This window comes from Triturus cristatus, chromosome 4_1 (assembly GCF_964204655.1).
Source record: "Triturus cristatus chromosome 4_1, aTriCri1.1, whole genome shotgun sequence".
Lineage (NCBI taxonomy): Eukaryota > Metazoa > Chordata > Amphibia > Caudata > Salamandridae > Triturus > Triturus cristatus.
Window position 1 is genome coordinate 511,338,256 of NC_140585.1, and position 144,179 is coordinate 511,482,434.

Consider the following 144,179-nt stretch of genomic DNA (forward strand, 5'->3'; position numbering starts at 1 on the left):
ATTGGCTAATGTATTTAGTTTGATGTATTCCCTGAAAGTCCCCACTGCCTCACTGTAATTAGCGAGTGGCACTTGAGAGCATTCACACCCTCTACAATCTTTGTTGGTGTTAGACCTGTCAGCCCTTTGGGTGGTCCCTCCTCATCATTATTTATTTTGTCCCACTTTTGCCTCAAACCCTGTTTGAATTTTTCCTTTTTGGGAACCACCAGACTTTTTAGTGTTGCTGCAGATTCAGGGAGCCATTTTAGCTACCCCTGAAACTTCAGTCTGAGGGCCTGGAGCACAAAATGGTGGCCACCTGTGACATCACCAGCATCCACTGGAACCTACTAGCACCTTCCAGAACATTCCAGAACCCTGTGACAGTTGGAGGCGGTTTAGAATGTTGGGAAGCTAAGACAGAGAGTTGGCAGTTGGAGCTGGCAGTTGGCACCTGACTGGTGAAGAGTGAGCAGCAGAAACCTGAAGGAGGAAGGAGTGAGGCAGCAGGGGTGGAAACTTGTGCCTGGAGTGGGGTCCATAAACCCACCCTTGATACTAGTCCCTACTGACTGAGCCCAGCCTGGAGCCCTGTGTGGGAAGAAGCAAGAAAAACCATCTTAAGGACCTGGACAGCAAGAACAGGCCTTAGAAACCAAGAACAGCAAGATCCTGACCTGGATACTGGTTTCCCTGGAGCCGGACATCGAGTAGCCTGGAGACCTGGAGCCCGAGGTGGAGAAGCGGCGCTGACTGGAAAAGCAGACGTCGTACCCGGAGCCGCCAGAGATCGTGAGAGGGCGCCGACGGAGGACGTGAGGAGTACCAGAGGTCGAGTAGGAAGTCACCCAAGGTCGAGTGAGCGGTGTCGACGGGGAAGTGAAGTCCGCCCACCGGAGTCGCCGGGGACCGAGGTGAAGTGTACCGGAGGTCGGGAGTGGAGATCGCACTCCGGAGTCGCCGGAACCTGAGAGAATCGTGCCGGAGGTCGGGAGTGGAGGTCGCACTCCGGAGTCGCCGGAAACCTGAGGAGAGGAGCACCGGAGGTCGGGAGTGAGGATCGCACTCCGGAGCCGCCGGAAGTCGACATCGAGCCAAGGCCGGCCGACGTCATCGAAACAGAGGTCGCCATCGGACCGGAGCCGCCCGAAGTCGACATCGAGCCAAGACTGCCCGACGCCATCGAATCGGAGGTCGAGATCGAGCCGAGGCCGCCGACATCGAACCGGAGCCGCCTACCGGCGTCGTCAAGAACTGACATTGTGCCGAGGCCGCCGACATCGAACCGGAACCGCCTCACGGCGTCGACACGACTCCAGCGGCGTCGGAGCTTCAGAAAAAGGGCAGTAAGTGGAATAGAGGGCGCCAAAGGCCCTGTGGAATCCTAAGAGACTACTCTAGGGGTTAGAGAGGTGCTGGAACCAGCTGGACTGTGCCAGGGGAGAGCTGAGACTAATTTAGAGGGGTTGTGTAGAGTGAGAGAGCCAGGTCTCTGGTATTCCCCCCTTGATCTACCTCAGTTTAGGCCTCAGCCTTGTCCAAGCCAGGGAGTAGACACCCTCAAGCCTTCCACATCCCCACAAGCTGTGCCTGGGCCAAATTAGCCCATAGTAATCTCAAATGTGATCTGATTATATGAGTGTCACTGTCAGCTTTTAATTATTTATTGGGGGCACTGTATTTATTGTATTTAACCTATTTATTGCTTCACTGTATTTATTGGTCCACAGTATTTATTGATGCACAATATTTATTGGTTTGCAGTATTTATTGCCTCAGAATATTTAATTGCCTGTATGTATTGCACTTATATTTATGCCTTTATTATTTATGATCACCCCTATTTATTGAATCATTAAGCCAGTATTTATCTGACCTGCACTATTTAAAAAGTTTGTATATTGTGATTGTGTTATTATTTATCTAATCAGCAACTAAGAGAAAAAGAAGATAAAGAAAGATATTTTCATAATTTTTACGGTGTAGAGTCGTTTTTGGAACGGATGCACGCATGGTTATTGTATGGGTATGTTGTATGCTTAGCACGGTGCCTGATTCCTGACCACTCGAGCCAAGCTACCACTGTATGGCCCCGGAAGTACCCCGTTACCACCAACCCTTACCGGTGTGGGAGTGGAGTAATTTCCAACATTAATTGGTGTTCAGTGGTGGGATAGAGCTGTGCCTACGTATACTCAACAATAACTGTGGGTAGTCCATAGGCCTACACCGGGAGTTTTCTCAAAGCGGCCTTCCTAATTGTGGGTTTTTGTTTTTTCCAAATTTACTCTGGTGGTGGGAGGAGGTATTATTAAAGGTACCCCCCTGCATTGTTACTGCAAATAACTGTCCTCTGACCTGAGTGGGCAAGATGGAGTTTGTACTGGAGAATTTAGAAACGTACACTGTGGCCCAACTCAGGGAGTTTTGCCAGCGGGAGGGGGTGTATTGTCCCCCAGGAGCAAAGAAGGGTGCACTCCAAACCAGCTTAAGGGCTTGGGGGGAGGCACGCCGAGAAAGCAAGGCTGAGGAGGAGGACAGGGATAGAGAGCCCGATAGTGAGGGAGCTGGTTTGTACCAACCGGAGGTGGGGAACCTGTCAGCGGGCCCAGGACACTTTCCAGGAAGGGCAGCAGTGCCTCTAGCGGTGGCTTGTCTGAAGTGGAGTTAACAGACCGGAGGGAGAAAAGACAGCTCACATGGGACTTAGCAAGGCTGGAGAAAGAGAAGGAGGAACAGAGGATGGCTCATGAGATAAGGCTGAAAGAGATAGATCTTCAGATCCTGAGAATCGGGGCCCACCCTGTACCTAACGGTGGCAGCGAAGAACGAGAGTACACCAGGGAACCCAAACCCTACCTGCCAAAGGACATAGTAGCTAGCTATGGGGTGGGTGACGATATCGCCAAGTGGCTAGCGGCCTATGAGGTCTCGTTAAGGGCCCATGGGGTTCCAGAGAAGTACTGGGGAGGGGGATTGTACAAGTACATGCCTCCAGCTGGTAGGGATGCTTTATTGGCCCTCGAAGAGGATGAGCAGACCCACTACCCCACCATGAAACTGGCGCTCATAAGAAAGTTTGGACTAACACCCGAAAAGTACAGACAGAAGTTCAGGGGTAGTGACAAACTGGGCACACAGAATTGGGTGGACTTCCTGGACTATGCAAAGAAGGCACTAGAGGGTTGGATTCAGGGCAGTGAAGTGAGGAACTACGAGGGGTTGTTTGACCTAGTACTGAAGGAACACCTGCTTGAGAAATGTTTCCCTGAACTGCGTCAACACCTGGTGGATAGCAAGCTGACCAGTCCCCGGAAGCTTGCTGAGGAGGCGGACATTTGGGCTAGTACCCGGGTGTCCACAAGGGGGACTGGAGGGGATACTCAAAAGGCCGGACAGGGCGCCCCCAGAAGAAAGAGGGAGGGGAAAAGAAAAAGGAGTTCTCCAAAGGCCCCCAAAATAACTTCCAAGGGAAGGGAACAGGATTCACCCCTAGGGCTAACCCACCCAGAAACCCTAATCGAGGCCAGAGTCAGCAGCCAAGGGTTGTCCATTGCTACGAGTGCGGTGGCGTTGGACACTATAAAGGAGATCCGAAGTGCCTGAAACGACCACCCCCTCCCATTGGAGGAAAGACCCCCGGAGTAGCTAGTGTAGTGCTCGGGGAGGAGATGCCCTTAACTCAGGGAAGGGAGTGGGCGGGTGTCACTTTAGTGTCCCTGGGAGAACGGGAGATGGTTCCTAAGATCCAGGTGCCCGCCAATACTGTAAAGTATGGGCAGTGGGTCACCATCAACGGCCAAAGAGGGGAGGCTCTGAGAGACACAGGAGCCAGTATGACTATGGTACGTAGCCAACTGGTGTCTCCAGAGCAGGTAATTCCCGATGTACTCCACCCAGCCGCGATGGCTGACGGCAGAACAGGCCACTATCCAGTGGCCGAGGTTCCCTTTGAATGGGGGGGGGTTGCAGGTTCACTTCGAGTTGCCGTAAGCCCTGCCGTGCCAGTCGATTGTCTGCTGGGGAATGAAATGGAGCACAACGCTTGGAAGGAGGTGGAATACCAGACTCACACTGAGATGCTGGGTACACCTGATTGGGCCTGTGTGAGCACAAGGTCCGCGACTACCCGGAGAGGGAGTTCGTTTCGGCTGGAGCCTGGAACAAAGGCCCAGCCAGCTGCCAGTCAAGGGAAGAACCGAGGACAGGAGGAGCCTGCCTCGGCGTCCACACCCCGTAGGACGGATAGGCCACCGGAGGTGGTGGACCAGGAGTCTGTGGTGGGGGACGTTACCAAACTGGAGGACCTACCCATCCCGGCCGAGTGGCACGTGGAGGGAGGCCCATCCAGGGAGGAATTCTGCCAGGGCCAGAGGGAGTGCCCTACCCTTGAGGGGCTAAGGCGTCAGGCCCAAGCCCAGGCAGCAGGGAACTTTGAAGGGAACTACAGTGTTTACTGGGAGGATGGCCTCCTCTACAGTGAACCCAAGGCACCCCTACACGGATCGTCACGAGCCTTGGTAGTCCCTCAACGTTATCGAGCCTTCCTTCTGGAGTTGGCTCACGAGATACCATTGGCAGGACTCCTGGGGCAAGACAAGACCTTCGCCCGTCTTGTCCCACACTTTTATTGGCCTCAGATGAAAGTGTCGTCCGATACCTACTGCCGGACATGTGTGTCTTGCCAAGCCAGTGGGAAAACAGGGGTGAAGCTGAAAGCTCCCCTGGAACCACTTCCTGTCGTTAGCACCCCCTTTGAAAGGGTGGGCATCGACATTGTGGGTCCGTTAGATCCACCTACTACAGCTGGTCACAGGTTTATCCTGGTTCTGGTGGATCATGCCACACGGTACCCAGAGGCAATACCTCTGAGGACCATAACAGCACCTGTTGTGGCAAGGGCACTGATGGGAATCTTTACCCGAGTGGGTTTTCCCAAGGAAGTTGTGTCCGACAGGGGGACCAACTTCATGTCAGCGTACATGCAGGCGATGTGGAAGGAGTGTGGAGTGACATACCGGTTCACCACTCCTTACCACCCCCAGACCAATGGTCTGGTGGAGAGGTTTAACAAAACCTTGAAGGGCATGATCAGAAGTCTGCCTAAAAGCCTGCGGAGGAAATGGGACGTCCTCCTACCCTGTTTACTCTTTTCCTACAGGGAAGTGCCACAGAAGGGAGTGGGCTTCAGCCCCTTCGAGCTTCTGTATGGGCACCCTGTACGTGGACCTCTCAACCTGGTGAGAGACGGATGGGAAAGAACTCCCAGAAAGCTTCCCCAGGATGTGGTGAGCTACATGCTGGGCTTCCGGAGCCAAATGGCTAAGTTGTGGAAGCAAGCTTCTGACAACTTGGAAGCCAGCCAAGCAGTAATGAAGGCGTGGTATGACCACAATGCTCACCCGGTGGAGTTGGAGCCTGGCCAGAAGGTGTGGGTGATCGAACCAGGAGAGCTTAGTGCCCTCCAGGATCGCTGGTCAGGACCCTTTGAGGTGTTGGAGAAGAAGGGTAAGGCTACCTACTTGGTGGACCTGAAGACCCCTCGTCAGCCCCTGCGGGTGCTGCATGCCAACCGCCTCAAACCCCACCACGAGAGGCCCGAAGTCATCTTGATGATGGTGACTGACGGAGGAGAGGACGTGGAAAGCGAGCCTCTCCCCGATTTGTTTGCGTCTCAAGAAAAGGATGGGTCGGTGGAGGGAGTGATTCTCTCCCCATCTCTAACTCCTGAACAGCAGGAGGACTGTCGCCAGGTCCTGGGGCAGTACTCTTCGTTGTTCTCCCTTGTCCCGGGTAGGACTCACCTGTGCGTCCATGACGTGGACACAGGAGACAGCCCACCTGTGAAGTCCAAGATCTACCGGATGTCAGACAAGGTGAAGGCCAGCATTCATAGTGAAGTCACTAAGATGCTGGAGCTAGGAGTGATCGAACCTTCTAGCAGCCCCTGGTCCAGCCCGGTGGTGTTAGTACCAAAAGCTGCACCACCGGGTGCCCAACCGGAACTGAGGTTCTGTGTGGACTACCGGGGACTGAATTCAGTGACCAAAACTGATGCTCATCCGATCCCTAGGGCGGATGAATTGATTGACCGGCTGGGAGCTGCCCAATATCTGAGTACCTTTGACCTTACTTCTGGGTACTGGCAGATCTCTTTGACTGATGGAGCAAGGGAAAGGTCAGCCTTCTCCACGCCCAATGGCCACTACCAGTTCTGTGTGATGCCCTTTGGGCTCAAGAACGCACCTGCCACGTTTCAGCGCCTGGTAAACCAGATCCTCACCGGAATGGAGAGTTTCTCTGCTGCTTATCTGGATGACATAGCCGTCTTCAGTAACAGCTGGGAGGATCACTTGCGTCACCTGCAAGCTGTTCTCCAGGCCCTGAGACAAGCTGGATTGACGATCAAGGCCAGCAAGTGCCAGATCGGGCAGGGGTCGGTAGTGTACCTTGGACACTTGGTGGGTAGGGGAGCGGTGCAACCCCTCCAGGCGAAGATCGAGGCCATCATGGCCTGGGAACCCCCCGAGACTCAGACTGAGGTCCGAGCTTTTTTGGGCCTCACGGGATACTACCGCCGCTTCGTGAAGGGGTACGGTACCATCGTAGCCCCCCTCACGGAGCTCACGTCCAAGAAACAACCTCGACGGGTAGTCTGGACGGAGGCTTGTCAGCAGGCCTTTGTGAGATTGAAGAAAGCCATGTGCGAGGCCCCGGTCTTAAGGGCCCCAGACTTTTCCAAGGAGTTCATTGTCCAGACAGATGCATCAGAACATGGCATTGGGGCAGTGTTATCGCAACTCAACGAAGAGGGTCTGGATCAACCCGTGGTCTTCCTATCCCGGAGACTACTTCCCAGGGAACAGAAGTGGAGTGCAATAGAGCGTGAAGCCTTTGCAGTGGTATGGGCTCTGAAGAAGTTGCGGCCATATCTGTTTGGCTCGCACTTCCTGGTTCAGACCGACCACAGACCCCTTCGTTGGCTGATGCAAATGAAGGGGGAGAATCCCAAGTTGTTGAGGTGGTCTATTTCCCTACAGGGAATGGACTTTCAGGTGGAACATCGGCCTGGAGTGGACCACGCCAATGCAGACGGTCTCTCAAGGTATTTCCGCCTTAGTGATGAGAACTCCCAAGGGGTTGGGTAGCTCTCCCCACTTTCAGCTGGGGGGGACGGTGGTTAGACCTGTCAGCCCTTTGGGTGGTCCCTCCTCATCATTATTTATTTTGTCCCACTTTTGCCTCAAACCCTGTTTGAATTTTTCCTTTTTGGGAACCACCAGACTTTTTAGTGTTGCTGCAGATTCAGGGAGCCATTTTAGCTACCCCTGAAACTTCTGTCTGAGGGCCTGGAGCACAAAATGGTGGCCACCTGTGACATTACCAGCATCCACTGGAACCTACTAGCACCTTCCAGAACATTCCAGAACCCTGTGACAGTTGGAGGCGGTTTAGAATGTTGGGAAGCTAAGACAGAGAGTTGGCAGTTGGAGCTGGCAGTTGGCACCTGACTGGTGAAGAGTGAGCAGCAGAAACCTGAAGGAGGAAGGAGTGAGGCAGCAGGGGTGGAAACGTGTGCCTGGAGTGGGGTCCATAAACCCACCCTTGATACTAGTCCCTACTGACTGAGCCCAGCCTGGAGCCCTGTGTGGGAAGAAGCAAGAAAAACCATCTTAAGGACCTGGACAGCAGGAACAGGCCTTAGAAACCAAGAACAGCAAGATCCTGACCTGGATACTGGTTTCCCTGGAGCCGGACATCGAGTAGCCTGGAGACCTGGAGCCCGAGGTGGAGAAGCGGCGCTGACTGGAAAAGCAGACGTCGTACCCGGAGCCGCCAGAGATCGTGAGAGGGCGCCGACGGAGGACGTGAGGAGTACCAGAGGTCGAGGAGGAAGTCACCCAAGGTCGAGTGAGAGGTGTCGACGGGGGAGTGAAGTCCACCCTCCGGAGTCGCCGGAGACCGAGGTGAAGTGTACCGGAGGTCGGGAGTGGAGATCGCACTCCGGAGTCGCCGGAACCTGAGAGAATCGTGCCGGAGGTCGGGATTGGAGGTCGCACTCCGGAGTCGCCGGAAACCTGAGGAGAGGAGCACCGGAGGTCGGGAGTGAGGATCGCACTCCGGAGCCGCCGGAAGTCGACATCGAGCCAAGGCCGGCCGACGTCATCGAAACAGAGGTCGCCATCGGACCGGAGCCGCCCGAAGTCGACATCGAGCCAAGACTGCCCGACGCCATCGAATCGGAGGTCGAGATCGAGCCGAGGCCGCCGACATCGAACCGGAGCCGCCTACCGGCGTCGTCAAGAACTGACATTGTGCCGAGGCCGCCGACATCGAACCGGAACCGCCTCACGGCGTCGACACGACTCCAGCGGCGTCGGAGCTTCAGAAAAAGGGCAGTAAGTGGAATAGAGGGCGCCAAAGGCCCTGTGGAATCCTAAGAGACTACTCTAGGGGTTAGAGAGGTGCTGGAACCAGCTGGACTGTGCCAGGGGAGAGCTGAGACTAATTTAGAGGGGTTGTGTAGAGTGAGAGAGCCAGGTCTCTGGTATTCCCCCCTTGATCTACCTCAGTTTAGGCCTCAGCCTTGTCCAAGCCAGGGAGTAGACACCCTCAAGCCTTCCACATCCCCACAAGCTGTGCCTGGGCCAAATTAGCCCATAGTAATCTCAAATGTGATCTGATTATATGAGTGTCACTGTCAGCTTTTAATTATTTATTGGGGGCACTGTATTTATTGTATTTAACCTATTTATTGCTTCACTGTATTTATTGGTCCACAGTATTTATTGATGCACAATATTTATTGGTTTGCAGTATTTATTGCCTCAGAATATTTAATTGCCTGTATGTATTGCACTTATATTTATGCCTTTATTATTTATGATCACCCCTATTTATTGAATCATTAAGCCAGTATTTATCTGACCTGCACTATTTAAAAAGTTTGTATATTGTGATTGTGTTATTATTTATCTAATCAGCAACTAAGAGAAAAAGAAGATAAAGAAAGATATTTTCATAATTTTTACGGTGTAGAGTCGTTTTTGGAACGGATGCACGCATGGTTATTGTATGGGTATGTCGTATGCTTAGCACGGTGCCTGATTCCTAACCACTCGAGCCAAGCTACCACTGTATGTCCCCGGAAGTACCCCGTTACCACCAACCCTTACCGGTGTGGGAGTGGAGTAATTTCCAACAGTTGGCTTTTATTAATTTTGTAAAAAATTTGGGATGAAGCTCTAATAAGGACAGGGAAGAACAATCTAAGGAACAGCAGGAACACCTGTACGAGCCACACAATGCTCAATAAACTTTTGTTTGGGAATTCTGTACAGTTCCAGAGGGACAAAAGAAATGTTCATAGATCGTCATATGCAAGATCTTTTTCCAGAGGAACGGAGAAGAAATATTCTTTTGGAACCTCTGAAATGTTCAAGCACATGAAGTATTGTCACAGCAGGCACCTAAACATGGTAAAGTGAAAATATCAAGACGACGAAGGAGTATCTACATCCACAGCTCCACTCCCAACTGGCCAGGCTGAGCACACTGTTCCTCCTGATGCTGCTACCGCCTTGACCCCTAACTGGAAACCCCTGTACCAGAGCATGGCATTATATTGCATAGACTGTGGTATAGCATGGTATTTTATTGCATAGACTGTGGTAGGTTTGTATCTGCTGAAGAGCAGAGTACCTAATCAAGTGACAGGTTGCTAATTGCTCCAGAGGAATTTGTAAAAAGTAGTTTAAAAAAACAAAATGTAATCCAGGTTTTGATGCTCGCTTTTTGTTCCTTCTATTTCAATCTAAACTAAATGTTAAAAAAAGGTCAAAAAAACATTTTAACAACAAAAAAAAGTTTCCTTTTGGAACCGCCTTTCCTGGATAAAAAAATAGAAAAAAATGTATATGTTGTTTGTCATGTCTGTCCACAGCATGGGCTTGGGTGCATGGATTGGCCTGCAGCCAAGCCCTACAGCCAACTCCCTGCATGCGGCCAAGCTCCCACGGCACATGCACTTTATTATGCATGCAACCAACCTCCACCCCACCCAGTCTTCGGCTATGTGCTGCGTCCAGTGTTGGGCACTTTCCAAGTTTGAACTCTGTTGTCATTTGCTCTGTAGATTCTGAGGTTTCAGACACCTGTCTTTGAAAACAGGGGGAGTGACTTCAGTTTTAGATACAATTGCATTCTATCATCCCTAATGACATCTCAAATAATATCACTGATGACAAAATACAATCATTGTGACACCGTCCCATAGGGTTTTGGACATGAAATAATGCAACACATTACACCTGTGGACAATTTTCCATTCACTATAATAGGATTACCCTCATTAAGACTTCACATTATCTGCAATTTAAATCAAAAGGTTGACGGGTATTCATTTGCCAATTTAAGGACAACTTCTATCAAGCCCTATGGAGAACACTTCTTAGTTTAGTAAAACACACATTTCTGAGATGAGCATATTGGTATATCTTAAAACCATGCTTACAACACCAGTCTGAGATAAACCACCACTAAGTAGTAAACCCCAATATTCTACATTAGTTCATAATCAATAATGCCTCAATATTCATTAGTAAAGTTTCGGAAAAAAACATTTACAGGCTCTAGACTATGTCTATGCCACTTACAACTTTTGCAACTATTTAACAAGGGCTGGTGCCTTAATATCCACTGGCTGTTAATGTACTGTCAACAGCTGCTTTGGCGTTTCTCACAGATGTTTTTTTAAAGGCTTTGGCTTTAAGCCACAACCTATTTTCAAACAGACCTTTGCAACCACCATCTAGTGGGCTCAGCCTTTACCTTGTTTAACATGGAGTACTTCTTTCACCCCAAACTTTAGCGATTTTCACCAGTACACCATATAACATTTAAAATACACACATTTTTCGGGTCTTCAGGGCTTACGCCATTTCCATGTCATTGACCCACATGTGTACAATCAGTAAGTCTATGCTGTATGCCTCTGGTGTTATTTAACATGCCATGAGAGATGTTCAACTTCACTTTAACATTTGTTTTTTTAAGTTAATTTCTAGGGTTTTTGTTATAAGTTTTGAATGTTAGCACTCAAGTTGTTCATTAGAACTTTGTGGTAAAACTGCAGCTAAATACTAAGGAGTTAACTGACGCTGATTTTGAAAGTATGTTTCCATCTGTGTATCAGACTATTTTACTGAAATGGATGAGGAAGATATTTGAGAATTGATTTTAGATCCTCAAAAACAGGCCCTTACTACATGCATTTCAATTGGGACCATATCTCAGATCCCTGTAACAACTCTTTGCTCCCCCCCACATGCCCCTTGGAGTCAGGGTGTGTTCACCTTGCCCTCTCATTTTTAAAATTGATTTTTAGGATGCAGGAACATGTCTCTGAGTCCTATAAAGGCAGCACCAACATGTTGTTCATGGTGTGGCCAGCCAATCAGGATTAACTAGTGTAATTTTAAGTAGTCAATCAGAGCCTATCTGGACACCAACAGTGAGGACATACCAACTTTTTTACCCCTTCATGCCCAACCAGAGCCCTCTTTAATTGCTACTTTCACGTAAAAGGCTGAACAGATTTACACCAAATCACAAAAAGCACGCTTTCTGAGAAAAGTTCCAACTTTTTTTTAAACTTGGTGTAATTTAATTCAATCATTTTTTTTCTAGCTGTGACAGACGTTTCCTATGAGAATTAACACTGAGAAAATAATGTTTTGGGTCCCCCCCTTATTAACGCCCCACTTGATGAATCAATCCAAAACTTTCCAGGATGGATCTGTGGTGGATTTTCTTTTTTTTTTTTTTACGTTTTGTGAAACAGGGCCAAAGTTATTAGTAGAACAAAAAAATTTCTTCCTATGGGAACTCTTAGCTAACCACTATAACTACACAGTTATAACAGCCACTATGTGTATACACATAAATATAAATATTTAGATTAAATAACATTTATATATAAATGCAATGGTTGCCTTGTTTAGTGCGGACTGCAGCAGGTGGCATTTTGTCTTTTCTAGCTGTTTTTGATTTGCCTGAAAAGCTACAACCCCCCCTCCGAAGAACAATTTCATTGCCTCCCAGAACGCAAAGTCAGAGGCTGTATCCATATTACGCTTTAGAAACGTATTCGAGGTTCAACGCATCTATTCTACTCAGGTTTCATTGGTTAATAGCATCTTATTAAATACCCATCTGGATCTTTCATTCTGCAGAGCTGGTAAGCAGCGGTCTAATGAGATTATTGAGTGGTCTGAAAATGCATTGATTATTATTTCTGTTTGAGCTCTACAGAGGGTATGGGATATTAAACAAAATCTATGCATGAAGCTGAATTGTATCTTTTGAAATGACAGGAGTATTGTCCCTCTTTTTGATGATTAATACGCAGGGATTCACCAAAGCTAAATATTACTTTAATAATCTTGATAGATTTAGGTTTATTCTGAAGCTTATTAATACGAGATTAGTCCATGGAGATAATTGGCAATAGATTGAAATGTCCCCCTTTCACTAGAGCCAGGTGTCTCCTTTGGAATATTGTAGATGGCTTCTAGGGCCCAGGGTGAATCCTCTACAGGACCTTAGCAGCTTATGAAGTTTATCAATTGATTTTGTATCTTGGTTTTCAAGCAGATCGATCTAGCATCCGACTGCTACATTTTCTGGTGCCCTCTGCAAACCATACTACTTCTCCACCCTAATCCACCCATCCCTGCCCCCTGCGTTCCTCCACCAATAGAGCAGAGGTCTCCAAGGGTCTTACCCTTCCCAGACTCTCATGTAGAGTCTGCTCCTGCCCTCCCCATCTAGCTTAATGTCTTGGATTAGCACCCATAGCTGTTTTCCATGCGCAAATGCAGCCTAATGTCATGTAGCTTTTCTACTGGGAAAAGCAATATAAAAAGTAATAGAAGGAGAAAAAAGAAAGAAGAGGAAAAAACCCCACAAAGAAACAGTAAGAAATTTCACAGATGAGGATGAAGGAAAAAAAGAGATGTCGCAAATATTTCATGCATGTGGTCCTTTTGTCACGGTGTCACAGCATCTTTGAATGTGGCCTTAAGAGTTTACTTTATCTCCCCCCTCTGTAAAATGAACTGCCAAAGTTTGTTGACTTGCTCTACTGAGACGAACACATGGAATTGTCCCTCATCAAGAACTTTAAGTTTAGATTGCTGAATCAGCCTTGCTTGAATATCCTGTTGCTTGAAGGAATCAAATTTTGCATTAAATTCTCACTGACAACTTGCTGCTGTCACAGACATATCTAAATGATATTTAAACAAAAAAATGTCAGACACTGAAATCCCTTAATTTAGATGGCTGTGGTTAAATTGTTTTCTTCTATTCCAAAATCTCCAATGTTACCTAATAAAGCGGGTAGCGATCTGGCGTTTACAGGCTGAAAAGAGGGAATGTGATGTGCACGCATGATAGAGAAACCATAACGTGTGTATTTGTAAAGCGAACTTTGACCAAAGGGTATCTTGGAGTGGAATAACAGATATTTATTGTTACCCACTGGTACTCATTTTAGCAACCTTAAAAGGATGAAAGGCTGAGTGGAACCGCTGGGATTTTAACCTGGACCATGAGGTCAGACACATTGGACGCATTAGTCCATTCAGCCGCCAGACCCTCAGTCTTATTTTGAGGTTCTGAATCGCTTATTGTCTGACCAAATCAGAAATGAATTGGATCACATCTTGGCACTCTCTCGCCCTTCTAGGACCCCTACGAAATGTATCTTTGAGCTGAAAGATCTATTCTCCATCATTTCTATTTCAGATATCTTGAATTTATCTTTTGTCATAAATGAATCAGGTTTAGCTTTGAAATCTTCAAGATTGAAGATCTTTTGCTCTGCCTGGGTCAGTCTGACATTGAGTTGTTGCAAATTTTCTTTTATTTTGTTGTGTTGCTCATGCGGCTTCCTGTGGGCTCTGTCTTGCACGCTTTCACCTCTTTCAGCTCTCCTGGCATATGTTGTAATACCTCTGCCAACTGTGGGGATTGCCATGCTGATATTGTGTCTGCAACATCAAAGTTTAGCATCTTGTTCTGAAGAGAGTATCATTGTTTGCGGGTTTACCATTTATCTTTTTGAGAGACTTCAGTTCCTTTTTTCATACTAGAAATACTTTCTGATACACTGGAGTAGTAAGTTGTAACTGTGTCTCTTTAGCTGCTGGTCGTGGTTGTTCTTTTCAGTTTTTCAGGACTGAAGGGCAGAACAGCGAATAAATTAAAGTCAAATTCAAAATCTTTTCATTCTTTATAAAGGGCTCCAGTTTGTGGTGTGTATTTATCAATTGTGTAGAACCTCGTGGTGTTAGTGATATATCTCCCAAGGATGAATTTACTTATTGTTAGTCATCATTACATCCAACAGGGGAGATGGTAGGAAAGAATTTGAGTTGCCAGAGGTCTCCAGAATGACCCCCTTCTTATCATCCTTAAATTCCTATTGTCGAGATGTGATGGCGGACCTCACTTCTGAGCTATACCTTTCTAATATGGGCGTATAGATATTCGCATTTGTACTACTGTTTTCTTTTTTGTCTCCTTGTACACTAAATAGGGTCTGCACGTCTTTAATTTCTGTTGTTTTTAAGCCGTCTGCTGCAACCTGATAGTTGCGAGTCCTGCAGCACTTGACGGACTTCACAGGAACTCGCACTTTACCCGTCGCCTCCCATATAAAATTTTGCTTCATTGAGTCTTAAGGGAGCAGGGAGGTCAAGACTGTTTCGAAAGGTTAAACACATGTCTTTGAGGACACAGAAAATCACAAGCTGCACCCACACCAGCATGGGGAATCTTTTCAATGCAGTGAAGGCAGCAATAAGAGCTCAAGGAGCAACAAGCCGCACCCAAAACTATATGGGCCGCCTCTGTGGCAAGTAGTACAATCGTCACCACATGGGGGTACCTAGTGGCCATCCTGGAGTTGAATATTAGTGAGTAATGAGGTCTCTCTAGTTGTTCTCCTTGCATGGGTCCTCATCATTGTCTCTCCCCCACTCTGTGGTGGTCAGCGCACTTTGGTGCTACGGTCTCAGGTGGTAATTATTGTCACGGATATAGCCGCTTCCTAGTTGAGGATTCGGGGTCCTCGTTGCCTCCTCTGTATTGCCCGCAGAGTCGTCATGCCAAAGCTCGCCATCCTACTGTGCTCTGTGTTTCTACATTAAGGTGGTTCTCTCCTCCACCCTCACGTACGCGGTTGTGGTCACCTAGAAGCAGTTTCCCTAGGTATGGAGCATGGCGGAACAATTGCTCAGGCGAGACATAATTAATCATAGAAATATTAAACCATAACACATGTCTTCAAAAAAGATACAAAGAGAGCTAATACATGTGCAAGTATCTGGCTTGGTTAGCTAAACATAAAAACAATATTAATTCAATAAAGACCATCTTAGATCCTGAAGCAGGCAAAATAGTATCTCATCCCCAATCAATAGAAGAGGTCTTTTGGAGTCATTATTCAAAGCTTAATTTGGATTCTTAAACCCTTTCTACAGAGACAATTAAAGGCTGGATAGATGGCATCAGTATGCCAACAATACCAACAGACCAGAAGCGAACCATTATTGCCCTGAAAACTATGGCAAAAATTGAGCAGGCTGTTAATTCATCTCCCAGTGCTCATGCATGTGGCAAAGACGGGATACCTGCAGATGTTTAAAAAACCTTTTCTCTGCAACTGAGCAAATTCTTAGTCAGGCTACTTAATTAAATCCTTTCAAGTTGTGAAATTGCCAATACGTTTACTCAATCCATAATCTTTAGCTTCTTACAAAATAACCATTTAAGGACGCAAATTCTTATCATCAGATTAGCCTGCTCAACAACGACTATAAATTATTCACAAAAATCTTTGTAAATTGTTTAGCACTCATAGACCAATCAATTATTCATAATGATCAAAACTTGTTTCTATCTGACCAAAGCATTACTATCAACATGAACTATCTGAGTCAGGTAATCGACTAATACACTACTAAGGAAACTAAAGCAAGGGTCATAATGTTAGACACAGAAAAGGCGATTGACCTGTTCCAATGGGAAGTTCTATTTCCTATTCTTCTTATATTTGCTTTCTCTCCTAAATCCATTCAGCTACTCCAAAATCTCTAATTAAATGCAAAGGTGCATATAATTATCAACAGTAGGCCAGCAGGGGAGATCACTATTAGGCGAGGAATGTGTCAAGGATGCCTCATGTTGCTTATTCTGTTCTCCTTATTCATTGAACCATTAGCCTCTGCTATATATAAAGACCATAATGTTAGTTACCCTGTTATCTCAGCAGCTAAACTGAAACTTTTTGCTGATGATATGGTTTTTGATATGGTTTTATCTCTAGCAGCTGAGATAGCAAACATCGTGCACACTTTTGCAAAGAATAACATATTTACGGATATAGGTGTCTATAAGATTACCCACTCCAAGTCGAAGGCACTCCTTTTTAATTGTTCACAAGAAATTATGATAACAATAATGAAAGCCTAATATTAATCCAGCTCAAGCTATAAGATATTTAGGAATTTATGTTTTCCAAAATTTGAGGATTTGTTTGCACTCAACTACACTGTCATAATCATGAAGATGCTTAAATTGCTAAACCAATGGCAACATTTGCTGTCGACAATCATAGGCCGGATTGCCCTGATTAAAATGAATATCTCACTATTATTCCTATTTCTATCTACAAATATTATGATTGAAGTTTCACAATCATTTTTCAATCAGTTGATTCACAATTTATTTGGGAAGGGAAGAAGCCCAGGTTTAAATTTCAGGCTATTCAACTGAATATGGAAGAATGAGGGCTGGCACTTTCCAGAATGAAATCACACTACTAGGCTGCACTCCTAGACTGGCTATCAGGAGCTGCAAGGAACATATCAATCAATAGTAATTTGTATTTAAAGAAAATGTTAAGCACGTCCGAAATCAACCCTTTTAAACAATTCCCAGGTTACCTAAGAAGTCTAGATATAAGACAGGATTTGGTAAGAATATGAAGTCCCATAGGCTTCATTCCCATTTGAAATTGACTAAACAAATCCCATTAGGACTAATTCTGGGTACCAAAACTCTTTGTCGTTGGACTAAATTAAGATTTTGGAGGACGAGAGATTGCTATCAAAATAATGAATATATTTAATGACACACTATCATTAATAATAACCCCACCATTAGCATAATTTCCCTTTTTAGTTTCATACAAATTAAACATTTCTGTGCAGGCTATAAAACAAGAAAATGATATTAGCCAAAAATGTCAGCAAAGCTTATTTTATTTCAAAATTAGCGGGTGTAGGGAATTGGTACCGAATACTGTATCTAAAAATCAGTAAAAAGCTGATTCCAGATTGTTTTAATAAAATAACATCTTCTACGGGGTGTAAAATCGATTTTGCCCAATGGAAATTTCAAAATTGGCTGAGTTCTAAGGCCAAACACGCTGTCAATTACAGGAGAATGGCATTTTTTAATAAATAGCTGCTCTATTATAATCCAACAATGCCTAAAAAAATGCATCCCACGGCAACACTGGCATGGTTTAGGGGCCAACATGGGAATGGCGATTGGCTCCATATTATATTAACCTGCACTAAATTAAGTAAATTGTGTCACAAGATTTTTGCAGAAATTAGTACAAAATTAAAATTCAAAGAATATCCTGATGCCCATGGGGCCCTGTAAGGTATTATGACTTCACATAGCAATATATATTGATAGGACTGCGCCATTTTGGTTTTATTTCCACTCTCATGGCAAGGTGATTGATACTAGCCAATAGGACATCAGACATAATCCACACATCAGGTCGATAAACAGCGAAAATGCACAGGTTAATTTACGTGAACACTAAGAGAGTGGGCTCCCTAAAAATATTAAAAACAATATGGCAAACCTGGGATAATTGAGATGTCATACTGATTTCAAAATATTTCAAGAGTATGCTTTTCATGTAAGTTTCAGTGTTATCAATTTCTATGCAATTAATCCTACAACATATTTCGTTTTTGTCTGCTATATCTTATAAATATATTTTATTAATGATGTTAATTAATAAGGAAGCAATATCATCAGTGCATCAGTGTAGTTGTGGCTATGCAGAGTTTGCATAGGAAAGGCATTTTTTGTTTTTATTAATAACTTTGGTGCCATTTGATGAATCAACATGAAATGCTCAAAAAAAGAGCATCCATGTTTGGTTCTTCATGGCAAATTGGGTGCATATCTGTAAAGCGAGGGCCAGAAAAAAGGGAGGGTCTCAAAGGAGCTATTTCCCATTTTAATTCCCATTAGATTACTTTCTCTTCCATACTGAGAAAACAGCTGAATGGAATCACACCAAATTTGGCATGAAGCTAGAACTTTTTTGGTTTAATGTACATCCCGTTCAGCAGTTTTCTCAAAATTAGGGTTAAAGAAGATGCAAGGTTTGAAGATAATCAGGTTCCATTTTAGCAGTATCTGAACGACTAATTCCCAGATCCCCCATCTATTTGTAAACCCACAATGATTAAATAAATATTTTTAAAAACATAGGACTAAGGAGCTTTTCCTCCCTCCATGCATTGCTGCTAGGTGAATCTAAGTACAGATTGCTAAATCCACTACATTCTGACTGCCATAACCCAACAAAATGTAATAAGACCCATGATGGGTAAAAAGATAAATAGCATAAGGGGGGCTACCCTGAACTCCAGCTGAAAAATGCACACAGCTGGCATTGGCTGTATGTGAGGTATTGGGTGCAGAAACTGTCTGGAGGATAGGCCCGGGGGCCAATACCCTGTGCACATGGTGAAAGGCCATGGGCTACGGGTGTCACCTGCTGAGAGTCTGGTGCATTGTCTGGTAGAGGCCAAGGCTTACAGTCAGCCAGGCACTATGGCAGTTAACCGTCATCGAAAAGTTTGGTGCAGAGGAAAGTCCTTGCCACCAACACCACTGCACATGGTCAAAGGCCTGGAGGTCAGGCTCTGCAGGCAACCATACTGCGCATGGCTATGTGCAACATGGGTTGACACTGATGGAGTGTTTTGCCAGGATCCATGACCGACTCCCCTGCATAGGGCTGGAGGCCATGCACTTCCAGTGTAAGGCACTTGCGGAGAGTTAGGTAAATATGATGGCCAAAGGCGAGGTCATGCAGTCAACCCCTTGCTGTACATGCTTGATGGCTGTGCATTGCAGACACTGGCTGCCCATGGATAATAGGGTGCAGATCCTGGCAGAAGCCAAGCACTGTGACCAACCCGACAACGCAATGCTGAAGGACATGCTCTGCTCGTGTTAGCCACATGCAAAATGTTGATTTTGCTGCACTGGGCTGAAGGCTGTACACAGCAGGCTGCCTATAGAGGGTGAGTGGCTGCCAACCCCACATTGCTAGTGCATGGCCTCTTCAACATGATGTTATTTCACTACACACATTTAATCCCTTGAATCCATATTTTATTTAAATGCATTTATTATAATTAATCCACAAGAAAAAAGCATGGCTTAAACACTATGTGCATATATCTACATTGTCTAGTTTGCTATGTATTACCATTGTTGAGAGAGGAGAGCACAGACATGACACACTTGAGCCTATGCTTCTCATGAGTCATGGCTCCTCCTCAGAATACTAATAAAGTATGCCAATGCAGTTGTGGTTAGGTCAAACCTTCCATCAGAAAGGCATTTTTTACTTTAGTAATCATTTTGCATTTAGATGAATCTGCACAAAATGTTCCAAAAAGCACTCATTTGATTTGCATTTTAGGATGGAAAGTTTCTTGCTGATCTGTCAAGCAGAGGGTAAAAAGGAGGGGAGTCAAAAAAGTGACTTTTCCATAATAATTCCTGCATGAATCTATTAATACAGAAGACATGCTTAAAGGAACGGTATCAAACTTTGCACGAAAGTTGCTCTTTATTCAAAGAAGTACCTTTACTTGGTTTGGTTTCGTTTTTGAGAAATTAGTGTTAGAAAGTTGATTTGGTTTTGGAAGACTTCAAATTACGCCGGTCTGTCAATCTAGCTTTGGAAGATAGGTATATCTAAACTGTTAATCTGTGAATGGTCCACAAATGAGAGTACATCTCTTTCATAGTGTAGAGTAATATATGGTTACATTGCATTATTTACACTATTTCATTTGTCAATCAAAGGTAAGGTCATGAATGCTGCATTTGGTGTGCAAGTGATCTTTTGCATGACTGACGTGTAAATTATAGATTGCGCTCCTAGACACAATTTAAGAATTTAAGTGACTTTCGATTCTAATTCATATAAGCACTTTAACTGTGTTTTAAGTGACTTTCTCATGTTTCTTTTATTCTAAACATATTTTACGGTGTTATAACCAAAGCTAACTGTAATGGCACTTTAACCTTTTGGTTGTTCAATATATATACATTTTTCAATGACATTTACATGAAAAAGTGCCATTAACCTGTATATTACCAGTGTTAAGTGAGGAAAGGAGCCATTGAGGAGGCCTAAGGTGGGTCATGATGGCAATATCAAACCATATTACACAATTACCGTTTATGTACCTCTCTCTCTCTCTCTCTCTCTCTATATATATATATATATATATATATATATATATATATATATATATATATATATACACACACATATATATGTATATATACATATATATATATTTATATATATTCATATACATATATATATATATGAAAGTCATTAAGGGAGCACTTAGCACTTTTTATCACACTATCATACTAATAAAATTAGGATCAACTACAATGATAAGGAGTGAGACATTAGCGCACTTTATGTCCATTTAAATAGGTAAACTACCAGTTGAACAACCAATCAATCACAGCATTCTGTTGAACTCACTAACAGTCCATAAGGGTTTTAAGCATTTAAGCAACAATAGGCACAAGGTGCACTATGTGTTTGGAATTTAATACACAAATACATTTTAATAAATCTGTTTACATATGTATGTATATATATTTATATGTATTTATATTATTTAATTTTGGTTTTTAACTAACCATGATTTTATCAAACAGTTTTTATTACTATTCAACTCAAGGACTGGTGTATTTATACAAATGAGATTTACATGTGACACACAATGACTGTGACGATAATCCACACTATGTGTATATATATGTATTCAACTATGTTTACCAACTAATTACAGCGGAGACATAAAAACTCCATGACAATATTAATGGCGCAAAATCAGAGTTTGTAAATTCTTAATAACGGTAAGACTGATAGTGTTTTTTCTATGTTTAACACAGGTGATTTTTAGTAAAAGATATAAAAACAGAAAGCGGACTGCGTTTCAGCATTTGATCAAGGGTACGTTGTATGCCCGAAACGCGTCATATGGCTTAAAAAATAACGAAGTTCCAGCCACGAAACTTTGGGTCCGTGACTCCGTGTTCTTGTCCGTGCGATTCAGACAACGTGCAGGAGTCGTCTTGCAAATACTTAATTACGGAATACCGGTTGATTCCGTTGACGGACCCCCTCGCCAGAAGCAGGAAGCAGCTCGCAACCAACACAAACGCCACTAACCCGGAAGGGATTTTCAGCAGCTTCCCCCTACAGCAGCCGAGGAGAACCATTGTATACGGAACCGAAGAAGGGTGTGTCGGAGGATTCACCAAATTCGAACTCCATTAACGGTGAGTTCCATATCGGGAACTGCATAGGAGGTCTAACATACAAGACCCGGTATAATTTACAAGCCTAAATATGTCAGCGGATGAGGTCTGGGAGCGGGAGGCGGCGGCTGATGAACTATTCAAAAACTTGCCTAATGTTTCAGCAACGGGAGGAAGCACACAGTCTAACATTGAGAATGCTGGCAACAATTCGAATGCGAAAGAGCTTCTCAAACAATTGGAGAAATGCAAAAGGTCGGAAGTCACTAAATGGGGGGAAAATAAATCCCTGATCAAATATGAGGAGGCGGGACGAGTACCAAGAGGATTGCGAATTTTTCTGGCACCAAGCTTTGAAAAACCTAACCCTACGATGTTAAAAGAATGGGGGCAAAGTAATTTGGATGCCTCTATGAATTTGGTACGTATTTTAATTAAATACGCCGAAATAGATCGAATAGAGCTTTTAAAGGAGATTGATAAAATTAACCAAGAATTAAGCTCTTTAGAACCAAATGAATTCATCGCCAAAACAAAACAAGAGATCCTTGTACGTTTAAAAAAACAAGAAGATAAAATCAAAACACGAAAAGCTTATAAATTTGCTCGTGATTTAGCAGATTATCAACACGGCAGAATCTACACGTTTGCCAGGAAATTCGCTATGGCTAAAAAAGTCAATACTAACACAGCCCCAAGTAAAGATAATATCACTACTCAACCACAAATTGCGGGTACATCAAAAGACTCATTCACACCATCTGACGGCAGTTCCTTTAGTAGTGATATAGGCTCGGAAGACAGCAACAGTACTACAATGAGCATTGAAACAAGAAGATTAAGCTTGGGGGAAGAAGTGGATTTTTTAGCAGTAGACCGACGCAACACATTAAGACCACGGAAGCAAACATTAGCCAAAGAAAAAAACGCAACATCAACAGAAGAGAGCGGCGCAAAAAAACAAAAAGAAAAATCAAAAAGAAATTATTGGCGCAAGTAACAAATTTGGAGAATAAAACCATTGTAAATTTATCAACGGTAACTCTAACTACAGCAGAGAAAAAAGTGCTCAACCTGGGTTTGTCGTACTGTCCATCAAATGATTTTAATTACGTTCAAACCAGGATAGATGTATTCAGCTATATTCGGAAACTCAAGCTAAAAAAGTTTTTCACAATAAAAAATGGTTTAAAGCAACAACAACTACATGACCCCAAAAAAAGATTAGGGTTGCAAGTCAGAGACATTCCACTTTTGCGAACTGTACATGACCTCAAAGAAGCAACTTCACCTCAAACAGTGAGTACTGCCACAGAACTGTCTACACAGCAGCAGCTTGTAAGTATGGATGTTTATCAACAAGGGGCTGGGAGCAGCCCCTTTAAACCCAAATCAACATTTATACCCAATATGCCAAAAGATGCGATAGACATATTCCACGAAACAGTGACAGAAGAATTGAAAAAACGTAATCTTCAATCCAATAAGAAACCACGTGCACATAAGTACAACGAGGTGCAATATCATGAATTAATTAAGAAATTACAGAATAATCATGAAGTGGTCATCACTAAAAGTGATAAAGGAGGCAACATCATCATTTGGCCCAAGAGTCAATACATTGAAGAAGCGCAACGTCAATTACAAGATGAAACATGCTATGCAAAATCAAACTGGAAAGAGTACAGCAAAGCAAAAGACTCTTTAAGCAAAAAGCTATACCAGTTTAAAAGGGAAGGGATGATTTCACAGGAAGAATTTAGTTTTTTACAAGTACAACATCCAGCAATTCCAATAATCTATTTCATTCCCAAAATCCATAAAAAGACTGTACCAATCCCAGGACGCCCAATAATATCAGCGATCAACAGTATGAGCGAACATGTTTCTCAGTATATTGATTTTTTCTTGCAAGAATCAGTCAAAAATTTACCTACTTACGTGAGAGACACTGGAGATTTTTAGAATAAGATCAAAAACATTAAATGGGAAAAAAATATGATTTTGATGACATTATACATTGAATCCCTTTATACGTGCAAAGAACACGAGATAGGACTTCAAGCCATTCAAAAAATTTTAAATTCACGTCCTATTGAATCCTACCAACACAATAACATGTTGTTAGAATGTATTGATTGGTGCCTCAATAATAACTTTTTCCTATTTGGCACAGATGTGTACAAACAGCTGCGTGGTGTGGCTATGGGATCCTGCTTCTCTCCCAGCTATGCCTGTTTGATGGTAGGCTGGTGGGAGGAGCATGTCCTGAGAGGGACCCACGCAACACTGTATAATCAACATGTTAAATTTTGGTACAGATACATTGATGATGTTTTTGTGGTGTGGCAAGGCAATGTGAATAATGCACAAATATTTGTCAATACCATCAATGACAACGAGGTCAACCTTAAATTTACATCTAGTATTGACATAGAAAAAATTGAATTTCTAGATGTTGAAATTATTATTAAGGATGAACAGATGACCACAACACTACACAGAAAAGCCACGGCAGGTAACTCTACGTTACATGCTTCGAGTAAACATCCAAAACACTTAATAAGAAGCATTCCCTTCGGAGAGTTACTTCGCATCAAGAGAATCTGTAGCCAAGCACAGGATTTAGAGAAATGCACAAATGAGGCCATTATAAGATTTAGAGACAGAGGCTATAATGAAACTGTCCTCAAGAAAGCACAGGCTAAAGTTAAACTAAAAACTAGAGAAGAACTTCTTGAACCAAAAAGTGTCACTGCCCAAGTAACAGACAATGATGATTCTGAACCAAGATTGATTATCACCTATAATCAACAAGAGAGAAAAATTAAATCAATTCTCAAACGTAACTGGCCCATAATTCTTACAGATGCGGTATTGGCACCACAATTGTCTGATAATCCTACGATTACATTTAGGAAAGGCAGATCAATGAAATCACAGTTAGTTAAAAACATCCCGGAGATCTGCCATGATAATAAAATGTGGTTGCAACCACAACAGGGATTTTTTAAATGCCCAAGTTGTAGAGCTTGCAAGTTTGGGATCAACACCACCAGTTACGTTACCCCATTCAATGCTAGACCAAAGTTAATTGTGGGCCATTTCAATTGCAAAACCGAATTTGCCGTATATGTTCTGGCTGGCACCTGTGGTTTAAGATACGTGGGCAGCACAAAGCTGCAGGTGCACGTCAGAATACTGCAGCATATCCGAGCAATTGTCAATAATGATGATGCTTACCCAGTCACCAGGCATTTCAAACAATGTCACAATAACAATTTGAGTTGTTTAAATTATTTTGTAATTAGCTCAGTATCAAAACCCCGCAGAGGCGGTAACAGAGAACGACTATTGCGCCAATCAGAATCTCGGTACATTATTGAGCTAGATAGTAAACATCCGAATGGTCTGAATAACACAGAAGACCTTCATAACTTTTTATAAAATAACCAAATCTGTTTGTAGAACCTGGTAAACTGGATGGATATTAAGTTTTTCATAGGTTTTTGTAAAGTCTTTTATAGTATATAATGAGCATACAGAATGACATCTTTATCACCCATGTACTGATTAATCGGTAACACAGCTAGCTTCCCAGTGGATAACAGGCAAGTTGAACACTACAAGTTTTTATAAATAACCATGAAGTCACAATGTTTATTAATAGTTCATCACCAGCCATTATTTCCCTTCATTTTTCTCCTTTTTCTTTTTTCTTTTATAATTATAGTTATGCACCTGAGTGCTATGCCTTTATGCATCAGCACTTTGACAGTCATTAAGGGAGCACTTAGCACTTTTTATCACACTATCATACTAATAAAATTAGGATCAACTACAATGATAAGGAGTGAGACATTAGCGCACTTTATGTCCATTTAAATAGGTAAACTACCAGTTGAACAACCAATCAATCACAGCATTCTGTTGAACTCACTAACAGTCCATAAGGGTTTTAAGCATTTAAGCAACAATAGGCACAAGGTGCACTATGTGTTTGGAATTTAATACACAAATGCATTTTAATAAATCTGTTTACATATGTATGTATATATATTTATATGTATTTATATTATTTAATTTTGGTTTTTAACTAACCATGATGTTATCAAACAGTTTTTATTACTATTCAACTCAAGGACTGGTGTATTTATACAAATGAGATTTACATGTGACACACAATGACTGTGACGATAATCCACACTATGTGTATATATATGTATTCAACTATGTTTACCAACTAATTACAGCGGAGACATAAAAACTCCATGACAATATTAATGGCGGTAAGACTGATAGTGTATTTTCTATGTTTAACACAGGTGATTTTTAGTAAAAGATATAAAAACAGAAAGCGGCCTGCGTTTCCGCATGTGATCAAGGGTACGTTGCTTGCCCGAAACACGTCATATGGCTTAAAAAATAAAGAAGTTCCAGCCACGAAACTTTGGGTCCGTGACTCCGTGTTCTTGTCTGTGTGAGTCAGACAACATGCAGGAGTCGTCTTGCAAATATATATATATATATATTTGCTGGTTTGTTGCATTTTATGTATCAATTTTCTTCTACCAGCCCGGCTACTTTTGTTTCCGATTGATTTTCGGCATCTCTTTAAGTATACACTCTCTAAGGTGTAGTATTTCTATTATGTTTATCAACACTGAGCAATGTGATTGGGTGAACCCTATTTTAAATTGTATGGTCCGGCACCAGCGCGTCAGGTGATCAAGATCGCGGAGGCGATCGAAACGCGTCTGAGGCGGACACTTGTCTGACAATGAAATAAAGAGTCAGAATTGAATTATTTGGATTCGTTTGCTGTTTTTACCATTGGACGTCAGCATTGTGCGTGGTGAAGAGGTCCTTACCTGTTTGCAGCTCCCTTTGCTTTACTGGGGAGTTCAGGACTTTGGCTTCATATATATATATATATATATATATACATCCAGTCCAAGATTCTCTCTTACTACGTGCTAAATGACTACTTAAACTATGTACACCATCTTCTCCTCTATCCATGTGAAAAATCTTTGGCCAACATAACATGTGCCATACCAATGGTCTGGCAAACGATAATATGCCCTGTTCCCACAAATAAAATACAGTCCTGGAAAGACTGGATCTCTTCCACCTTTAAATCCCCATCCTCCCATGATCCGGTATGTATCATGGCACTCACTATTCCCAAGAAAATAATTGTCATATGCCGTCTGATTCCTTCTTATACACAATTTCCCTTTCTGAGGCCAATCTAAAGCCATAGTTGGACTCGTTTCTCCTCTTAAATGTTTCTCCGTTTCTATATGCCAAACCGTTTTCTCCACTTACCCTTCTGAAACCTTCCTTTGCATTTTCAATCTCCCTTCTTCAACTGTATCCAAAAATGTCTTCTCCTCTTTCTTTAAACTGCAAGTCAAGTTATTTCTAAATATATATTCTAAAGTTAGTTCATTTGTCTCAAAGAAAAATTCACCTAATACCTTTGCAGGTTTTACCTTGTTTAGTTTGTTAATTGCTGGTACTTGTGAAAATATAGTATCTACATCTCAAAAAATATACTCTAATTTACCTGTTTGATAAAATAAACTAGCTATTACACTACATGTTATTCCATATGTTACAGGAAGGTGATGATAAGTCACTCCTTCAGATACAGATGCAGGTAATTGCATACAAACGTATCAATCCCTTACGTCCATTGTTTTTACATATTCATACAATAACTTTGAAAACACATTGTTAGAAAAATCTGTTATTGACCTGTCTTTATGTAAATAATTTTTATCTATTCTAGTTGGAACTACCTTTTAAACTTTCCCTTTATTAGTTATGTTATCACTATGTCATTCTAATGTAGCTACAGTAAATTTAAATGAAATTAGTAGAGCAAGAATACTCCAAAGAAGCATTGATAATCCTGTACAACAACAACACATTTTGCACCATCTTCTAAGGAAGGTACATCTACTTCTACTACTTTCTATGTTTGCCATCGTTCTAAAATGAGCCGTGTCTTTTAACTTAGCCTCTTCTACTTCACAACTAGCTTCTAACCAAAGGCTTCTAAGCACCTACGTAGTTCAACCAGTTTTTGTCTTTTCAGCGTTTTATTGTTTTTCTATCATAACTTCCTTGTCTCATTCAGTTTGTCCTCTCATCATCTTTCACTTTCCTTTCGTTTTCAGCATACAGGTTGTCCTGAATATCCGCTTCTTCTCCAATATCAGACAAGATAACTCTCAGGATTTCCGATTCTTCGTCTTCCTCAACCACTTCCGGTACAACCACCTCTGGATTTCCTTGGCTATCCGCCTCTTCTTTCACTTCAGGCAGGGCCACATATGTCCATTCCGGTGATTTATACTTCTGGTTAGGTTTTCTTGTTCTTTTGTTTTCTTTGACTACTGTCTGTTCTTCTTCTTTCGATTTTTTCTGACTCGTTACTTCATTCACCTGTTCAGCTCTTGGCGAATTTACACGTGTCAGTCGATATCTTAGTCTCTTTATTTTGTTTGGCAACACCTCGTCTTTTGCAGCTCTTTTCAATTTACTCCCTTTATCATTCTTTTCAGTTCTCCAAGTTCTCTTTCTCAGAACTCGGCCTTCTGGTATTTCATCTTCACTTTCTTCAGACTCTGTTTCAACCTGCTTTTTACCTTCAACGATTTCTTTTTCCACCACTTCTTTTGTTTTCCCTACTTCTGTCCCTCCTCCAATCTGCTGACTACTTGTCCCTGCTTCTAACTGGATGTTGGAGTTCCCTACACCTCCTCGGGGGTCTTCCGCAATATTATTTCCCTCTCTCTCTGTAACTGGCACCTGTCCATCTAAAGGTGTAATTTCAGGTGGAATTTCTCTCAATCTTTCATCTGGCACATCCTTCTCACGGACTTCTTTTATTGTCTCTCCATCTTCCTTTCCTTTGTTCTTTCCTTGTTCTTTCTTGGAAGAGTTTGCTCTTTGCTCTGTCTCTGAGTCTGAACTGGATTCAGAAATCTGTAATCTTTTCCTCAGGGAGCTACTTCTGGGGACCAAAATTAACCTTGGATCTGTCTCCCCCCCTTTCACAGTTTTCTCCTTCTTCATCTTTTGGCTCTCCGTCATCTGACTCAGTACTGGATTCTGATTCATCAAAATACTCCTTTTCTTTGCAGTCAACTGGATTTGGAATTCTCAAAGTATGACTTGCATGGATCCAGATCTTCAATCCAGCACACTTCACAGCTGTTGTTGTAGTCAATATGACTTGCCTTGGTTTTCCCCACCTGGGGACCAAACAGTTTCATCTTCTGTGTACTTTTATTGTTACCCAGTCCCCTGGGCTCAGATCGTGAGCTGGCTTCTTTTCAAGAGTGGTGGCATCCGCTCCAACCTGATGAAACACAGAATGAACTGCGTCAGCCAGGCTTTTACAGTACTCCAATACCATGTCATCAGTTATTGTCATCAGCTTGTTGACTGGTATAAATACATGTCTCACGGCGCGTCCCATGATGATCTCATGAGGACTCAAACCAGTAGTTCTGTCTGGTATTGATCTAATAGTCATGAGTACCAGAGGCAAGACATCGGGTCATTTCATACCTGTGGCTAAACACATTTTCCCTATTCTGTTTTTGATAGTACCATTCATTTGTTCTACTACACCAGAAGCCTCTGGTCGGTAGGCACAATGCAGTTTTTGTCGTACATTCAATGCTTCACAAATCAGTTTTATGATCTCATTATGAAAATGTCCTCCTCTGTCTGATTCAATTTTTACCGGGATCCCGAACCTAGGTATAAATTCCCTCAACAATAATTTTGCCACTGTCATTCCATCATTTCTTCTAGTTGGGAATGCCTCCACCCACCTAGAGAATAGGCATACCATTACCAAAACATACCTCAACCTGTTACAAGGAGGCATCTCAATGAAATCCACTTGCATTCTGGTGAAAAGCCCTCCTTCTCGACCTATTGTTCCTAGACTCACCACTGTCTTTCTTCCTGGATTGTATTGCTGACAAATTAGACATCTTTGACAAATACTTTCCGCTACAAGTCTGAGCTTGGCATTATACCAAGTTTGTTTAAAGGACCTAATCATGGCGTCTATCCCTATATGTCCCTGTCCATGATACATCCGTGCCATGGCAGACATCATGCTATCAGGCATAACTGGTCTTCCATCTCGATAGACCCACACATGAGCTTTCTCTCTTGGTGCACATCCTGCTTTTACCCACTGTTTTACCTCTTCCTCTCCTGCTTCTTCCTGCAATTGTCTTACCTCATCCAAAGTTCCCACAGTGTTAGTAAACATTGGGAAACAAGAAATCGATTCTTTTTCCTTTGCCCGATTGATTGAATTTTGATTTCGTGCATAATATTGTGCCATGTCATTGGCGAATTTATTTCCAGTGGCAATGTAATCACCACTGCGACTATGAGCAGCACATTTTACCACACCAATTGCCTAGGCAGCTGTATTGCCTCAAGCAACCTTCCAACCACTTCAGCATTCTTAATGGGAGTCCCACTTGAGGTCAGGAAATCTCTTTGCAGCCAAATTTGGCCGAAATCATGGACCACCCCGTAGCCATACTGGCTATCAGTTATTACAGTCACTCTCACACTCTTCCCAATCTTACATGCTCTGGTCAGGGCAATAAGTTCAGCTACTTGGGCTGATCTTACTCCTTTCAAATAGGATGCTTCCATCACTACTGCTACTGTACATACCGCATATGCTGCAGTCAGCACTCCATCATCTGTTCTTAGACAAGATCCGTCAACAAACATGACATAATCACTTTCTGGCAAAGGTTCATCTTTTATGTGAGGTCTTGGTTTTGTACAAAAATCAAGTACATCCAAACAATCATGATCTGCTTCATCTCTTACCTCCACATGCTCTACATCAGGCAACACTGTTGAGGGATTCACATTCACACATCTTACAAGACTCACTTTTGTTGCACCCAAAATGACTTTTTCATACTTAGGTAGTCGGCTATGCGTCATATACTGAGTACGACTCCTTGTTAAAAGAATCGACACATCATGAGGTACAAACACTTTCACAGGGTATCCCATCACAATTCCTTCACTCTGTTCCAAACTTCGACATGTAGCAGCTACTGCTTTCAGACACCCAGGAATGGCTACAGCTACTGGGTCCAACATGGATGAAAAATATGCAATTGGTTTCCTCAGTTTTCCATGTTTCTGTACTAGAACAGAGAGTGCACATCCATTTCTCTCACTGCAGTAAACCTCAAACTCTTTGTCGTAGTCAGGCATACCTAAGGCAGGTGCTTCACACAATCCTTCTCTCAATTTCTTGAATGCTGCCAACTCCTCTTTGTTCAAATCAATTGGATCTCTCACATCACTTCTTGTCAGTCGTACCAATGGTTTTGCAATCAGGGAAAAGTTGCCTATCCACTGATGACAATATCCAACCATTCCCAGAAACATTCTCACTTCTCTTTGGGTCATTGGTGGACTCATTCTTTTGATAATCCTGATTCTATCTATGGTTATTTTCCTGTGTCCCTTCTCAATGCTGTGTCCCAAATATTGAACTTTTTTCTTACAAAATTGCAATTTAGATGGTGACACTTTCAGTCCTCCATCTGCCAAATGATTCAGCAAAGCTACCGTATCTACCTCACACGCTTCACGAGTTTTGATGCCACAAGCAGGTCATCGATATACTGGACTAGTACCGAATTTTGCGGCATTTCTAGACTCTCCAAAGACTTTTTCAATAGCTGATTAAATATTGAGGGGCTTTCTGTATACCCCTGTGGAATTCGGCACCACGCCAAAATACGCTCGCCGAAACGAAATGCAAAAATTTGCTGTCATGGTGCAATGGGATGGAAAAGAAAGCATGGCACAAATCAATCACTCTGTACCATTCTGCGTCATGAGGAATCTGATATAAAATCACAGATGGATTCGGTACAATGGGACAACATGGTACAACAATTTTGTTTATCCTTCTCAGATCTTGCACTATCCTGAACTTCCCACTAGGCTTTTTCAGTCCCATTATTGGTGAATTACATGGGCTACTCATTATTTCTCTCAAAATTCCTTGTTTTATCATTTTCTCGATCACTGAAGTAAATCCTTTGATTATTTCAGGTGTCAATTTATATTGTGGGACATTTGGGTAACATACTCCTTCTTTTACAGTTATCTTTGCTGGATCTACATTCCTCATTAATCCTACGTCTTCTCCTGTAAAGTCCCAAACTTCTGCTTTTACTGATTGTTTCAGTTCTTTTGGTAATTCGTCAGGGTTAAATATGGCATAGGTTCCTGTAAACTCTTTCTCTCTGTTTGCCAATGTCATTTTATACAACACATCATCATTTGGTGTTTCAAAGGCTATTCCATCTGGAGGTCAAAATATAGTGAAATTCATCTTGCACAATAGATCTCTACCTAATAAATTCACAGGACTGGTGTCGCACACTACGAATCTGTGCATTTCAGAAAATTTCCCTATACTAACTTTCACTGGTTCTGTAAGGTAAGTTTTAATCTGTCTGTTGAACACACCAACTACTTGGATCGTTTCATCCAAGAGAGGAAGATTCTTAACATCAGCTGATCTAACAGTTGATCGCGTAGCACCAGTATCAACTAGGAAAGTAATATTTTCATTATTAACTTTTCAATCTACAAATGGGCCTGTCTGGTCTACTTCTAGAGTTGCGCCATGTACGCACTCTTCTTCCTCCCTTCGGCACCGTCAATAACCCTCTTCTGAATCGCTTTCATCGCGTTGCAGCCAATACTGCGAAGAAGCGATAGCGCGTTGCGGCTTATTTACCTGTTCTTCGTTGTAGAATCCATTCTCCTTACTATACTTCTGGCAATTTTTGTTCTGTGGAAAAGGTGGTTTTGGCACTTGATTCTGTTGTGTTACACCCTGCTGCTGTCGTTGCTGTTGACCACTCACCTCATTCTGCACCTGTGGACTCAATGATGGATTTTCATCGTTAGTACTTGGTGGAAATTTACACTCGGATTTCCAATGCCCTATCCTACAGCAATTATGACACGGAAATTTCTTTTTAGCTTCCTCAATATTCCCTTTATTTTTCCCAGGATTAAATCTTTGTTTTGACCCAGCTTGTTCCACTTATTGTGCTTCCTGTCTCTCTGCTACTTTTACCTGTGCCCACATTGCCTTTTCTTTTAGTTTTCGCTGTTTTGCTTCAATTTCATCACTGAAATATTTAGCATGTCTCAATACTTCGTCTATTTTCTTATTTTGCCAATCTACTGTATGCTGTTTTATCATTTCACTAATTTCTGGACAAAGACCATATACAAATCTGTATACAAAATGACTCAAATCCTTGTCACTCAAATTTTCATCTCCACTGAATTGTTTAAAGGCTAAAATCAACCTCTCATAATAGGCATGTACTGATTCTTTGCTTTCCTGATGTGTTCTGTCAATCTTTACCCAATCTGTCTCTTTAGGGGGTACTTTGTTCTTCAAAAATGAAATAACCTGTTCGTATTTCTTCATTACCTCATGGTCTGGAGCTCCTGTCTTAGGATCCCTTGGGTATTCCTGTGTCGGCCAATCTATTACTATTTGACATTCTGTCCATAGATCTGCTGGTACAATTATGTCAAACAGGCTATTTAGATCAATCCACAATACTTTGGATAATTTCACAAATCTGTCCACCTGTCTATACCACTCGACAGGTTTTTCACGCAGTCGAGGGAAGTTAATCGTAAATGACAAAATATCCTGTCTAGTCCATGGGACATGCACATATCCTCCTCCCGGAATCTCTCTCATAGGGCATTCTGTCACAACCTTCTCTCTTTCTCTCACAGGATAAGCTGAAAACTTTTTGTCTGAAACTTCGTCTCGCTTACGATACCATCTGCTTTTCCATTTGTCCACATCTCCCCATTTTCTCAACAAAATAATTATTTCCTTAATCTGACCTATTCGTCCTGTGGTATTCATGTTTTCAATGTCTTTTTCGGTGAAATCTACTTGATAGGGTTTCTGTAGGGCTTTTACCTTTTCAATATCAATACCCATCTCATTTGCCACTTCTTCTAGTCTTTCATGAAGACTTTTTGCTCTCCATGTTACGCTTTTACACAGAAATAGCAATTCCTCATCTTGGTAAGTTTTTAACTTTTCTGTCGGAATAGTGCCTACTATTAATTCTTCCAATACCATTCGTAATTTAGCAACATCTATTGACTGGGATTCCTTGTCTTTCTTTTCAAGCTTCTCAACCATTCACTCAACTCCTCTGTAGATGGTCCTACTGGCTTCTCTATATTTCCTTGTCCAAAATCTTTTTTAGTTTCTGTCATTGTCTCTATCATTGTCATACACTTCTCAGCACAGTTTTGACCTACAAATGGATTATTTGAAAAGCTCGGTTCAATCACACTCATAGTCTGTCTCCATGGATTCTCACTCTGATTCCTTCTCGGTTGTTCAACCGGTTTATTACCTTTATAAGGGACTGTCAAACAATGTTCGCTGTCTTTCTGTTTGTCAAAAATAGGCATTACTGGACCTATCGTTACTGGTACAGTTACCGCTTCCAAATTCCTAGTCAATTCTCTTATTTTCTCCATTAATTCTAGGGTTGTTTTTGCTAATTCTGCTGAATTTTCTCCATCCAATTTTCCTCCAGACTTCTTTTCTACCTCTCTAATGGAATTGTTTCTTCCCAAATCTTGGAACTCGGGTTCCGATTTTTATAATTCGGACTGTTTCTTTCATTGGGGCACTCAGAGTTAATATTTCTGGTTCTGGTCGGTATGGTGGTGGATTCGTATAGAACATATCATCAAGAACATCATCCTTGGACTCATTCACTCCGTACCCTCTCGATTCCACATTATGCCTCTTTTCTACACACTTTCGTCCTTCATTCTCTCCTGCAGTTCTTACGGGAAACAAACCCTCAGTCGTACTTGCATTCCGCCACCTTCTCATTCGATCATCATGCGTCTCATGTCCGTACGATCTGTCAAACAGGTACCTATATCCTCTACCATTTCTCTGTCCTTCTCGGTCATGCATTTCGTCTTCCCACTCCGTCATAGCCTCGAATTGAGTCGGTCTAGGTCTCGGTTCTAACATCATCATTTTCTCTCTTAAATTTCTCAAAACAGCCAAATTAAATGAACCATGCTCTGGAAAAGCCAACACTCCGTCTTCCTTGGTATATTTTACCCAGTTTTCTAACCAAATACATGTGTGGTATCCATATTTCACAACCATAAAGGATGCAGGGGTTTTCGGTGGAGGAAGTAACTGTCCTTCCCTAGTTATGATCGATTTGTCCTTCTTAAACCACTTCTTAATTTTACCAAACCAGGTCTTTTTCTCCTTTTCTGGTGGATCGTAATACATTTTCCTAACCGCTATTCTGTCCAATCACAGCGTGACTCACACTAACGCACCAATCTGGAGCGTCTATGTCACTGTCACAATCCTCAAATCCCAGCGCAACTCACACTAACGCACCAATCAGGAGCACTTACGTCACCCTGCATTTCTCCACTCCTAGCGCGGCGCACACTAATGCACCAATTCGGAGCGTTTTACATTTCCAACCGACTGTCCAATCCCAGCGCGGTCTTTCTGACGGCAGCAGTCGCTGCGGCAGCTCCTGCTCTTGTCTACCCCTCCTTCACAAATCTGCTCAGTAAGTTTTGTTTCAATTTCTACAAATCTGTTAGTAACAACATAAAAACATCTCCATTGTCCGCTTTGCTAACCAAAGAATAGCAATAGACCTTTCTCACGAGAATTCCGTCTTTCCTGAGAGCAGCGCTTACCTCTGCCCTACTACGGAATCGTTACTTCCGTTGATAAAGTAGCACATCCCTCTAATTCACCCTTCTAACAAGCATTAGCTAACCGTTTCTCCAGAATTAAGACACTATGGTGCCGATTCCGATCCGTTAAAAAAATTCACCGTACGACTCGTATCCGGATTTTTTTCCGTACGAATCGTACAAGTACCGTACAAACTGGCAAGTACGATTCGTATGGGAAAAAGTCCATACGAATCGCAGTGGGAAAATTCCCCCACATGTTCTCGGGTTGGAAAACGTGTCCGACACATCCCCGGACGATTTTACGTACAAATGTGTATAACCCAAGTCCGAGCGCGCAAGTACGATTCGTAAGGTGCGTGCGAAGTTACAACCGTAAGGAAAAAACACCGTACGAACCAAACTGCAATAGCAACTATGGAGACATGTGCCCGTATACGCGACGAACACCCCCCCAGCCCCCCCTATGTACGGTGCGAACCCCCACCTGTGTATGTACACCCGTGTATGTACGAGTCGAACCCCCACCCGTGTATGTACACCCATGTATGTACGAGTCGAACCCCCACCCGTGTATGTACACCTGTGTATGTACGAGTCGAACCCCCACCCGTGTATGTACGGTGCGTACCCCCAGCGCGTAGTGCTGGGGGTACGCAGCGTACATACACGGGTGGGGGTACGACTCGTACATACACGGGTGGGGGTTCGACTCGTACATACACGGGTGTACATACACGGGTGGGGATTCAACTCGTACATACACGGGTGGGGGTACAACTCGTACATACACGGGTGGGGGTTTGACCCGTACATACACGGTGTACATACACGGGTGGGGGTTCGACTCGTACATACACGGGTGTACATACACGGGTGGGGGTTCGACACGGGTGGGGGTTCGACTTGTACATACACGGGTGTACATACACGGGTGGGGGTACGGCGCGTACATGCGGGGGCTGGGGGGGGTAAGCGCGTACATCCGCGGGGGATGGGGGGTTTGGCGCATACATTCGCGGGGGCTGGGGGGGTTCAGAGCGTACTTACGGGGGCTGAGGGGGAGTTCGGCGCGTACCGGGCCCACAGTTCCGCTCGCATCGCGCCGTACTTCACTTTTCCGGCACTTTTTGGGTGCCGTAAAAATAATGCCATACGGACTGGTGTTGGTACGATTCGTACTTCCTGGTTCATGAAATGCAGCCTGCATGCGTCCCGACGTCACGTCGGCGCTGTCCCGGATCACATTGGTATGTGTTTTTAAAGTCGGTCGGTGTTTTTTCCGACTCGTACGGAAATGGTGTTTCCGTACGAATCGTACTTGCAAGTTTGTAGGGTTTTTTTACCGGGTACAAGTCGGACGGAGAAAACCCTCCGACCGACGGTTCGTACCTGGTTTTTCCAGGATCGGAATCGGCACCATAGTTGGAGACCCAATGCTCCTGAGGAATAAAACTAGAGTTTCACAATTAACCCGAATGCCTTTACATTCATGCACTTTCACACATGAAAAAGTAGTACATTCACACAGAATCCTGTCTTTACCGAGAACAGCGAACAGTCTGTCCTACAACAGAATTATGACATACGTTAACAAAGCAGCGCTTACCTCTCCTTTGTCCTTCTAACAAGCTCAGAGAGTACCTATTACCTTTCCAGTGATAAGCGTTATCGGAATGCCAGTTGGATCCCTGGTACCTAAGACCAGAATTTCACAGGTAACCTTCGCTATCATACACACTTCTCTCACACAGAAAATGTCTCTAATGGCAACACACGACGATGTCACCGAATCGAACCCAGACAATGCGTCGTGCAACTTCAATCGTCACACGTTTTCTCCTGTGTACCTACAGGATAACAACAATTCCGTCTTTCCCGAGAACAGCGCTTACCTCTGCTCTACTATGGAACCGTTACAAACTTCCGACTTCCTATATCCCAGAAGCCGTGCAAACAACATAAAACTCAACACGACTCACCATAGTGTTAGTAGATAAACCAATACCAATAACCAATAATCAAAAGCTATTTACAAGCAATAATTACCAAACCAAACAATAAAAACCATTGTCTTGCTACCAGAAAAACTGTTGCAGCGTGGAACATCAAACTCCCCTCCCTTCGACTCAGACCAACTACCTCAGCATCAAGTTCACTCAAATACATTCATTGGTGGGGCCCATAACACCAATACTTACACTCCGTTGATCTGTTTCCTGAGGGAAATAAGTTTCCAAACGCTGACATGAGAGGAATACCTTTACCTTACCCTAAACACATTGACATCAAACCTAAGATATCCCTCCCATACGGAGATGGATCATTTAGTTGAATTGGGAATTTGATGATTAACTCATTTATCTATGTTCTACTTCTTTTCTTTTATTCTCTTCAAATAATCGACACAACACATTTGTCAATTAATCAATTATTCTTTATCTAAGAAATATTGTAAGAAATGGTAGAAATCATCATCAGCATTTCAGAGCATCATATTTACCTATTCTGGCTAAAAGTCGTCCTCTAAATCAGTCAGTCAAGAAGAATTTTATTCAGCAAAGTTAGGCCGCAATTCAGTCTCTCATAGATTCAGGATAACAGCTGTCCAGCAGTGTCACCATCCTCTCCGTCAGCATAACGTCAGGAAATCGAGTTTGTCAAGAAGAGCAAGCCAGTGACAGTTCAATTCCCTACCTACTTTTATAATGAAAATAATGTCAACAAGTATCAAGATCGGGGTTTAGAGAGTCTTGATTGGTCAACTTGGGGTGGCGGGGTACAGTTCTCAGGGTGTTGAATGATGAAGTCATCAAACTTGCTTGTTCCGGCTTGTAAATTGAGCTTTGTCTTTAGTTTGAATGGGTTACCGGAATGTCCTTGGAAGGTACATGTTCTCCCGGGGTCAGGTCCAGGCCACTGCTGCTGGCGGTGACGCCTGCGCACTTCACCCAGAACCTCGTGTTGTCAGGGCAGTCACGTTTAACGTCTCGTTCAGCCATCTTGTTTTAGGCCGAAATGGTCAACTTAAGCAAAAGAAACACAAAAACGTAATTAAAACAAAGAAATGGGTAATAAAATGTTATCCCCTTGCTAATACCCATATGTGTGTGTATTTATCTATCAGAAGCAACACTCAGAGCGGTTTATACTCACTGAATAAAGCACAAATCACAAATACATCACCAAAGCAACATATAACATGCAAAATTCTAATTTTCTACTATTCATATGCGTACTCAAGTTAGTTCACAATTAGTATACCCATGCAAAGTGCAATTCCAAAGTTATTATGATTGAATAATGTATTCACTGCAAACCAATTATTATGATTATTATTAGTTAATTATTCGGATTAAAATAAACATGCAGAATGGGGGGGTATACAAAATGTTTAACTACCCACTCCATCACGTGCAGTGGGGGCTGAGAAATAGGGGAGCAAATTAAAGGTGCGTTTGTGATGTTAATTCCCATAGGGGCACGTTGTCGAACTTACAGTCTAAACCGCTGGACGGAATTACATCAAATTTGGCAGAAGGGGAGATATTGTTACACAGGTTGTGCATTTTGTTATTTGGTCCAAATCCGTTCAGTAGTCTTTTTGCGAAATATAAGCTGAAAATTATTGTGATATCCCTGGCCGTGGAAATTTTGTGAGGATTTTGCGATTAACCGTGAATCCACTCGCCAACAGAAATGCTCTGATTGGCTGGACGCAACCTGAACAGAAAGTTGTAGCCACCATTTTTATAAACGGGAATGGTTCCTGGGGCTGAAAAGTTCTGTGAAAGCTAACATAAGGGGTCAGGGTGGAGGTACTCTGACCCCATGTTTGTGAAATGGGAGTGCTAGTGACACAAATTATGTGTCCACAATTGATTTAATTAATCTAGTATGATATTCGTGATGATGCCGTGATAGCCAGCGCAGCCCCCCGTACTGTTGCGGAGACATTGCGAATATCGCAACATCATTGCAAAGATTGGTGAAAATATAAAAAATATATATTTATACACACTTGCTGGTCACTGTCTCACACTCATGTATGCACTCACAAACTCACTCAGACACTTATACACCCATTCACATACCCACTTATACATTCAGTCATGTACCCACTCAGATACTCATGCACCCTCCCACATACCCATTCAGGTACTCATGCACAGACTTAGAGATTCACTGAGAGAGTGATGCACCCATGTACAGACCCACTCAGAGACTCATGCACCTACTTAGAGACCCACTCATAGACTCATGTGTATAGTCTCATACCCACTTAGAGACTTTTACTCCCACTCAAAGACCCACATGGCCACTCATGCACCCACTCACAGACTCACTTAGATACTCAAGCACCCACTCACAGACTCACTCAGAGTCACACACCCCTCTACCGGCCCATTCAGAGACTCACACAACCACTTACAGACCTACTCACACACTCATACACATACACCCACCCACACCTATACAGTCACTCCCACACTCAGTCACAGATACTGTCAGAGACGTATGCACTCAGTCATTCACTCATACACTCAGAAACTCACACACCCACTCACAAACTAACTCAGATATAGACACACCAACTGACAGATCCACTCAGTCATTCAAGCTGCCAGTGATGGACCCACTGAGAGACTTATGAACTCACTCACAGACCCACTAAAACACTTATGCACCCATTTTGCAGTTTTAAGTGTGTTTGAAGATGATCGAAGTAGTGGAAGTGCGAAAAAAAAGCATTTTTTGTGAATGCCCGGATTGCAATGTTATCCAATGGGCGGTGTTGGGGTGGTGGAGAAGTGGTTTTTAGGGGGTTCCAGTGGATCAACAGGAATGGGGCTGCTGTGAGTGGTAGGGAGGGGGAATTCATGGGTGTGCAGAAAGTTTGGGAGGAATCAATCTATGGGAAGGGTGTTTTTTGGCAAAGTCGAGGAAGGGAAAGAGCTGCCATAGGAGCCCATGTTAAACGTGAGTTTTGCATGTTTTTGGGGTTCGATTGTAGGGTGTTGCAGGTGGTTCCGAGTGGATTTGCTTAGCTGGGATCAGAGTTGAGAAGGTCTAATGTGGTGGTGGCTATGAATGGCTGCATTTGTTTTGTCATTTTGCGAACTATAAGTGGCGATTGCCACTACTAAAGTCATTGTGACACCCATCATCACTGCGAAAATGGAAACTCGGTTTAAATGATTTTTATTATACAAACTTCCTACACAAAAATGACTTTAAATAGTGCAGTAATAAACCCCTAGTGTGTAAAATACTGTAAAAAGTGTGCATATATGTGTTTAACACCTCTTAAAAAAGGCACGATCATGGCGGTTACGAAGTCATTGCGACACTATCTGTGTAATCACGAAAATAGGAAGTAGGGATCAAACGCCGTTTTTGAAAACGTTACTACAAATATATATGTACAAACATGTTCTTTAAGTTAGTATTGTGCATATTGCAATAGAATGATTTTTTAAGTTATCATTTTTTGATGTGGTAGTGGTCGTTTAATGTTTGTTTTTGTGTCGCGATTTCTCGATGTTATTGCAATCATCGTGACATCATCGCGCATATAAAAACAGTAAAGAAAAAAATAACTACGTCTATTAATCCACTGAAGAAAATGCAAGGTTATAAAAATACACGTTATAAAGCCATTTTAGATAGAAAATCCAATTTTAAAACCTTAAAAATGTAATAAAGAATCATAGGTTACATGGACATTATAGTTGGGAAATAGAATTCGAAAAATCTTAGAAATTCACTGAAAAAAATAAAGATTACAGGGACGTCATAGTTAAGAAACAGAATTTAAAAAACATAGAAATTCAGTGAAAAAACATAGGTTACAGAGACGTTATAGTTAGAAATTAGCATTTAATAGAACCTTAGAAATTCACTGGAAAAACCAAAGGTTACAGGTACGTTATGGTTAGGAAATGGAATTTTAAAAAAACTTAGAAATTCATTAAAAAAAACAAAGGTTACAGAGTAGTTATAGTTAGGCTCAGATTTCACTCATACAAAACCAGTGAAATTCAGCAGTTATAATTAGCTGAGCTAAGTATAACTCATGCCCTGCAATGCACTGCTAATGACCTCACATATTACATCACTCATGACATGGTCAGTGATACCATTCCTGACATCACTGCTGATATATCAAATGACATCACTGATGACATCATCTACAGCATCTTTGACTCACTCACTCACACCCCTATAGAATCTTTCATACACCCACTGCCATTCCCACACAACCATTCACAAACCCATACATGGTGGTTGCCAGTAGGTTGTTATAGGTAGTACCTAGTTTCCATAGGAAAAGCATTTTTTGGCTTGCCTATATCTTTTGTGCCTTTTAAGAAATGTTTACAAAACTTTCCCAAAGAAGTGGCCTAGTGATTCTTGTTGAACATGGAAAATTTCAGGGTGATCTGTCAAGTGGGGGCCGAGACAAAAGAGGAGTACAAAAAAGTGCGTTTCTCTAGGGATTTTAGACACAACTACAGCCCTAACTGCTGAACCGAATTACACCAACCAAAGTTGGTAGAAAATTAGATCTTGGTCCAGAAAGCGACCTTTTGTGATTTAGTGTAAATCCGCTGAGTTGTTTTGAGATATTAACTGAAATCCAAATTTGTACATTTAGCAACACGGATCCTTCTTGGATTCGCGAATCCACGTGCCAAAAGCGATGTCGGATTGGCTGGCCACAACCTGAGCAGAAAGTTGCTGACACTATTTTGTTCATTAAGACTCAGTTTTCAGCTAGTCCCAAAAACCTTTTTTTAACCTTGTGAGGAGCCGCGGATCCTTCCTGGGTCCAGGTGGATTCAGGTGAAACTATGGATTCAGACCTGAATTTAAAAAAAACATACACTCACTCACCAATCCACACACCTACTCACACACTCACTCACACATCCACTCACTCACATACCCTAAAACCATCTCCAGACCCACTTACATACATACACAAACTCATACAGCCACTCACGCACCCACTCACACACTCACTCCCACACCCACTCACAGACCCACACAGCCAGTCACACTTTCACTCCCACTTACACACCCACACAACCACTCACAAACCCACCTACACACCCTCACACACCCAGGTTGCAGGGACATTATAGTTAGGTTCAGATTGTACTCACACAAATCCATAGAAATTCAGCAGTTATAGTTATCTCAAATAAATATAACTCATGCCCTAAGGTAACTATAACTCACACCCTAGCACCTGTGTTGGCAGCAAATGAATACCCACTATGCACTCTTTAGACCTGACTTGTCAGTTCTGACGAAAAGTCAAAAACTTACTTCTCAAATCTGGAGATATATCTATATTTTAATCCCTTGAAGCATGCCCAACACCCTTTAAAAATTGTAACATTTCAAAAACTACTGAATAGACTTACATCCATGCAAGCAGATGTATTTCACTGTAAAGATTTATTTTAAGTTTTGCGTAATTTCATTCAGCGGTTTTTACAGTACAGAAGACCAAAACAATAACTTTTTGAACCCCCTGCAATTTTTGACTGCTCTTTAGTTCATCAGAGGTGACATTGTGAAGCCAGATTTGCCTTTTTTTTACAGATATTTGCAGATTTGTCAAACGGTGCCAAAGTGGTAAGAATATCAAAGATCCCCTTTTGAATGGAAACACAGACCCAACCATAATCGCTAACGCTGCAATGAGTGTATGTTGCCACATTGATTTCAATAACAATGGGCATATATGGAAATTTGAATGTTTAGGTTTTGTTTACCTTTCTCTGAATAGTTTATGTCTAAATAAAGATTAGGGTCAGTGGAATATTGCATTTCTGTGGCGATGGTGTGGATGGGTATGGATTTACCAAATTTGTCACATAATTTGTTGCGTTGCTGGCAGATTTCACATAAAATGGTGCTTCAGCCTACTCTTTACCATTGCCAAATCACCGGATTACATGCCAATAAAGAACCAAATGATGTGGCAGTGGCAGTGTTATCTAAATTCTGTGGCAAGAAAAGGAAAGTGATACAGTACTATGCAATACATTCTTTCATCCATATGAGCTGATGCCATCTACATAGCACTTTGCCTTTGGTTATCTCATCATAAGCCTTCCATACATAATCAAACAGAGTAAATTATTTAGGGTCAGATGTATGGAGCCCTGTTCACAAAGTCGGTGCGAATTACCTGCCAAATGCTTTGCTAACCTGGTTTCACTTTCCAGTGGGAATGATGTACTAGTTGGATGTATTGGAGAATGTACATTCACAGGCGGTCACAAACATCCCGCCTTATGAACATTAATGAGGCAAAGTGCAGTGAAATCCACTATGATGCAGTTTATGGTTAGTCTACCAAAGCTTGACTCGCGTTCCCTCCATGAAAATTATATCTCACATCTCACATGTAATGCATATGGTTTGAGAACATTTCAATCAAATAGCAAAAGAAACAGGACAAAGCAGCACATCGTTAAACAACACATATCAAAACAAAGAAATTATGATGTCATCAACGAAGTCATCAACGTCATTTGCAATATCACTGGCCACATTACGGGTGAGGTCATGAGTACTTTATCAATTGAGAAATTATGAACCGTAGACTATTTTGAGGAAAATGAACACAGCAAAGCAATTGTTAGTGTTTTAAACTTTAAATATACTCATATTGTATGCGAATATTCCTTCAGACATAAATGACGAACTGAAAAGCAATGGAAATGAGATGAGATTTATAGTAGTCAAATGTAAAGCTATGTCTCTGCATTTAGCACTGCATTTTAAAGCACTGTTCCTCCTTGTGTATTTTCCAGCATGCAATCAGTCTCACTCTAACTCAGTGATGCATTATAAAATAAAGTGTTTGCGATATATTTCTCCTCTACGTGAATTGAACAGTTTTAACACACCACGATAGAATATGAATATTCTGTTCAAAGACCCACCGAGAAAGTATGCCTGTGTAAACAATGAATGTGTGTTTTTGCATGCAAAACCACAGAAAAAGATTATTGAAGTCACTGGGGTTACACCCTCGGGACTGTAAAAGCCTTTTTAGCCATCTCTGCCTACCATTATCATGGGAATATGATTCCCATTTTAGTCATTATCCATGCACAAGGAGCAGAGGAGCCCATCCTACAATACCCAGCAATTTTTTTTTTAATGCTGCCTTTTGATGTGATGGTTTCCCTAGAGCACTAAATATTGTGCAGTAACGAAAGGGTCCTAGACACAAAATCGCACTGAAAGCAAACCTTGTGCCCATTTAACTTTATGAAGATTGGGCATCTGCCAGCTCAGGTGTGCTGCTTGGTGCCTTATGAAGTATGATGAACATTGTAAAGCCTTGGGATGCAGTTGATAGGCGACAGAAGGGAAACACCCAGAAAATAAATTTACGTTCCCCTGTTTAATACCATTCTCACAGGGCTAACACATTCTCCACTCCTCCCAGGACCTGCTAAATTGATCCACAGCTACCTGCTTCGAACCACTCAACCACTTCCCTGATTATAGTAGGGAATGGTGAATATGAAATATCGATCGATCACAATATCGTGGTCACAATATGGAGGGACAAAATATTGAACAGGTAAGTGCACAAAGTGAGTTAAGGATTTACTATTCTTAACTCCACATCTACTTGCAGATATATTACTAAGGTACATTTATGTGGAGCTAGGTAAAGAAAATGAATACAAACTTACCTTTTGATGTTTTGTCCCTAAATATTGAGGTCAATATTGTCTGCACCCACCCAGGCTTCCGCCGCTCTCAGCGCCAGCCACGCTGTCCATTTTTCACGCATAATGAGAACTTAACAAAAGGTAAGATAGTTGAGAGACAAGCTGTTGAACTACGGCAGCACATGGTTAGGGGAAGAGATCTTTATATGGTCCATTTACCAACTTGTTACCACTGGTAGTAAACACATGGAATCAGCCAGTTATAGCAAGCAGACCAAAGAACAGAGTGAGGCACAGGTAAATGTTTATAGAGATGTGGAAATGTGGATTTTCCTGATCAGTTATGTCCCCTATCTTGGACCCCAACGGTTCTATATGCATGTTACAAGTACATGTATGTTCCCTCCAGTTCCAGTTTCTAAGACGCAAACATATGTGTGTCTACCGTCAACATGTTCTCTGTCAGATCCGCCATCAATGGGCTGGATATTCGATTCCTAAGTATGAAAGACCACCGACTTTATATGGCTAAGTTACTCCATTTTTACAGTTCAGGCAAGTAGGCCCGATTCTTTCCTCAAAGCCTTTCCCTGCTCTCTGTCTCTGACAGTTTCAGCTTGAGCTCGCATCTGTATCCATGAACTTTGTCCTACTCCCTGTGCAGCTAACGGTGCCTGCCTCGGCCAGTTTTCGCCTGCCTGCCAAGAAGCTGTATTTCACCTTCGAATTATCTATTTTGCTCTTCAGCCGATGCATTCCTGTCTAGTGATTTAGGTAAACATTTCCTTTAGCTCACAAGCAAAGGACTCAGCCTTTCCGTCCTCCTGCAAGTGATTCATAGCCCTGTTGCCATGGAAAGTTTTCTGCCCCTCGCATCTCATATAGACACTTAGACGCTTGTACACGCACACGCAGTCAGTATAGAATAGATTCTGTCCGAGAGTCTTTCCTTGTGGATAACATAGTTCTCTAAACATAGGATGTTAGATATGATTTGGGATTAGGTTGACTTGACCCCCCAGACTTCTCGTCTCCACATGTAGAGCTAAATGTCAAGTCCCCTTCACCCCCTAGTTGCACGTCAATCACACGTCATGCTGCTGCGCGCGCATCTATGTTAAGTATTATCTTATAGATCCACCTATGTATAATAAGCAGAGCCAATCATGTTTCTTTTTGCTCCTTATTACGCCTAGTTTCGATTACGTATTACCATGTCACTTATCTTATCAATTGTTACGCCTTTTGCATTCATTTCATTGTAATGTATGACCTATAAAAGTTACTTCTTGTCAATAAAGTATTGTACTTCACTTCCTGAACCCTCGTGGTGACGGAACCTGAAGGCCGCGACTCGAGTCGGCCATTTTGGAATAAAGCCCATTTAGAAAACTCTTATACCACGGATTCTGCCTCTTGTTATTCTGAGCTATTTTACTTTATTTAAGATTCCGTATGAAATTCAGTTTAGGTGAAAAGAATATTTACCACATAATGGCGCCCGAATAGGGACACTTTCTCATCTCACGCGCCGGCGGTGCGTTGCAGGCCCGGTCTCCTGTCACAGCTGGACGGACCATAAACGCGTACCAGCAGGATTTCCTGTAAGCTCCCTCCGGTCAAGCGGGGGCGACTGAGGCTGCGATCAACCCAGACGAGGCGGTGAGAAGTGCGAAGTATCCCGACCAGAGCCTAGCTGAGAGAGCAAGATCCGAGGTATACAGAGGCCCACCAGGTTTTCGAAATCCCGATGTCCAGAGGGTCCGCTGTCCGCAGTCATCGAGTCCTGTCCATTCTCTGAGGCCTTCCGTTTCAAGGAGCTACTCGGTGAGTACCATCGCCGGGGAGGCGTGTTGACGCGCACATAGGTTGTGCCGGTCAAGACGGATTTGGGTACACAAATCCGGTCTACACTGTTTAGCAGTGTATATGTACTGTTTAGCAGTATATCAAGTATTCCGAAGTATTCAGTTATTGTCAAGAATTCAGCTTGGTGATTAGTTATGCAGACTGTCATCATTGTCGGTCATTTTTAAAATGTTTAATGTTTAAATGTTTAAAGTGTTCAAATGTCTTGCATATTGTGGTATGAATGATTGTTCATTGTTCACTGTTCATTATTGTGTTTTTTCGTATTAAGTAAATTCAAGAGTAAGTATCAGATCAGTTGTCAATATGCCGCTCTTCTCGAAGTTAAGACAGATTACTACCAGAAAAGGGGTGCTTGAAGAAGCAGTTCCTATTCCTCCTAGGGACACTCCAGGGCATTTTATGTATCACAAGCATGGCTTAGATGCCATATTGTTTCTTGATCTATGGGTAGATTATACCAAGGGATTGCCGGAAAGTCAAAGGTGGCCCGCAGCGGGAACCTGGGATGCAGAGTGCATCATGAAAGTGGAGGAAGAGTTATGGAAAAGAAAAGTCAGACAGTCACAGAAAGACGCTGTTGAGTTATGGCGTAAAGAATCTCATAGACGTACAGAAAAAGCACGTAGACAAGAAGAGAGGAGTAAAGAAAGTTCAAAGGAAGTTCAAGAAAATCTATTAATTGAGGAAGGTATCCGAGTGAAATCAGAACAAGTAGATAGACAAAGAAATGCCCTTATGAATGGTATGTATCCCCTTCTAGCCGAAGGACTACCTAAGGCTGTTTCAGAGATGCCAAAAGACTTGCCACCCCCATTATTTCCAATTAAGGTACATCCAAAAGGGCATCCCAGAACCGCAGAAGATGTTTTTCTTTCCTCATATCTAGACGACGCAGCTCCCGAGTATGCTAACGCCACACCACATCGACCGTCTGGCGGAGGGGTTCAACGTCAGGATCAGGTATCCGACCCCGTGCAACAGCAAGTCCCGACACAAGCTTCGGCAAGCACATCTGTTTCCGCATCTGTCCCCGCAGTCGATTCTACAGTGGTATCGACACCCATAGTTGCTGTGTCACGTTCGACGAACCCATTCACACCCGACGGCCCAGATGGGGCCACGGGAGGTGCTAGCAATACCTTTACACCACCTAGAATAAATAAACTTGTCTTTCAAGAGTCAGCGCATTCACGTACACCCAAATTCGTAAGTGAACGTACGCTTAAGGAACTCCTTGTAAATTGTAGATATGACCCGGTGGTTGGTAAAGAGGACGAAATGGTCCTGGCATCATTACGTATCAGACGAGCCGCAGAGTATTTAGCAAGGTTACCAGGAATGACTACGCATCTAGATAACATATATCATTTTGTTCAAACAGGACGAGATCCAGGATGTATTAACAGAGCTATGGAATTCCAGAAAGTAGAGATACAGGGGGAACTGTTACGTTTCCTCATAAACTGTGTGATCAGAAATCAAGACCGTCCGGGGGTAGACCCGAATGCAATGCTTATTCTTACAAGATGGAGCCAGAATATATCAGAAGGGAGACACGATAAGCAAAATTGTATAATAGCCATGTGCCGAAAAATCCGTAGAGAAATAGAGCATATTCATGAAGAAAGATTGGGAACAGACGAGTTCGAGCAAGATGAAGTGTCCGAATCAGGGAATTCCGCAAGACAGTCAGAGACCATAGCCTATGTAGGCAGAGGAAGATCCTGTGATAATACTAGATGTTTTTCTGATCCCATACACTCTGTATGCCCAAATAATAGCAGAACATATCCGACGCCTGTAATAAATCTGAAGTCTCCTGAACATTTGTTTCAAGCCGCAGATAAAATACTACGAGAACGAAGGGGTTACCACCTCCTCGATTCCATGGATGAGCAAGAATTAGCCAGATCAGCCGTTCACTGGATTGACAGTCCTGAAAAATACGGTGATGAGACCGTAGCACACACGTTTTTTAATCTCAGTGCAGATGAACAACGTTTAGCTGGAATCTATATGATTCAGCAACTCCTTATATTATATAAGAGCCAACATGCTGACCCTGGTCCTTTACCTGATATATTAACGGAACTACTCACGAACAGATGGAGAGGTTCTAGTAACAAATTAATTAAAGAGATATTAGTGTCACGTAAACAGTATGTCCTTTTTGTAAGTCCGGATTCTCTCTCGCTGCCCCGCAGAGAAAGAACGCCGTACTATATGGATAGACAAAATCCCTTACGAGAAGTGCACCCAATAAAAGGCGAAGACAATGAGTTTCACCGTGTATTTGTATACACACCCATATCAAAAATTGAATTGTTAGAAATGAAGAAAGTAGTACCAAGTCATGACAAAGACCCAGCGGGTTTCCACCGAGAAATTAAGGACATGTTACTGATGGGAGAGTATACCTATCCTGATATTATGACGATATTAAAGGTGCTCTTACCTGCTGGCATTTATGAAAAACTGAAAGAAAAAGAGTGGGAAGTGGGTGACCAAAAGATAGATTGGACAGCATTAGAAACGGAGGAAAAGACCCGAACTGCAGGTTCAGGACTCGGGGATAAAGTCAAAGCATTACCAGGTTTACTAGTACAAGTACTGCCACGTTTATTAACTACGAAAAAGGAAGATTGGGGTGCAATCACGGCCTGTAAACAAAAGCATGATGAAGACACAAGTGATTATTATGCCCGATTTGAAAAATGTTTTGGAATAAATAGTGGTATAAAAACAAGTAGTGAATCGTATCCACACTTATTTGTGACAAAATTAGTAGAAAATGCATTACCCCCAGTAAAGAATAGAATATTGAAATTCGAGAGTACCTGGCAAAGTAACACTCCGTCACAAATGCTACAAATGTTACAGTATCATCACAATAGAATTAGAGATGAACAAGAACACGAACAAAGACGTATGAAAGATACAAAAATGAAAATGCTAGTGTCTCAGACAGTACCGGCTGAAGGACATAAAAAGGGTATGACACAGTCCGATTCAGCAGGACCGGTAAAAGGAACATGCAATTATTGCAAAAAGCCAGGTCATTACGTACATGATTGTCCAGTTTTAAAACATAATATCGCCATAGGTAAAACACAAGAAAGATCACGGCCACTCAGACAAGATCAGAATGAACAAGGAGCTATGCCGCATCCCCAGGCCATGCCAGCCGCACAACAGCCAATACAGTTTGTGCCAGCTGCACCACCGTTGCCGGCTACTGCCACACAAACCACAACACGACAAATGTATCAGACTGCACAGTATGAATATCCTGAGTATCAGCGTTACGCATGAACAAGCCTAGAGAGGGAAGTTGACTTACCGCTTATCGAGATTCCTGTAGATCAAGAAGGACCTTATGTACATAGTGAATTATTAGGTCAAGATAGAAAATTCTTACTCGATACAGGGGCAAGTCGAACAACTATAAAACGTAGTGAAGTTCCAGGGGCACCCCTCTCAGGCTCTCAAAATGTTTCCCTTGGTTTTTCAGGAAAACCTATTGTTAATGAAGTATCACAGCCTCTCCCACTTACGATAGGACCTCTGACACGAACTACAGATTTATTGCTTACTAAATCATGCCCAGAAAATCTGTTAGGAATTAAAACTCTGAAAGCACTAGGAGCCATAATATGTTGTTCTCCGGAAGGAGTAAGGTTGTTTTTACGTGATTTTAAAGGTCACTATGTGTCTAGAGACATGGATCCCCGACTACAGACTTTACCAGCACATCTATGGGCACAAGGCCCTACTGATGTTGGCTGCATGAACATTACACCATACCGAGTCACATTGAAAGCAGGAGTGGTACTACCACGAATGCGACAATACAAGTTACCGCAAGATGCTGTAGTGGCTTTGTTGAAAATCATTGATGAGCTAATTGCCCAGGGAGTAGTTGTAGAAACAGACTCCAATGTATGTAATTCACCGATAATTCCGATTCTTAAACGAACTGATCCTACTGCCCCACCAGTATACCGATTGGTTATTGATTTGCGTGAACTAAACAAGTGCATTGTACCACAATTTCCTGTGGTCCCTGATATATCATCATTATTGACAGTAATTGATTCCGAAGCAACATTATTTACGGTAATTGATCTCAAGAATGCCTTTTTCAGCGTCCCAATAGATCCGGAAAGCCAATATTTGTTCGGATTCAGTTTAAATGGGCGCAGCTTTAAATTCTCACGCGCTCCCCAAGGATTCACAGAAAGCCCCAGCATCTACAGCCAAGCACTGAAACGAGAACTTGACAGTATCCACATGCCAGTCAATACTGCACTGCTTCAATATGTCGATGATCTGCTGATCACTGCGAGAAGCGAACCTGAATGTGAAAAGGCTTCTCTGACAGTTTTACATTTTCTAGCCGACAAGGGGCACAAGGTGTCTCCTTCTAAGCTGCAATTCTGTGTCCAGCGAGTTATTTATCTTGGTCACTCGCTGTCCAAGGAGGGAAGGCAGCTTACACCAGATCGCATCCAGTTAATTGCTAACATGTCAATACCCCAGACACAAAAGGAGGTGCGGGCTTTCATAGGCCTCACTTCATATTGTAGGCAGTGGATCCCTCAGTACGCATTTCTAGCAAAACCACTCATTCAGTTAACCACACAGGAGGCAGCCACATCGACTGTTCTCCCTTGGACTCAGGAACATACACAAGCTTTTGAAAGCCTAAAGGAAGCTTTATGTCAAGCACCTGTTTTAGCAACACCATGTTATAGCAAACATTTTACACTCTTTGTTACAGAACGTGAAGGTACTGCCTTGTCAGTACTCACTCAGGATCAAGCAGGATCACGCAAGCCATGTGCTTATTTTTCCAGTACATTAGATCCCGTAGCTCAGGCTTTGCCTGCATGCCTGAAATCAGTGGCAGCGACAGCTTTAGCAATCAGACAAAGCGATGCCATAGTGTTAGGACATCCATTGACAGTACAAGTACCACATGCAGTAGAGGTTCTTGTGAACCGAACACAAACACAACACTTGACCATAGCAAGACTTACCGGTTATGAACTGACATTGTTTCAGCCACACATAGAGATCCGACGGTGTAATACATTGAATCCTGCTACACTATTACCTGTAATTGGAACAGACCCACTAGCTCATGATTGTGTTGAAATCATTGAAATAAAGACGAAACCTAGACAAGACTTGACAGACGTTCCATTGTTAGATCCAGACCTGACGTTGTATGTAGACGGATCGTGCATGAGAACAAGTACAGGAGATTTAGTGGCCGCGTATGCAGTCACAACAGACACTGAAGTTATTGAGACAAATTGTATAGATACTTTGTCAGCCCAAGCAGCAGAACTTATTGCTCTAACACAAGCCTGTATTCAAGCCACAAATAAGAAAGTTAATGTATACACTGACTCACGTTATGCATTCGGAGTTGTACACGACTTCGGCGTGCTGTGGCGAGAGAGAGGTTATTTAACTTCCCATGGTGCCCACATTCAGCACGGACCCCTCATTCATGCCTTGTTAGATGCAATACATCTACCCACTGCTATATCGATTATGAAATGTAAAGCACACACGAAGGTTACTGATATCATTTCTCAAGGCAATGATTTAGCTGACAGAACAGCTAAACAGACTGCTCAGAATCGCACATTAGACATGACAAAGCCAATAGTTCAGACACCAACACAGTGTATGACAATTAAGGATCCCGCACTTGACGTAATTGACATACAGACACATGCTACTGCAGAAGAATTAAAGAAATGGACTGAACTAGGAGGGATCCAGACAGATCAGGGATGGATGACGAAGGAGAAATCTGTATGGTTTCTTCCTGACTCTATGGTCCAAGCCATTATAGCTACAATTCACAGCCCGGCGCATTTAGGAGAAAAAGCTATGTTAGATAGCATTCAACACATTTGGTTCAATAAACATTTACGAGCAGCAGCTAAACAAAAGGTCCGTACCTGTATGATATGTTGTCAGTTCAACCCAGGAAAAAGTGTTCCCGTAGAACAGGGTGGATTCCAGACTCCTGATCATCCTTTTGAAGTGCTCCAAATGGATTATATCCAGATGGAACGATGTCGAGGATTCAAATATGTTCTTGTAGTTGTCTGCGCTCTCTCCCGATGGACTGAGGCGTACCCAGTATCAGATTACACGGCCCCGACTACTGCCAAACAGTTAGTTCGAGAATTCTTCCCACGGTACGGTTTACCACGTGTTGTATATTCAGATAACGGCCAGCCTTTCTCATCCGAATTAATGAAACATGTCTCACTTTTGTTGGGATATCAGTGGAAATTCCACTGTGTCCGACACCCCGAGGCAGCAGGTCTCGTGGAACGACATAATCAAATTTTGAAAATCAGATTGTCTAAAATATGTAAGGAGAAAGGTGTTGACTGGATAGTAGCCTTACCAGTTGCACTATTTTACATAAGAATGGTAGCACACTCTCGAACAGGGCTATCCCCGTATGAGGTGATCTTCGGAAGGCCACCAAATATGTGGGGGACGCCTATACCACGTAAAATAACTGATGTTAATTGTAATATGCTGACAGATTACTTGGCTTCCTTGATGTCTGCACTACAATCTTGTCGTTCACAGGTAGCTGCAGCTTTTCCTGACAACACTGAGGTGAAACCCCATGACGTTGCTCCGGGGGATCTGGTGTTTGTGAGGAATTTCGATCGGAAAACCCAATTGGAGCCCAGGTGGAAAACACCGAAGCTAGTCCTGCTGACCACAAGAACAGCCGTGAAAGTTGAGGGCCGCAAGGGATGGATACATTCCAGCCACGTTAAGAAATTTCATGGACTATCCTCGGATATAGACACTGTGCCCTGCACTCCCTCACAGACTGATTCAAAACTTCCCTTTGTTGAAAAGAATGACTCTCAGAACTATAAATTAAAACTTAGGCCCAAACAGTCGAGCAATTTGATTGTTTAAGTCCTCTCCAAGGTGAAGCGGTTGAATTGTCTCTGACATGTATCCCTTGGACCTGAGTAGAGAAAATACCAGAGAAATGTTGAAACGACAGGCGTATTGTAAATCACTGCGTAGCTACTGTGTAAGGACATTATTAATTCTGTTTTTATTGAGTGTTTTAATAATTATTACGAGTGTGATTTTGCATATATATCATCCTATTTCTAGACATGTTTATAATGTTGCTGCTGAACATTCTTTTAGTGACCTACCGCCACATGAATTATCTTATAGACTTGCGCTGCGCAATAACACCTTCATTAGTATGTTACATCATTCCCATCAGACTAGTAATGCCACCAATTGTTGGGTGTGTGGCCGACTCCCTCCCTATCAGAATAACAAAGGAGTTCTGCCTTTCTTTCCACATCCGTTCACACACAATGGCTCCTGTGGAGCATGGTTTAGTTTATTAAATTCCATAGACCCAGACACAGCAGTTTATCAACAACATTGGATATGGGGAAATCTGAATCTAGTTTTATTCAAAGTCTGTCACCCTAATAAGGAGGGTCACCCCAGTAGAACAGGAACTGATTTAGAAAACGAAGTGTATAAATTAGGTAATTTTACGCCTAATCTTATGATTCTGAATGACAAATCCGAAGTTGAACTAATTCTGCCCACTATGTCAGTATTTCCAGTTAAGGGTGAATTATGTATAAGAAAAGTTGGTTCCATACATATGGGCCATAGCCAATGCGTTACTACAATAGAATATAGTGATCAAGGTAAATCTTCATTCAGAGCTTCTCGCCATTCTTACTTTATATGTGGTCAGACGGCATATATGCGTCTGCCCCTAGATTGGGATGGTACCTGTTACATAGCATTCCTTTTGCCACCTGTTTTCCTAGCTCCCCCTGATTATTATCGAAATGTTCATTTAGTACACAAAAGAGAGCGAAGAGACCTCCCAGTTGTCGATTATACTGAGACGGCATGGGACAAGTATGTAGATTTCAATAAAGGTATCTTTCCCTATATAGGCACAATATCAAATAGTAAGCTGATACGTAGACTAACCAAGACTCTTGAAGCAGTAGTAAATGAGACTATAGCCGCCCTAGGCAATCTGACAGAGGAACAATCAGTGATGAGAATTGTTGTTCTCCAGAATCGTCTTGTCCTTGACGTCATCCTGGCCGATAGGGGCGGAGCTTGCAGGGTCATCGGATCCAGCTGCTGCATATTCATACCAGAAAATTCGCCATCTGTATATAAAGCTATAACACGCCTTCATAAGATTGTAAGCCAGATACACGAGAATCCAGGCACTTGGACGTGGTCCGGGTGGTTTTGGAGTGTGATATCAGCCTGGGGATGGAGAGTTCTATCCTTCCTAGGTATTGGCCTTCTTATGCTCTTCAGTTGTTGTTTATGCCTGCAATGTGGACCAGCGATTTGTGGTCTGTGTGCCACATCATGCATTCCATATCAAAGTTCTCGTTCAAAATGCCGGAAAAAGAAGGAAGAAGAAATGATGCTCCATGAGCAAATCGATGGAATGATGAAGATTGATATCTCTTGAAGGGCAAGTAGGGGACAAGGAGGGAATGTGGAAATGTGGATTTTCCTGATCAGTTATGTCCCCTATCTTGGACCCCAACGGTTCTATATGCATGTTACAAGTACATGTATGTTCCCTCCAGTTCCAGTTTCTAAGACGCAAACATATGTGTGTCTACCGTCAACATGTTCTCTGTCAGATCCGCCATCAATGGGCTGGATATTCGATTCCTAAGTATGAAAGACCACCGACTTTATATGGCTAAGTTACTCCATTTTTACAGTTCAGGCAAGTAGGCCCGATTCTTTCCTCAAAGCCTTTCCCTGCTCTCTGTCTCTGACAGTTTCAGCTTGAGCTCGCATCTGTATCCATGAACTTTGTCCTACTCCCTGTGCAGCTAACGGTGCCTGCCTCGGCCAGTTTTCGCCTGCCTGCCAAGAAGCTGTATTTCACCTTCGAATTATCTATTTTGCTCTTCAGCCGATGCATTCCTGTCTAGTGATTTAGGTAAACATTTCCTTTAGCTCACAAGCAAAGGACTCAGCCTTTCCGTCCTCCTGCAAGTGATTCATAGCCCTGTTGCCATGGAAAGTTTTCTGCCCCTCGCATCTCATATAGACACTTAGACGCTTGTACACGCACACGCAGTCAGTATAGAATAGATTCTGTCCGAGAGTCTTTCCTTGTGGATAACATAGTTCTCTAAACATAGGATGTTAGATATGATTTGGGATTAGGTTGACTTGACCCCCCAGACTTCTCGTCTCCACATGTAGAGCTAAATGTCAAGTCCCCTTCACCCCCTAGTTGCACGTCAATCACACGTCATGCTGCTGCGCGCGCATCTATGTTAAGTATTATCTTATAGATCCACCTATGTATAATAAGCAGAGCCAATCATGTTTCTTTTTGCTCCTTATTACGCCTAGTTTCGATTACGTATTACCATGTCACTTATCTTATCAATTGTTACGCCTTTTGCATTCATTTCATTGTAATGTATGACCTATAAAAGTTACTTCTTGTCAATAAAGTATTGTACTTCACTTCCTGAACCCTCGTGGTGACGGAACCTGAAGGCCGCGACTCGAGTCGGCCATTTTGGAATAAAGCCCATTTAGAAAACTCTTATACCACGGATTCTGCCTCTTGTTATTCTGAGCTATTTTACTTTATTTAAGATTCCGTATGAAATTCAGTTTAGGTGAAAAGAATATTTACCACAGAGAGCTGCTGTTATTAGATGGATGGAAATTACCTGGAAGTGGGAAGAGATTTCAAGAGACTTCTTTACACCAGCCTAATTCTAACTAGAATAAGAACTGGACTTTAAAGAACCAGGTAGATGGTACAAACTGTTTCCAATGTGCCTTACTTAATAATAGATCCATCGCCAAACATGCTATTGAGATTAATCAATTAATTCTTCAGCTGCAGTTAGAGTTCTTATTCATCATTTGTGGTCAGGTCATGACATCGCTGCACTATGTCCTGGTGCTTTTAAGACCATCCACCACCCTCAACTGCATGGGAGATGGGGTGGTGTCACAGCAACTAAAGTGTTTACAATTGCCAAATTCCCTTCAGAACTGATTGGCTTTGCCATCTACTCTCCCTCTACATCTAAGGTGGGTGGTATCATCCGCTACCATCCACCTGCGTCCTTGGAGAACTTTATTGACCTTTTCCTGGACATTTTATTACCTTGTTGGCATATGCAAACGTCACGGTAATTAGATACTTTAACATCTGGGCAGACCAGTCATTAGATACGACGTGCTGCAGACTAACGGAAAGTATGGCAGCATTGGGGCAAGAAAGAGCAAAAGTCCACAATCAAACCCACCAAAAAGACTATACGCTAGATTTAATTTTGGGGGCAACCAACAGTATTCACAATGTGAGAATTACTCCTTTAATGTGGACAGACAATTTTCTGATCAATTTCACTCTGATAAAAGTATCCATAAATAAAATTATTTCTAAGAACTCCCTCAAGGTAGCCCAACTTGAGTTCGAGTCTGCCCTGGTAGTATCATCTCACCTGAGTGGGATGAAGTGGCCTATGATGAAGCATGTCACATAACGTGAGTGAGCCCACCTTGTCCAATGTCCAATTTCTGCAATTACCAGTGCCTTGAGTATGAAGTATAGAAGGAAGGGGGACAGGATCCCAAGAGAAGCACCTGTAGAAAACTCTAGTGTTGGTGCTCTCAAACATGTTGCCACACCATTTTGGTGTTTTGAGTTGAAGGAGGAGGCAGGCGTGGGGCCTCCCTCAGCCTCTTTTTCTCACCTTGTGTATGTGCTATTTACAACTATTGCCTCATGAATTAAATCAACCTCACCTTCTTATTGGGAGATACGTAACGATTGCCTAGCAAAGGGCCATGTTCTAGCTGAATGCAAAAAGCATTGATAATACCAATGTTGAAGAAAACAAAGGCAGATCCGGATGTTCTGTATAATTTAAGGCTAATTTCCCTCCTGCCCTACTCTGTAAAGATATTGAAGAAACAGGTAAATCAATGTTTTCTTTCTTTCTGAATCAGATTGTTTACCAAGTCCAGTCAGGCTTCCACCGTCTCATAGCACTGAGACAGTATTGTTGTCACTGCTGGATGACCTAAGTTTTTCGGCCAAGAGCAATTGTGCTGTTAGACCAATCTGCTGCATTTGATGTGGTAGTTTCAAAAACACAAGGAAAACCCAAGAGTCATTAGGGGTCAAGGGCAATAAGTAGGTAAAGGAACAGTGGTCACTAAGCAGTAAATTTGAACACAATACTTATGGAAAAATATTAATTCCCAGAATGTGTTCCAGTGAAAATAAAAAATAATATTTTGTTTTAGAGTAAAAGACAAATTAAAGAATGAACATTCGCTGGGGTAAATCCAAAACATGTGTTTAAAACAGACAAATCTAAAAACATACAGGCAAAGAACAAGGTATGACCAGCAATCATATGCAAAATTAGGGTCACCTCTTTGAAGAACAAAGCACTTTTGCACCCAAAAAGAAAATGTATATAAAGTATAGCGGGTCAAAGTGTGGGTCGATGGCGTTTCACTTTGCAAAGTGGGATCATCATCAGGACAACTAATAATTTGCCTGAGCCATAACTCAGTAGTACAGTAATGAAAATTAACACTTGTAAAGGTAAAATGGGGAAGGAAGAGAAAACAAGATGTTAGGGAAAGATACAAGGTCTTAGAATAATATGAGATCATGACAAAATACGGAGCACGCAGAAACCTGAAGGTAGACATCCCGAAGGAAGGTGGCCCTCATCATACCAGGTGATGAGAAAGATCTGACATTGCATAGTTATGCCTTTGGATAATGTTAAGAGGGAGATGTCTTGAGATATCATGGCTCTTCTTTCAAAATGCCATCGTGTGGATAATGTGCCTCTCCCATGGCACCTGAGCAAGAACAAGAGGCTTGAAAGAACAGCACAAGTCAATTTTCCTGGTTGCTTAATGAGTTTTTTAGTGTGGACCCAAAACCTTAGACCGCAAAAAGCATGACGAGCCACCAGTGCTCGCTGTGATGACTCCAGTTTCCAGCACTGCAACAAGAAATGTCTTCAGACTGCAATTAAAGTCACATGCAATTGCTTTGCCTTCCTGTTTTTAATAATGAGATTACAGACAGCTAAACAAAATCATTTGTGCCCAAATGTATAAGCAACAAACTTGGGCATCCCCTACTGGTCTGCAATTCAGGCACAGTGGGCAGTACCTGATCCCCAGAGCACACCACTCATACTCCATCAGTGCACCATATTATTTCAGCCCAAGGGAATGTCCAAAATATCGTGTGTCCACTTGTTTAGCTGCCCATTTCCCAAGCAAATAACCAAAAGATAAAAACTGTGGTCTTGCTCATCAAAGTGCCTTGTGCACCACCTTTAAATGAACAAAAACAACTGACAATTAGTGACTACAACTCCTAACATTCGGTTTAATATATTGCTCACAACATGCTGACCTACACTTCCCAACATTCCTAATCCTCATGCAAAAAACCTAGGGGCAAATTTACAAGCCCCTTGCAACACTTTTACGCCGCTGTTACGTCACTTTTGTGACGCAGCGGTGGCGTAAACAATGCGCCACGTTGCGACTTATTTACAGCGTGACGCATCTAGGCAGATGCTTCACATTGTAAAGCCCTGAGCCACATGAAACCTGAGTCAGGTTTCATATGGGCGTTCTGTCGCAGGGTGGGCGTTCCCTCGCATGAAAGCCCCGTAAAACTGACACAGTGAAATCTACAAGATTTCATTGAGTCAGTTTTACGACGCTGCTGCATCAGATCCTTATGCCTGCTTGAAGCATGCATGAGGAGTGATGCACCACGTTAAGTATGGGCGGCCCCTGTGCATTGCAGGAGTTGCGTCGCGATTGCGATGCGACTCCAGCAATGCGCCGCCTATACGCCACAAGATGCATCATGCATCTGCCCCTCCTTGCACCATGGTGCACTGCATTGTAAATGCGACGCATCCTTGGTGGCGCAAGGGGGTATTCCGTGACGCATCTGTTCTGGCGCATCCCTGCTGATTTGCAGAGATGCGCCAGAAGTTGTAAATCTGCCCCCTAGTCTTTTTGCTTTATTTGTTGCGTTGATTCTTAAAGTTTGCGTACCAAAGAGCTCTGCCAGCAAAAGTGAAACATTTAATGCCTCCCTCACCAACCTCAGAACCTGAAAAGACATCAAAGGCAAATGACAAATGTTGCCTTCAAACTCAACTCTTAACATAAAATCTTCTTCAGATTGCTATGGGGCATAGGGCCAGATTTACGGAGCAATTCTGAGGGCGCAAATGGCCCGATTCAAAGAATTAGGCTGTTTGCAAAATCAAAAATGCTTTCAGTATGTACGAACACCCAACTGCAACTCTACAAAGTGTAGTTTGGGTTTGCAAATCAGTATTTGGAAGGGCTGTGTTTATGGCGTCATATTAGTATGTATTAATGTTTTGTGACTGAATTAGGGTAGCAAAACATGCATGTTTTACCGACTACTGAAAGGTAGTAGTAACCATTTGCAAATGGTAAGGGGTCCCTATAAAAACCCATTCCTCTTTGAGAATGTTAGACAAACGTGCTTTAACCATGATTCAAAAATAAAACTTGAAGGTTGTATTTTTTCTTTTGAAATGTAGCCCATTTTCCTTCTTTTAAAAGTGATCACGGACATGATGGTCTGCTGTCCTCAGCAGGCCACCATCCTTTTGATGGCCAGCATTCCTAATGGGTTGCAAACTGCGACCCAATAGGAATCGCTATTTCAGAAATAAATTATTTATACACTAGGAATAGCAATCTCCTAATTGCAATTTGCAGAAAATCACAATTAGTAAATCACCATTCCTAATATTAATACATCTAGTCCTTGGTTTCTTATCCCTACTACTTGCAATGCTTCCAGAGTCTCTCAGAATTTTTATTGTAGACCCAAACCAACTAGTTTCTATCAGTGGTGTGTGTGATATCGCCTGATGTGCTTATGGTGGATCGTTCAATCATCGGATCTTACCTCCACTAGGAGGAAGAGTGTGTGGCTTTAGAAATGTTGTGAAACCTGTAGGAGTGAATTAAAAATACCTCTATCCCAAGGGAGTGGCACTTAAAAAAAAAAAGGGCTGGTGGTAAGATTTAAAAAAACTATTTAATGTGCTAGGGACAAAATACTAATCCTTAACATTTCACAACGTGGTCAACACGCTTCAGCCATCTCACTCCAATGTAGGTTGTTGGACTTTCTTCAGGACCTCTAGTTGTCACATCCCAATGATTACAGCTAGGACAATAACTTATGGCACCTAATGTTGCTAAGTACATATACCTACATATTTGGAGAAATTGATATGCCATTCCGTGGAGAAATAAAGGTAAAAGTAATTGCGGAAAGAGATACATAGTCTACAATGTTAATTTCTATGAACTGAAAATAGACACCCAATGTTAGAGGACAAAGAGAAAAATAATTCTCAGTGTCATGTGTATACACATAACCATTCATTTGCGTCATGCACAGTGAACAAGTGATAACAGAGGTCAACATATGTGGTGGATGTTGGTACATCTCAAAAGATTTGTCAGTTAAAACTATTCCTATCAGTAGCTATGTGTGAGAGTATGTGCCTCTGACCAGCAAAGTTGTCCAAGATGAAGAATGTATATTATGGGCATGCAGCCGGCACAGAAGTTGTCATGGCATGTGAACCATTAGGCTCCCGCTATATGCCCACAATGGAAGAAGGGAGAGTGTGGGTGGTCATGTCTTTGAAAATACGAATCATGAGCCAAGGTGTATCAAGGCATTGGGTGGAAAATACTCTGGTGCTGTAAGAGTACTAGTTCTGTGGCCGCTTTGAGAGTGAGAGGGCTGGGCCATTACTCATAATTGTAAGTCAAGGTGTCACATCGCTACGGGTGGCTAGCGTGCTGGAAACCTTATTTGTATTTGTGAAGTAAATCACTTGTTAAGGTGCGGGCCGCTTACTCACACTGTTTGTTTATTGTTGTAGACAGCGGTTTGTGTTTTAAAAATGATACACTTGCCAATGGTGCCCAAGGTATTAGTTTTGTGGCCGCATAGAGAGAACGAGGAATGGACAATGGCTGGTGGTACTTGTAAGTCAAGTTGTCACATTGCTATGGATGGTGGGTGACTAGCGTGTTCGCCCTGTTGGTTTCAATTGAGAACAATATTTGTGTTTTTGGAGAAAATCAGTTTTCATTAGAATTAAGGGTGGGCGGAATTTGCGAAATAGACTTTCGCAAATTATCGCGAAATTGCACAAAATCTCCGCGAGCATGCGAAACTTTCGCGAAGATGCGGAGATTGCTTTTCTCGCCCGTTCGCGATGTGTTTTTGCATGCTCGTGGGGAAATATATCTCCAACTTACCCATGCGGTCGCTAATGGGCGCGGCCATCTTGCTCGCGATGCTTATTTCCTGTTCGCGATCACAATGACGTGTTCGAATTCGCAAACTCTCGCGGGATAGCGCAACCGGCTACCCACAATCCAACATCTTGTGGCGCGTGCGAACGGATAGGAAAACTCGTCGGCGAACGTAAGGGCCCGATAAGTCGCGATCGCGCGCGCGAGAATGCATTTTTAAAGGGCGAACAAGAATAATACTTCAGTTTCGCGGCGGGTTGCAAATGTTTTGACATTTTCACGCTCTCCACGGAACGCGAAAATGTCAAAATATCACAAATTCCACGAACGGAACGAAATTTACCGCACCGGCCTAATTAGAATAAGGTTCAGTTAGCTTACTCGCACTGAGTGGTCAAGATTAAATACAGCGTTTGTATTTTTAAAATGATTCACTTGCCACTGGTGTAAAGTGAAGTCAAATCACCCTGTGGCCCTGCCGCTGTGTGTCTGCATGAAAAATGCAGATTGGGTGCTTGGAACATTTATTTCAATCGACAGCAGCGTATTACATTTTATAAAGAATTTGGTTTTCACTAGAGTGAAGTGAAAGCACAGCCTTATTACCCGACATGAGAAACCACCATTATGTGTGTGTTGTTTGCTTAGTGTGACACTTTTTGACAAACAAAATACAGTTTATATATCAAATCTGGCAACGTTTGAAAGCACAAAATAAGGTAGTGGCTAGAAGAAAGATGGATGATTTCCATTCATTCTCACTTACCTGCCGTCAGTATGTACCTGGTGCCTATGGCGTCCTCCCCATCCTGAATGTCAATACTGTCAGGGTTTTTGAGACCAATTGTCATTGTGTACAGTGCACGCATAACTGGAAACGTGTCTGATGGTGCGAGAGTCTGTTTATTTTTTTAGAAAATAAGAAAAGACTATCCCACCATATGTTCCAAGGCAGTTAAGGGGCTAATCATTAAATGCGAGGCTCAGTTTTCAGATAACCCGATGCGTTAGGATTAATAGGTTCATAATAGATATAGAACCTCTACAGCCAGGAGACTTAAGTATTTGCCCTACAAATGAAATACGGAAGTGAAAAACAGTCAAAAGTGAAAAATACAAAAACTAACTACGAGTCACATGGGTCAGGTATGGGCCAGCATTATAAATTTGAGACCTCCCTATAAATCTTCTTGAATTTGTGTCAGGGACCCATTTTTGAAAAAAAAAAAACAGCGGGGGGTATGCTTCTATGTCCAATCTATGTACCGTTTTAAAATACATATTGACCATCAATATGCTTCACAGAAAAAAATCCATATTTTAAAGAGTTATCCGAAAACCCTATGGAGCTCTGAAGAATCCCAGAATGTTCACGTGGAGGTTAGATGAAGAAACAGAAAAATCCCAGGTGTGGCCTCTTCGGTGTCACCTTGTCTGTTTCATATGTACTGTGCAGTGCTCATTTGAGATTCGAGTTTATGTAAATCAGAGACTCGTGATAAAATCTAGGCGTATAAGTGTGGTTTGGAAACTCCACTGAGTAGGTGATGTTTATATCTTTAGCAGGAAACTGCTGCCCAAGACATATTTTCATTAAGGCCGTCATGAAATGTTTTCAATTGATACATCCAGCGCTGTTCTTTCTGTAGAAGGTTTTGATCAGTATGGTTGTTAATGTAGTCCAAGTTCTCTAGGGTTTTTAGAATGGTGTGGTTTCACTCCCCTTTGATATTGTGGTATTAAGACAGGAAGCTCAGTGAACCTCCCTTTTCTTTGCTTCTTTCTCCCCTCCTCTTGATTTACATTGTATTTTTAATGCTTGCCTACTTTCCTTCCCCTGCTGGTTAGTTCAGGACTGTTGCAACCAAATCAAATATGTCTGCTTTATGACTACCACTTCTTTCTGCAATAAACCCCTTCTATCCTTTCTGCCCAACAGCTCTGATGAGTGAAGAGCTCCAAAAATAGCCACACCATACAATGGGAAAAGAACCTGACTTCAAGTTGGAAGAAACAGCATGCAGAAAGACCCACTATAATGCACCTTTATAAGTCAACAATTATCAGGCACCAGTTATTCACCACATCTCCTCGTTCTTTAGACCAGCCAACTAACATCCTCCTATCTTCCCTTCCGATGGCCCATAACCCCCAAAATATTATTCATAGATGGAAATGATGGCAGCTTGCCTAAAGTCGTTACTGAAGCACAACTTCTCTCCCCTGAAAACGTTCGGCAGCAAACGTCCCTCTTCTCTCGCTCCATAGCTAAAAATTATGACTAAGCATGAGCCAAGTCTGGACACTTAACCCCCTGACCTACCACTACCCTTGCTTCTGTGGCCTGCACCACTTCCCCGAAAAACCTGGGGTCAGTAGGAAAGGGGAAGATGACCTTCATCACAGTCCGAGTACTTCATTACCATAACTTTAGGAATGCAGACGATTCTAATACATAATTACAATTACAGGTAATGTAATGATGACCAAATACAACTGTCAAAATATAACCAGCCAATCATAAGGATTACATTATTTAACATCAACATCAAAAGATATTTCTAAATACTAGAAAGTAAGGAATTGTAAATATAGTGGCTGGTATTGTACAATGTTTGAATTTCAAAGGGCAGCAGAATTTAAAAAATAGTTCACAATGTTCTTCTATATTTTATCTATTTTTAGCTAGAACACATTGCCAAACAAAATAAGGCCGGGTATCGGTATACTGGATATGGAGCAGTATTTCAAAAAAGCCAAAATATTTACTTGTATCACAATCTTATTTGTTTCAGCGTCTGTTGTTGTATGTAAAATGCTAATTTGGATATCACACATGTATTTCTTAACAAAGCCGGACTTTTTATGATTTTAAAGCAAGCTATGTAGTACTGAACTTTATAGCGAGCCTAGCTCTTTCATTGTTTAGCATTATATGTGTTAATACATTGCTGGTGAGGGATAAGCTCATGTTTGAGATAATTATGGCATGCTGTCCTAAAATCAAAACTTACGAAAGGTCAGCACTACTGATAATGAACCTTATGTTTTCATTGGCATAAGTCACTTTTTGAAACAACATAAATGTATGTGTGACACTTTGTGAGCGGCAATATGAAAGCAACATGTCAAAAGATATAGAGCCTTTCAATTTTTGGGGGAGAATTGTTGCCTTAAGGAATACTGTGATTGTTACTTTTCCAAAGGTGAGTCAAACCATATTTCATATGTTTAGAACCCCCAGTGTAACTATAGCTTTTTGGTACATTGACAAGGCCCTGGAAAGAGCTGTCATTCAGCACCACCTGAGGAACTTCGATTTCTGATCGCGATCGAATCGACCCGCCATTTTGTGTTCCACCGCCATTTTGTGTTGCCATCCCTCAGGCAGCACGGCGAACAAAGTCTATTCTGCTTTTTCTGCAGCCTGGTGTCGAACTACACTTTCTGCCTCTATTTGCAAAGCTGATGTTAGGACTAGCCGAATACACTAATCCCTGTCTGGCTTTTCTGATCCCCGTCTCGACTATCTGTTGGTTCACACTATTCTTTCCTGACTTTATCTTATCGTCTGGCCTTCACTGTCTTCTGCTAGCATTCTCTCGTTTCACAACTGTCCCCCAACACACACAAACGTATCTCGCCACCTGCAAGTTAGTTACGAATCCATTAATAAATTAGCTTAAGAGAGGGGTGACAAACATAGTTGGAGGAGAGGTTATTTCGAGTCATCTGACACATTTGTTTTCCAATCTCTCCTATTGGTTCTGTCCTGTTTTCCAACTTTCCTTATTGGCTCTTTCCTGTATGTTCTGGGAGTGTGTTTTGGTTAATGTACATGTTAACTATACAGTATATAAGTCTGTGCGCCACAGAGTGAAGTGGCAGTCTCCTGAGAACCTACCTTGTGTACTTCTGGGATAACTGTACTAGATGCAGCTAATAAATCCAATCTTCTAACGCCGACAGAGTGTCTCGTGTCTCTGTGTAGCTGAGCAGGAGAACCCAGGAGACTAGGGCGTTCCCTGCGCCGCCAGGCCCAAAAGGTTCTGGTTCTTCAACTGGCGCCCAATGTGGGGCGCCTTCAGTGGTACTGGTTCTGCCCGAAGGTCATGAGGAACCCCGCAAGAAAATTCCGGAGGGTTCGCGAGCCACATTAAGCGACCCCTGTATGTCGAAAGTAGTCCGAAGGTGTTTTGCAGCGCGGTTACTCCTTCCTGACGGCTACTGACGACCGCTGCCCTGACTGTCGCCCTGCCTTGGCCCTTCCTTTGGTGATGTATGGTAAGGCGAGACGATAGACTGGGCCTCTGTTGGCGGGAGAAGACGTCCTTAATTAAGTATTTTTGTGGGTCGCGCCCACAACTTTTTGTTCTTGGTTTTCTTGGTATTTTGTAGTCCTTAGATTCGACTATTGCAATAGCCGAAGCCGAGGGTAAGTGCATTTGTGCTGCGTAAACTGAGTTTTACCCCCTTGAAGTTTGTGAACAGTCCGGTGATATCACAAGATGCCTGGTCTGACTAAGTTTGGAAGAATTTGTTGCTTTGGTTGTAATAGGTATTCCCGACTTGAGGACTCTTGTCCGATTCCTTCGGTTGAAACTCCCACATATGAGCTCTATTCGAAACATGGTATTGGCCCCGTTGCCTTTAGCGAGGCATGGAACCGATACACGAAGAAAGATGGTGTTCTAAAATGGCCAGAAAATGGTAGTTTTGATCCTGATGTGCTAGACAATTTAGAAGCAGTCTTATTCAAAAGAAATGCCCGGCCGGCAATGTTTCACGCTTTCCGCCTTTGGCGTAAGGAAGCCAAACAGAAAGAAATTAAACAAGCAAAACGAGATAGAAAAGCAAAGGGTATGAAAATTATACAGGCTGCCCAACAGTTTAAAGACGATGAAATTGATAATGCGACTGAAATCGCAGAAAGACAGCATCGTATGGCGATAGATAAATGCTATCCGGTGTTGCCTGTTTCCCCTTCCGATAATAAGAAAGATATAGAAGAAGATCCCCTATTGTCCCATTTATTGAGGTTGCCTCCATCCTATGCACAAAGTGCCAATGCACCTCAGCCGTTACAGCCTGTTCAGCCACCAGCGGTACCTCCGCCTGTTCCGGCTCTTCTGCATTTGCCTCCTCCAGTATTACCGCCTCTGCCGGTTTTACCGTTAACTTCAACTTCTTTGCCCTCATCTCCTGATCTTAGATTTCTCTTGCCTTCTGCTCCTCCTGCAATTATCGATTCTCCTTCTGTAAGTTCTCCGAATACTTTGTCTCCAATTCTTATGTCTAATTCTCCGTCTGTGCGTAAGCGTCTTACAGACACAGTCACTGGTATTCTATCTCCTTTCTTTGAAGCCTTAAATGTGTCTCCAGCTTTTGCTCGAAGACAATCTCGTAGTCAGTTCCCAGATTTTGAAGAACGAGAAAAGTTGGACTCTCTTGCACGAAAATGGATCAAAAAGGGTCCTCAATACAGTGTGCCCGATATTATGTCTACCTTTTTACAATGGAATGCACCCACGCCAAGATATGTTTTTAATACAATGTGCGATACACTTATTAAAGAATGGGAAGATGCGAGTTCGAGTCCGATCCCACAAGATCTATTAGAAGTTCAGGCCGATTTTGATAAAGGACTTATTGTGGGTTCTAAGGTTGAGAAAGCTGTAAGGACACTTATTTCTTATAGACCCTTATTATCCTCTCAGGCTTCCCTTGATTCTGATCTGTCGGTTAAACTGACATTGAAGAATTATCCTATGAGAGAGGTTCCTCCAGTATGGAAGGAAGAGGTTCCAGCAGCAGGTAACATACCACTTATTCCTGCTCATTTTCAACGCATATGGGTACATGTCCCTTGGAAGAGATCTGAAGCTTTGGCCCTTAAACAGACTCTACCGGATCCTCGTAAAAACCCTGCAGGTTATTATAGAGAATTATCACAGACAGTTGATGCTTGCATTATGAACCTAGCAGACATTGATATGTTAATGGGAAATGTAGTCCCACAGACAATATGGGCTAAGATTCGTAGAGAGGATCACGTGCAGGAATTAGGTGCTACTTGGGATGTTATAACTACCACAGATAGGGATCAAGTGGGTGGTGCAAAGCCTGACGCTTTGATTTCGGAACTCCCTTGTAGAATCATTACATTGATGAAAACTATGATGCCTGCCTTGAGAGTAAATTGGGATAAACTAGCAGCATGCAAACAAAAGAAAGATGAGAGTGTCTCTGATTTCTTCACTCGTTTCGAGGAGACATTTATCGATCACAGTGGTCAAGATATGGCTACAGAGGGTGGACAGCGATTTTTTGTGGACAAATTTGTATTTAATTTGCTTCCCGGGCTGTCACACAAATTGAAAGATTCAGAAAGTTCATGGGCTGTTTCTTCTTCTGCCCAGATATTGGCTACTGCGCAATATTATGAAACCAGAGATAAAGAAGAAAAAGAAAAGCAAGAGGAAAAGACGAAAGAATTAAAAACAAAGGTTCTCTTGCAACAAGCCTATCCTCCACGTTATGTTCAGCCTCAATTTCAACAGCCTCCGCAGTTTCAGAGGTTGTATCAAAAACCTGAGCCATACATTCCGCGACCTTTGTTAGGACCTAATCAATGTGCCTATTGTAGAGAGGAAGGTCATTTTAAGAATAGTTGTCTGGTTTTATTGCAACGCAACGGAGCATTATCTGCTCCACGAGGTCGTGCTGGCCTCCAGTCAGCAAACAGAGGTAGAGGTCGGGGTATGTTGACTCAAGAACAGCGTGCCCCTCCTTCTCCCAATTCCATGAACTACTTTGATCAGCAAAATGTTAGGTCTGCACAGTATTACAATGAAGACCATTATATTGAAGGCGAGAATGAAAGTCTTCATTCTAACTAGGACATCCATGGACAAAGTAAGGGAGTTGTGTCGATCCCAGTAGATCAGAATGGACCTTATGTTAACGTCACTACAATGGGTGTTTCAGAGCCATTTCTTCTAAATACTGGGGCAATGAGAAGTTCTATCATTCATTCTAAACGCCCTGGGGCACCTTTGTCTGGCTTAACAAATGTTTCTGTAGGGTTTTCTGGTGCCCCTGTTCGTAATCCAGTTTCTTGCCCTTTGCCTATTTCAGTTGGTCCTTATGATTTGGAAGCTCCACATCTGTTAAGGAAGGGTTGCGGTGAAAATCTGTTGGGTCTAGACCTATTGAAAAGAATGCATGCTACAATATATTGTTCTCCTTCTGGTGTACATCTTACTTTAGGACAGAAATTGATCTCTCCAATGTATTTGTCCAAAGATCAGTTTCCACCTGAATTGCTTTCTCTTCCAGCAGTTCTTTGGGCCACGGGTCCGAATGATGTGGGTTGTCTTGAGATTCCACCGTATGTTGTCACTCTCAAGCCCAATGTTGAATTACCGCGCGTCCCGCAGTATAGAATTTCTATTGAAGGTGAAAAAGCGCTTTTGGAAATCATTCATGACTTTATTCAGAAGGGTGTGGTTGAAGAAACAAGAGGTAACACATGCAATAGTCCTATTCTTCCTGTTCTTAAACATACTGGTCGTCTAACTGGATATGAGCTGACGCTTTTGTCTAGTCACATACACATTAAACGATGTAATACCCTGAATCCAGCTACTCTGTTGCCCCTTCCAGATGAGAAAAGTGTTCAGGAGCAACATGATTGTTTCTTCCGTACTGAGGAAGAGACAAAAGGAAGAATTGACTTGAAAGACACACCGCTAGAGAATCCGGATGGAACTCTATGGGTAGACGGTTCTTGTTTTAAAATGTCTAATGGAGATACAGTTTCAGCCTATGCTGTAACTACTTTACATACAGTTGTAGAAACTGCACGCATTAGACACAATTCAGCGCAAGCAGCAGAATTGATAGCATTAACAAGAGCTTGTGTATTGTCAAAGGGGAAGAGAGTGAACGTGTACACCGACAGCCAATATGCCTTTGGTGTAGCGTTCAACTTTGGGTGTCTCTGGAAGGAAAGGTGTTTTCTCACTTCACATGGCACCAAAATACAACATGGTCAGTAAGTGACTGATCTTCTCGAATCACTTGCCTTACCTACCCAAATAGCAATCGTGAAGTGTAGTGCACACAAAAAGATTACAGATGATGTTGGTAGAGGAAATGCATTTGCAGATGGAATAGCGAAAAAGTCGATTGTATGTGGCGGGTCCTGCGAATTGGGTCAGAGAGAGAGGAATGTATGAGGATACAGTGGAAAGTGTAAAAGGAATTCAGAAAGAGGCTTCAGAGAGGGAGTTAAGCAAGTGGAAAGAGAGTACAGGAATGTTAGATGAGATGGGTTGTTGGGTAGAATTATCTGAACATCAACGTTGGCTGTTACCAGATGCCTATGTACTCCCAGTGGTTACTATGGCACATGGTCCAGCCCACGTAAGTGCAAAAGGTATTTGTAAACTTCTGGCTCCAGTGTGTCAGAATGAAGGTATCCCAAAATGCGCAGACAATGTGATGAAACATTGTATTATTTGTTTAATGTACAACCCGGGAAAGGGAACCCCAACTCCAGCAGGTCACTTTGCTCCCCCAACATATCCATTTGAGGTGTTGCAAATCGATTATATTCATATGGAGCGATGCAACAACCTCAAATACGTTCTGGTGGTAGTATGCGCCTTTTCAAGATGGATAGAAGCATATCCTCTAAAGGATAACACAGCCTTATCCACAGCTAAAATCCTTCTAAAAGAGTTTTTCCCCAGGTTTGGTTTGCCGCGCATTGTCTGGAGTGACAATGGGAGCGAATTTGTTGGCCAAGTCATGCAAAAAGTTTGTGCAGGTCTTGGTATCAAGCAAAAGTTCCATGCGGCAAATCATCCACAGTCAGCGGGTTTAGTAGAATGTTACAACGGAACCTTAAAATTAAAACTAGCAAAGGTTCAAGCAAGTACAGGACTCAATTGGCCCGATGCTTTGCCATTAGCCTTGCTATCCACCAGAACTGCAGTACACTCTCGTTTGGGACTTAGCCCTTACGAAGTGGTTTTTGGACGCCCGGCTAACGTATGGGGAGTCCCTCGCCCTAAGAAATACTCAGACTTGCCATATCCAATGTTAATTGACTACCTGCATGATCTTACAACTAAATTGCGTGTTCTCCATCAACAGGTTCAGAGTGCTCTGCCGGAGGCCTCCACAGACCCAGGTCATTCCATCCGACCAGGTGACTGGGTCTGTACCAAGAACTTCCAAAGGATGAGAAATTTGGAACCCAGATGGAGAGAGATCCGGATGGTTTTTCTCACTACGAGAACGGCAGTTAAAGTTGAAGGAAAGAAAAATTGGATTCACGGTGTGCATTGTAAGAAGGTGCCTTTGCCTTTACCCTACGATCGATGGGTGCGCAAGGGTATTGGTGACTCTGAAAGTGAGAAGGTTCCACGATTCGTGCCCTTTAGTGATGCACACCTAAAAGGGACATTATCTGAGAAAGAGGACGACGACATTCTTCAGGAAGCAATACCATCACATCGTCGCTTGGATACGACAAATCCGAGAACATTGTTCCACGACCAGACTGTACAGAACAAGGAACACTATAATTTAAGACCTAGAACGAAGAACTCTTAAAATCTCACTCTTGTGTAGTATTCTGTCCCGGTTGCAGGGTCACGGTAGGAGTCTTAATTGCGACCTGAGTAGTGGCAATAGGCCTGCAGGACTTGCAGTGTCATAGGAAGGCAGACAATCGTGATCAAGTGATCGAGGAAGATTGCCATGAGCATCCAATAGAAAGATGGAGACTACACTTGGGAAAAGAGAGAGAAAGGATAAAATAAAGAAAGAATCCTGTAAAATAATGTACAGTCGTTTCAGTATAACGTTATGTATTATTATATCATTGTGTATTGCTTTGGTGTTTATAAGTTGGATCATTTATGCTCTGCAACAAAAAGTTGTCTCTCCTTCTTCCTCTCCTTCTTCTTCAACTGTCTCTCCGCATCTCTTTCATACTCTTCCTCAACATGAACTCATTAGAAGAACTGAATATTATAACAATTCCTTTATTCAGTTATTACATCAACATCAGTTAGTGGTCAATACAACTGACTGTGGGGTGTGTGGACTTATGCCACATACCACCGAGAAAGGAATGACATATTTAGTTCTCCCGTTATCTTATGAGGGTTCTGCTTGGGCTTATTTCGTCATCTTCTCCAATGCTTATCAAATCAAATTCAGACGATCCGTTAGTTCACATGTTAGTGATCCGGATTTTAGTCATAGTTCTTTGATTAAGGGAATGGTAGCTATGGCTAAAATCATGGAAAATAGTAAAATCTCCATTGACGAAAGAAAGGCGTACACTAACTGGAACGTCACCCAATATATGTCTAGTCTTGGTGATAAAGTTAAGAAAGGAAAGTCTTCACCGATTTGGACTATACCACATCAGGGCAATTTCTGCTTACAGATAAACAATCGCTCTTTTGACACCATACAAAGGAATAACTGCTCCTACACGTACGTTTATTCCTCTCAGAACTCACCTCCTCTAGTGCCGTCTCAAGGCACATACTTCATCTGTTATAATAGAGCTTATACATGGTTACCAACGGGTTTCTCCGGTACTTGTTATATAGCTTTTCTTCTTCCCCCTACTTACACCGCTTCCGCAAATCATCATCGAAACAGATACGGCAGAGGGATTATTGACTCGAAAGATACAGCAGGACAAGAGGGAGGAGATTTCCTTAAAGGATTTCTTCCTTTTTGGGGTCCAATGGCCAACAGCAGAAATATAAGGCAACTGGTCCATGTCGTAGAGACCACAATAGACATCCCTGTAGGAGCCTTAAGTAACATCACGGCAGAACTACAGGCGGACCGTCTCATGACATTACAAAATCGAGTTGCCTTAGATTTTGTTCTTGCAGATCGTGGTGGAGTGTGCAAACTGATCGGGTCAAGTTGCTGTATTTTCATACCTAATGACGCTCCGACAGTATACCAAACTATCTCCAAGTTGCACATAATCTCTGAGTCTATTCACCAGGACGAAGGAGATTGGTCTTTTACGGAGTGGTTTTGGGGACTACTGTCCAAATGGGGTTGGAAAGCATTGACATTTCTTGGAATATTTCTGACCATTATTTTCTCCTGTTGCCTTTGTATGCACTGTGGTCCCGCTATCTGTTACCTTTGTTCTACTATGTGCATCCCAAAACCCAAACCACAAGTAACAGAAAACATAAGGATGATGTTACAGCAACAACTCGATGACCTCATGGCTATCGACATTGACTCAGATTAGCATGAGTCTATCTTGCCTGAGTTCTGGCAAAATGAGAGTGTCCCGTGTCTCTGTGTAGCTGAGCAGGAGAACGCAGGAGGCTAGAGCGTTCCCTGCACTGCCAGGCCCAAAAGGTTCTTGTTCTTCACACCTCACCTGAGCATTGAAGATACACAGCAGCCCAGCATGACTGCCTCCACTATCCTGCTCTCCCACCCAGGAGCAGAGAACCAGAGACTGGGGAAAATGGCAATGACCTTGCCTCCAAATATGAAGACATGAATAGTGGGAACCATGAAGGGTTTGAACTGTCTTCTCCTTCCTCACATTCCAGGAAGGGACTACTTCAACCCTCACTAGACATCAATCTCTGTGCGGGGATCAGACTGCACCTTGCTGTTCTGGACATGCTGGATCGGGTCAGGGCAAGAGCTTCAAAAGTTTAGTCTGTAACCAAAGGCTTTGAGCAGGCTTAGGGGCAGCCCAAGTCATGTCTGCCAAAGCTGACAAAAAGGGAGGATTCAAGACAACCAGGCCTCACATTTTAAGGCTAGGTTGGGGAGGCAGCAGAGAGAGATCTGGATTCCTCCGGCAGAAAGGAGAATCCCTGTCGACTCAGAAAAGGCTTGTAAACCGGCAGTTCCAAAATCAAGATCCCATATATTGGCCTAGCCTGGGTCTGAAAAGGACAAAGTGAGTGGTATTTATAATGGGGCTCAAAAGGACAATGGGATATGTATGACTTAATGAAGACACAGTAAAGTCCCTGATTAGAGCTTGCTGTCCATTGGTTGTGACTGCTTTGCCTCCTTTCGATTGCCCAGACCAATATTAGTACAACACTAAAGAGGGAAAGACATATATAGATCAATGTGACAAGGCACTGGACTATTCTGCAGGCAACTGAGTTGGCATGAGGCCCTTTCTACTTTGCTCCTCTGATGCCTTTGAGGCATTAAGCTAAGCAACTGAGGGGTGATTGATACCTTGGCACCAAATCCTCATCCTCCCCATCTCACCTTTGAAATAAATGCATTCTGTGCAGTCACATTTTAACCCCTTCAGTGCCCATGACGAGATAGTCTCGTCATGGAGCGCGGTTGCGCTGTGCCCATGACGAGACTATCTCGTCATGAACCCCGCCCGCTAATGCAACACCCGGCACAGGGCGGGGAAAGGGCGGGGCACTGAAGAGGTTAATGTAGTCTTTTCTCATAGCTAACTTTCCTGCTTTTCTAACATCTTTTGTTTGTCTTACATATCCTCCTTTTCCTTAACCACCTCTCTGGCTCCATAGACCAACTGTTCCTGTTCCTTGAAACTCTTTCCTTTGCCTATCTTGCCCCCTCTATTAACCAAACTTTTCAATTTGACCTGGACTCCCTTCTTGTCCTATCACTACTTTAGGTCTCACTCTCATTACCCCGTTGCAAATGTGTTCTGTAATTCACATTCATTCCCCTATTTCTCATGCTCCTTCTTATAACAAATTGTTTCTTGCACTGTATTAATTTCTACATTTCTACATTTCTCACGATAGCTAAATCTTGCTATCCCATTCCCTGCTCCTTTGAAAACCTAAAAACAACCGTCTTGCCGTACCCATTCTTTTTTTACTTCTATCACTCACAGCATGCTCTTAGATGCTATTCTAAGAAGACTTCTGTGCCAGGATTTCTGGAGATGCTAGTGTTGAAGTCCTAACAATGCTTTTGTTTGCTTGCTTCTCATGGTTTTGTAATGGATTCTTTGAAACGGATTGCCATGCGACAACATTTTGTGGTAATGTACACTTAGTGACACCACCCTGTTGATGTGCACCGTGTAAAATGAGAAATATAATAAATGAATAAAAGACTTGCAGTTTGTTCAACTTAAGTGGACTGACTCGTCATGTGTCCCTAAAGCTAACAGCAGAAGATGATGGCTCCTACGCTCTAGCCTGATCTGTTTTGCCGACTGTCCATGTGAAATCCCTGAACAGGCTGGCAGGCACTGTTTTATACATTTTAAAGTGTGTTTTTTCAGCTTGATATGTAAAGAAAAGCCCTAGAGGAGGACTTTAGCTGAGGAACAAGTCATACTATACGGGAGGAAGTAAGAGTCAATTTATTGAAGAAGGGAACTCTCCAGCCAAAGGAAATGTTTTACAATGAAATGAAGTTGGTGGGATAACATTAGTTTTGCTGCAGTGAAGATGGACAATGGCGTTACTTACACTGAAATGTGTATGAATGGCAAGATCGACCTTTTTTTAATGAACTAATATCTGAAATGATTATTTGTGTCCCAAATAAGAAGTCCAGGGTAAATCTATTTGTAATCTGTTACATGTTTTATGGATCTTGTTGGGTTATCATTCACTGTGGCTGATTTATGGATGTAAACTCATCTCCAAGCACCATGCTTGGTCCCAACCACTTCAACCTGTCTTGGTGAGCATAGGTTTAAAGCTGAAACTGTTTTAATTGTGCACCAGAGTGTTGTGTGTCTGTGAAATGTCCTTACAGTTTTTGTGACACTGGTCACCAATCTTGGATACTAATCTCCGCTAAACAACTGTGTAGCACTCATGTAATTTATCCCATGACGGCAACTCATACTGATATAACTAGAAGATGCTAAATACACTCTAATTCTTTTGTCCATCAATTTATAGTGTTACAAATGTGTTTAACCACAAAGATTAGAAATTAAATTGAATATAATCCATTCTGCATACATTGTCTAATGAATAAGACACTTTGCTCAGCACGTGTTTACAACGTGTGCCATTGCCCTGCATTTTTACTACGCAAAATCTTGTACAATGCAGGGCTTTACACCGCAATCCAATACAACGCATTGTCCATTACAACGCAATTTACTATTCTAACTCCACCAGGGCGTTGTAATGGGGAATGCGTTGTAATGGTGAATGTATTGTAATGGTTTGCGGTGTAAAAGATTTTGCAGAGTAAAAAATGCAGGGCAATAGACTGAGTTGTAACGCAGTCATTGTAAAGAATGTTTACCTTGTCGAATACATCTTCAGAATAATGTATTATTTAGAAGCAGCAATCACTATCCTGTACTGTTGGTTGGCTACTCACTGAACTGATTTTCAGGTATTGCCATCTAACCAGTCTGATATACCCAATCCTTAAAGAATAAGAAAGCCTTTCACATTTGCTAGCTGTAGTAGGTAATTTTTTGGGCTTGTTAGGGATAGGTGTCTATTAACATGCTGCAGTCTATTTCATGCCTAACCCAGGTAATTTTAGAAAACGCAAAAGCCTTAAAAGGTTTTTATAAACGTATTCATTTACAGTCAATTTTTTCAAAGCTTTCAAGCAAATAATCATTTGTTGAGTCCCATCTGACCCTTCCAAAATTGTACCTTGTCTTGAACAGATACATTGCCATACATCAGCAGCAAAGTTTATCGCCCTTATGAGCAGAACTGTTTTTCTGGATGAGCTAATTGCATGAAATGATCATTCTGATGAGAGGTTCACAGCTGTCAATGATCCTATTAGTCACAGATCCATATTGTGTAATTTTTCAGAATGGCATGTTGGTTTTGGAGTAAAGGAATACACATTTTAATTGTTCTGTCTAAAGTTTTAATAATATCCTCATCTTTTCACGTGCAGGCCACACAGCTCTGACAAAGTTATTTATGCTCCTTCCATTTCTAAGACATCTCATTGTGATTTCTTCAAGTGTAGGCATTAGAACTGTGCTAAACTAACATGTTGAGAGTATTTCTTTGTATAAGCTTCTCAATCACTCTCTCTTTGAAAGGAAATTTAAGACTCTTTCCTGTGTCCAGGGTTGTGCTAATGTGTATTTTAATTAGACATTTCACTCCTCACAGAAAGACCTATTTACAAGGTCCAACAGAGATTTATAAGCACCGGTAGAAGATCTTCCTACAAATGTCTCTGATCCCTTTTCACAAATGCGATAGTAAAATCCATGCAGTGATAGGACTGAATGAAGCATGAGGAGAATTGCTGCTAGACAACTCATGAATTTCCACATGGCCAACTCTAGCTAAAAGGACAAATGTTGAACTAACTGTTTTAATCAGTAACAGAAACAAATGACTATTTACAATGAATCAGATAGAGAGGTGTATTGACATATGCATTTCATGTTTATTAGCAAGCATACCCTGACTATTACATGTCATAATACAGTAAGATGCTGAGGTTTTAAAAGTTAGCTTTTGAGGCATTTAAGAGTATTTGAGGGATGCTAAAAGACAATATTGAGGTGCCCGTGAAATTAACAAAATATTTTTTACATGGCAAAGCTGACAATATTTTTTAAAAGTAGATCAAATGTTACAGGGGGACCCTCCTCTCAGAGGTGTGGGAGGCACCCCAAAAATGTTCTTTCCAAATCGACTTAAAATATGTTAATGGCTAGCTATGAGTGAAAGTAGGACTATGCTTAGACCCCTCACTGCTACACTTGTAGATCAGACGCGAACTTTGATTCACAGCTATGAAGAGTGGTCAGGTATAGTGATAAATTCTAATGCTACATTTATTAGGGGGTAAGGCTTACGGGGTGATAAGCAACTGTTACGTAAATGTTATGACACTCCTTGAAAATATACTAATATGATTGTTTAAGTCACAAATTATTGATCCTATAAGGTGCAGTAGCCTTTAGTTAGCAATGGCTTTGCTAGCGTTACACACTAGCATTACTTCACTTATAGTGACAAGAAGAGGGTCCTCCCTACAAAGTTCTGATCTGCAATACAAATCTGATTTATTGAGTGGGTTACCCATATATTAAGGCTGCCTAAAAAGCTGCATTATCAGCTGAGGTATTTCGTATAACTGTGGTCACATAATGTTTACCCTTTTTTAATTCCTGGTAATGTCCATTAGCCAGAGGGTCAGACTTCTAGAGTGATACAAACTTGCTAAGCAAGGGTGGGTTGCAGGGCGCAAAGGAAAATGGAGTCACATAGCAACAGACATCTAAAACAAGACTAAATATAATGTAAAGATCAGATGAGCATGCAAAGCTCTTGTGTGGGACTACTCAAAGTTCAGTTTCATTTACCATTGCACAGAAAAGTCATGTAAAGAAGTGGGGCCACTTAGAGATGAAAGCATCTTTGGTAAACGAAGTATGGAACTACCTAACTGAGAGATTACACAGATGTCAGCGAATAAATTCATTTCATTTCATACCAAAATGAAGTCATAAGGGAGTTTCGAAAGGAAATGAATTTCAATATACTGACCTTCAATGCACTGGTACATGAAACTGCCATGCAGCTGGTAAATAAGGAGTGAAAAAATTAGGTGCTATCTAAAACAATATTAGCACGGTATGTTTAATAAAGGTAAGTCCTGCACCTACAGGCACTCTAATTGTGAAGAGCAGTGCATTGGAGTTTCGAATTGATAGTTGACCAAACAAGGGGTTCATACTGGAGTTCTGACAATGGATGATCTTAAAACAGCTAAATAAAATGTGTCTCTGGCAGTGGCGGCTCCTCCGCTAAGGTGGAGGAGCGTCACCCTACTGCTATTTTAGCAGTGCATAAAATTAAAATAAAATGATACTAACAGGACATTATTATAATTTTATTTTTCTATGAGGCACTCAGAGTTGGGCATGGTTGGGTTCTGTGACGCCAGAGCAGAGTGAGAAACGGTTTGCACTCCTCTAAGTTCGCATGACGGTTTTGGATGGTAAAGTGGAATTTTAGGTTGCCTTAGGAGAAGTGATACAGGAATATTGATAGTCAGAGATTTAATCAATAATAGCTCAAACAATCAAGATACCGAAATAAACAGGACAATGGGCCTGTTTACTACTTTTCAGTGGAGCATGTTATATTCACATTACTAATCAACCAATAAAATACATTTAAAATTATAGTGAATAAGTGCAGCGGCATAGAGCAGAGTGGCGTAGAGTTGATTGCAGCGGCATGGAGTGCAGTGGTGTAGTGTAGAGGGTATATTGTTAACTTTTTTTAAAACATCTAAATCAATACAAATAATTGTCACTACCTCTGCCGAGTTTAACTGCCTTATGTCTTCCAATACATTACCAAAAGACTAATACTCTATATCTTCATGAAAGTTACCACACAAGGAACATAAAGTGTGGTCTAAAGAATATGGCTGCCTTTTTATTTTGTAAATGCTTTCATTAACCAATAATATTTTGTTTGGTCATTGTAAATTACCATGATAAACTGCAAAGGTACCGCAGTATTTTGCGTACCAATATATCACTCATTTTTTGTCCATCATTACCTAAAAACTGCTGGACCAATTCACGTCAAATAACAAAAAGGACCCTTAACATATCATAATCTATATTATTGTGAAATGTTTGTAAATCCATTCAGCCATTTTATCGCCATGTTTGTCTAAATTTTCTATGGCAAATGCAATGGTGGAAAAATATGTTTGGGACCCCCTTTTTTCTTTGTACCCCCTTAACAAATCACCACGGTGACAAAGATATCAGCAAGCAAAATTCTGAAGAATTTCTATAGCTGGGAATCCTAACTATAACTACTATAGCTACTAATCTGTAATTTGTATGTGTGCATGTATATAAATATATAACCTACTGGCAGTCTCCAGTAGGTAGTTATAGTTAGGACTTTGTTTCTATTAAAAAAGCATCTTTTCTTTTACCAATACCTTTAGAGCAGTTAGATGAATCTACATGAAATTTTCCAAACTAATGGACCACTCACTTTAGCTGCTGTCTTGAAAATGTAGGGGTGATATGTCAAGCAGGGGCCGAGAAAGCGGGGGTCCCTTAATGCTTGTTCTCAGTGTTAATTTCTATAGGAAACTGTTGACGCAGCTACAGCCCGAACTGCTGAACAGAATTACACCAAATTTGGCAGAAAGGTAGCTCTAAGTCCAGAGTGCACTCTTTTTGTTAAAGGAGTAGATCTGATCAGTAGTTCCTGAGAAATGTAAACATTTCTCAGATATACCAATATGGCCGCGGAGGATATGCAAACCTCCCCGATCTCGTGCCTGAGATCTGATTGGCTGCCAACACTTCAAACCAGGAAGTGATGGCAGCCATCTTGAGACTTGGTTGCACCGAGTCACAAGAAAAAAGGTCAAAAATGTTTAAAAATCATGAAAAGGTGGCAGGGTAGAAACACCCTAACCCCCTAGGTCTGCTCAGGGGGTCCGTGAAAAAAAACATTTTTTTTTTAATTTCAGTGGAATTCACATTGCATCCGTGAATCCGGTCAAAATTGTTTTAAAAATGAAACCCACGCTTTGTGTAAATAAGGCCCCTGGGTGGGCCAGGTCCTGGGGGCAGTGTTTGAAATACATGCGGGGGCCTACAAGGCCCCCTGCAGCCCTAGGGACCACCACCTCCCGGGGCTTTATTTTTTTTAAATGCGTGGGGAGGCTCCTGCCCCTCAATGGAGCCCTGGGGACCAACACGTCCCTGGGGCTAATTTGAAAAAATGGAGCCGAAGGGCTTTGGTATTGTTGGAGGGGGCCCAAGCACCCCCATAAATGGCCCTGGGGACCGCCACAGCTGGATCCAGCATTGTCCCGGGGTGCCCACCCCAGGGACATTGCAGTTTGCTATGGCATGGCGGGAGCCTGCTCCCGACATGCCATAGATTTAAAATTTGGGGTATTGATGTTTAGGTTATTGAGGGAGTAGTGGATGTGAAACAATATGGGGTGATTAGGTAAGCATGGAAAGCCATGGGGTAGGTGGGGTCGAAAAGAATATATTGATTGTGTTGAAATGATTTTCATTTATCGAACATCAATATCTATCTATCTATCTATCTATCTATCTATCTATCTATCTATCTATCTATCTATCTATCTATCTATCTATCTATCTATCTATCTATCTATCTATCTATCTATCTTTCTTTCTATCTATCTATCTATCTATCTATCTATCTATCTATCTATCTATCTATCTATCTATCTATCTATCTATCTATCTATCTATCTATCATTGCTAACACTGGGTTGCCTTTCTACATTTAATATAGCCTTATAGCCTGCAGTAAAGGGCTATACCGGCTATTAAAGGCCCACTCCAGTGTTAAAGGCCCGAGCCGAAAACGAGGGCCTTTAACAAGGGAGCGTGACTTTATTAGCCGGTATAGTCCAGCTACAAAGGGCTATAAGGCTATTAGAACATTCTGAGGGCAGGATGTTCTAACAAATAAAACAAGGGCTTTAGGGAGCCTGAGGGAACTGAAATCCCCTCGGGCTACCTGGCGCCTTTGTTCACAGCCACAGCTGTGAACAATGTCAAACATTAGAATGTTGGCGATCAGGCTTTCTATCAGCCATTAGAAGCCCAGAGCACTCCACTGTTTTCAATGGAGCTCCAAACATTCCTATGTTCTGATAAGTGATAACTTCAGATTGGGAGAAGATAGGGATATGCTGTTTATACTCAATAAATTGAACTTTTAAATGGTGAATTCTGATTTTAAGGTACAATTTTAAAAACACCATTTCTAGAAAGTTGGCCTTTTCTTGTCCCAACCAACTGTACATTTTAGCCAGTATTCTGAGTCACATGACTGTGTATGGCTATGATGTTGAGTTTTGTGTATTGCTTCCAGACAGTGAGACAAAGAGGCTTTGGTATGGATAGAATTAGCCATCCTGACAGGATGGTTGGGGAGGGACTGTATTCAGCCTAACAACACTTCAAAGGGCTTGCATACGGGCCCACAAAGGAACCTGACACCATGCCTGCTCTGCCTTTGAAGAACAGACCAGATCCAGTTTTGGGGGAACGTCAGGAAAATCCCCCATACAAAGGTTGGCACCAGGTATAAAAAGAGGACCTTCTGAACCACTCATCAGAACACTCCTGGAACTGTGGAAGATTCAGAGGAAGGATTGCCCTATTGCTTGAAGGACTGCCTTGCTGTCTTAAGAAGTAAGTTTAGACCTGTTTGCCTGGATTCCAAGCTACTCAGAGTGACTCCAAGGGTTAGCTGGCTGACCTCCTGTGTGAGCTACAAGATCACAGTAAGCTTACAGATGTCTGCCTACAACTTCCTAGCTGCAACTAGACCTGTCTGGACCTGTCTAGACCTGCCTGAGCCCTGCTGCTGGCCTCTTCTGGAGTGAGTCCCGATTCCTAAAAGGTAACCCACCTGGTCCATGACCCGTGGCTGGCATCAGTGGAAGATCCTCCGAGAAGAAAAAAGGTGAAAATGCTGAAGCTTGGCTCTTCATGACTGTGAATGTAATTGTTTGCACCAAAATCTGCCACTTGTGATCCCCACCGATGCAGAGCTCCAGTTTCACCTACTGAGGAGAGGAGTTGGCCTATCAGCTAGGGTGGTCGACCTCGAATCTGGGGAACTGGGTTTGTGTCTCGGCAATGACACTGAACATCCTGTGACTCTGGGCAAGTCACTTAATCTCCCCTTGCCTAACAAAAATTAATGTGTCCTTATGTAACGCAATTGGTGCTATGTAAAGCGCTCTGATACCCGAAACTGGGTAAAGTTTGCGCTACATAAAACTCTGTGAAAAAAAAAACACTCTGGAAAAAATTCCCAGGAGGGCCCTGGCCACCACAGGAGCTGTGGTGGTTCTAAGGGATATTCATTCTGGATACTTAGTGGCATGGTCCACCACCACTAATATGTAACTATGCCCAGATGCAGTAGGAGGGTTCATGGGACCAATGATATTAATCCCAACACTCTCAATGGGAACCCTCACCAAAGGTAGTGATATAAGGGGGGCTTTGTGGGACCACCTGCCTTACCACTGGCTTGACAGGTAGTACAGGAGCGACAAAACTCCTTAGTGTCCTCTGACATGTGAGGCCAGTGAAAGTGTGGGACAAGCCTGTCCCAAGTATTACTTTGGCCTAGGTGTCCTAGCAACCATCCACGTTGATGAGCAATGTGAGACCTGCACTTCGCGATACAGGGACAATAGCTCTTGATGACCACCAACACAATGCTGCAGCAATGGCCGGATCTTCACGCTATACCCACAGGCAAAACACCCTTTCTTGCTGTTATCTCCAATGTAAACTGAACTTTTTGTTCCGGACTGGAAAAATGAAATCTTTAGTGAGACTAACCTGGGCCCTTTACCCAACCAGCGCTCCATCGCAGTTGGCATGTACTTTTGACTTTCCCACGGTCTAGCATGATCAGATGACCACGAGTGGCGCTTTGGCTTTTAGGTGCTATTTTCACTTAAAACTGAATATGCAATTAATTTTTGTGACTCTGGCACCATTTTGTTTATTAAAATGTACTCTATTTTTCTAAATTGGTTTTGGATTTTTCTTCTGTTGCATTTTCACTTTATTACTGTTTGTGTGCTGCTTAAATTCTTTACACATTGCCTCTAAGTTAAGCCTGCTTTATTTTGTGCCAAGCTATCAGTGGTTTAAGAACAGGTTAATTTAGCAACAATTTGTGGTTCACCCTGACAAGGATAGTGGTTGTTGCCTTAAAGGGGTTCCATCTCTTCAATAAATAACCCAATCGCTTCCAGATAGTGTCACAAAATTAAACTGTAACAAGCAGCAATCCCACTAAAATACAAAATGAGAATTGTACCTTTATCAGAAAGGAAATATTTTGCCAATATTTTAGCAAAATTGTGTAAAGAAGTAATTATAAAGTCAATTGATTCTTCTTTATGGATTTTCTTCTTTCTTAGTAGCATATAAGAATGAAAGTGATGCTAATTTTTATTTGCCTTATGCAGTTTAACAATTTGGGCACCCACTCCATATATACATGACATGGTGTTTAATCTAAGAAAATTAGGGTATTTTTCTACTCTAGATTTAACAGCCATTTACCACCAGACACAATTCTAAGACTACGGCCATTTGAGTTCATTAACCCAAAGAGCGCATAACAATTCTGAGAATGGATTTTTCAACCACACCTTCTTTCTATTGGATTATGCACTCCATATTCCAAGGGATATCAGGAAAGCAAGTTTGTCAAGGCAACATTGTGACAGACATAGAAACCATTCAGGATATAATTATATCCTGAGAATATTTTGGGGCAAAATTATGAAAAATTGACTACATTTGAAAAATGAAAATTGTAAACTTCTCATACTTGAGAAGGGTTGAAGAGATGTTATACATGTGGAAAGTGCAAGACCCCACTCACCTGGTATTAAGGCAACCCATTTGCACATTACGCAACAACTCCAAGTTGAACTATTAGCCCTTTGTTCAAAGATGCGAGACACCAATGGTTCAGTAAAAGCAAATGTATGTATTCTGGTGATCACTGTGCTGTGCTTCGGATTTAATGAAAGCAATTTGTTAACTGTACTGTTAAAGACCATTGCCTTGCCTTGTATGCTAAGTTACCCCAGAGAGTGATGGAGAAAATAAAAACACAATTGCATATTCTTCGGTTGCCAAGCATGGAAAGGAGTGTAAAAACTCCATTAATTAGCCCAATAAGCTTGGACTGTACAAAAATGTAAAACTTTGCTCCTCCGAAGAGAATTTGTTTTAAGAGTGGATCATTAGTCATCACCATTGATCACCATAAAAACACTATACCTCCTGAATGCAGCCAATGAAGCTACTCTTGTATGGATCATTATGTTGGGATCTACAAAATGATGGAGCTGGTGAACTCTGCCAGAAGTGGCTGGTACGCAATATTCTATGAGTACTTTACACTTTTTTGAAAGTTATGTTTATTTACAGTTTTTTTCGCAATCTCATTTTATGAAAGGGGATGGTTTAATCCAGGGGTCTTTAACATTAATAAGTGCTACTTATGTTCAAATAAAATCATTTCAAATTACTAACATTATTAGTGTTGAAATAGTGACCACATCAGATACGATTACATTGGCAACTACCCTATGCAAAATTACAACCAGTAATCAACTCCGTGCATCAGGCAGGGATGTCAGCAGTAATGTAAAAAAGGATTTGTGAATTTGGAATGCCTTTACATGGACATTGTATAATAGTCATAGCTGCAATACCCCTTACACCAAGGTAATAATATTAGTAATAAGTCTATCACCAAAATATTAGCTTGGCAATTCAACCATTTTTTCTCCAAACATCAGCCCAGGTGTTCTGGAAATATACACATTTTCGTCTGAAATACACACTTTTCAATTTTGTTATACATATAATAATTCAACCAAGCAAACACTGCTAATTTTTTTGTTTGGGTTGCAGAAAGGGGAGCCTCTTACAGGTATCTGGAGATATACCAATAGCGCTTGGGGAATATAGGCCTTTTTTTTGCATGCCATAACTACGCATGCCTTAACAACGTGGTCGTTACAACGACCGCATTGTTATTCCGCATACCGTTACAACGCAAGTCGGAACCGCGACTTGCTTTTAGAGGGCGCTGGGTGTTGGAATAGTAAAATGTACTATTCCAACTCCAGCCTGTCTTACCCCTAATGCAAGTCATTTTTCCGACTAGCGTTGTAACAGTATCCGAAATAACAACGCGGTCCTTGTAACGACCGCGTTGCTATGGCATGCATTGTTTAGCATGCAAAGTAAAGGCTGTTTACCGCGCTTGGGATATCCGTTAGAGAAGCCTGGTTTATTCTAAAACAGTGATCAATTTTGGGGTTATTGATTTCACGTTTACCCATTTAACACTGATGCTGGATCTTGTTGGATTTTGAAAGTACTTAATAAAGCTATTTCACTTGTTTACATTGGGAATGTTGTAGATAATGCAATCTGTATCCACAAAGGACCTTTTTTTTTTTAACCCTTAGGCAAAACCGTTTAACTTGGTATTTCTTTCCTATCTGTGAACATGATTGTACTGAGTACTTTTCCATCCCTTGTTCATACCTGAACCAGAGGACTAGGGGAGGTTGCCATGCATCAACAGCTTTTTTAACCAATTTGTTTAAACCGTTTTCCAGTAGTAGTTTACTCATCATCGTATTAACAAGATATACAAATCAATATTAAGCCAAATCTTACTAGTGAAAATATTCCAGGCCAGGTAGTGTAAAATGTAATTGTAAATATATTAAAAAGAGATATAAAAAGAAAAGGTAAGCGAAGGGAACACAACAAAATGAGTAAAGATGGTATTGTGGATGATGTAAAATATTATCCAGCCATGTTCTGGAGCATAGGTACTCGCAAACATTCACCCATAGGCAACAATGTATGGTCAGCGGTGCGACCGAGGGCCGCACTGATTCTAGCAGGGTGGCAGTAGAGGGTCTGGGGGAGTCTGGGATTGTGTAAGAAGATTGAAAAACATTTTTTAAATAAATGGGCAACCATTAATTTGCAGGTTATTAAATGCTTGCCTGTTTATTTAACATTTTTTCTGAATATTAGTGCTCTGCAACTAAACAGTAGCTCATGCCGCTGTTTACCAGGGAGGCTGGCATGTAAAGGTCAATAGGGCCGCAAGCGCCCCCGGGCCGTACTTTGATTATCACTGTTCCAGAGAGTAGGATTTGAAGCACTGCATGTTTAGCTTGAAGAAACCAGTAATGACAACCTCTCCATAGGAATTTTGCATTTCAGTGAGAGTTTTTTTGGCTTAAATGCTTACCATCATGCTGTTACTTGTGAATTTTTCTTCCTTGGAAAACTCCCGGTTGCACACCAGAACCATTGTGATCATGGGCGTCCGCAGGGGGGGGGGGCAAGGAGGGGTGCTTGCCCCCCCTGGAGCGCCCCTCCTTGCCCCCACTGCAGACACACATGCTTTTACGGATACCCTTTGTCCCTAATTCTGGGCCCTGCAGGGATCAGAGCTATTCCCTGCCAGAGGCCTCAACTTCCTGATGGGGCGCCTCGCACTCCTCCTCGCAGCCCCTCCCTCCCATTGTCATTCTATCTGTGGCTGATTATAACATACAGAATGACAATGGCCAGTTAAAGCAACTAAAGCATACTTCCCAGCCAGGCCTGGTTCTAGAGGGTGGGCCTGGCCCACCCCAGGCCATTAAGAACTGAAAAATAAGTTTTTCACTCTAATGTTTCACGGGGGTATGAAGTCTTGTGGGCTGTACCTCATTGTTTATTTAAATATTAATACAATTGACATACGTTAGTTTCAGGCCTGAGGAGTGGTAAGAACTTCTGCAGGGATAGTAGCTGCTCAGATAAACAAATGAACATCACAGACATCGTGAACACTTTCACACACGCTAAAGAGGCTACAGACTCCCATCACAAGGTTCCTAGGAGCTGAAAACAGTGATGTAACAGAAACGTATTGCAAAGGATTTTTCTTTTCCCAGAAAAGTGAGTACAAATGTGTACACAATTAGAATACAGATTCACTCGGGTATGCTTTATTTTCTTCCCGCTTTGAGGTTATTAAAAACTTGCAGCATTACATGAAAAATAAATTAATGGAAAAAGTTAACAAAAGAAAAGTTTTATCTTGTCATTGGCTAAATGAAAGAACATTCTATGCATCGTTACATTAATTCATACATCTGAGGAAAAGTGTTCTTCTGATTGGCATAATTTGTACCGAGACTCCATTGTTTTTTCATTGCCATCCCGTGTCAAACACTTCCACACGACCCACCTGGTCGTTTCTGCTGATGCCTGGGAAAATTCTAACTGACACGACAAAAACCATCTTGCAGCCTGCATTTCTGCCCAGGAACTGTCGCACACTAAACCCCCTGTTCTTTGCAGTTCAACAGAAAGCCATGAGACACTCAAGCCCTGAGTAAATTATCTGTTTTCCATCTCCTGCTCCCAGCCTGGTAAACATCCTTGACACCGTGATCAGGTTATCTGGACAATGGTCTGTCTGCTGGGCCTTGATCCGGGTGATTAAACAATGACCTGAAAGACTGGGCTTTGATCAAGCTGCTTGAACAATGACCTGAAAGACCAGCTTTGATCACACTGAGTGAACAATGATTTGTGTACCAAGCCTTGACTAGGTCAGCACCTACAAACATCGTCTCGATCTGGTTATCAACTGCAAACACTGCCCTGATTGAACAATGGACTAACAGCCAAAAGACTGGAATGAAAAAGTATAAAAGGCTTGTAAGCTGTGGAGTAAAGCAGCAGCCTCCTGTGTTTTGTCTCTGACTAGCTTGGGACTCTGTTCCACAGCCTGGGCTATTTGAATAAATCTGGGTTCCTCCTGCAGATGAAGGCTCCTGTGTCTCCTTTTACTATGTATGGAGGGTATGGAAGACTTGGGCGGTTCCCCCGCCGCCGAGACCCAGTATGTGGGTTATTCCGGTTCTTCAAAGGGCGCCCGAATAGGGACTCCACGAAGGTCAGGCCCGGTGGATGTGAGGAGGTGCACGGAGAGACTCCAACAGAGGTGCCCTACCCGAGGGATTCTTGCAATCCGGTAAGCCGAACGACTCGCTCCGCTGTTCCTCTCCACCCGGTCTGGGCCACATGACCGCGTTCTCGCTGGAGTCCCCTAGCAAATAATTTCTGGTGCAGGACACAGCCCTACGTCTGCATAAGAGAACTAACCCGTAAGGTAAGGGTGGACTGATCACCCACCAAGGCTGTATGATTCTGTTATTGACTTTTGCAAAAGCCAAACTGTTATTCACTTTTGCAAATGCCAAGCAAGCGAGGTGAATTTTTAAAAACCCGCTGGTGTCTGTTCTGTATGATTCTGCTGTTATTGACTTTTGCTAAAGCCAAGCAAGCGAGGTGAGTTTTTAAAACCCGCTGGTGTCTGTTATCTGTTTACAAGCATGCCAGTCAGTAGTAAGTTCAAGAAATTATGTTGTTGTATGTGTACGCAGGACTCCCAGCTGGAGGCGGCTTGTCCGCTTCCTCCAGAAGGGACCCCTGGCCATACAATGTATGTTAAACATGGTCCTTCTGCCATAATGTTTTCCTCATTCTGGGTAAAATATACGAAACAAAGTAACGCGGAATTACAGTGGCCACTTTATGGCTCCTTTAATTACCAAGTTCTCGCCAACTTAGAGGAACAATTATTGAAAAGAAAAATGTGCCCGTCTATGTTTGAATCTGTCCGATTTTGGAGGAAAGAGATAGAGCAGAGAGCTAGAAAGCAGAAGGCTCAAGAAAGAAAACAGGAACGTATCTCAATGGCCGACCACGCCAGAGAAAATTTACAAAATCAAATGACAAAATCGGTAGAAATAGCCGATAGCGGGCATGGGGCCCGGGTACAATTTTTTTTTTCCAGATCGTGAGGAGAAAGGAAAGGGCCATATGGAAGGGGAAGAAGAAGGTGATTCCTTAATTGATACCATGCTAGAAAGCCCACCTGCATATGCCCCAATGTACCCTGCCCTGACGCCTCACACCCCGCATGTCCCCCCGCCACATCCCACTCCTGCCCCTACTGCCCCTCCTACTGTGCTCCCTGTCACACCAACCCTCCCTATTTTTCCTATGACACTGACCACGCACACTAACCCTGTCCTCGCTGCGGAAATGACAATAAGTCCCCATCCGCACAACCCCTGCGGCTTTACCCCTACCCGCCCTTTGACTACTTCCCCATGGTCTACAGCTAAGCAGGATTTATATAAATTGTTGAATTCCCCCCGACTGGCCTCCTTGCGCTCTGCAGTCAGCTTTTCATCCCTTCGAGAAAATGACCTGCAGAAGCAACAGTGTGAATGTTGGATAAATAATGGGAATATTTATACCTTTAAAGAAATATGGTCCACCTTTTCTCAGTGGACAATTATGGAACAGACCACCTGGGCTGAATACATGTGTACCCTGGTCATGCAAAGATTTGAGAATGTGCTTATGCAGATACCCACCGGATTAATGGACCTTAGTTCGCAAATAAAAAGAGGCGATGTTCAGGGAGAGGGAATGTTTGGCGCTATGTCTACTTTAATGGCTTACCGTGATATGACGGCTTTTCCCAACACCCCTCTAGAAACAGCTATGCCAATGAGAGAGGCGGCACCTGTCTTTGTTAACGCGCTTACCGATGCCCAAAATAAAGGCCGAGGGGCTGTTGAGGCACACTGGCGCAGGCTTTGGGTTCATATTCCTTGGAAAAGGTCAGAAGTAATGCAGTTAAAAGGACAACTACCAGATCCCCGGAAGAATCCGGCTGCCTTTTACAGAGAATTAAGTCAGATTATATCTGCAAGTATTCTCGTTCTTGAGGATATAGATTTACTTTTTGGTACGGTTGTCCCCACTGAAATTTGGGACAAGATTCGACATACTGACCATGAAGTGGCATTGGGAGGTAAATGGGCTGACCTAGAGGCTATGGAAGAAGCAAGGGTAGGAGGGACTAAACCAGAAGCTGCCATCCTGACTAAAATAATGACGTTTATGAAAACACTTTTGCCGGAAACTGTCATTAACTGGGATAAAATAAACGCCTGTAGGCAGCGAAAAGATGAGAATGTGGCTGACTTCTTTACCCGTTTTGAGACAGAATACAAGGGACTTAGTGGTTTGGATCCCCGGACCCCAGGTTCTGGCCCAGTGTTTGTCGATAAGTTTGTCAGCAACTTGCTTCCTGAGATCTGCGCCAGGTTTAAGAAAGTTGAAAGTACGTGGTCTGCCCAAACTATGGCTGGTATCTTGGCTGTGGCACAATATCACGAGAATAGGGAGAATGAAGATAGAGACAAGGAAAGTAAGAAGGTCAGGGATCTTAAGACTAAGGCACTTCTGCAGCAGGCTTACCCTCCCCGAGGTCCCGATGCCCGCGGGAATTTCAGATCTCAATCCCAACACCCTCCGAGGGCTCGCCAGTCCACCCCCTCCAGCCCTCAACGTACGGGAGCCCTCCAAACAGATCAGTGTGCTTACTGTAAGGGGTACAGCCATTGGATAGATGAGTGTCCTGTGTTAGCTGAAAACATCCGAACAGGGAAGACTCGGCCTCGCGCTCCCAGGGAAGGGAGGCCGACTAGGGACCATGGCCCGCCTCATCCACAGGATAAAGAATGCAGGCCCAGGGATGATGCTCCCGTCCGGCAGCGCCCGGCCAATAGGTTTGATGGGTACGAAGCCACACGCACTTATTACAATTATGATTATGACGAAGTTGATGAGACAGGGTCCTACCAAGCATAGGACAGCCAGGAAAGGGGTATTACCAGAGTGCAAATTCCAGTGGATCAAAGGGGCCCGTATGTTCAAATGTCAGTTGTGGGGAACGATAAGAATTTTCTTTTGGATACTGGGGCCACCAGGTCTTCTATTGCACGTCTGTCAGTCCCGGAGGCACCCCTTTCTGGCAATATGAATGTCTCTGTGGGTTTTGCAGGAACACCTGTGACCAGCCCTGTCTCTGAACCTCTCCCTCTCGATATTGGCCCTGCACATGTTGATGCTCCCTTGGTCCTTACTACAGGTTGCAGTGAAAACTTGTTAGGCATGGAATTACTGAAAGCTCTGTATGCGACCATATCATGTAGTCCCCAAGGTGTATCCCTAACAATTTCTCCCACCGCAGCTTCCTATATGTACCTGTCTGGTCCCCTCCCGCCAGAGTTGCAGTCTTTACCTTCCTCCCTATGGGCATCATCAGACACTGATGTAGGGTGTCTCAACATATCCCCTCATGTGGTACGCATCCAGCCAGGTGCACTTCTGTAACAGTCCCATTTTTCCCGTTCTTAAAAAGACCAATGGAGATGCTCTCTCCCCTAAAATATACAGATTCATGATTGACCTGAGAGCCCTTAACAAAATAACAATCTCCCAATACCCTGTTGTCCCCGACATTACAGCCCTCTTAACGATGGTCCCTTCTGACACCACACATTTCTCTGTCATTGACCTAAAGAAACCCTTTTTCAGTATTCCTATACATCATGACAGCAGACATTTTTTTGGTTTCTCCCTTGGTGGGCGAAGCTTCAGATTTTGCCGCGCCCCTCAAGGTTTCACTGAGAGCCCCAGTATATATAGTCAAGCACTCAAAAGCCAACTAGATTCCCTGGAACTCCCTGATAATTCCACACTATTACAATATGTTGATGATCTCCTCATTGCTGCAAATTCTGCCCCAACATGTAAAGAAGCTACTCTCTGTTTGTTACGCCACCTTGCCCTCCATAACCACAAAGTCAATTTGAAAAAGCTTCAGTTTTGTCAAGAGAAGGTGACCTATTTAGGTCATCTCCTCTCGAAGGAGGGAAGGCAGCTCACCGTTGATCGTGTAGCCATTATCAATGCTATGACGGCCCCACAAACACCAAAGCAGGTGCTAGCCTTCATAGGCCTTACCTCATACTGTAGACAGTGGATTTCCAATTTTTCGGCCATGGTCAAACCTCTTCTTGCCCTCACCACTAAAGACATATCAGACAGTTCATTTCCATGGACTAGAGAGCATGCGCAGGCCTTCCAAGATTTGAAGAGGGCTCTGTGTACTGCTCCAGTCCTCGGTACTCCTGATTATAGCAAACTATTTTTTCTTTTTGTACATGAGACAGACGGCTGTGCATGCGCTGTCTTGACCCAGATGTTCAATGGTCACCATCGGCCATGTGCCTATTTTTCAGCCACCTTAGATCCTGTTGCAAGGGCTCTCCCAGGATACCTACGGGCGACCGCTGCGGCCGCCCTCATGGTCCGTCAGAGTGCGGGGATCGTCATGAACTCCCCCCTGACTCTGATGGTCCCCCATTCTGTAGATACCCTCCTTAATAACACCAAGACACAGTACCTCACTAGCGCATGACTCACATCAAAAGATGCACTGTACTAAACCCCACCACATTACTCCCACTGGATACTCAGGATGCCCGCTTAGACCCACATGACTGCATATTAAGGACAGAGGAGGAGACGAAGGGATGGGTTGACTTACAGGATACCCCGATAGCAGAACCAGAAGGTACATTGTATGTGGACGGATCATGTCTCAGAGGGCCAGATGGTAACACCTCAGCCGCCTACGTCCTCACAACATTAGGGCAAGTAGTAGAAACAGCTCAGATTCCGCAGTGCACTGCTCAAGCAGCAGAATTAGTGGCCCTCACTAGAGCCTGTGAGTTAAGCAAAGGGATGACGGTGAATAGTTATACTGACAGCCAATATTCTTTCGGGTGGCCCACAACTTCGGGAGGTTATGGAAAGAAAGGAATTTCCTTACTTCCCATGGGACCAAGATTCAACATGGCCCCATAATTCACCGATTGTTAGACTCCCTGACACTCCCCAGAATGGTAGCCATTATAAAATGTAAAGCCCATAAGAAAGTGACAGATGATGTTGGGAAAGGCAATACCCTGGCTGACCAGACGGCCAGACAAACAGCTCTTAGAAAAACGGAAGGAATGTATGAGGAGGTCCCGCTAGGTGGGTGACAGATGAGGGCATGGTTGAAAACACAGTACAGAGGGTGATTGATATTCAGTTCCATACTACTCCTGAGGAACTAAGGATGTAGAAGGAGCAATTAGCAAAGGAGGGAATTGATGGTTGCTGGGTCCGTACGACTATGGAAAGACAATGGATGTTACCTGACAGTCTTGTGCTACCAGTAGTTACGATGGCCCATGATCCTGCTCACATTAGTGCAAAAGGGATATGTAAACTGTTGGAACCTATGTGGTACAACTCTAAGATACCAGCATATGCTGAAAAGCTGGTTAAAACATGCATGAGTTGCCTAATGTATAACCCGGGAAAAGGCACAGGGAGGATTCTCTCCTCCTACCTTCCCTTTTGAAGTCCTCCAAATGGATTACATTCAGATGGACAGATGTAACAATTTGAAATATGTCCTGGTGGTGGTCTGTACCTTCAGCCAATGGGTGGAGGCCTACCTCGTCAAAGACTGCACTGCTATCACAACCGCCAAAGTGCTATTAAAAGAGTACCTCCCACGATTCGGTTTGCCCCGCTTGGTCTGGAGTGACAACGGGACACACTTTACGGCTCAGATTATGGAATATATCTGTACAGCATTGGGTATAAAATAAACATTTCATGCAGCTAACCACCCCCAGTCAGCAGGTCTAGTGGAAGTGTACAATGGCATCCTAAAAACTAAAATGGCCAAAATAGTAGCCGAGACGGGTGTCCCTTGGGTTGATGCTCTGCCCTTGGCCCTACTGTCTACCAGAACAATGGCCCACACCAGGATAGGGCTATCCCCCCATGAGATTGTGTTTGGGAGGCCTGCCAATGTATGGGGTGTCCCACGGCCTAAGAAACTGTCTGATGTTGAATACCCTGTATTAACTGATTATCTGTACAGTCTAACTAATACCTTTCGTACTCTTTATCACCAGGTGCATGAGGCCATACCTGACAAAAGCGAGGGCCCAGGACACGTCATCCAACCTGGTGATTGGGACTTAGTGAGAAATTTCCAACGGACCAAGAGCCTCGAGCCCCGCTGGACACAGCCCCGTCAGGTGTTGCTGGCCACCCGCACCGCCGTGAAAGTAGAAGGTCGGAAGAATTGGGTGCATTTGTCTCACTGCAGGCGTGTGTCTCTGCCCCTCCCCTATGGTCAGTGGGTGAGGGAAGGACAAGGAGACTCAGAAACAGAAACAGTCCTGACGTTTGTCCCATTCAGCGATGCCAGACTGCATTCTACATCTACGGAAGCAGAGAGTGACAGCATACTGAAAGGAAAGGTGGAACCCTCCCTTAACTCTGCTCAACACCAAGAACAATTGTTTCCCGACCATACTGTCCCTACTTCCGACCGACCGATATAACTTGCGCCCCCGAGGGAAGGCTTGCCCTTGACTTCGCCAAGTGCCTCTAGGCTGTAGGGCTGTGACCTTCCACGGCTGAGAGTAGTGCTGGTGTGTCAGACTAAGGTATGCCATAGGGCCCTTGGCACCTGCGCCCTGTGAAGCAACCACCAATCACAGACAGCCACTAGAGGTCCCTGGCTTAGCACAATGGCTGCCGTCCAAAACACCCGAATCCAGAAACAATATGTCAGTCTCTGACATAGTAAATGCTTCATGGTCACCGTGGTGACGCTGTTTGTCTCCCTAATCCTGTCTATCCTTGGTTGGCTGTTACTAATCTACCATCTTGTTACCTCACCAACTCCTACACCGACTCCTGCAGAGCACCAGTATTACACGCTACCAGCCCACGAATTACCCCGCCGCACAGAATTCTTCAATAACACCTTCATCCAAATGTTGCATCACCATCAGCTGATCATGAACACTTCCAACTGCTGGGTTTGTGGACTGATGCCACATTCCATGATACACCCTGTCCCATTCTTTCCCTACCCCTTTTCCATCTCTGGGTCTTGTCTTGCATGGTGGATGTTGATGCAGAAGGCCTACACTGTCAATGGTACTGCCAATTCTGTCCTTGGGACATTTCGGGATGACTTCTGGCGGAACAGATCTGGCAATGCCAATGCTCCTTTTTGCCCGACCAACTCATCCACATTGCTACTACCATCAGATGAACTCGATGAGATGGTAGTATTCAACTCAACCACTCGACGAACATTTTCTAGATTCCGCACCAGAAGGATACTGCCTGATGAACGAAACACTCTGAATGTCATAAAAGTGCAGGGCCGTGTCTGTATCCATGGCCTAGGAACTAAGAAAGTTGGTACTAGTACTTGTGATATCACTAAAACTTTAAACTCTACATCTCCTCCCAAGCTGGTGGCATCCCCCAACACCTATTTCATCTGTGGCACAGCCGCCTACACTTGGCTCCCCCGGACCTGGTCTGGTACCTGCTATTTGGCCTTCCTCCTTCCACCAACATATTTTACCCATGGAGGTTACCACCTGTTGATGAAGGGTGCTCTGTGCCGCTCACGTAGGGGCGTCATATCAGCCGAGGATACAGCCGGCCAGGAAGCCGGGGACTTCTTTAAAGGTTTTGTTCCATTCTGGGGCCCCATGGCGAACAGTCGGGCTATAGGAGGACTGAGCAGGTCCTTGAGGCCACCATCACAGTAACAGCTGGTGTCCTCTCCAACATCACTGCAGAGCTACAGGCAGACCGCCTTATAACGCTCCAAAACCGCATGGTCCTTGACGTCATCCTTGCTGATCGTGGTGGTGTGTGTAAATTGATCGGCTCCAGCTGCTGTGTGTACATTCCAGACAACGCACCTACAGTGTACGATGCCATCCAACGTCTGCATCGCCTTTCTTCTGAAATTCATCTGGATGAAGACAACTGGTCCCTCACAGGCTGGATCTGGGGCCTCCTTTCCCAGTGGGGGTGGAGGGTCCTCATCTTCCTTGCCTTGGGAGTAGCTGTCCTGGTCTCCTGCTGTTTGTGCTTTCAGTGCTTGCCAGTGCTCTGTACAATGTGTGTCCAGACCATCAAACCTCCACCCTCTAACATTCATAACACCAATATGATGATGATGCTCCAACAAGAAACAGATGGCCTTATGAACATTGACATCTCTTAAATATTTGCCACTCAATGGCAAAAGGAGGGTCTGAGGAAAAGTGTTCTTCTGATCGGCATAATTTGTACCGAAACTCCATTGTTTTTTCATTGCCATCTCGTGTCAAACACTTCCACACGACCCACCTGGTCCTTTCTGCTGATGCCTGGGAATATTCTAACTGACACGATAAAAACCATCTTGCAGCCTGCATTTCTGCCCAGGAACTGTCGCACACCCAACCCCCCTGTTCTTTGCAGTTCAACAGAAAGCCATGAGACACTCAAGCCCTGGGTACATGATTTGTTTTCCATCTCCTGCTCCCAGCCTGGTAAACATCCTTGACACCGTGATCAGGTTATCTGGACAATGGTCTGTCTGCTGGGCCTTGATCAGGGTGATTAAACAATGACCTGAAAGACCGGGCTTTGATCAAGCTGAGTGAACAATGACCTGAAAGACCAGCTTTGATCACACTGAGTGAACAATCATTTGTGTACCAGACCTTGACCAGGTCACCACCCACAAACATCGTCTGGATCTGGTTATCAACTGCAAACACTGCCCTGATTGAACAATGGACTAACAGCCAAAAACCTGGAATGAAAAAGTATAAAAGGCTTGTAAGCTGCGGAGTAAAGCAGCAGCCTCCTGGGTTTTGTCTCTGACTAGCTTGGGACTCTGTTCCATAGCCCGGGCTATTTGAATAAATCTGGGTTCCTCCTGCAGACGAAGGAGCCAGTGTCTCCTTTTAAAACGTATGGAGGGTATGGAAGACTTGGGCGGTTCCCCCGCCGCCGAGACCCAATAAGTGGGTTATTCCGGTTCTTCACAACATTCATATGTATGTTGATGATTTCAAATGATAGAATGATTCCTTCTGCAGGGACCTATGGGTCGGGCTACTGAAATTATGCGATTGTGCCGATGCTGTGTTTTTCTCATATTTGTTGATTTGCCAAATAATCCATTATCTGCTAAATAATCTGCAGATTAAAAAAAATATATATTCTAGCTCAAAACCTACTAAAAAAGCAGCAACATGTGCTGGTGCACAGTGGAAGATCCTTTCCAAAGGTTGATTGGTTACCTTTCTGTTGCTTATTGCTATAGTTTGGTGTTAAACTGGTACCAATAAGGTGCATTCTATGGCCAGACAGTGTTAACAAGTGTAAAGAAGTAAAAATAATTAAATAATACTCACAAAATGTGCAGCATCATGCCACATAATTTACCTTTCCTTGCTGCATTCTTTAGTCAACCCTGACCCATAATTTAGCCTTCCCCTGCCGCATAATTCCAGTGGCCCTGCCTACGTGTAACAGGTAAGACACTTTAATTATTCTCAGCATGGTCACCTCAGGATGTCATTTTTTATGAGGCTGATAAAATGGGTGTCTCATGGTCGAATAATAGGAACTCTAGTGGCTATATGTAAGGCTCCCATAGAATGGAATGGCCAAAAGAAGCAACATCTCAGACAAAAAGAACTGGACAGACTCAAAGCCAGATGGGAGAACGAGAGGCCCAATACAAATGGATTAAAGGAGGGGTTCCAGGGGGATAATTTTAGGGTTCAGGGTGGGTATGGGTTTTGGAGTACCAGGGGGGTAATTTTAGGGTTCAGGGCAGGTGTGGGTTTTAAGGGGTCAGGTGGGTAAATTTAGGGTTCAGGGCGGGTATGAGTTTTTAGGGGGCAGGGGTAATTTTAGGGTTCCGGGTGGGTATGGATTTTGGGGTGCCAGGGGATCATTTTAGGGTTCAAGGTGGGTATGGGTATTGAGGTAACAGGGGGGTAATTTTAGGGTTCAGGGTGGGTATGGGTTTTGGGGTGCAAGGGGGGACATTTTAGGGTTCAGGGTGGGTATGGGTTTTGGGGTGCCAGGGGGACAATTTTAGGGTTCAGGAAGGGTATGGGTTATGGGTTTTGGGGTGCCAGGGGGCTAATTTTAGGGATCAGGGAATGTATGAGTTTAAAGGGGCCAGGGGGGTAATTTTAGGGTTCATGTGAGCTCTAATTGTTGTCCAGTTTCAAATGCAGAATTCACCACTTTTTTTTCTCAGCTTGGCCTGAGCGTTACCCGACCCTGATTGTCTGCCATTTTAGCCCCAGCCCTATTGATTAACATTAGCCGCGCCCCTTTCATTTGCCAGGTTAGCCCCCCCGCCCCGGAAAAATTTCTGTGGACACCCAACTGTCGAAGTAGTGCACATTTTCCAAGCGACTGTGTGACAGCTTAAAGAATGATACTGAAAACAGTTACCATAGAAAGAAATCACAAATAGCAGGTGCTAAATCGACAGGATACTAAGATGAGGTCCTTAACCTATTCAGTAATCTTGTTAACATCCTTTTCAGAAGATGGAGAAATGTTAAAATACAATTTTTAATAACTTTCTCTAAAGAGAGCTCCTTCATGCTGGTCGCTACCCTCACCTGCGAAGCCTCACTTTCCCGTTCCTGGCTTCTATGATTGCTCCACACGACAAATCTGATTAGAGAGTCAAGCTATCTCGACAATATTTAAAAAGAGGGGCGCCTGAGGGCTATTAGAAGAACATAAATCATTCTTTCAGACCCAAAGGCTTATATCATGCCTTCATCAAAGTAGATATTAATATTTTCACAATTTGATGTAGCATTAACATGGTAGTGATACGACTGCAGCTCGGCCTGCTGCAAAGACCTCCCAAAACATGAAACTGATGAACAGCTGAACAGCAACCGTTGCATCTTCCATACAAAGATCTTATTGTTTTGAAAAAAAAATCCACAGATGCATGATAAATATCTTGTTAAATATCACTTTAAAGGTTATTCCTGTAGCAATTGTAACTCCGTTTTGGTAAAGTAAGAACCATTATCATTTGCTTTAATTATTTCCTTTTACTGTGGAAAAGAAGGAGAAAGCTAGCCATATTCTGACACCATCATACACTTTTTGCTTCTTTTCCCTTTCACTTTAGCTTTTTTAGGGCTGAGTTTTGACAACACGGCAGTCAAACTGACCTATTGATTACAATATAGATATGGGTTTTCGGTCCATGCATTTCAACTCCTGCCTCCCACCGATCGGCGTCTTCCATCTTTGGGCTGTAGACGTTGGCAATCATGTCTTGTCCTAGTCAAATGGAATATTCATCTTTTCTGTAGTGTTTTTAGATTTTTGGGTGCATCCTTCTGCCTCCACTTGAGTGTTTGCATCAAACTACATGGAGGATTGATTACTTTACACCTGTAGCCCCCCGCTGTCCACTCCTATTGAATTCCTCTCACATGTCTCGTTCAAATGTGCTAACCCTGTCTGCGGTGGCACATTAAATCCATCCATTTTAGCTTTGACAATGCTTATTTCTCTCAGTCACTGTTTCCTTATCATTCTCTTTATTCATTTATTTTTCTTTTCTTTCTCTCCCGAGCTTTGGGAGTGATGTTGAAAACATAACGCTCCTCCCAAACAAAGAGTGCGGGGCCTGCCAACTACCACCACTGCACTCATTAGGTGTTTATTTAGCTCAAGGCCACACGAGCTCGTCTCTAACTCTAACAGAAAGAACAAAGCACCGATCCTCATCGAAGAGGCTAAAACATTCCTTTAAATAGTTCGTTATTTGAAAACAGTGTCCAGCTGGTGCATATTAATAAAAACACGCTCCCTTTCTGTTTCCCTGGCTTCAGCTGTGACTTGGTGCTTTTCAGGCCTAACAGCTAAGAGCTGCCAGCGGAGCCGCGCCATCACCCACGCTGAGAGCAATCTCTGCGCAGCTCGGGAGCAAGGGTGGCTGATCGGTTACAGCAATTTGAAAGACTGCAGTAATTGCAGTGCGGGATCTTTCCTCTCATGCCATACAAGTAGGAATATAGGTCAGACGTAATGCATTTGGTTAAGTATCTGAACTGAAAAGCTACCATTTTCCTTCAAGCGACACTCTTTAGTGCACGCGGGGTCGCCGGTGCCAGGCCCCGCCGCTTTAAAAATGTTTCAGGGGGCGTGCCCTCTGCGGGCCGGGCTTTCATTTGCCGGCAATAATTCTCGGCTGCCTGTTTCTCGTCCTCCATTGTAGTCTGGGCCTCGGCTCGGGCACGCTCCCGACTGCTCGCTGTATCCAGACGCGCCATGTAAATGGTGTTTATTTTAAGGGAGTCATGTTCAGTGTGACTGGATCGCATGGAAACTGATGTCGTTGTCACTTTATATTAGGCTCTGCACCTTCGCCGAGGCAGCAATTGAGGCCGGCAGCTGAGTGGCTGCCGGATGAAATATTCAGCGCGTTTCCGTTTGAAGCAGCACAGGCTCCATTGTTCGCACTGGAGGGGCTGATTAACCCCTGTCGGGGCCTGGGCTCTGTCAGGTAGATTTGCATGAAGGAAAAAGGGAAATCTGATTATTGGTAACACGTGTGCAGTCAACATAAACTAGGGGTAAAAGGCACCATTGTTTGCAGCTACAGGCCGCAGTTGCAGTGGTGAAAAACGACCGTGGACGAAGGCATCATCGAAAAATGGCAAGACGTGCGCGTGGAGAGGAGTAAATTGAATAAATTAGGAAAGTGCAACATGCTATCCTGAAATAGAAGGAGGGGTAGAGCCATAGAGTAGCCTTGTAGATATTTAAGAAACCATTAGCTAATAAATCATTTTCTTGATGTCAATTGTTTCAATGGATTTTTGTATTTTTTTGTTTTCTATGTTTTGCTATTGCAGGAGCCACACACGTTTCTGAAAGAAGAGAGAACTACAGTTTCAATGATGCCACCACACCCCACCGGACACAGCAACACTTCACTCTTACTCTTAGGAATGAAATACCCTTCAATCACACTGTCTAAGAAGAAGTTCTATCTATTTTCATTTATTACAATGCTACACTGTTTACCATTATTATTTGTAAATAACCGAGGCAACTTAGTCGACACAGGTTATAGTTTCCCATTCGAAGGTGTTACATTCAGCTATAAGATATTCATAGTTGTTTTAATATATTTAGATTCCTGGGGTCAATCGTATCCATTGTTAATTCGATTTACATTTGCATCATATCTGACACTTTGTGTCATACTGTCCCTTGCCGCTATGACTAGTCTGCTATTGATGGCGGTCTCTCATCCCCATTCTGTTCCGCCATGGCTCTTAATAATTCACCCCATGGCCGGGTCACATCCTTATTTCTTTACCCTTTTTTGTCTCTTTGCGCATAAAAGCGCATGCCCTGTTTCAGCACAGCGCTGTATATCAGTAATCCATCTTGATGTGCTGGGGCCGGTTTTGCCTTCCTCCCCATGGCTGTCTGCCTATTCGTAATAATCGGCACCAAATCATTGAATGTGCTGCTAACGTTTCTGTTTTTGAGCTTGGTAGTAAGCCAGGCAAGCACACATATGGGTTGAGTAGGTCAACTCTGTCTGCTAACTCAGTGTTTAGTTGAGACAGAACTGACACTTTCTCTGGTGGTATCTCCCACAGATTTGCAGTGGTCAGATTTATAACCCCCTGGTGGAAGGACATGATCAATGTTCCAATACAAATTAGAAATCCATTAGGGCTGCGACCCATGCCCAACACACTGAGCAATACTGGACAGGAAGTGTTTTCTGGTAATGATCAGTCCCACAAGATGAGTTCAGGGACACAGTTAAACCCAAACCCCTCTTTTGATAATAAGTAACACACTCAAGGATGGCGCTAGGAAACAGGATATGTATTTAAACATGTTTATTTTAAAATCCCAACCTAGTGCATACACTATGAATGGCATCGCTAGTGGGGGCTAGTGATTCCCATGAGCCTGTCGCCGCTGGAGGAGCCGTGCCCTTGATCCGCTACTGCTTTGCTGACCGGAGGGGAGACGCTGACGGGACTGCAGGTCCCAGGAGCCCGTGAGCTCCGCAGCTGGGCAGCGGACCGCCCACCCGAGTGAAGAGTCCATAAATAACCTCGCGGAACCCGCTGGCGCGGGTCCCGCATCGCTAGTGGGGGCTAGTGATTCCCATGAGTCTGTCGCCGTTGGAGGAGCCGTGCCCTTGATCCGCTACTGCTTTGCTGACCGGAGGAGAGACGCTGACGGGACTGCAGGTCCCAGGAGCCCGTGAGCTCCGCAGCTGCGCAGGGGACCGCCCACCCGAGTGAAGAGTCCATAAATAACCTCGCGGAACCCGCTGGCACGGGTCCCGCATCGCTAGTGGGGGCTAGTGATTCCCATGAGCCTGTCGCCGCTGGAGGAGCCGTGCCCTTGATCCGCTACTGCTTTGCTGACCGGAGGGGAGACGCTGACGGGACTGCAGGTCCCAGGAGCCCGTGAGCTCCGCAGCTGGGCAGCGGACCGCCCACCCGAGTGAAGAGTCCATAAATAACCTCGCGGAACCCGCTGGCGCGGGTCCCGCATCGCTAGTGGGGGCTAGTGATTCCCATGAGCCTGTCGCCACTGGAGGAGCCGTGCCCTTGATCCGCTACTGCTTTGCTGACCGGAGGGGAGACGCTGACGGGACTGCAGGTCCCAGGAGCCCGTGAGCTCCGCAGCTGGGCAGCGGACCGCCCACTCGAGTGGAGATCTTCTGTCTATTGGTTCCCGTTCCTGTTAACATCACCCGTCTCCATCTCGCGGGACGCGACGCGGGACGCGACGCGGGACGCCCAGGACGAAGCCCGGACTAAGGGCGGACAGTCTGTGACAGTCCGGGACTATCTGAGGCTGGGCTGAGCCATACTCTTTGTATTTTGCGTTGGAAGATCAGGACTGAGAAGATACCTCCTCTGGTAAACTGTTCCCCTGTTATATTGTCCAGTAGTGTTACTAAGCCTGTGCATATTTCACTGCTGTCGATAACTATTACCTTTTCCCACTTTCACAATGCCTATAGGTCAAAGGGACTTACTTATATCGGGGACAGGCCCTCTCGACAATTACCTAGTGAAAAAGGTTAATAAAATAAATAGCGACCGAAGGGCCTCTCTGGGAATGGATAGCCCCCAAGTCAGTACTCATGATCCTCCAACTTCTGTAGTGAGTCCGTTGGAAAATGGTACTTGCGAGCCACCCTCCACAGTCGCTGCTACAGTTACAGCTCAGGTTCACATGGATCCTTCAGTTCTAGACTTATATATAGCGAGTGAAGTTACTGACGAGGTCACCCCTGTTGCCAGACCCGTTAGGAACTGTAGAAAGCAGCAAAGTAAAAGGGGGGGGTGTATATAAAGAAAAAAAAAAGGGCTGACAATACGGAACAAGTACAGGCCGATCTAGATGAGCCCTTAAACGCTCGTATCGGCAGGAATGTCGTAAACAGCCCATTACACCCTGATCAATTCTCACAATTACTTACCTCCGTAGAGGTTTTACTTGAAGCTAAATTAGAACTACTTATGCAACCTCTAGTCCGGAAACTTGACATGGTCGCAGATGAGGTTAAGAGGCTAGGTGGATTGCTAACAAAACACTTAAACTGGGTAGACAGTAACAAAAAGAAGGGGCTGTGTGTACCTGGGCAAGAGAGCGTAGTTAGAGCAGAACACCAACAGCTACCATCTCAGCTCTCTAATATTAATGCTTTAGTCATACCAGCCCTTCCAGCGTCCACTTCAACCTCAAGTATAGTTACTCCAGCAGTAAAGGAGTCGGTCCCGGCTTATAAAGGCGGGGTGGAAATGAAAAGTAGATCTATAAATTTACCCCCGGCATGCTCCCCTTACGTTGTGATTTTAACTAACGTACCGCCACAGGACAGTCACTCAGTTTTAACGCATAAGGAATCGCATGACTCCCTTAAGCACAAAACTGTTTCATGGTTGCATAGGAAGTGTGGGTTCCCATTTAATCTTGCTGATGATATTTTAAGCACTAGAAGAGTAAACTGGATTGGGCCTTCCAAAAAATCCTGCACAGGTGAATGTGTTATAGTTAATTTTAGATACACACAACATGTGGCTACTGTTCTATTGAGGGCCGCCTCCTTGGTACAAGATGTTAATAGTATTCAGGCGCGTCCCCTTGGTTTCTTTTATAATCACTACCCTCCTAGACAACTCCTTCACCCCACAAACTTGAGAAGTCACATACCAGCGACGGCATTGATGCCATTCTCCCATCAGGGTTTAGGGGCTGACAATCAGTCTGTGTACGGGCCTAATATCCCCACGTGCAATCGTTTTGAGGTACTCTCTTTACTGGATATGTGCGATTGACAAGAGGTTAGCATCCGAGTGGGGATGAGTCCTCCCCCGATCTGGTTTCCCAGGAAGAAAACCAATTGCCCGCGCCCCCCGTAGGTATTAACCCTAGTCACCCGACTGAGGGTAATCGTAAGGGGGAAACAATTAAAATGTTAACGTGGAATGTTGCGGGCCTACGCTCTAAGAGAGACAATACATCTTGGTTAAGCTTTTTGAAAGATTACGATATTCTGGCATTTCAAGAGACTTGGGAGACTGTTTGTGATTTCTGGTTGGACGGTTTCACGTCCTATTTTGTTCCAGCATTAAAACCGGTATCTGGGAGGGCTATAGGGGGTCTAGTGGTTTTGCTTTCGGTGAAACTAAAAGGGTCAGTCAGCAGGATAACTTGTTCTTGTAATAATTTTCTTATCCTGGAATTTAAATTTACCAACAACACAAAATTACTATTAGTGAATTGTTATAACTCTCAGCACGGGGATTCGCCGAATGCCTATTTGTTATGGTTGGCGGATTTTTTAAATACTTATACTTTGAAGCAAACCACTTTTTGTCATTATATTTTGCTAGGCGATTTTAATGTGCATTTATGTAGTCATAATTGTTGTTTACCTGACATTGATGGGCCAGATTTGACATCCCCGCAACACTTTGAGCATTCAAGTAAGGGGGAAGCACTGGAAAAACTTTTATCTGAAAATCAGCTGTATGATCCAGGCTTCTATGATCAAAGATCACGGGTTCCCATATTTACTGGTAGGGATAGTAATACAATAATTGACTACATATTTTTTTCTCCTGGTCTTTTAAAATATGTACTTTCCTATAATGCTATACAATCAATTTTTAGTGATCATAACCCAGTGGCAATCGAACTGTTAGATGGTCTCTCCTTTTTAAATACCTCAACCCCCCATATGGTGGACGTCGAAGTTAAGGCAAAGGATCAAGGGAGGAGGCTAAACTGGAGTACGGTAATTCCAGAGGAGTTTTTCAAATCCATTAGGCTAGAGGCGGCCTTGGATTTGGAAATCTCTGGAGATCAACATTCCACGGGGAATCAAGTAATATCCTCGTTTGAAGCTATCTGCTCCATAGTGGCAAAAGACTTAACTAGCAAAAGTAGACCAGCCACTAAGAGTTTAGTCATTGGTTGGTTTGACCACAATTGTACTAAATCTTATAATAATCTCAAAAAAGCGCTCCAGGCTTGCCCGAGGAATAAAACCTTGGTGTCGCAGTTAAGAAGCGATTACAAAAAAGCGCTGCTGGTCCGGAAAAAAGAAATTAAACACAATGCTTGGGCCGAACTTATGGACAAAGCAACCCTAAAAGATAGCGCGAAATTTTGGTCAATCATTAATACTCCTCTTTTTTCCAATGTTAAAAATAGTGTGCTGGAAACCAATATAGCAGAGGAGGACTGGCTGTGCCATTTTAAAAATATTTATGGCAGTCATCTTGACTTAGAAACCTTTGTTGGACAAGCTTTGGAACCCTCCTCCACTTCAGTTAGGTTTTGTATAGGAGAGGTCACCAAAGCGATTGAAGATTCTGCAGGAAAGAAGGCTCCCGGACTTGACGGAGTTCCTACCGATTTGTACAAGGCCAACTCATTGTTTTGGGCCAACATATTGACAAATGTATTTAACACCTCGGTTAGTGTGGGTTTCCCTAAATCTTGGTCCCGTTCCATTATAATACCGGTGTTCAAGAAAGGTCAAAGGGCTGACCCTAGATGTTATAGGCCCATATCCCTGCTAGACTCCTCCATAAAAATCTTGGGGAAGGTTATACTTGCTAGGATAACGGGGTGGGCCTCTGACAATAACATTCTGTCAGATGCCCAATACGGCTTTAGAGCCGGGCGGAGTACGGAGGATCAATGTTTGAACCTCCTTTTAATAACAGCTAAATACACTAGGGCGGCCAGGGGTTCCATTTATCTGGGATTTATGGATTTGTCCACAGCTTTTGACCTCGTAAATAGGTCAAGGCTGTGGACAATGCTCCTGGAAATGGGACTTGACTGCTCCCTTGTGTATTTCCTTGCAGAGCTCATAAATACCTGAATGCCTCGATAAGGATGACGACCGAGGGGAAGTGTACGTCTAGTTTTAAGTCTAGCAGAGGGGTTTGGCAGGGATGCATACTAGCACCCATGTTGTTCACCTTATACATAAATGCCTTGGAGCAAAATCTGTTGGCAGTAACGCAGGACATTCCGCGCATGGGAGGTACCCCGATTCCGGTCCTCCTATACGCGGATGATGCTGTCCTGCTGGCCAGAACCCCCCTGGCCCTGCAAAGATTGTTGGATTCGTTTGGGGACTTCATGCATAGCCTGGACCTGGTGGTTAACAACGGCAAATCACATGTTATGTCGTTGGGACAAGCAAAAAACAATGTAAAGCCTTTTTTCTGTGGGGGAGTCGAAATCTCAAGAGTGAAGGTATTCACTTACTTGGGAGTAGTTTTTGATGATAAAGGTTCTTGGACCCCCCAGCTCTCAATAAAGGCAAATTCTGCGAGAAACTCCTCTGCGGCAGTACTCGGTTTTGCAAAAAGGCTGGGAGGAAAGCCGATAGAGGCAATATTAACAATTTATAAAGCTAAAACTATTTCTATTGTAAGGTATGGGGCATCAATCTGGGGTTATATTAAACATGACGTGATCCAAACGGAGGAAAATAAATTTTTGCGTTCTCTCCTCGGCCTTCCCCATTCAACTGCTTCTTACTCAGTCCATTTGGAACTTGGGATTGGTTACATAGCAGACATGATTAAATTAGCTCCTCTGCTGCTATGGATTAAAATATGGTTAAACCCGAACCTTACTCTAAATCACAAAATCCTAAAGGACTGTATTCGACTCGACAACATGAATAAAATCCAGTGGTTGTCTAACATAGAGTCGCTATCTGCATACATTGGGAGACCTGATATTTTCTCTAACCCAGAAACTTTATGTAAGGCAGATCTCGAGTGGGTTAAATCTAATTTTATGAAATTAAGGGAGGCCGAGCGTGAGGGAGATGAACTTCGCAAACCCTCTGTCAGGGCTCACGTCCTGGTATCCCAGTCCCCAGGGCTGTCATTATACCTGACAATAGTTTCCAACCCTTTCCATAGATGGTTGTTGACCAAAATGCGGTTCAACCAATTACATATGGTTCTATGGGATGTGGTGGGCTAAAATAGACTAGAAGATGTTGCCCCTTGTAAGTGTGATGACTTTTCTCCACAAGACACTATGCACTTTATGTTCTTTTGTCCATTTTTTAAATACGCCAGGAAAAGGTTTATCATTCCTCTGTTAAAAAGCATGAATTTTACACAGTGTAAGCCAGCTCTATTGTTTTTATACCTGCTTGAGTGTCCATTAATTATGTTCTGTGTTGCTAGTTTTTTAGTAGCAGCTGTTAGAGAAAGGAGGGTTAGACTAAAAATATTATAAGACGCTGATTCCCTCTATCACTAGGAAATTGAATCTGTATTAGCTACTTAAGTTGTTTATGATCGATCATGAAATTTTAATTGGAATATTCTTACCTGTATATTTGCTATTATTAAGATTTTAAATATTGTATTTGTATAGCATACTTTTATGATTTTAATTAAAAAGTGGTTTTTGACTTTGACTTTGAATGGCAAGACCAGAACATGAACCGTATTATTCCTGTTAATTTCTTGGACTCTTAAAATTGTCCAGATGGGAAAGCTGTGTTTTGTACCATATCAGAGAAAAGCCAAGGGGATCCTGCTGTATATCATTTTCAGACTGTGTGTAGCCCATATCCTGGCTCTAACTGTCGTCAAGTGCACTTTCCCCAGTTTCTGGCAGACTTGACAAGATTATGTTGTGTGTTGAGCTCCTACCAGGAGTGTGTTAATACATCTGTTCCAAGGTAAAGGGCTATGCTAAACAAGCAGGCAAAGTTTTCCTTGTGGCCTGCTAGTCTTAGGAAAAACATTGCTAAGTTTGTGCTTAATAGCGCAGTCTTTAGGGTCATTGTTTCTGTAGATGGTGTATCTGAAGATCAGTGCACTATCCACTTAACATGCATTGCAAAATAATAAAGGCTATAGTTGTGACGCTCCAAACTCCACTCCTTCTCCAGAAGTTTAAGTTTGTAGACAGTAACCATGTGCATGTCTTATATATTAAGTCAAATATATAATATTCAGTACTCTGAAAACGTTTCCTTTTAGTCATATTGAAATGTTGGCAACGAAATAAAATAAGCGGGTTTAAAATAGAGCACAGCACACCAGGAAGCCACCCAGTATGATATGCATTTAATACGAAAACAGGAAGAATTACAAAAATGCAATTGCCATTTGAACTGACTTCGAACAGGGTCAGTTGGAGTCTAATGTTAAAATACATTAGATTTAGTACAGTATACATGTTTTCTCTCATTATATGTCTATGGAACCTAATCATGTGACATAAACGTGTTACTTCTGTTAAATGGTAGAGGCAGGTTCAGTCGATAACCTTTCAAGTATTGCCCGGCGGTAACCGCCTCTTATACCATTCGATGATTAACCAACAAAAGAGGCAGGCGCCGGAGACTGGAAGGCAGGAAACAAAGTTTTATTCCGTCGGAGCAGAACACGTCAGATCGAACAGCAGGGTATCGTCTCGAGGTGCTCTAACCACATCTCTGAGGCCTGGCCTCTTATACACAGATTTATTGCTTTATTGCAGGTTTATCATACATGGCACATTCCTGAGATTGCTTTGATACATGAAAGGACATCCTCGGAGCCCCCGGCTCAGGTCCGCTCCCACACACAGTTACAGTAGAAGTCCCCACCCCACCCGCGGTAGGAGATGGCTATCACACAGCTGGACATTCCGCCAATTCCCAGGGGTGTGTGCGGCTGGTCGGTCTCAGGGGGTGGGGGCCTTGATCTACTGTAATCTCTTTGATGTGAGGTGTTTCCCTTACAGTAGGGGCAATAAACTGCATCCGCAGGGCTAGGTGATGGCCTGGGTCGGCTCGGACAATCGGGCGCAGAGCAAGGGGGGTTATCAAAAGGATGTATGACCATGTATGGGATGAAAGGAGGTGTTGGTCAGGCGCGGGATGTGGTTCCATGGCAGGGTCGCGCAGGAGGAGAGGGTTTATGGCCCATGTATGAGAGAGCGAGGGTGGCCAACGCGTGGGGGATGTTCGCTGCGCCAGAGGGACGCGCTGGTGATCGGCGATGAGCGGGGAGAGAGGCCATGGTGCCTAAAATGGCCGTCGTGTGTTTCTGCGTGGGGCGTTGGGGGAGAGAGAGAAGATGGCACAGATAATGTTCAGTTACGAACTAAATTTCCACAGTCCTCCCTTTTAACATATCTCGCCAGCTTGTTAGTTCGGGTCTATCCCCATAATACCACGTACTTCTACTTCGTACAGGGCTTTCATTCGTTCTGCTTCAAAGTTCAGAGTCTTAGGGCAAATGCAGTTTGTGAAAAGTGAACAAAGAGGGGGCAAGCACTGAATACCCAGGCAGCATCCACATAGTATCACAATTGGTATTAGGATAAACGAAAACAACCTCCACCCCCAGTCTTTCAGTGTGTCCCAGACCCAACTCCCAAGCGACCATCCTTCTTGTTCTTGATGAACCTCTGAGGAAAGTCTGTGGAGGTGTTTGATCGCCTTGTAGACTGAGGGTGAGTTATCCGGTACGTAGGTACAACAGCTGGATCCAATGATGCGGCATGCTCCTCCACGGTCAGCTAGAACCACATCTAGAACAAGGCGGTTCTGGAGAGCCACCAGGTGGACGGCCTGAAGCTCGGCGGTGTTGTTGGTGAGGATGCCGGCTGTAATGTTCATTGTTGTTTCGACTGCCTGGGTTAAGTGCCGGATGGCACGGCTGTTTGCCATTGGACCCCACAGTGGAACAAGTCCCTTTACTGCATCCATGAACTGTGCTCCAGTGGAGTCGGCTTGTACAATGTCCTTTGCACGTTTCTGCCGGTGATGGTTTGCTGGAGCCACATATGTTGGAGGAAGGATAAAAGCGATGTAGCAGGTGCCTCCCCAACCTTTCGGAAGCCAGGTGTAGGCCTTAGTACCACAGACGAAGTACATATTTGGGGAGGTAACAAAGGAGGGTGGGTCAACTGAGTCCAATGTTCGGGTGATGAGACAGGAACTGTGGCCTACCGGCTGTGTTCCTAGGCCTTCGAGGCACACCAGACCTGTGATGTTGACGACGGATAGGGCCACTGTTAGGGTGGCGGCCGTTCGTTTCCGGAGGTAAGAGAAGGTGGGTCTGGCTGGGTTGTTGAACACCTGCATTTCAACTCGTTCCTTGGCGGGGATGTCCATATGGAAAGAGGTGTTTGATCTCAGAGGGCAAAAGGGGGCAGAGGTTTTTCCAGTTTGGTTCAGCCAGAACCCATGATAGAAGTGCGACACAGTTTTGCCGGAAGTGGCATTGTCCTTGTAACTTTCTTGCAGGAGGATTAGCCAAGCGAGGCAGGAGCCATGGACAGAGAAGGGCGAAGGGATGAAAGGGATAGAATGTCCAGTGGCATGTGGTAGCAATCCACAGATCCAGCAGTTAGTGGCATTGGCGGCAAGATTGTGCTGGTGGAGCAGTTGCACAAAAGAGTTATTCCAGAACTCCTTACGTCTTTCTCGGAGTTGGGGTGAAAGTGAAATCAGATGGTGTTCTTTCATGGTGGTGGGTTGAGCAGTGGTCAGCAATGTCTTATGAGCGGGGGCGTTTTCTTCCATGATCCAGAAAGTGACCATGAGAAGGAGGCAAAGGAGAAGGGTAATAAAAAGTGTAATAGTCTTTGAGCTGTGCATTTTGTCAGTCTTTGGGTTTTTGTAGTGGATCTTCGGACGTCCGGTTGCTTCCATCATCTTCATGTCGGGCGCTTCCATCACCTTCAAGGGACTCGGTAGCGGGCAGAACCACAGACTTCGTTTAGTTTCTCTCCTGGAGGCCCTTTGAGGTGACTAGGCTACCGCACTGAGATTTCAACTTAGTTCGTGGTCTGCTTAGCCGAAGTTCCCTCCTTTCGTCGTAGGTTATAGCCTTCTTTGGATGGCACAGTGGGATCGGGATATTCAGTCAATTCAAGTGTCTCTGTATTCGGGTAGCAGCTCAGGGATGGTCGGTCTTTGTCCAGAAGTTCCTCTTGGGCGGTGATGTTGTCGGTGGTCGTCAGGGTCGATGATACTTTCTTGCAGTGGTGTGCATGCAGCCAATTACGTTTCCCCTCCACTCGAAGAGCTGTTCGGGTGGTGATCAGGACTTGCAGGGGGCCCATCCACCGGGGCTCCAGACTCTTGGTGCGCTGGAAGTTGCGCACTAGGACAAAGTCACCGGGTTGGATGTCGTGTCCGGGGCCCCTGGAAGCATCGGGAATGGCTTGCAGCACCTGCTGATGGATAACAGACAACGTTTTAGTTAGATTGTACAGATAGTCAGACATGAGGACGTCTGGGACGCCGTGAATGGATGCTGGTTTTGGCGCAGTCCAAAGGTTCATGGGTCGCCCGAAGACGACCTTGTAGGGGGTTAAGTGGTGTTTGGTAGGAGTGGAACGCATTGATAGCAATGCTAGTGGGAGGGCGTCTGGCCATTTCAGTCCTGTGGTGGCAACTATTTTGGCTAGTTTGAGTTTCAATGTGGCATTATGTCGCTCAACCAAGCCTGCAGATTGGGGGTGGAAGACCGCATGAAACTTCTGTTTTACACCCAACCCTTTTAAGATGAGTTGGATAACTTCGGCTACGAAGTGGGGGCCGTTGTCGCTCCACAAAATTCGACAAAGGCCGTAACGGGGGAAAAATTCTTTCAGTAGTACTTTTGCGGTAGTCATAGCAGTGTTGTCGCGGGTTGGGTAGGCTTCCACCCATCTGCTGAAGGCGCACACAACGACAAGCACGTACTTCAGGGTTTGGCACCTTTCTAACTGAATGTAGTCCATCTGTAGGACTTCAAAGGGGTGACTAGGAACCCCAAACCCTCCCCGGGGTACTGCAGTTCCTTTACCGGGGTTGTGTTGGAGGCATATCAGACATTGTTGGACTAAGCGTTTAGCTGAGTCTGGGATTTTGTCGTTGTGCCAGACTTTGGAGATGAGTTCAATCATGGGGGCAGACCCTATGTGTGCGGGGGAGTGTGTCATGGTCAGCATGGGAATCAGGTATGAGTCAGGTAGCAACCATTTGTTCGTGTCCCTAGTTCGCCAGCAGCCTTCATCGTCTTTCAATCCCACCCGTGCCCATTCAGCCAATTCGTGTGGTGAGCTGGCCAATTGTATGTCTCTAATGGTTTCCCTAGCATCCTTCCATTTTTCAGTTTGTGACCTGGTCACGTACATGCGTGTTGTTGACCTATTCTCGGCTGTGGTTCGGGCAGTGATGTCAGCCAGCGCATTTCCCTGTCCTATAATGTCCGTCACCTTTTTGTGTGCCTGGCATTTGATCACAGCTAGCCGCGTGGGGAGGAGGACTGCCTCGGTCAGAGCGGAGACTAGATCTCCATGTAGGATGGGTGTGCCATGGGAAGTCAGGAATCCCCTCTCCTTCCATAGGAGCCCGAAGTGGTGAACCACCCCGAAGGCGTACTGGCTGTCTGTGTAAATGTTTGCGGTTGTCCCTGCTTCTAGGATGCATGCTCGTGTGAGGGCAATCAGTTCAGCCGCCTGTGCGGATCGCTGTGTGATGCGGGCTGTCTCAACAACTGTTCGGGCCGTGGTGACTGCATAGGCAGCTGAGGTGGTGCCGTCGGGGAGCTTGATGCATGAGCCATCTACCCACAGCTCTCCGTCAGGATCTGGGAAGGCAGTATCTCGGAGGTCAACCCTACTCTTGGTCTGTTCGTCGGTGAGGGTCACACAGTAATGTATAGGGGACGCATTGGGGTCATTGTCAGGGAGAGGTAGCAGAGTGGCTGGGTTCAGAGTGGTGCATCGTTTCAACGTGATGTGGGGTGCAAGCAGAGTCAGTTCATAACCAGTCAGTCGTGCGCTAGTCAGGTGTTGAGTCTTAGTCTGGTTCAGGAGGGTGTCAACTGCATGGGGTACTAGCACGGTGAGGGGGTTTGAAAGCACGATCCCCTCACTTTGTCGGATAGAGACAGCAGCGGCGGCTACCGCTCAAAGGCAGGCGGGCAGAGCTCTGGCTACAGGGTCAAGAGTGGCAGAGAAGTAGGCACAAGGGCGTTGCTTGGGACCTATGGACTGGGTTAGAACAGACAAAGCGCATCCCTCCCTTTCGTGGGTGAAGAGGGAGAAAGGCTTAGTGTAGTCTGGGGTTCCTAGGACTGGTGCTGAGCAAAGGGCATCTCGTAATTCTTTGAAGGAGGATTGGCATTCGGATGTCCAGGGGAGGGGGAATGGGACATCTTTAGCCAACAGGGAAAGCAGAGGTTTTACAATAAGACTGAAGTTTGGCAACCATTGTCGACAGAAGGAGGTGAGGCCTACCAGAGACCGCACTTGCTTCTGAGTTTTGGGAACAGGGGTTTCTAGGATGGTCTGAATTCGGTCAGGTGTAAGCTTCCTCCCATCTTTGGATAGGAGGTGGCCTAGGTATGTCACTTGGGGTTGGCAGAATTGCAACTTCTTCCTGGAGACATTGTGACCGTTCTCCGCGAGGAAGTGGAGGAGGTGGATGGTGGCTGTGACTGCAAGCGGAGTGGTGTCGGCTGCCAAAAGAATATCATCGACGTACTGTATTAACACCACTCCGTCCGGTAGTTGAACTGCATCCAGTTGTCTCTTGAGGGCTTGGCTATATATGCTGGGACTCTCAGTGTAGCCTTGTGGTGCCCTACAAAATCTGTACGAACGGGCTTTTAAGGTGAAGCCGAAAAGGTAGCGGCTGTCTCGGTGGATGGGGATGGAAAAGAATGCGTTCTTGAGATCAATAACGGTAAAGGTAGTGGCAGTGGACGGAATCAGGGTGAGGATGGTGGTGATATCTGAGACTACGGGGTACTGAGGTATGACTACTTTGTTAACCTCTCGTAAGTCGACAATGAAGCGGTATGCTTTCTCATCTCCCTCGCCTTGCTTCTTAACAATGGGTAGGATAGGGCTGTTGCAAACATTACTAACTACTTCTTCTACCACTTCTGCATCGACTACGGACTGGATGATTTCCACCAACGCCTTCTCGCCTTCGGGCGATATCCGATACTGTGGAAGCTTTGGGAGCACTGCGTCCGGTCGGACAGTAATGTGTACAGGGCCGATCACCATGCGTCCTACGTCTGAGTCGGTTTTAGCCCATAGATGTGTGGGCAACGTGTCAAGTAGGGACAGGTCAGCATCGGTTATGGAGAACATACGTCGTGCGAGACAAGGCCTGAACAGATCTGGGTTATCGTGCAGTATGACTCGAACTCCGTCTGGGGAACATCTGATGGTAGCCCGGAAATGTTTTAGTAAATCAAAACCCATAATGGCATCAGGGGTGTTGGAGGAGAGCAGAAATGTCGTGTCAGTGGTGTTATTTTCCAAGTCAAAGGAGATTGGTGCGGACAAGGGATTAGTGGAGGGCGTTCCATCAAAGCCTATTGAGGTTACATATGAACAAAAGAACGGTACGGCTGACCAATGTTAAGCACATCAAATCCAAAATCAATATACAAATTCTTGGTAGGTGCAAGAACACGTCCAGAGCAAGCCGTACTTGTGCTCTACTGGAAACCAGATATACAAACTTTTTTTGCAAAAGGACGGTGCACCAAAGAAAAGTCTTTTCGAATACTCCAATTATTGTTCTTTTATTCTTAGTCAACTTTTTAGAGATATCAGACTCAGCCAACGCGTTTCGTTCTTTACGAACTTCGTCAGGGCTGTGAATAAATATAAATGCAAACATGTATATATATAAAAACACATTGTGTACAACATAAAACACAACATACTACATTATTTCTAATACATAAAAATGTAACGTTACTATACATTCCTATACAAATAAAAAGAACCAAGGAAAAAACGAGAAAGAACATATAACACAAATTTTACGTATAGATACATCACAAACAATATTCAATGTTTTGACACATTAATCAAATACATATACGAAACAAGAGTTGTTTGTGATGTATCTATACGTAAAATTTGTGTTATATGTTCTTTCTCAATTTCTCCTTGGTTCTTTTTATTTGTATAGGAATGTATAGTAACGTTACATTTTTATGTATTAGAAATAATGTAGTATGTTGTGTTTTATGTTGTACACAATGTGTTTTTATATATATACATGTTCCTATTGAGGTTGCATGTGAGCCAGACAAGGGTGCCCTTGGGATCAGCCGTTTAGATAGCGCACTACGTGTCGCCCCAGTATCTACCAAAAATGGAGACTTTGTGCCCAGGACCTTAGCAGTGACGTAAGGACCTTGCTGGTCAACACGGAGTTCGACTAGATCCCTCCCTTGCCCCTGGCGGTCCTATGCAAAGTCATGGGTGGTTTCGTAGTCGGACTGCTGGCACTGGTTTTGTCGGGGGCGGTCGAAGGTGTTTGGTCTGTCGTTGGTGGTGTCGTTCGTGTACCCTCGCCCCTGTCCTCTATTTCTGGGGCCGTTTGCTATGTCTCTTGTGTCCCTATTCTTGTTCATATCTAGAAGGACCAGGCACTGGGATTTCCAGTGTCCGAACCCTTTACAGAACGCACACTGATTCCCGTCTAAGTCCCTGCGTCCAGCGTAGGGTGTGGGTGCATGGTCTCTAGGGGGTGGTTTTCTAGGAGCAGTCGGTTGGTAGTTTTCCTTGGGAGGTTCCCTTCCTATGGTCACCCCTTGCAACTGTGCGATCATTACCCTTATCTTCAGCTCCTTTTTCTTTCTCTCGGACGCCCTATCGTTCTCATTCTTTTGGTGGTCGTAGTACTGGGCCATCTGGAGGATAGCCGCGGGTTTTGAGGCTGCCCAACTACTCTCGCTGGTCTGTAACTTCTGGGAGACTTCTTGTGACAGACCCTTCACATAATTCTGGACAAAGAGGTGATGTCCGGTTGCAGTGGTCATGTCCTGGCCACTATAATCGGAAAACACTGTCTCGAATCGAGAGAAGTATTCGGATACATCCTCCTGGGGTTTCTGGCGGCAAGCCGTCACTATCGACCAGTCTACCTTCCTTTCTGGGATTAGGGTCTTTAATTTCTGAACAATTTTGTCTGGGAGTTCCAATATGGCCTATAGTGGTTTCTGTCCAGGTTCTCGCTGCTTGTCTATGGTATCGAGTTGTACCCAGGTATATCCGAACGGCTCAGCGTGGTCGACTTTCCGGATTTGCTTCCACACGTCAGCCGGCAGACATAACCCGAAGAACAAATCGATATCCGCCAAGGTCATTATAGTAGAACCTAAGGCCGTACCTAATTCTGTGTAAAAGGCAGTAGGGTTCTTTCTTAAGTTGGGTAGGGTTTTTCTAAAGGTCAGGATGTCTTGTCGGTCCCATGGCTGATAGACCCAGTTATATACAACCCTTCCCTTCGCATCTTGGTGGTTGATGTCATCGTGTGTTCCCTGACCTCGTGGGGGGACCCAGTAAGGAGCGGCTTCCTTGATGGGCATCATGGTATCAGCTTTTCCTGCCTGGGGTTCAGTCATCATGGGGGTTTCTGTCTTGGTCGTCTGCCTGTGTTCTTTCAAATGTCGGAAGACTTCGAGTGTACGTGTGAAGAGGTCCGTCACATCGCCCTCTCCCCCTTCCCCAATATCAACCTTTCTATACAAGGTTGCTAAGCCTTCGGGACCTCTATCCTGGTACCTATCCTCATAGGCATTCAGAGTGTGATAACAAAGTCGTACGACAAAGTGTCGTCTGTGGTTGTCGGCATACGAGTTATACATATCTGTCACATATTCCTCACTTTCCTTCCGTTCTACTAGTGTTCTCACTACCTTATCGATTCCGGCTCGTTCACCCTTTGTTAGCCGATTCATTCTGGCGGAATCTTTCTTTCTCGTCTCGGGGTCATCTAACGTTATTGCTAACGTTGTGTTCAGTACAAGAGGCTCGGCCGGCGCGGAGGCCGTGAGGACCGAGGCCCTGGTACTGTTTTCGCTTGCGTTCGGCGGTTGTGGGTGCTGCACTATAGGTTGGGAGGGAGCGTATGGAGGGGGCATGTAGATGATCGGAGGACCTAATAGCAATTCATCGTTCGCTCGTTGCTTGGAAGGCAACTCAGGGTAGAGTGTAGAGGGGGTCCCAACAGGGCACTGGCCTGACGTTTCAGATTCTTGTTTTTGTTTAGCTTCCTTTCTCTCCTTTATTTCTTCCTCTAACTTTCTAGCGACAAGGTGAGCTGCCTTTCGTAGTTCTTTTTCTGCCTTTACTTCTTCTCTCTTTTTCCGTTGCGTTGCTTCTTTGCGCCACATGCCGATACTATCGAGCATAGTGGGCGTCGTTTTATTGCTACGTAGAGCTATTTCTAGCGTTTCTATTTTATGGTCATTAAAGGATCCCATCAGTGGCCACTGACTTTCGGAGTCCTTCTTTGTATATTTATGCCATAGTTTGCTATAAGCTACAGCGACTAGTCCATATTTAGTAAACATGTCCTTATTAGGTGTGCCTTCCAGTGGAGCCGGATGGTTCATCTCTAATAAGCGGTCCGTGCAGAACCAACTACCAATCAGTGGGGAGAAGATAGGCATGACGGGTTACAACGGGGACAAAAGTCTGCACTACCTATCTTTTCACTGCTTGCAAAGACTAGACAGAATATCTCTATTCCACGTTATTTGTAAGCAGAGAATACCTCCAAAGAACCAATATCGAACAATCAGTGTTCGGACAATCAAACAATCAAATGGTGAGAAAGAGATAGGCACGACGGGTTACAACGGGGGACAAAAGTCCGCGTTACCTACCCTTCACTATCTGCAAAGACTAGACAGAATATTTCTATTCTACGTTATTTGCAAACAGAGAATATCTCAAAAAGCACTATTCGTCAAAGACAATCAATGTTCGGACAATCAATCAGTGGGGAGAAAAATAGGCACGACAGATTACAAAGGGGGACAAAGGTCCGCGTTACCTACCATTCACTATCTGCAAAGGGGGAGGGAGTATTTCTACTATTCCCCGTTTGTAGGCAGCGAATATCTCAAAAAGAACAATCAAATAAGCAATACTAGTATTTTCAATCAATCAATCAATCGTTTCGCAATTCGTCGTGTTACACGACCTTACCCGGACCGCATGGACAGTTTCTCGTCTTCTGCCTCCAGCGCCCGATCGTCCTCTACTCTCCGTATTTGCCGCGGCACTCCTGATGGTTCCCAGTCAGGACCGTAGATCACTAGAGAGAGGTCTGCTCGGAACCAGTGAAGTTCGGATGATCGGCTGCCAGACGAGGGTCTATCGGGCAGGAGCTCTTCCCGATCGTTGCAGTCGTTCACTCTGTCGTCGGGACCTCTCCCATTGGATCCACGTGTTGCTGATGGGCCCCACGTTTTGGGACGCCAATTGTTAAATGGTAGAGGCAGGTTCAGTCGATAACCTTTCAAGTATTGCCCGGCGGTAACCGCCTCTTATACCATTCGATGATTAACCAACAAAAGAGGCAGGCGCCGGAGTCTGGAAGGCAGGAAACAAAGTTGTATTCCGTCGGAGCAGAACACGTCAGATCGGACAGCAGTTTATCGTCTCGAGGTGCTCTAACCACATCTCTGAGGCCTGGCCTCTTATACACAGGTTTATTGCTTTATTGCAGGTTTATCATACATGGCACATTCCTGAGATTGCTTTGATACATGAAAGGACATCCTCGGAGCCCCCGGCTCAGGTCCGTTCCCACACATAGTTACAGTAGAAGTCCCCACCCCACCCGCGGTAGGAGATGGCTATCACACAGCTGGACATTCCGCCAATTCCCAGGGGTGTGTGCGGCTGGTCGGGTCTCAGGGGGTGGGGGCCTTGATCTACTGTAATCCCTTTGATGTGAGGTGTTTCCCTTACAGTAGGGGCAATAAACTGCATCCCCAGGGCTAGGTGATGGCCTGGGGTCGGCTCGGACAATCGGGCGCAGAGGAAGGGGGGTTATCAAAAGGATGTATGACCATGTATGGGATGAAAGGAGGTGTTGGTCAGGCGCGGGATGTGGTTCCATGGCAGGGTCGCGCAGGAGGAGAGGGTTTATGGCCCATGTATGAGAGAGCGGGGGTGGTCAACGCGTGGGGGATGTTCGCTGCTCCAGAGGGACGCGCTGGTGATCGGCGATGAGCGGGGAGAGAGACCATGGTGCCTAAAATGGCCGTCGTGTGTTTCTGCGTGTGGCGTTGGGGGAGAGAGAGAAGATGGCGCAGATAATGTTCAGTTACGAACTAAATTTCCACACTTCCAACAAAAACAAATATGATGAGCAGGTGACGGGATCTTCTCCTGGGGGAAGCACGAGAAGTTTTTGAGGGGAAGTTAGAATGCATGAACACAATTCTGAGTTCATTATTCTTCAATAATCCCACTCCTAGCTCCCAACATCGAAAACGAGGTTGCGCTTTTAAGAAAAGTAGGTTACACATTGCAGAAATGTGCAATTGTATTTCTCTGAATAAAAGGGGTTCTGGGCCTACCCAAGTCATTATATGCAGCAAGCATTATTGTGGCTAAAAGACACTTACGACCAACAAGTAATCGCATCCATATGTGATGATGATATACATCAGTACATACAGTGATATGCAGATTAATATATGTGAAAAAACAATAACATGAAAGTACATAAGAATAAATATGTTTTTACAAGTGTAAAATCAAAACTATAATATAAAACCAATTCTACTTCCCCATATTTCAGGGTTAAAATGAATGGGAGCAGCTAGTTATCTGCCTTCCCCCAACATAGTTATTATGATAGTGTAGCCCATATCGATTTATCGTAGATTGATGCACATAGCCATCATTCAAGTGTATCTTGTGCCCCAATATAAAGTGTCAGATCAGATCTGCTAGTCATGGGTAATCTTGGGGGTGGAAGCTTGATCTCCAGATGATGAGCTGATATTTGACTTATCTACTGTGGAATCTAGATCTATGAGCGAACACAGCTAGGACTACGGAGAGAGACGTACCTTGATGTAAGTGTGACTATAGAGGACCCTACTTCACCCTCCTCCCATGGGGTGTGTAGTAACCACCAACAAGGTTTCAAGAGCCTCTCTCAGGTAGAGTGGGACACAGGTCCACCTTCCCAGTTGTAATTTTGTACCAAATGTTGTGGTAAGATAGGAGCCCATATTTCTATTTTCGTCCTGATGAAAGCTGCGGACCCTTTGGGCCATAAGGGCAGAAACATGTCAACGACTTTTATCACTACGATGATGGGGCACTAATGCCCCTTCTTCACTGCTTTTATTTTAATATCAAGTAGGTGCCATTCAAATAAATGTAGTTTTGGTGATTAAACTGATTTTGAACTATCACTTACTGTCATGGGTCCCACTTAGATTTAGAAGTGCCTCCCTGTCACCAGGTGTAGGCCTGCTCTCTATCAAACCAAGTTTTTGGAGAGCGAGGACTGCCGATGATGAAGCATGACACCTGGTGGTGTGTGAGGACAGTCCTTCACTTTTTGTGAGATGCCAGGCCCTTCACTAAACACCTTTTAGCTTTGGTCTTGTTCCACTCTGGGTAGCTTCTTTTGTATATACATATTAGTATGACGGCCAGCTCACCCTGAGTACACTGTGCCTCTAGTTCCCTCCCCTGGGATTTACCAGGGTTCTTGTGTTGCATGAATCTAGATCTATCCCAGTGTTCTACCTCAATTGCTGCCTACCCTCGAAGGCACATGCTGTTGCCATGGCTGTCACCCTTTCTACCTGTCCTCAAGCATTTTGTTGACATTGCAGAATCTGAGTTTCCTTCTTTGTCTACTTTTCTGTTGTTATTTGCTATGTATCTGTAGGAAAGTAGGATCTGCTTCTTATGATTACTTCCACATTTTGCTAAATGTGATACTGTTTTTGATTAGTCTGACTGCGATTCTGCTAATCAGGACCGAAGTCTGTCTGCTTTCTCCTTAAACTGTTATGTACTTAGGTACACTCCAGATTGGATGCTGGGGTACCCTTGTCAGTCTCTAATATATGGTACCCATTGCCCAGGGCATAGGTACCCCACAGGCCTCCCTTGGGCTGAAGCATGTATTATGCCACCGCTGAGAGGCCATGCAAAATGGAACTACAGGCCTGCCATTGCAGCCTGTGTAAGTTGGTGCATGCACCACTTACTTAAGATATATGTTTACTATATCAAAGGGTCACTGCACTTAAAACCTATCAGTCACCCCTATAGCAGGCCTGTACAATCCTGAAGGCAGGGTGCTTGGTTCTAAGTGAGAGGGTGCCACTGCATGAGCAGAGCCCCCCTGCAGCCTACGGGGTCCATTCTCCCGGGTTGTCTGTGAAACAGCCATTTACGACATATAGAGTGGCATTAAGCGACAGCATAATGATCAACTCTAAAACGGCTGAAGCTAACCGTATCGTGTTTGGTGTTAAACATGTTGGATTCATACCCCCACACCGGTAACCAATGTGAAAGTTATGATTCCACCCATCAGAAGCAAGCTTCGTGGGGTCCCTGGTGTTCAGTTACCAGCCTTCTAGTCGTGGACAGCACAAAATGGTTGCTGCCGACCAGGGACACAGTTCTGCCTTCCCCTGCCGCTGAGCTAAGCTTGAGCAGGGGAAGGCAGAACAATAGGCATCCTATCACAGGGAGGTGTGATCACCTCCCAGACAGGATTTAGTGTATTAGGGCTGGGTGGGTGCGCTTGCCAGTGACTGAAAGTCTGCATGATGGGCACATTTGGTGCCCTGTTTATAGTCCAGTTCAAACCAGTTCTGGGAGCCACTGGCTCCCACTCTGGCGCAAAACTGGACAAAGGACATGGGAGTAACCTCCCCACTGTTCAGACCCTCCCCTGGGAGGGTCTGCTGAATCTTGCCAACCCACTTCTGTGGGTACATAAGGGCTTACCTGGCTGTAAGACCCTAGATTCGACGTGGACAAGATTCTGAACCAGAAACCACTGAGCTTCGACCATCTGGACACTCTGGGCTTCGCTGGACTTGGTTTGGGTCCGACTTCGTCTCCCTCTCAGTCTGAAGCACCGTCTGTGCCTGTGCACCATACAGGATCTGTGCAGGGCCTGTGGAGCATCAGGGACAACTGAAGATATCTCCTTTGGAGTGAAGGAGTCATTACCCTGCATTTGCAGGCCCCCAACACTGCTGATTGGTCTGCTGATCCTGAGCTACTCTGGACTCCAAAGGGTCCAGCAACTCAGAAGGTGGGTTTCTATGTCTCTTGAGGCCCGAACTGCCCTCATACCGAGCTTGAGGCCAATATCCCTTGTGGGGGCTGCAATACATGAACCCCTGTGCACCAGGTTCATTTGCAAGTGCATGTGTTTGTTGGCATTCCTTTAACAAGTGCATTGGACTCCATGTAGCTCCAACCCCTAGCACCATTTCTACAAAGAACTTTGACCTACTCGCACCGAGTGCTCTGTAGGCTGTTATTTGGTGAAATTGTTCGAGGTCCTCTCGCGACTCCTGGGCTTCTGGCCTGTGGGTCCACTTGAGCATCAACTTTGCTTTTCTTGGGCTACCCTGGTTGCTCCAGACCTGCCCTGATTTCCCTTGTTGTGGTGAGTCTCCTGAACCTTGCTTGTCCGTACCATACACATCCTTGTCCTTCTGCATGGGTTGCTGTTGCCAAGGCTTGTTGGTGCTCCCGCCGGACACTGACCCCTCAGCACTCGACACCCTTCTTGGGACAGCTCGTATCCTGCTCCTGGTTGTCCTCGACTTCTCCTGGTCTCCGTAGCTGCAGAGTCAAGAACTTCATCAACGCACCTGAAGCACCCTACATCGGTGGGCATTTGTCTACCGAGCCCCTGGTCACTCCTGAGTGACCCAAACTCTGTCTCCTCTGCTTTCAGGTACTCTTTGACAAGAATCTACATTTGAATTCCGACAGACACTTTTCTTTCTTCCAGCAGCGGCTCTTTTTCTAAGTCCTCCATTGGTGAAATAGCTGTTTCCGACGCCACTTCAGACCTATGCACCTGGCTTCCCTGGGATAGGTAACTTGGGTACTTCGGTATCCACGGGTGGGGTGGCTCTCTAACCTTTTGTCTTCCACAGGGTTTCTTCGAAGTCCACTGGAAGGGTCCTTAAACTCTAAAACTTCAACTGCGACTGTCCCATAGAATTGTGCAGAGCACACGGTCGTGTTCTCACACTGCACCCAGCCTCCGTGGGGTCCCTACTTACTCACCTTGGGTGGTCCCTTGGGGTCCTAGGGATTCTACATCCTCTCGACTCTGTCTTGACTCTAGTGGTTCTTTTACCACTTTTTTAGTATATGGTTTGGTTCCCCCCCCCCCCCCCCCCCGGGCCCACTGTGTATTAGTGCTATTTACTGTAATTTCTGTGTTTTAGTATTGTGTGCTCTGTGATTATCTCTGTGTAGGAGATACTGTGTTGTACTAGATAGTGTTATATTAATAAATACATATTTTTATAACTACTGTGTGGTTCTCCTATCAGTTAACCAATACTATAAGGTTGCATTCTGGTAAAACAAGCTGCTTAACATTCCTTCAAGACTAAGCCTGAAGGCTGCTTTCCACAGCTACCACTTAAGTCACTTCCAAAGTGCTCATTTTCATTTCAACCTCTAGAACGCATGACCATTGTTGCTGCACTGTCGCTGTATTGTGAGGTCTCTGAAGAATTAGATCCTTGTTGCTGTAGTTTAGGAGATAGATGACCAGGGGGCTTAGAGGGAACCCAGGAGAGGGAGGTTCGCAGGTGCAATGTCTGCATTCTCAACTACATGAAGTTTAAGACCCCTACTACTCTCTGTGAGTTTAAGACCCTTACTACTATCTGTGAGAGACATTATTCCATTCAAATTACCATGTCAGGGTCCTTCTCTCTTTTCTAGGCGAACAGTCACAATTTTGTTCCCCCGTGATAGACCTTCTGCATCCTCTGCCCTATACTTAAGGAAGCAATCTCACTTCAGGAAATCTGGAATTTGATTGTGTGTATCTTTCACGTCAGGCTACAGACTGCTCAATGTGGTCTCATTTTTATAGCTCCTTTCAGCCAATATCTTTGGATCTTTTCTAGGGGGACTCATAGTGATTGTACGTTTTGTGTTCTAAAGTTTTCCGTATTGCTTTAATTGACCGCAATATTTTTGGCAAATTTCTCAGGTGAGAAGTTTTTCCCTCCTTTTCATTTTTTCTTCAGAGGGACCTTCCACTATGTTAGAAATAGGGGTCTCTAGTTGGCAGAGGTAGGTACCTTTGTCCAAATAGGGACCCTTGCTTATAGTCAGGGTAAGGAGGATACACACTTTAGATAACCCCTGCTCACCCCCTGGGTAGCTTGGCACAAGCAGACAGTCCTATCCCAAAGGCAATGTCTAAAGAATTTGTACTCAAAACACACAAGAATACAGTGATGACACCACAAATGGACACCACACCAGTTAAAAAAATAAAGACTCAACAAGACCATGAAGAACCAGAACCTTTTGGACCTGGCGGCGCAGGGTATGCTTTAATCTCCTGGGTTTCTCCTTCTCAGCTACACAGAGACACGGGACACTCTGTTAGGCGTTAGAAGATCAGATTTATTAGCTGCAGCTAGTACAGTTGTCCCAGAAGTACAGAAGGTAAGTTCTCAGGAGACTGCCACTTCACTCTGTGGCGCACAAACTTTTATACCATATAGATACTATATACATTAACCAAGTATACACCCAGCAAATACAAGAAAGAGCCAATAAGTAAAGTTGGAAAATAGGACAGAACCAATAGGAGAGATTTGAAAACAAAAGTGTCAGATGACTCGAAGAAACCTTTCCTCCAACTGTGTTTGTCACCCCTCCCTCAAAATAATTTATTAACGGATTTGTAACAAACTTGCAGGTGCCGAGATATGTTTGTGTGTGTTGGAGGACAGTTGTGAAACGAGAGAATACTAGCAGAGGACAGTGAAGGCCAGACGATAAGATAAAGTCGGAAGAGAATAGTGTGAACCAACAGATAGTTGAGACGGGGATTAGAAAAACCAGACAGGGATTAGTGTACTCGGCCAGACCTAACACCAGCTTTGCAAATAGAGGCAGAAAGACCATTTTAACACGAAACTGCAGAAAAAGCAAAATAGACTTTGTTCGTCGTGCTGCCTGAGTGATGGCAACAAAAAATGGCGGCGGAACACAAGATGGCGGGTCGCTTCGATCACGATCGAAAATCGAAGTTCCTCAGACCCTCCTTTTGCCAGAACTCAGGCAAGGTAGACTCATGTTAATCTGAGTAAATGTCGATAGCCATGAGGTCATCGAGCTGTTGCTGTAACATCATTCTTATGTTTTCTGTTCTTGGCGATTTGGGCTTAGGGATGCACATAGTAGCACATAGGTCACAGATGGCGGGACCACAGTGCATACAAAGGCAACAGGAGAAAATAATGGTCAAAATTATTCCAAGAAATGTCAATGCTTTCCAACCCCATTTGGACAGTAGTCCCCAAAACCACTCCAAAAAGGACCAATCTCCTTCGTCCTGGTGAATCGACTCATTGATTATATGCAACTTGGAGATAGCTTGGTATACTGTCGGAGCGTCATTAGGTATGAAAATACAGCAACTTGACCCGAACAATTTGCACACTCCACCACGATCTGCAAGAACAAAATCTAAGGCAACTCGATTTTGCAAGGTCATAAGACGGTCCGCCTGTAGTTCTGCCGTGATTTTACTTAAGGCTCCTACGGTGATGTCTATTGTGGTCTCTACGACACGAACCAGTTGCCTTATATTTCTGCTGTTTGCCATTGGACCCCAAAAAGGAAGAAATCCTTTGAGGAAATCTCCTCCCTCTTGTCCTGCTGTGTCTTTCAAATCAATAATCCCTCTGCCATATCTGTTTTGATGATAGTTTGCAGAAGCGGTGTATGTAGGGGGAAGAAGGAAAGCTATATAACAGGTGCCAGAAAAACCCGTGGGTAACCATGTGTAAGCCTTATTATAGCAAATGAAATAGGTGCCCTGAGACGGCACTAGAGGAGGCGAGTTTTGAGAGGAATAAACGTACGTGTGGGAACAGTTATTTCTTTGTATGGTGTCAGAAGAGCGATCATTAATTTTCAGGCAGAAATTTCCCTGATGAGGAATCGTCCAAATTGGCGGAGATTTTCTTTGTTTGATTTTATCACTAAGACTAGAGACATAATGGGTGACGTTCCAGTATGTATATGCTTTTCTTTCATCAATGGAAATCTTACTATTTTCCATGATTTTAGCCATAGCTACCATTCCCTTAATTAATGAGCTATGACTAAAATCTGGACCACCAATATGTGAACTAATGGAGCGTTTGAACTTACTTTGGTAGGCATTAGAGAAAATGACAAAATAAGCCCAAGCGGAACCCTCATAAGAGAATGGGAGAACCAAATATGGCATTCCTTTCTCTGTGGTATGTGGCATAAGTCCACACACCCAACAGTCAGTCGTATTGACCACTAACTGGTGTTGATGTAACAACTGGACAAAGGAATTGTTGTAATATTCAGTTCTTCTAATGAGTTCATGTTGAGGAAGGGTATGAAAGAGATGTGGAGAGACAGTAGAAGAAGACGAAGAGGAAGAAGGAGAGACAACCTTTTGCTGCAGAGCATAAGCAATCCAACCTATAAACGCCAAAACAATACACAATAATATAATAATACATGAGGTTATATTAAAACGACTGTACATTGATCTACAGGATTCTTTCTTCATTTCATCCTTTCTCTCTCTTTTGTCTTGTGTAGTTTCCATCTTTCTAATGGATGCTCACGGCAATCTTCCTCGATCACTCAATTATGATTATCTGCCGTCCTATGACACTGCAAGTCCTGCAGGCCTATTGCCACTACTCAGGTCACAATAAAGACTCCTACCGTGACCCTGCAACCGGGACAGAATACTACACAAGAGAGGAAAAAATCTTAAGTGTTCTTTTGTCTAGGTCTCAGATTGTATCGTTCCTTTCCAGGAGTGTTCTGATTTTTAAACAATGTTCTTGGATTGGTTGTATCTAATCGACGATGCGATGGTATTGCTTCCTGTAGAATATCGTCGTCTTCTTTCTCAGACAGTGTCCCATTCAGGCGTTCATCACTAAAGGGTACGAATCGTGGAACCTTCTCGCTCTCAGAGTCACCAATGCCCCTACGTACCCATTGATCATAAGGTAAGGGCAAAGGCACTTTCTTGCAATGCACGCTGTGAATTTTTCCTTCGACTTTAACTGCTGTTCTCGTGGTGAGCAAAACCATTCGGCTCTCTCTCCATCTGGGCTCTAAATTTCTCGCTCTTTGGAAATTTTTGGTGCAGACCCAGTCACCTGGTCGGATGGAATGACCTGGGTCTGTGGAAACCTCTGGTAAAACACTCTGAACCTGTTGATGGAGAACACGCAATTTAGTCGTGAGATCATGTAAGTAATCAATCAACATTGGATATGGCAAGTCTGAGTATTTCTTAGGGTGAGGGACTCCCAATACATTAGCCGGGCATCCAAAAACCACTTCGTAAGGGCTGAGTCCCAAACGAGAGTGTACTGCAGTTCTGGTGGACAGAAGAGCCAATGGTAAAGCATCGGGCCAATTGAGTCCTGTACTAGCCTGAACCTTTGCTAATTTTAACTTCAATGTACCGTTGTAGCATTCTACTAAACCCGCTGATTGTGGATGATTTGTCGCATGAAACTTTTGCTTGATACCAAGACCCGCACAAACTTTCTGCATGACTTGGCCAACAAATTCGCTCCCATTGACAATGCGCGGCAAACCAAATCTGGGGAAAAATTCTTTCAACAGAATTTTAGCTGTGGATAAGGCTGTGTTGTCTTTTAGAGGGTATGCTTCTATCCATTTTGAAAAGGCGCATACTACCAACAGAACATATTTGACGTTGTTGCATCGCTCCATATGAATATAATCGATCTGCAACACCTCAAATGGATATGTTGGAGGAGCAAAGTGACCCGCTGGAGTTGGGGTTCCCTTTCCCGGGTTGTACATCAAACAACCAATACAATGTTTCACTATATTGTCTGCACATTTTGAGATTTGTTCATTTCGCCACACTGGAGCTAGAAGTTTGCATATACCTTTTGCACTTAAGTGGGTTGGACCATGTGCCATAGTGACCACTGGGAGCACATAGGCATCTGGTAACAGCCAACGTTGGTGTTCGGATAATTCCACCCAACAACCCATCTCATCTAACATTCCTGTACTTTCTTTCCACTTGCTCAACTCTTTCTCTGAAGCCTCATTCTGAATCGCTCGTACACTTTCCACTGTATCCTCATACATTCCTCTCTCTCTAACCCAATTTGAAGGACCCGCCACATACATTCGACTTGTTGCATCTCTCGCTGTCTTTTTCGCTACTTCGTCTGCAAATGCATTTCCTCGACCAACGTCATCCGTAATCTTTTTGTGTGCACTACACTTCACAATCGCTATTTGGGTAGGTAAGGCAAGTGATTCAAGGAGATCAGTCACTAACTGACCATTTTGTATTTTGGTGCCATGTGAAGTGAGAAATCCCCTTTCCTTCCAAAGACGCCCAAAGCTGAACGCTACACCAAAAGCATACTGGCTATCGGTGTACACGTTTACTCTTTTCCCTTTCGACAATACACACGCTCTTGTTAAAGCTATCAATTCTGCTGCTTGAGCTGAATTATGCCTATTACGTGCTGTTTCCACAACTGTATGCAAAGTAGTTACAGCATAGGCTGAAGCTATATCCCCATTAGGCATTTGAAAACAAGAATCATCTACCCATAGAGTTCCATCCGGATTCTCTAGCGGTGTGTCTTTCAAGTCAATTCTTCCTTTTGTCTCTTCTTCAGTACTAAAGAAACAATCATGTTGCTCCTCAACACTTTTCTCATCTGGAAGGGGCAACAGAGTGGCTGGATTTAGGGTATTACATCGTTTGATGTGTACGTGACTAGCCAACAGTGTCAGCTCGTATCCAGTTAGACGAGCGCTCGTAAGATGCTGCGTTTTCGTTCTATTTAGTAAGGCATCCACCGCATGTGGTACCATGACAATGAGAGTGTTATCCAACACTATTCCAGCAGACTGTCGAATAGAAATTGCTGCTGCTGCTGCTGTCGCTTTGAGGCAACTGGGCAATGCTTTAGCCACTGAGTCTAACGTAGCCGAAAAATAGGCACACGGCCGCTGTTTATCCCCAAATCGCTGCGTTAAAACTGACAACGCACAACATTCCCTTTCGTGAACATAGAGCGTAAAAGGCTTGCTGTAATCAGGGGTACCTAATACAGGAGCAGAACATAGAGCAGTACGTAAATTGGAAAAACTCTTTTGGCACTCATCAGTCCATGGAAGGGGCTGAGGTGTATCTTTTAAAGTGAGGGCCAACAAAGGTCTAGCTATCAGAGAGAAGTTAGGGATCCATTGCCTACAATAAGAGGTGATACCCAGAAAGGCACGTACCTCCCTTTGTGTGGATGGCACAGACATTTGCATAATCACCTGAATTCGTTCTGGCGTTAATCGTCGTCCCTCCTTTGATAGGAGATGACCCAAGTAGGTAACCTCTCTACGAACGTATTGTAGTTTGGAGGGTGAAACCTTATGATTCAGATCAAACAAATGGCGTAATAATGCAACAGTGACATTTTTGCAAATCTCTTCTGAATCAGCAGCTATTAACAAGTCATCCATATATTGGATAAGAGCAGCACCAGACGGCAAATGAAAAGTATCAAGATGACTTTTTAAAGCTTGGCTGTAAATAGAGGGACTTTCACAATAGCCTTGAGGTGCGCGCTTAAACCGGAAGCTTCGGCCTCCAAGAGAGAAGCCAAAAATGTCCCTACTCTCTTCTGCAATAGGAATACTAAAGAAGGCATTCTTTAGATCGATAACAGAAAACCAGGTCGCTGTAGAAGGTATCATTGTCAACAAGGCAGTGATATCTGATACTACGGGAAACTGTGGTACAACAATTTTGTTTACTTCCCGGAGATCAATCACAAAACGATATACAGGTGGCTGAGAAGGATCAGTGCGTTTAAAAACAGGAAGAATAGGACTATTGCATGTGTTACCTCTCGTTTCCTCAACCACACCCTTTTGAATTAAGTCATGAATGATTCCTAAAAGCGCTTTTTCACCTTCAGTGGAAATCCTATACTGCGGAATGAGTGGCAATTTAACATTAGGCTTGAGATTGACAACATAAGGTGGAATCTCGAGACAACCCACATCGTTCGGACCCGTGGCCCAAAGTGTTGCTGGAAGAGAAAGCAATTCAGGTGGAAACTGATCTTTGGATAAATACATTGGAGAAGTCAGTTTTTGTCCTAAAGTAAGATGTACACCAGAAGGAGAACAATATATCGTAGCATGCATTCTTTTCAATAGATCTAAACCCAACAGATTCTCACCGCAACCATTAGTCAAGAGAAGTGGAGCTTCCAAGTCATAAGGGCCAATTGTAATAGGCAAAGTACAAGAAACTGGGCTACGAACAGGGGCGCCAGAGAATCCTACAGAAACATTTGTTAAGCCAGACAAAGGTGCCCCAGGGAGTTTGGAATGAATGATAGAACTTCTCATCGCCCCAGTATCTAGAAGAAATGGCTCTGAAACACCCATTGTTGTGACGTTAACATAAGGTCCATTCTGATCTACTGGAATCGACATAACTCCCTTACTTTGTCCATGGCTGTCCTAGTTAGCATGAAGATTTTCATTTCCATTTTCAATATAATGATCTTCATTATAATATTGCGTAGACCTAACATTTTGCTGATCAAAATAGTTCACAGAATTGAGAGAAGGAAGGGCACGCTGTTCTTGAGTCAACACACCTTGACCTTTACCTCTGTTTGCTGACTGAAGGCCAGCACGACCTCGTGGAGCAGGTAATGCTCCATTACGCTGTAATAGAACCGGACAACTATTATTAAAATGACCTTCTTCTCTACAATAGGCACATTGATTAGGTCCTAACAAAGGTCGCGGAATGTATGATTCAGGTTTTTGATACAACCTCTGAAACTGCAAAGGTTGTTGAAACTGAGGCTGAACATAGCGAGGAGGATAAGCATGTTGCAAGAGAACCTTTGTTTTTAATTCTTTCGTCTTTTTCTCTTGCTTTTCCTTCTCTTCTTTATCTCTATTCTCATAATATTGGGCAGTAGCCAATATCTGGGCAGAAGAAGAAACAGCCCATGAACTTTCAGAATCTTTCAATTTGTGTGACAGCTCGGGAAGCAAATTAAATGCGAATTTGTCCACAAATAATCGCTGTCCACCCTCTGTAGCCATATCTTGACCACTGTGATCGATAAATGTCTCCTCAAAACGAGTAAAGAAATCAGAGACACTCTCGTCTTTCTTCTGTTTGCATGCTGCTAATTTATCCCAGTTAACTCTCAATGCAGGCATCATAGTTTTCATTAATGTAATAACCCTACCAGGGAGTTCCGAAATCAGAGCTTCAGGCTTTGCACCACCCACTTGGTCTCTATCTGTGGTAGTTATAACATCCCAAGTAGCACCTAATTCTTGTGCATGATCCTCCTTACGAATCTTAGCCCATATTGTCCGTGGGACCACATTTCCCATCAACATGTCGATATCAGCTAAATTCATGATGCAAGCATCTACTGTCTGCGATAATTCTTTGTAATAACCTGCATTGTTCTTACGGGGATCTGGTAGAGTCTGCTTAAGGGCCAAGACTTCAGATCGTTTCCATGGAACGTGTACCCATATACGTTGAAAGTGAGCAGGAATAGCTGCATTAGCACCTACTGCTGCAACCTCTTCCTTCCATACTGGAGGAACCTCTCTCATGGGATAGCTTTTCAGTGTTGGTCTAACCGACAGATCAGAATCAAGAAAAGCCTGAGAGAACAACAAGGACCTATAAGAAATAAGTGTCCTTACAGCTCTCTCAACCTTGGAACCCACAACAAGTCCTTTCTCAAAATCAGTCTGGACATCTAACAGATCTTGTGGGATCGGACTCAAATCTTCCCATTCTTTAATGAGAGTATCGCACATTACATTAAAAACATATCTTTGCGTAGGCGCATTCCATTGTGAGAAAGTAGGCATAATATCGGACACACTGTATTGAGGACCCTTCTTGATCCATTTACGTGCGAGAGAGTCTAGCCTTTCTCGTTCTTCAAAATCTGGGAACTGACTACGAGACTGTCTTCGAGCAAAAGGAGATAGAATACCAGTGACAGTGTCTGTGAGACGTTTACGCACAGACGGAGAATTAGACATAAGAATTGGAGACAAAGTATTAGGAGAACTGACAGGAGGAGAAACGATAATTGCAGGAGGAGCAGAAGGCAAAGGAGATCTAAGGTCAGGAGATGAGGGCAAAGAAGTTGAAGTTAATTATAAAACTGGCGGAGGCGATAATACTGGAGGAGGCAAATGCGGAAGAGCCGGAACAGGCGGACGTACCGCTGGCGGCTGAACAGGCTGTAACAATTGGGGTGCATAGGGCGGAGGCAACCTCAATAAATGGGACATTAGGGGATCTTCTTCTATATCTTTCTTGTTTTCAGAAGGGGAAACAGGCAACACCGGATAGCATTTATCTATCGCCATTCGATGCTGTCTTTCTGAAATTTCAGTCGCATTATCAATTTCATCATCTTTGAATTGTTGAGCAGCCTGTATAATCGTCATACCCTGTGCTTTCCTATCTCGTTTTGCTTGCTTAATTTGTTTCTGTTTGGCTTCCTTACGCCAAAGGCGGAAAGAGTCAAACATTGCCGGCCGGGCTTTTCTTTTGAATAGGACTGCTTCCAAATTATCTAGCACATCGGGATCAAAGCTACCATTTTCTGGCCATTTTAAAACACCATCTTTCTTCGTTTATCGGGTCCATGTCTCGTTAAAGGCAATGGGGCCAATACCATGTTTCGAATAGAGCTCATATGTGGGAGTTCCAACTGAAGGAATCGGACAAGAGTCCTCAAGTCGGGAATCCCTATTACAACCAAAACAACAACATTTTCCAAACTTAGTCAGACCAGGCATCTCACGATTTCACCTGACTGTTCACAAACTTCAAGGGAGTAAAACTCAGTTTACGCAGCACAAATGCACTCACCCTTGGTTTCGATTATTGCAATAGTCGAGACTAAGGACTACAAATACTAAGAAAACAAAGGACAAAAATTGTGGGCGCGACCCACGAAGATACTTAACTAACGACGTCTTCTCACACCAACAGAGGCCCGTCTATCGTCTCGCCTTACCATACATCATCAAAGAAAGGGCCAAGGCAGGGCAGCAGTCAGGGCAGTGGTCGTTAGTAGCCGTCAGGAAGGAGCAACCGTGCTGCAAAAGACCTTCCGACCACTTTCGACATACAGGGGTCGCTTGAGGTGGCTCGCGAACCCTCCAGAATTTTCTTGCGGGGTTCCTCACGACCTTCAGGCAGAACCGGTACCACTGCCCTACGTTGGGCGCCAGTTGAAGAACCAGAACCTTTTGGACCTGGCGGCGCAGGGTATGCCTTAATCTCCTGGGTTTCTCCTGCTCAGCTACACAGAGACACGGGACACTCTGTTAGGCGTTAGAAGATCAGATGTATTAGCTGCAGCTAGTACAGTTGTCCCAGAAGTACACAAGGTAGGTTCTCAGGAGACTGCCACTTCACTCTGTGGCGCACAAACTTTTATACCATATAGATACTATATACATTAACCAAGTATACACCCAGCAAATACAAGAAAGAGCCAATAAGGAAAGTTGGAAAATAGGACAGAACCAATAGGAGAGATTTGAAAACAAAAGTGTCAGATAACTCGAAGAAACCTTTCCTCCAACTGTGTTTGTCACCCCTCCCTCAAACTAATTTATTAACGGATTTGTAACAAACTTGCAGGTGGCGAGATACGTTTGTGTGTGTTGGAGGACAGTTGTGAAACGAGAGAATGCTAGCAGAGGACAGTGAAGGCCAGACGATAAGATAAAGTCGGAAGAGAATAGTGTGAACCAACAGATAGTTGAGTCGGGGATTAGAAAAACCAGACAGGGATTAGTGTACTCGGCCAGACCTAACACCAGCTTTGGAAATAGAGGCAGAAAGACCATTTTAACACGAAACTGCAGAAAAAGCAAAATAGACTTTGTTCGTCGTGCTGCCTGAGTGATGGCAACAAAAAATGGCGGCGGAACACAAGATGGCGGGTCGCTTCGATCACGATCGAAAATCGAAGTTCCTCAACCAAAGCGACTAAAATCCAACATACAAGTATTAAGAATATGACTTTAAAAAGGTTTTAAGCAACTGGGTCCATAGAAAACTATGGATACATGATTTCTCTCAAAGTACCTGTAGTTGTGACAAAATTCACAAGGCCACACAGCCGGTGAGATGGAAAGCGTCGAGAACACAAAGAGATGCGTCCGTTCTTGAGACCATGGGGAGGGTATGCAACAGTTTTGCTGCACGCAAGAGTAGTGATGCATCGTGTCCAGTCTGTAGGGTAAGTGATGCATTGATTCCAAGACGGTTCTGGTCCGCGGGTGATGGGTCAGGAAAACGTGCCGCACAGGTACGATGCATGGAAATCCGAGATGCATCAGCGATCGATGCGGCAGCGTAGAGCGTCGCTGCATCGATTTCTTCAGCTGCGATCCATTGATGCATTGGTTCTTTCCGCGATGACCGTCGCTGCGTCGGGTTTGGCAGCGGCTGGCGATGCGTGGAGATTCTTCTTGCATCAGAAAAACAGCTGCAAGAAGAGCGATGCGTCGATTTTCTTGTAGTTGCTTTGCTTTTAAAGCTCCCAACAGCAAGAACAACCTCCGTAGACCCAACACAGTCACAGGCTCCTCTTGGCAGGTCAGAACTCTCAGTAAGGAATTTCAGGGGAGCTGGGAGTAAAGTCTTTGTGTCTCCGAGACTTCAGAACAGGAAGCAAGCTCTACTCAAGCCCTTGGAGATCTTCCTCAAGCAGGGGGGACACAGCACACAGCAAAGTCCTTGTCCTTTCCTTGGCAGAAACAACTACTGCAGGCCAATACCAGACAGCACACAGCAAAGGGTCAGTCCTTCTCCTCTAGTTTCTCCAGCTCTTTCCCTTGACAAAGGTTCCTCTTGATTCCAGAAGTAGTTTAAAGCTTAGGGGTTTTAGGTCTAATACACATACCCCTAAATGTCTTTGTTCTCTTTGTGCAAGGGTCTCTGAGACCAGTCCAAACAAGTTCTGTCCTCAATGGGGCAGCATGACCGCAGGGGGTGGAGACAGCATTGTTCAAGGAAGACAAGCCCTATTCAGGTGCAAGGCAATCTCCTCCCACTACTCTAAATTCAGCCAGGGTCTATTCAGCCCAGGTCTGAGTCATCCAGGAAGGGCCAGTCACACCTCAACCCCACCAGTGGCTATCTACAGCGAATGCACATTCCCAGCCACTGTCACTCCAAACCTGACAGTCAATACACAAACAGGCAGAGGCACACAGAATGATTAAACACGAAAATGCATACTTTCTAAAAGTTGCATTTTCAAACACACAATTTAAAAACAAACTTTACTAAGAGATGCATTATTAAATTCAGATTTCAGAGAGCCTAAACTTTATTTCTCTATCTTGTCCCAATGGTCCCAATGGGAAGTTATACTTGTAAGATGTTACAAAGCACTTCCTGTTCTATCCTATGGGGCAAGATAGCCTTTCAATAGAGAAAAACTAAATTGGCAGTATTCTAATATCAGAACATGTCACACACACAAGTAGATGCCCTACCTTTCATATACCTCACCCTACCCAGGGGGTACATTGGGCTTACCACAGGGGTGCCTTACATGTAGAGAAAGGGAAGGTTAGGGCCCAGCAAGTTGGTGCACTTGCTAAGTTGACATGGCAGTTAACAACTGCGCACAGACACTGCAGTGGCAGGCCTGAGTTACCTTTTCAGAGCTAGTCATGTGGGTGGCACAATCAGTCCTGCTGGCCCACTAGTTGCATTTGATTTATAGGCCCTGGCACACTTCAGTGCACTTTACTAGAGACTTACCAGTAAATCAAATATTCCAATCGGGGAGAACCAATTGTAACAACAATTTACACAGGGAGCACTTGCACTTTGACAATGATCAGCAGTGGCAAAGTGCCCAAAGCATCTAAGCCAGCAAAAACGAAATCCAGCAAAGCATCAAAAATACAGACTAATATTTTCAGTGTGTGCATTCAGTAGTTACTGTCATTTACTGATGACCTTCAGTCTTACATGACTTATTATTGGTGACCCCCCACACATTGCCATGAGCCTCCCATGTGCAGGAGTTCCCAGTGTGCATCAGTCAAGACACAAACAACACTTTTGGTAACAGCTCCACAGCCCATTCATACATGTCCTTTAACTCCTCTCAACAACCTTTTCCTCCTCTCTGGCAGTTTTTGGCTCTTATGGAATCAGTTGCTGTTCCTTTCACTACGCCTCTACGGTAAGGTAAAACTGCAATAATATCAATTAAATGCATATAATTACTAAAGCAGTTGAGAGAAGGAAGGTAGGGCAGGTCTGTGCAATAGAAGAAGTTGCAGAGACACTGCCATTCTAAAGCTGTATCTCTTATAGGATCACTATTTAGTTACAGGTGTGTGAGCTGTGGTTGCGTGTGAGAGGGAGCAGTGGCACACCAAAGTAATATACACAAGAAACACAGACCTTGCTTGCCACTGGCTTCCAGCATCCTCCACGGTGTCAGCATGTCTGGAACCTCCTGTGATGTGGACCGCTTGGGCACTGTCTCCATTGTTTGCTTCTTGCTGCTGCATCTCCCAGTGTTACAATCTCCTTTGTAACTTGGATGCACAGGTGACTGCTTCCATACTACTTTTGAGGACTGGAAGAATGGTTAGTACAAGTGCGACCGTGCTATTGTCCTATTCATCAAGGAATGTTGATTGTGGTAGCTACAGTGTCACATCCAGCTTATTGTAAAATAATTTATCTGGAAATCAATGCTTTAATGTCACCGCTAGCAATTTTATGAAATTGTAATCTTGCTGTCATTGTGTTGTTTCAGCTGACAGCTATGTTATGTTATGTTATTGGGTATTTATAGAGCGCACGGCTACTCCCAGGAGTGTCCCGGCGCTAACATAGAGAACCCGTAACAAGAAACCTCAGCAATCAGACCCAGATCGCCGATCATAGGAACAGCAAAGTTTTTAGTTTGTGACGAAAGCGCAAAAGATCATTTTCCCGGCGCAGCTCAATAGGTAGATTATTCCAGAGTGCATATGCCAGTACCTGAAAGGAGCGACCTCCCAGCCCAGCACGATAAAACCTTGGGGTGAATAAAAGACAGGAGGACGAAGACCGTAGATTACGTGCGGGAGCATACTGCTGGCATCTATCCCTTAGATAAGGAGCGCCGACATTATGAAAGGCCTTAAAGGCCAGTACCAATGCCTTGAAAGACACACTCTTACGCACTGGGAGCCAGTGAAGCATTCTAAGGAGAGGGGTCGTGTGTGTACGTCGATCAGCCAAATAAATAGCTCGGGCAGCAGCGTTCTGGGCGACCTGAAGCCGATTGATCAGATACTCGGGAAGGCCTAAATATAGGACATGCACGTATTCGAGCCGAGATAGTATTAGGGCTTGCACAACTATCTTCCTGTGGGATAGAGAAAGTAAAGGTAGAAAGTTGCGCATCATCCTTAAAAGGCCGAAGCATGAACCCACCACCGTTTGAACCCGGGCATTCATGGAAAGGTTATTGTCCAATTTAACCCCTAAATTCTTGACCGTAGTAGCCAAGGTGGTTGGAGGAGACATATTAGATGGCCACCATTCTCGCCATTCTTCACCCGGCGTGCAGCCGAAGAAGATCATTTCTGATTTTTCAGAGTTGCAGCGCAGTTGGTTTACGTTAAACCAATTGAATACCGCAGATAGGCATAGGTTAAGCCTCTTCCCGTCCAAGACTTCACCCTTGCCGCACGTGAACAGCAGTTGCATGTTATCAGCATAGGAAACGATTCTGGCACCAAAAGGTTCAACCAGCAATGCCAGGGGAGCCATATACACATTAAACAGTGTGGGGCTCAAGAAGGATCCCTGAGGAACTCCTTCATTCATTGGTTGAATGGGGATCTCAAAAGGGGAGGACCAAACTGTCTGCTGGCGATTGGTGAGGTAGGACCGGAACCATTGTAGGGCAATGCCACCAATACCGCACCTCCAAAGACGATCAAGAAGAATGTCATGGGGTACGGTATCGAAAGCTGCCGATAAATCAAGCAATATCAAAACTGCTTTCCCACCTTTATCCACGGTAACTTTTATGGACTCCGATATCTCAAGGAGATCTGTTTCTGTGCTGTAATTAGCACGGAACCCTGATTGGCTAGGATGAAGAATGCCATTGGATTCAACAAGCTCCCCGAGAACCTGGTTTACATATTTCTCCAGAGTCTTGGATAGGGCCGGAAGCAGTGAGATAGGTCTGTAATTACCTGCTGTCCAGGGATCGGCAGAAGGTTTTTTTAAAAAAGGGAGAATTTTCCCGTGTTTCCAGCTATCCGGTACTGTCCCTTCAGTTAATGAAAGGTTCAGCACCTGATTAACTGCGGGGTTGATTACCTCTGCTATCGAAGCAAGAATCTTTGCCGGACAGGGATCCACGGGAGAGCCTGACTTAAGAGAGCGAAGAGTGTGTAAGGATTTTTCTAACGAGAGTGCTGGAATTTGTAATAGACAATTCGCAGACTTAGGTGTCTGTAAAAAAAGCTTTTCCAAATTCACCTGAGAGTCTGAACAAGCCACTCCGAAAGTGGCATGTATAGAGGAAATTTTAGTGAAGAAATATTGAGCAATGCTCTCTGTCCATTCTTTTGTCGGAGTAAAGGGATTCTTTGTAGCACAAGGTGCCGTAAAATCTTTTACAACTTAAAAAAGTTCTTCACTTTTATTTCCTGCTTTCTCAATTTTTTCATTGAGAAAATTCATTTTTCCTATGCAAACCTTATTGTAATTGGCTTTTAATGTTGTCTTATAAGTTTGTTTGGCCAGTGGATTAAAATCCTGCCTCCATTTCCTTTCTAAACATTTACATAGGCTCTTACTCTTCCTGAGATCTTCCGTAAACCAGGGAGCAGATGGTCTACCTCTATTTGCTACCCGGGTCTTGAAAGGGGCTATGTCGTTAACACAAGTTTCCAGACAGCTTTCTAAGGATGGAACATCATGTGTGAGACTATCCATAAAAAAAAATGGGTGTGCCTCCAGGAAAACTCCTTCAGTTGCCGGGGTCATCTATTTAAAAGACCTGAAACTATTGGTCCGTTCTACATATTGCTTAGAAGATTGAGCAGATGTTTCCTTGATAATAAAAGTTAATAAATGATGAGTTGATCCAAACCAGAGGAAGGGGTGAGGCCATTTCAATTAGTTCAGATGAGAAAACCTGGTCTAAAATGTGTCCCCTTTCCTGAGTGGGACGTGTGACATAAGGAGTAAGATGTAACATATTTAACGATTCACAAAGTTTCATCGAGTCCAAATTATGAGACAGATCCATATGGATGTTAAAGTCTCCCAAAATTAAACACTGTTCGTATTTAGCGCTCATAGGGGCAATAGCAAAATTTGAACGTTCCAGGAAGCTTTTGGCTTGACCCGGAGGTCGATAGACTAGAGCCCCTTCAATAGACTGATGTGGTGACATTTTTAAAAAGAAACTAAGGCTTTCAGCATTTTCTAAGGCGAAATTGGGAAGAGTAGTACAGGTGAAAGTATTTTTATAAATAATCGCAACTCCTCCACCTCGTCCCCCTACACGATCTTTCCTTAAGATAAGATAATTGAGTGGGATGGCGTTGGCAATAGTTGGGTTGGATCCTTCGTGAAGCCATGTCTCTGTGAGAAGCAGCGCGTCGGGCTTGGATACAGAAAGAAGGTCAAAAATTTGATATTCGTGCGGTTTCATAGAGCGAGTGTTAAGAAGCATCAGCTTTAAATCACTGCTAACTCGCTGGTTAATTAAAATAGACTGATCGAGGGTATGTTCAAGGGCATGTTCTCCCGGTGAAGATATTTCAACAGTAGTCGAGGGAAGGGGGAGGGTCCAATGGCATATTTCACAGCTCCATGCTTTCATAAAGCCCACCGAAAGAGAGTGGGGGCAACATTTCGCACAGCCATTCAAATCTTTGAGGACTCTACTATTGTATCTAATACGTGAGTTATTTACGCTGACAGACGTCTTATCCATGCAGCTGATTCCAAGATGATCTGTTGCGTCCGGGACGCAGACGGGCGAAGACGGGCTTGCCTTAGGCGCGCCTTCGGCACGCTAGCGGCACACCCGCTGCGCGCTAGCGCAGCATCCCGTTTTATCGTCTCCGTGATTCAAGAACTAGACCGAGCCGAGCTTAGTTCTTAATTGTTTATAATTCCTTTGAGTCATCTCCAGGGGCTTGAAATCATCCTTGTAGGTTGAATACTTTCCCTACCTCCCCTGCAGCATGGAGCTTTCATTCTGCAGGTGATTCAAATTAGGGTTTTTGGTGATGGGGCATGAGTGTCCCTCCCACACTACTTCCTTCCCCAGTCCCTTCACTCCCTTTCCATCCTCCACTCTCCTCCTTTTTCCCCCTCCTCCTTTATCCCCTGCCCAACAAACCCCCCAACCTCCTTGCCTCCCTCTGCTGCACCCATTCAGGCACTTTAAAAGATAGGTTAATCGTCTTTCTTTCTTTTAGGGCTTACTGATGGCCTGTTACAAAGTGTCCTGCCTACTCAAACAACCCTGGTCGTATTAGTATTACGCTACTCACTCACCAGGTACGTTTTTTATTTCCTTTTATATATTGAGTATATAGGCCTACAGTACCCCGCTTCTGATCTCACAGCTCTGATTTCTTTAGATACTAGGTGCTCACACAGCTGATGATGACCTCACATCTATAGAGGTTGAAATACTGTCTACTATAAACATACCGACTGCTTTTTGATTATATAAAAATAATATAAGTATTCATATATTTTGTTTTAGTACGTTGATGCTTGTTTTTATCACACATTTGTCACTGCATGCTCTTTACCTAAATATGAGCACTGGATCTTATTTTACACTATCCGACTGATATACTTTAAATATTCTGCAATATAAAATGCACAATGAATAAATTAATTGTAGTTTATATACCATTTTTGTGCCTACTTCTATATTTGCCATGGTGGATTAACCAATTGTCTGGTAAACAAATAATATAGATAAAACATAGATCTGACCTTTGTTTGTCTACATGATTTATTATCCATAGTGAACTACTAGGTTCTCAAAAGGTTTTGGGGTCTCCCTTGGTATAAAATGTAAGGGTCACAATAAGGCATGGACACTACACTTCAGGTACAAGCAAAAAGTCAAGAATACAAGAGCCTCTTCAGTAGTGTGTGCTTAGCAATATAAAATAAAAACAATGGTTGCAGTAGCATGCTGGAGCCCAGGAAATGGATCTATGAGTGGTTAAAGCATCATTATTAATAAATTCAGTTGGTAAACATTATGTTCTTACTGTGCAAATACAAATCACACCTGATTCCAACCCAAGACGTGGTGTTTATAGGATTTTGATTTAATAATGTGAAGAACAGAGCTTTTTTTGGCAGATGAAAGGAAGGTTAAACTCAATCACTCTTTGGGTGCTTCACTACTCTTAAATCCAATTGTAATGTCATTTTCGATTTTTCCTTAAAATTGTCTTTCCTTTAAAATGTTTCCTTTAATTTTCTATTTGTTTGTAATTCCTTGAAATTGTCTTTCTTTAAAAAAAGGTTTTCCATGATGTGGTATCCTCCAATGTGGTTTCTTAGGGGCTCATTATGATGGCGGGAAGGAAATTCCCACGCCACATTAGGATGGCGGTGGGAATCCCAATGTGTCCGCGGCAGGTCCGTCCGCCAGGGTTCCGCAAGGCAGTCTTTTTCTGCTCGCCTTGTGGAACCAGGACACAGGGTAGGGATTACGGAATTCCTTTCCACCTGTCTTTTTGCGGTGGTCATCCCGCCACAAAAAGACAGGCGGAGGCTGTATTCAGGGGCTCGTTGTGGGCCCCCTCTGTGTGTCGGGGGTTCACTGGGGGGTACCCATTGTACCCCCCGCATTTCCATGCACCAAGTGGCAGGCACCACGTGGTGCCTGCCACGTAGTGCAGGGAAATGCAGTGCACGCACTTTTAACATTGCATACGGTGCTTCAGCCAGCAGCATCATCCGCAATGATAAAAGCCGAGGATACGCCCACCAGTATGGCAGGCGTATCCTAATATGTGTGGTGGAACCGCGCACGTCTGGCGGGCAGTCCCAGCACCGCAACAATGGCGGGCGGACTGATATCCACCAGCCATCGTAATGAACCCCTTAGTTTTTATTTTTCCATTTATTCACATACATCATTTCAGACATCCCTAACACATCATTTTGGGTGGTAAAAATGAAGAAATATTTTCAGAAATATTGTGATTGTACATTTTTTAACATTTATTTCAGTGTATTTACCACCAACTTTTTGATACTTGTATTGCAAATGCAGGAAAGGTACATCACTAATCACTGATTTTCAGTAACAAATAACATTTGTTTTTACTATGGAATATTTATATGAATCATCTCACTGTATATTTTTTCCATCAAAAGAAATTACTGCTGCAGGCTGACTTCCGGTCCCTTAGGAAAATAGAAAATGTATCCTATTTATAAACGTATTCAAGGTAAACATATTGTAAAGGTA